The 142398-nt window shown below is 44.6% G+C and overlaps 1 protein-coding gene, 1 long non-coding RNA gene and 1 other non-coding gene across 3 annotated transcripts; 2 read left to right on the forward strand and 1 right to left on the reverse strand.

Moving 5' to 3' along the window:
• Positions 1–8985: 8985 nt before the first annotated feature.
• On the reverse strand, positions 8986–30402 carry LOC122240784. The gene is made up of 6 exons (XM_042993871.1): positions 30199–30402; positions 26534–26713; positions 25867–25932; positions 24045–24106; positions 22824–22971; positions 8986–9156 (listed from the first exon to the last, which is right to left on the reverse strand). The coding sequence occupies exons 1-6, from the start codon at positions 30322–30324 to the stop codon at positions 8986–8988; spliced, it is 753 nt and encodes a 250-aa protein (XP_042849805.1). The 5' UTR covers positions 30325–30402.
• Positions 30403–30411: 9 nt separating this feature from the next.
• Positions 30412–64568, forward strand: LOC122240747. The gene is made up of 3 exons (XR_006220483.1): positions 30412–30547; positions 59721–59849; positions 63749–64568. It is a non-coding gene; the product is annotated as an uncharacterized LOC122240747 (long non-coding RNA).
• Positions 64569–68233: 3665 nt separating this feature from the next.
• Positions 68234–68340, forward strand: LOC122241632. Its single transcript, XR_006221873.1, has one exon. It is a non-coding gene; the product is annotated as a U6 spliceosomal RNA (small nuclear RNA).
• Positions 68341–142398: the final 74058 nt, after the last annotated feature.

Genomic DNA, 142398 nt, shown 5'->3' on the forward strand with positions numbered 1-142398 from the left:
TTTTTTTTTGAGAGAGAGAGTGCACAAGTGGGGGAGAGGGGCAGAGGGAGAGAGAGAATCTTAAGCAGGCTCCACGCTGAGCGGAGCTCTGATCCCACGACCCTGGGATCATGACCTAAGCCAAAATCAAGAGTCAAATGCTCAACTGACTAGGCCACCCAGGCACCCCAAGAATGAAAACTTTAAAACAGCTACATTTTAAGAAGGGAGCAGAGGAGACGTAACACTCAAAGGAGACTAGTCGGACATGACCAGAGAGGCAAGAGAAAAATCAGAAGAGAGTGATGTCATAGAGGCTGGAGGAGGAAGAAAGTTTCTGAAAGGAAGGACTTAGTCAAAGTGCACATACCTCAGCAGGAGCAGGTAAGATAAAAGTTGACTGCATTTGGTGATGTGGTAACTCAGGACATCAGGGTAAGGGCTGTTTCAGAAGCGTGGGGGGGGCATGTGGAAGCTGGGCTGCAGTTTAGGGGTGACTGGGCAGTGGGGGAGTCACTGTAGATGCTCTTCAGGAAGCCCACCTACAAGAGTGGTAGAGGAAAAGTGGTGGCGTAGGGGGGACGAATTTTCTTTTCTCTTTCCTTTCTTCCTTCGTGGAAAGATTTGGACATGTTCGTAGTAGTGCTTTGTGTCCTTCCAGTGCCTGTGGAGAAAGAGAGGTCGAAAAAGTTGAAAAGCAAGAGTAGAGACTCGGAAGAAGTAGAAAGGTGCGGAGAGACAGAACATTGATGGAGGTTTACGTACGGAGACGGGAGAAAGCAGGCAAAGGACGGTGGCATCGAAAAAGCTTGCATTCTGTGTTGCCTAATCTCAGTCCTTGAACTCTCTGTGATCTGATTTTGCTACCTGTGGAACTCTCTGCCTATTTGTCTTAGTGTCTTGTTTCCTTGTGTGTTGTGTGATTTCTTTCTCTTTTCTTACCGTAAGCTGCTCATTTCCCGTGGAAAATTGTGGAAGTGCCTTGTGTCCTGAGTTGAGGTTTTGTTTCTCCAGCGAGGGTTTACTTTGATGTCCGCAAATCAATCATCTCAAGGCACCACCGCAGAGTATTAATTCAGACAGCAAACCCATTTCAAGGCTGGCTTTACAAGTTCCCAGGGGAGATTCCACCTGGAGCCCCCCCCCCCCCCACCAACCTCAAGATCAAAACATGTCCATTTCCCTGTTGCCCCCTTTCTTATGATGGGTTTATTTCCTCTCTAGTCCTACCTTGAGAGTGCAGCCCTTGGGAGGGGACACCAGGTTTGGGTAAGGGTTTCCTCATACACTCTTTACCTTAGTGGGATTTCACGCTTTAATTCATCAACTTTGAGACTTTGCAGCTGTTGAAACAGAAACTCGGGGCCAGAGATGGTCTTGGCATCTTTATTTCCCAGGGTTCTTGAATTCACTTCATTTTGGCCTTTGTCGACGCTTTTTCTTTTGTGCGAGCTAAGCAACCTGTTTTTAAAAAGATGCTTATATATTTTATCCTGTGCTTTAGTTTCAGTGGAGGAAGTACTTCGGGGCAGCAAGTCTGCCCTAGTGTTGGAAAAAGAACTGTGGTGTACCTGGTATCTCAACTTTGGTTTTGATAAGCAGGCCGTGAGCAGTGTTTGACTGCTGAGCTTGTGATGTATTAATTCTGTTGCTATGTGGTTGTTGCTGGAAAATAGTGTGTGGGCTCAGGGTTTCTAAACCAACCATTTCTTGGATGCCCAGAGAAAGATGGAAGGCGAGGCCTTGGTTTGCTGATTACAACTCATCTCCATGGTCACAGGTTGCTGGGCTCTCCGCTTTCAATGTTTTATCTGCAGCATTCAGGCAGTAGTAGCTTCCTTTCATCATTTTTTAGCTCCTGGTGTTTGCTGGTGAGAGGAAGCCATGCACACCTGCTTGTGTAGACATGTATGGTGCAAGAGAAGGGACCGTGACACAGGAGGCGGGGGCAAACACAAAGGATAATTGATTGTTTCCGTAGGGCCCTGTGGGAATAGCCTACTCATTTTTGTTTTCACTTTTCTAGGGGGTCGGGAAAGGAGAGAACATAACCCATTCAGGTCTAATTTATGAGTCCGAATATTTATCGTATCTCATAGATGATCCCCATTTTCATCACCTGAATTAGGGAAAATTTTTTAAAATTACAGAATAATAATCTGGCATAATGGTTTTTTTTTTTTTTTTTGAGAGAGAGAGAGAGAGAGAGAGAGAGAGAGAGAGAGAGATTGAGAATCTTAAGCAGGCTCACACCCAGCATGAAGCCCTGTGCAGGTCGATCTCACGACCATGGAATCGTGACCTGAGCTGAAATCAAGAGTCAGATGCTCCACAGACTGAGCCACCCAGGTGCCCCTAATCTGGCATAATTTTAATGTGACTTTTCTTATTGCTTCTAAGTTTTGACAGGGACCTCAAAGACAGGGAACAAAATCTTTAGAACCCTTACATTCTAAAGCAGAACAAAGGGATGTACATCTATATATATTATAAGGAATCGGCCTGCGTGATTGTGGAGGTCGACAAGTCTCAGGATCTGTAGTCTGCAGTCGCAAAGTCAATGATGTAGTTCCAGTCCGAAAGCTGGCAGGCTTAAGATGGAAACAGAGCTGATTTTTCAGGTGAAATCTGAAGGCGGGGAAAGACCGGTGTCTCAGCTCAAGGCAGGCAGGTGAGAGGAGGTCTCTCTTACTCCAGCCTTTTGTTCTAGTCAGATCTTCAACTGCTTGGATGAGGCCCACCCACATTAGGGGGGTAATCTGCTTTACTCAGTCTGCCAACTGAAATGTTAATTCCTTACAGAACACCCTCAAGACATACTCAGAATAATGTTTGGCCAAATGTGTGGGTATCCTGTTCCTGGTCTGGTTGACACATGAAATTAACCATCACACTGTCTTTGCAGGACGTGCATAGAACTAGAACCCAGTTCTGGTAGCCACGGGCTACCCTATCGCCTTGGCAGGTGGCCCCCTTGGTTAAGCATCCAACTTTGGCTCGGGTCATGATCTCGCAGTTTGTGAATTTGAGCTCCATGTCTGGCTCTGTGCTGACAGCTCAGAGCCTGGAGCCTGTTTCAGATTCTGTGTCTCTCTCTGCCCCTCCCTGCTCGTGCTCTTTTTCTCTCTCAAAGAATAAATAAACATTAAAACAAAATAATTAAAAAAAAAAAAAAAGAAGAAGAAGCCTAAAAATACACTGACAAACCTCTGGTCTATTGTAAATTCATCAGCTTATATGACCTCTGGTCTAAGGAAGCCTGCGGATGTTCTAAAAGAAAGGGTGTCTACCAAAACGTCGTATTTCGAAGAGGCCAACCTAGAGTCCGAAGTGAGAAGTCCTAGGTGCTCCAAGTGCAGCGAGAGAGCTCAGGGAGCCAAGATCCTTTCAGGCTGTGGGAGTCTGGGAAAATCTCAAGAGGGGGGTGGCTGTGGAGGGCTGGGGCTTGAATGATTAGTGTGATGAGAGAGGTAGAGTTGGATGGTGGGACAAACATCGGAGCGAGTGATGCGTGTGGGGGAAACGGCGAATTGCCCGCTTCGGCCTGAGTGCGGGGGGTATGAATGAAGGGTGCTTAGGAGCAGCCCAGGACAGTGCGGTGCCACTAGGGGATGCACGCGATGGTCTTTGGTGGCATGTGATGGCCATTTTAGAGTTTATCAGTTAGGCATTTATATTAACGCACCTTGGAAATATTTAAACGGTAGTGATAATATTCCTCACAATGAGGCAAAGTAAAGAAAATGAGGCAACTTAATATTCAGGAAGCAGTAATTTGGGGGCGGCCGGGTGACTCAGTTGGTGAAGCGTCTGACTCTTGATTTCAGTTCAGGTCACGATCTCGTGGTTGGTGAGATCGAGCCCTGTGTCGGGCTCCGCGCTGACAGTGCGGAGCCTGCTAGGGATTCTCTCTCGCTCCCTCTCTCTGCCCCTCTCCCTTCCCAAAATAAATTAAAAAAACATTAAAGAAAGAAGGAAGTAATAACTTGGATGGTGCACAGACATGACAAAAATCATCAAGGAAAAATTCAGGGAGATTGGGCTCAGTTTAGAATGATTTAGGAGGGTAGGCACGCTAAGTGTTTAGGGAGGGGCTTTGGTAGATCCATCTGAGAGCGGGTGTGAAATGGACTAAGGTGGAAAAAGTGATCTAGGTGGCAGAGACCAGTAAGGAAAGTATTGTAACGCGGTAGTAGTAAGAGTTTCCTCTTTAAGGAACATGCTGCTGCTTTTCCTTCACACGTTCCTATATTTGCTCAAGTTCTTATTGTAAATTCATCAGCTTGCTTCACGTGGAAGCAACACGTGCAGCTGGAAGTGGCCGCAATTTTCCCCACTGCCTCTCTGCAAACAGACATCCCTGGGTTCTGGCAGTGGCGTTTTGAAGCTTTGACACATTACACGTCACAGTTCCATGTCTGAGCTCCTTTCCTTAGAGTCAATGCCACTCTTCTTTGCACCAAAAATTTTCATCTCAGCGCAACGAAAGAAGTCTTCCGTGAAAAAGCTGGGGGTGGGGAGTGGGGAAGGGGGAAGGGGAATAAGACCTTCGGAAACTATCAGACTGACGCCTTGAAATTGCGCAGAGAATCTTGAGTTCTATTCCAGTGAAACAAAGTTGCAAGGAGGCAAGCAAAGGCTTTCCATCCGCATCCCCCACCCCCAAAGTCCCGCTCTGTGCACTTTTTTTTATCTTTAGTTCTTTCCTTTGCGATGTCTACATTCTACGAGGCACTGTGGATTTCTTAAGACACTGCAACCCACATTGAAATATTCTTCCTGTAAGAAATGAAGCATTGAATTAGCATATGGTGAAGGAAGTTGCCTGTCCAGGAAGGAACCTACAGTGCTATTCTAACGGATAGATCTTCAGGAGCCGGAGAAGTGACTCTGGCAGGGCTCTGGCTGCTTCCTGCCTGTAGTCTGTCAGCTTATTTTCCTGGCTTTCTCTTCTGACGCCCGGAATCTCATCGATGGGTTATCACTTACCCCTTCCTTCATCCTCCCAAAGCAGGGGGACGCTTCAGTCAGCCTTCTTCCTTAGATGAATGTATTTATACATAACTGTTGGTGGAATGAATACATTCCATTTCGGTTTCCTCTGCCACTTCTCACTAGCTTGGTGGCTTATTTATTTAGTGGTTGGTTACCTTATCTCTCTGAAGGCTATGGATGAGTCAGCGAATGAGGCCAGGGGAGGACTCTGTGGCGTGCAACCTGATACGAGGTGCCATCTGGTACCTTCTTTCTCAACCTCCCATCTCCCAAACCTCCTCTACCGGCCCACCCCTTGACAGGACGCTGCCTGACTTTGTTTCCTAGGCAAAACCCCGGGAAAATGCACTTTCTCCTTAATGATCCTCAGCTGTTTTTTCAGGATCTGTAGTAGACACCTCATTTTTTTTTTTTGTCCAGAACCCCCTTCTCAATTCTTTGGGAATGTCACCCCAGTTCCTCTGCTATTTTTCTTTGGAGGAACACCCCTCCCCTTGGAAGCTGTCTTGTTGAGAGTCTGTCAGGGTAGGTGTGTTGTGTTGTGGCCAAGAAGTGAGCCTGTGACCCAAGCTGAGCTCGTCAGTCTGTCTCTGGGGAATCGGAATGTGAGTGACACAGCCCAAGAGCTGGAAAGTGGTCGGGCAGCCACTTTGGGACAGTGGTGACTGTCTATAATCCCTGCTTCTGGGATCTGTGGCACTTCCTTTGTTCCCCATCCTTTTCAAGGCCCTGTGGTTCAGCCTTCCCTTTGATGCCGCAGCATCTGCTTCCAATAAATTAGCTTTTTCTGAAGCAAGCCAGACTCCGTTGCTGTTGTTTATGATCAAAGAACCCCGAAAAGGCCACCCTCTGCTCCCTTTTCTCTGTCTCTTGTAGCTCCCCCCACTGCTTACAGCTCTGGGGGCTTCACATTTCTATGAGAGCAAAACCCAGCTCCCAGAGTGGCCTGCAGGCCAAGCCCACACCGCTCTGGGGGCCTCTCTGCTTGCCTTCTTGGGGAGTACTCTCTCTTGGGCCCCCCTCACCTTCTCTACTTCTTTGAGTGTTCTGTGCACTCCTGCGTGGGGATCTCCCAAGCTGCCTTCTGCCTGCGGGGCTCTTGGAGTTGGCTTTTCAGTGCCCTTACCAACCCTTGCCTGGTAGGGGCTCTCAACATACCTGATACTTTCTCATCATAACATGCATTGTGTAGTCATATATTTTATCATTGTTTATCTCCTTCGCTAGACCATAAGCTCCATGAGGACAGGAACTATACATTTGTCCCTGACTGTATTTTAGTGTCTAACATGGCACTTGCTAGGCGATAAGAGTCCAAAACATTTTTGTGGAATGAATACATAAAAAACATGCAATCTGACCTTGCCAGACCACCCGAGGTATGAATTTGCTTCCAGTCTCCCACTTATCAGGATTTCTTGGCTCCATCTGTTCTCTTTAGGGCTCTGGTCTGCACTGGGCAATGATGGCCGGAGTGGTTTCATCACACACATAAACACAGTCTTTGCTAGCAAGCTTTCCCGCAGCTCTCCTTTCTTTGACCTTCTATCATACCCCTGCCTAATGTTCACCTTATACCACCTGATTATATTCTCCTAGAGAGGCCCATTTGATGGTAGGATTATTATATCTTTGAAGGCATCGATTAGGAATGTGAACACTAATTCTTTTATGGTTCTGTGCTTGAGTAGCTAATTCAATTAATCTCATCGAAGCGTAGTTTCCTCATCTTTAAGATGGGGATAATAATATCTGTCCTACTATACAATGCCTGGTGGTGGTGAGAACATGAAGAGATAATGTCAAAGCACTTAGAACAATTGCTAAATGGATACAAAATGTGAGAAATGTTTATCATTGCCTTATATCTTTCTGATATACGTGATAATATTTAGTCTTTTCTAGGCACTCTCCAGATACTAGAATGTCTTCATCTGCCTGCCCTTACTTCACCTAGTAAGTGAAATGAGATATACTACTGTTTCCCGCTGAATACCCACCGAGAGCAGCACACGCAGAGCTAAGGGCTTCATTTACTGTGTACAAGAATGTGAGGTGGACATTAGTTTCCCTCATTTGACTGAGGAGAAAACAAAAGCTAGGAGAGCTTTAGCCACTTACTCAAGGTCACACAGCTTATAAATTGGGGAGCTGAGCCCATGGACTCCAAAGCTAGTGCCCTTCCCCAGGACCTATAGGGCCTCTCCCCTGCAAATCTCTCAGATGGCTGACCCCGGGTCATACTCTGCCAAGTGCCCACCATGGCATACTTTCTGTTCATTTAAAGTTCACACCGTCATCATCATTTCACAATTGAGGGAGCGGTGGCTGAGAGAGAGAGAGAGAGAGAACTTGGACATCTGCTTCCGGGTAGGAGAGAGAGTTACAACAGGCCACCGCAACTATTGCAGTAACTGGAAGAAAACTGGATGCATTGTACAAAACATCTGCGAGAGACAGTGGAGAGCCTTGGAAGCCATGAGCGGGAACGATTAATCTAGAAAAGAACCTTTTGGCCCGCTGATCCTGCCTCATTTTCTTCCCTGGGGGCATCTGCCCGGTCTGAGCACAGGCATGTACTTGACCTGAGTGGGCTGAGACTCTACTGAAGGAAAGGGAAACCACAGAGGTTGTGGCCATCTCGATAGGCTGGCAGGACAGAGAAACCAGAGGGGCCCCAAAGGCAAGACTGGTTTTCTCTGTGGAGCATTTGCTGAGCTGTGGGGAAGCTGATGAGAAGTCTCAATAACCCTGGAATCTAGCACTCTCTAAATCTGGGCCTGCAGCACAGGCCAGTTGTTTCAAGTTTCTTTCCTGGAGCCCATGGGGATCAGGGGATCATTCTCCCTTCTCTTTGGTATCTGTATTCCTCTGCACCAACTGGGCCTACATTTTCTGTGGCAAGTAGCTTTTCACAGACATTGTCGCCCCCTGCTGTCAGCGATCAGTGTTGCAATGACTTGGAGCCTGCCCTTAGCATCTTCTGTCTGGACAGTGTTCTCTCAAGAATTGGGGGTTTTAGCCCTGATGATCAGTTCCCAAGTCTGAGGATTTTGTCTCACTGGTCTTCTCCACCCCTGAGTGTTAACTGTCTAGATTGGTCGACGGCCGTGGCTGTCAGGTCCTCATCTGTGAAATAGCATCAACAGTGCCCATTTTGCAGGTTGTGCATTCTTCGAGGAAGGAAATAAAGTTCTTAGTGTTGTCTAGTATGCAGTTAGTGATTGGTAAGTAGTAATAACAGTAGCAATCTTTCTCAAAGCTCCTCAAAGGAGGCAGCCCTAGGTGGCACTTCCAGTGGTGGGGAGAGATGGCCTGACTCCAGATGTTCTGGGGACATTCTAGACGTTCTCAGCCCTCCTCACCGGAGTGCACCAGGAGCCAGGAGCCTGGTGCCCAACACCAAGGAGGAGGAGAGGAGGAGAGGAGGAGGAAGGCTGGGCTGGTGAGTTCCAGGCAGCTCCCTGGACGTTAGCATCTGGTCTGTTAACTGTTTAGTATTGGCGATTCTCAGGCCTCAGCCCTGGGAGCTGAGGTTGCTCAAACTATCTCTGCCTTTCTGAAGGTTGCACCTGGATCCTCTCTGACAAGACGGGACCCCTGGCCTCCTTAGATGGAGGCATGCCGAGTTAACTGATTGATGGAGGACAGAGGTTAGATATTTCAAGCTAGTTCTTGCCTGGGTGAACTGCTTTTCTGCCTCACTGTGTGGGCCCCACGCGGTGGGTGCTGGGGAGCCGTGGGTGTGGGTGCAGACACCTGCCTGGGGGCTTCCTGGGGCCGGGATCCCAGGGCCTTGGTCACCTAGCATCTCAGGGAGCTCAGACCTTCGGGCTCTGTGGCGTCAGCTCTGGATGGTGCCCGTTTCCTGTTCTCCAGCTTCCCCCATTGTCAGGTTCCCGTGATACCAGCACCCCTTGCAGCAGCCGTCTCCTGGAGGCTTCTTTCCTGGCGATGTAGAAGACTTCCCATCATTCTTCATTTTGAAAGCACACACTGTCCCTTGGGCACTCAGCTGCATTCCCCCAGATCTTGGCGCTCTTTCCCCCGGGGCCCGCCCACGATCTCTCTCCCAGTGTGCTTGGCCTCGTCTCTGGCTTGAGCGGACACAGCTGCCCCTGCCTGGCCTTCTTTCTCTGGGTCCCGAGCCGCCGACCGCGCAGGGACGCAGCCGGCAGCCGCCTGTGGTGACGGGTCGGAGTCTAACGCCTTCCCGGGCAGCCCACAGACCCAGCAGTACCCTACTAACTCTGAGCCACCCTTTCTTTTCTGTCCTCACAGCATTACGACCCTGTGGCTGGTTAATTTCTACCTGCTGGCTTGTCGCCACATACGTAGATTTAGGTATGGGCCTTGTGACTTGCTTCTGTTCTAGAGCTGCCAGATAAAATACGCAGTGTCCGGTTAAATTTAAATTTTGAATAGGCAAGGAATCTTTTTTTTTTTTTTTTTTTTTTTTTTTAGTTTAAGTGTGGCCTATATATTGCATGGACATACTTATACTAAAAACAGATCCCCTGTTTATCTGAAATTGAAGTTTAACTGGATGCCTTGTATTTTTATTGGCCAAGTCTCACAACTCTGTTCTTGTCTGCCCCATCAGGGTCCTCTAGGGGCTTGGGAACTTTCTGGGGGAGGCTCCGCTCCTGACAGCAGGGGCTCCATCTCAACCTTTAGATTAAGAGACTTGTCACCCATGATGTCTTCCTTAGACGGGAGGATTCCCTGGAGAAAGGACTTGTGCCCCTGTCTCCCACTCCCACCCTTGAGAGGCTCCAGGTTAGCCCTGCTATGTGTGCAGGATCTCCAGCTAGGGTCTGAGGGCTTGGCTCATTGTGAGCAATTTGGGTGTGGGGCTCCCTTTCCTGCAGACTTACCCATCGGAGCTAAGCCCACACGCGTTCTGCCTGCTCGAGGGACCACTTTTCCTGAAACGGTCGTGGGCTGGTGAGCAGCAGGGAAACCTGGAGGGGAGAGGCCCCCCATCACAGGTCTGGTGCTGCCCGCCGGCTGGGAGATACAGCTCTGAGCTAAGCGAGCATCCTCTGGGTGCCTCATGTCATTTTGGCAAGGCTCACAGCTTCCCTTTACACTTGCGTGTGGCAGCTGGTGTAGGATAAATATCAGGCCCGGTCTTTGTTCTTTGCCTGGTGACCTTTCAATTTCTTGGCTTGTGCTTCATTTCAAAATCTCTTTATAGGGACTAGAGGAAGTAGCTCGACCAGGATCTCGCTCTGGTGGCTCTCGGTCCGGTGCACAGCACGAGGCTGTCTCACTGGGGTGCTGGGGACAGGGAGGCCGAGGAGGCCGACCTGAGCGGGGGAGGTTTACCCGAGGCCCAGGCTCTGGCAGTGCTGACTGGTGATTGCTTCTCTTCTCAGCAGAGATGACAGAAGGTGTCAAAGCCAAATATTCACTGGAGGCAAAGTCTGAACACTTCAAATAAGATTTAGTGACTCATCGGTCGCGGGCAACTCAGGACTCTGAGAATCCCTGCAGGTTATACACTGATCGCTCGGCTAATCTTAGGAAGATGGACAGGGGAATTTTCTGGTGCTTACGTTTTGAAATTTCTCCTTTTCTCCTCCCTGCAGGAAAAATGACTGTTATCCTTAGGTGGGAAGTCGAGGAAGCCTCTGGAAACCTGTGGTGGGTGAGTGACAACGTCCAGGTCTGAGCAGTACTGATAGATAGCCTTTGGACTCAGACAACCCCATTCCCTCTTTCCCCTCTGCCTGTGATGTCCGCTCATTTTCAGGAACCTGTGCCAATGTGCAGATCACCCCGATGCTGGTTCTCTTATAGGCACGGAGGTCACCCCAACTGTCCTCTGCCTCAGTGGGGCCCATCTGAAAGGGTACCTCTTTCTGTAGAAGCATAGCCTCTCCCGCTTTCTCCTGAGCTTTCCTTAGTGCGTTACCCCCCACCCTCCTTTATTATCATCTTTTTTTTTTTTTGCTATGTTTCAAATCCCCAAGTGCCCCCCTAGAATCCTGTGTTGGGACTTGCCCAGTTCCTCTGGCAGGGGGAGGGCTACTGTGCTGGTTGGTATTTCTCAACTGCAGCCCCTTCCCTTGGGCTCTTTCCCACTTTCCCCCACCTCTTGCCCACCTGGCAGCTCGTAGAGAGTGATTAATGGCGTTGTCTCTCGCTTCATTGCTAGAGGGGAGAAGAGGATGCTAAATGAGAGGGGGGGGGCCTGGGTTTGGGAGTGTGTGGGCTTGTCTCTTTGGAGGGGCCCGGCCGGGGTCCTTTGTAACATCTTGAGTTTCACGCATGGGACCCCTCTGTGGTCAATAAAGTAAGCTTTTAATTAAAAAGAAAATTTTAGAAATGACTGGCCCTCAGCCCTGATGCTCTAGTGTGAGAAGAATAGTTTATTTTTAAATAAGACGTAAAAAGAATTTACGACACCATTGATTAGATTAAAATAAAGAATTTCCGTTTATTAGACATCTTAACGACAAGTTGCATACTGGGAGAAGATACTTGGGGTGCATATACTTGCAAGAGGGCGGTATCAAGATTATATAGAATTCCTACAATTCAATACAAAGAGAACAAACAACTCAAGAGAAAAATAGAGAAGTCACATGAATAGGGGTTTCACAGAAAAGGAAATACATATGGCTAATGCACACATGAAGAGGTAGTCAACATCTTTAGTTATCAAGGAAAAATAAATTAAGACAGCGGTGGGTTAACACTTATCTGTTTAATTGACAACAATTACGAAGTCTGTTAATACAGGGAATTGGAAAAGATCCAGGTACTCATTTATTCAATAAAAACTCCTTCAACCCTACTTTGCACAAGGTCCTTTTTTTAGGCGTTTAGGCTATAACAGTGAACACAAAGATAAAAATGGCAGTTTTTGCGGTGGCTTACATTCTTCTGGGGGGAGAGGGACAATGAACGATAAAAGTAATAATTAGCTAGTTGTCTAGTATCAAGGGAGATATAGAGGAAGGTAAGGGCAATGGAGCAGGTTGGTGAGGTTGGTAGGGTAATTTTCAATTTAAATGGAGTAGGTAAGGGTACATCTCATTGAGGAAGTGACATTTGAGAAAGATTTGAAGGGACTTGGATAGTCTATAGATCCACATGGTCTCACAGACATCTGTAGAACACAACACCTAACAATAGCAGAATTCACATTCTTCTCAAGTGCACACAGTATATTCTCCAGGATAGATCATAAAATCATAAAGTAATATGGTTTTAATTTAAAAATAAGACCTGAAGTGCCTGGGTGGCTCAGTCGGTTAAGCGGCCGACTTCAGCTCAGGTCATGATCTCACGGTCCGTGAGTTTGAGCCCCGCATCGGGCTCTGTGCTGACAGCTCAGAGCCTGGAGCCTGTTTCAGATTCTGTGCCTCCTTCTCTCTGACTCTCCCCCGTTCATGCTCTGTCTCTCTCTGTCTCAAAAATAAATAAATGTAAAAAAAAATTTTTTTAAAAATAAAAATAAATAAAAATAAGACCAAAAAATCATAAAGTCAACAAATTTTTATTTTATTTTATTTTATTTTATTTTATTTTATTTTATTTCCAGTATAGTTAGCATACAGTATTATATTAACAGGTGTACAATATAGTGATTCAACACTCCCATACAACCAATGCTCATCACAACAAGTGCACTCCTTAATCCCTATCACCAATTTAGCCCATCTCCCACCTCACCCCCAGTAACCATCAGTTTTTTCTGTATAGTTAAGAGTCTGTTTCTTGGTTTGATTCTCTCTCTCTCTTTTTTCTTTGTTTATTTTTGTTTGTTTGTTTCTTAAATTCCATATGTGAGTGAAATCGTATGGTATTTGTCTTTCTCTGACTGACTTATTTTGTTTAGCATAATACTCTTAAGATCCATCCATGTCATTGCAAATTCATTCTTTTTATGGCTGAATAATATTCCATTGTATACGTATATGTATCTTCTCTATCCATTCATCTGTCAGTGGACACTTGGGCTGCTTCCATAATTTGGCTCTTGGAAATAATAAAAATTCAATAAACTTAATACAATTGAAATAATATAAAATCTGTTGTCTGACCATAATGGAATTAAATCAGAAGTCAATCACAGAGGCCAACTTGGGAAATTTATAAATAAATGGAAATAAAGTAACATACTATTAAGTAACCAGTGGGTCAAAGAAGAAATCACAAAACTGCTTTGAGATGAATGAAAATGAAGATACAATACACCCAAACTCATGGGTGATAGTGAGGGCAGTGTGAGGCCAAGCATATGACCATTGTCACTCTCACCAATATTGGATTTCTTCTCCTATTATAGCCTTTAGAGCGTTTTTTTGTTTTTGTTTTTGTTTTTTTTCTTACCCAACTTGAGTGTGAGTCTCCTGAGGGCAGTGTAAGTCTCCCGCTTATACTCTCTGTTGTATCTCCAGTGCCTAGTACAGTGTGTGGTACATGGGAGGGCCTGAAAAGTTGGTGGGATGAAAAAAAGTATCCTTATTGCTGCACTTGTGGGTATAAATGCATAGATTGTCCAATCAGGTATAGATTGTCCGATCACTACACTGGACACCTGAAGCTAATGTGACACTGTGTGTCAACCATACTTCAAAAAAATTAACCTTAGAAGCTCTTTCTTCTGTCTATGGTGGGTTTCTCAAACTCAGCAGCATTGATGTTTTGGGCCAAAGAATCCTTGGTTATTGTGGCTGGTCCTGTGCATCGGAGGGGGTGCAGTGATATCCTCGGCTGCTACCCAGTCAATGCGAGTGGCATCCCCCAGCTGTGACAACCAAAAATGTTTCTAAGCATTGTCATGTGTGCCTTGGGGGACAAAAAAGCCCCTGGTGGAGAGACACTGGTCTAGTGGCACCATCTTGCACCTTCCTGAAGTTTTGACAAAGGATCTTACAGCCTCCTCCTGGATTTGATGCATTTCTTTCTCCTCCTCCTCCTCCTCCTCCTCCTCCTTTTTTAATGTTTATTCATTTATTTTGAGAGAGAGAGAGAGAAAGCATGAATGCTTGTGGGGGAGGAACAGAGAAAGAGGGAGAGAGAGAGTCTCAAGCACGTTCAGAGCTGTTAGCACAGAGCCCAATGTGGGGCTGAAACCCATCAACGCTGAGATCATGACCTGAGCTGAAAGTAAGAGTTAGCTGCTTATCCGACTGAGCCACCCAGGCACCCCTGATGCATTTCTTATTATGAGAATTGTTGGCTGTGGAGAGGTTGGGAGTGAAGAAGTTTTATTTTCAAATGCTCCATTATATGTGCAGTTCATCCTTAACTTCCTTTCTCTCCATTCACATTTAATCACTGGGAACGAGCAGCAGCCAGATGGCACCACCAATATTCTGCCTGGAAATTGCAGATCATCAAGCTCGTTAGGTATGTGTCCTAGTTTCCATGCTACTGCAGGTGAACGTATTACCAAAATTTGTGCCACAGCAGAGAAACAGTGCCCTTTCTTCCAGCGCCCGTAGCGTTTTCCTTTAAGCCCTCACTGCCAGACTTCTAGAGGCAATCAGGCTTCGCAGAGAACAGTATCTTCAAGGTTCTTCCAACTCCCAACCACCTCCCAGTTAAAAAGCCACTGCTGAGCAAAATTAGCTTTGTGAGATCAGCACCCCACTTCCAGGTACCCAGCTCTGTTCTGGTTAACCACTGCTGCATAAAAAATTGCTCCCGAACATAGTGCCTTAAAATCACAATCATTTTCTGTCTCTTCTGGATGCAGAAAGGGTGCGGCTTGGCAGTTCTGTCTCAGGGTCTCTGGTGAGGTTGCCGTCCGGTGGCTGGCGCTGAGATGGTGGGGATGTGAGTGGCTGAGTGTCTCCCTTTCTCTGTGTGGCTTGAAGAACACTCTAGGCCATCACTCAGCATGGGCTTGTTTGGACTGCACTGAGCAGAGCAAGACGAAGCCCACAGCATTGTATGAAGTCACACAACACAGCTTGTGTCATACTCTGCTGATCGAGGCAGTCCCAAAGATCTGCCCAGGTTCAAGGAGAGGACATGGACCCCCCACTTGGATGGGAGAAGTATCGAACTCACTTTGTAAGAACAGCTTGTGAGTGGGAAATATTGTTGAGGTCATCTTTGGAAAATACAATCTGCCACGGCAAACATATTCAAGTGTATTACACAAGAAGGTTATGTTAGCTCTTTAGGAAAGAAGAGGCAGAAAGGTGGAATAGGAAGGAACATGTGTGTATTTGGCTTAATGCTCTAGCTGTTAGGTTGGGTGGTAGGCAGGGTCATCTACTAACCAGATTTTGAACAACTCCAAATCATAGTGTGAGTGGTATTTCCAGAGTTGTACAAGATGGCAACCCTGGGTGGGCTCACAAATCAAATGTTTATTATATGTTAATATAATTTATTAGAATAAAAATGACAAATAATATAAAATGAATACATAAAAAGAAAAAAGTAAATACACAAAAAAGGGAAAAAGAATAGTCTAAGTTTTAGTCAGTCAGATAGTCAACAGCATTGTGGGAGCAGCCCAGAGCCACTTCCTGGGAGCAGTCCTGATATACAAGGGCTCTCTGGAGGCATAAATGCCTCACTGTGGTAGATTCGTGGGAGTGCTGCTCGACTCAGAGCCATTCTTCCTTCTCTGGGGACAAGCAGAGGTGAGTCCGGGTGGCCCTGTCTCAGGCCCAGGGTCTGGCTGGCTGATCTAGAAGTCAACACCTGACCCCTCCGTGCTTGTCAGAGAATAAGACCCTGGCTCTGACCACAGGGATGATCATCTGACCAAGCCAGGCCTGGTAGTTATTCCTCAGAATGTTTCCAAGCTGGAATTAGTAGTAGGAGCCAAAGGTTTTGAAACTTTTGGGCCCTCAGCCGCTAGGCCACCCATGAGGGACATGCAGTCAGCGAGAGAAGGAAGCAGCAGGCAGAGAAAAGCAGGGCAGACAGTGGATGGCGACCCGGCCAGCCACCCCTGGGGCTGGCCCCTCCTGGGTGTGGTGTGCAGCCTTCCTTTGGTTACGTGACTCCAGCATCCTCCCAATAACTTTCCCTTTTGGCCTGGCCTCATTTCAGCTGGGCTTCTGTCACTTGTCCTCACAAGGTTAGGGAGAACACATCCACCTTGTGACTAAGGAATGTCATGTAGCCATGTTTCAGCATGCAGATTGAAAGTGAGCACCAAAGTACGAATGCATTTCTAAATAAAAAAGTAAACCTTTGAGGTCCATCAGAGAGGCCTGAAGGCAAGTATTCATTTATTCATTGTATTCATTCTTTCAGCCAACGTCTATTGAGTACCTGCTGTGTGCCTGGCTTTTATAAGCTCTGGCTATTCATAGATGGATAAACTCACCATGATACCAACCGTCATGAAGCTTCATAGTCTGGTGAGAGGCAAGCATTACATGAAATCAGCCAACATATAATTATGTAATAATAAATTCTGATCAATGTGCTGAGGAAAAAGGGTAAGATGTTATGAGAGAATAATAGGAGGGGCAGGTTTGGGAGCAGGTGAGCAGAAAGGTATCTCTGGGGGAGGGACACATAAACCAAGACCAAGAGGGGAAAGGAGTCAGCCAGGTGAAGAATGGAATGGAGAGCCTCTGGGCAGGGGAAGACCATGTGAGCTGCTGCAATGGAGACAATGATAATAATAAAAACACGTGGTGCTTACTATGTGCCAGGCGTTCTTAAAATTAGTCCTTGGGGCACCTGGGTGGCTCAGTCAGTTGAGTATTTGACTTCGGCTGAGGTCAGGATCTCGTGGTCTATGAGTTCGAGCCCCACATCGGGCTCTGTGCTGACAGCTCGGAGGCTGGAGCCCGCTTAGGATTCTGTGTCTCCCTCTCTCTCTGCCCCCTCCCACTCATGCTCTGTCTCTCTCTCTCAAAAATAAACATTAAAAAATGTAAAAAAAAGTTCTCACAACAATGCTGTGAGGTAGTTACTGGTATTATGGTTTTTTTGTTTTTGTTTTTGTTTTTTCCTTTTCAGAATTGGAAACCAAGGCTAGAGAGGGTTAAGGAAGCTGACCAAGGTCACACAGCCAGTGAATGGTAGAGCTGCGATTCTTACCCGGGAGGAGGCCCCTGAGGTTGGAACCAGAAAATGAGGACAGGATCCACAGGAGGTTGGGTTGGGGTTCGGAAGAGAGTCCGGGTCCTGTCCAGCCTTGTAGGCCATGGAAAAGGAGTTTAAATTTTATTCTGTCATGACAAACTATTGAAAAGATTTAAGCAGGAGAGTGCATGATGTAATGTACAACTAGAAAAGCTAGTAAAGTCAGAGGATACAAAATCAATATACAGGAATCTGTTACATTTCTATACACCAGTAATGAAATATCAGAAAGAGAAATTAAGGAATTGATCCCATTTACAATTACACCAAAAATAATAAAGTACCTAGGAATAAACCTGACCAAAAAGGTGAAAGACCTGTACTCCGAAAACTATGAAACACTGATGAAAGAAATTGATTGACACAAAGAAACGGAAAGATACCCCATGCTCACGGATTGGAACAACAAATATTGTTAAAATGTCTATACTACAGAAAGCAATCTACATATTTAATGCAATCCCTATCAAAATACCAACAGCATTTTTCACAGAGCTAGAACAAACAATCCTAAAATTTTGATGGAACCACAAAAGACCCCAAATAGCCAAAGCAACCTTGAAGAAGGAAAACAAAGCTGGGAGCATCACAATTCTGGACTTCAAGATGCATTACAAAACAGTAGTGATCAAAACAGTATGGTCCCGGCACAGAAATAGACACATAGGTCAATAGAACAGAATAGAAAACTCAGAGATGGACCCGCAACCATAGGGTCAACTAATCTTCGACAAAGCAGGAAAGAACATCCAATGGAAAAAAGACAGCATCTTTAGCAAATGATGTTGAAAAAACTGGACAGCAACATGCAAAAGAATGAAATTGGACCACTTTCTTACACCATACACAAAAATACATTTAAAATGGATGAAAAACCTAAATGTGAGACAGGAAACCATTAAAATCCTAGAGGAGAACACAGGTAGTAACCCCTTTGACATCAGCCATAGTGAAATTACTAGATATGTCTCCCCAGGCAAGGGAAACAAAAGCAAAAATAAACTGTTAGGAATTTATCAAAATAAAAAGGCTTCTGCACAGTGAAGGAAACAATCCACAAAACTAAAAGGTAACCTACAGAATGGGAGAAGATATTTGCAAATGATATATCTGATAAAGGGTTAGATCTTTAATAGATCTAATAGATCTATTAGATATCTAATAGATAATAGATATCTATATCTAATATATCTAATATCTAATATCTAATAGATAAAGATCTAATATCTAATATCTAATAGATAAATAACTTATAAATCTCGACACCCCAAAAATGAATACTCCAATTAAAAAAGTGGGTAGAAGGCACGAATAGACATTTTTCTGAAGAAGATGTCCAGATAGCCAACAGACACATGAAAAGATGTTCAATGCCACTCATCCCCAGGGAACTACAAATCAAAACCACAATCAGATACCACCTCACACCTGTCAGAGTGGCTAACGTCAACAACACTAGAAACAACAGGTGTTGGTGAGGATGCAGAGGAAGGGGAACCCTCTTACACTGTTGGTGGGAGTGCAAACTGGTGCAGCCACTCTGGAAAACAGTATGCAGGTTCCTCAAAAAGTTAAAAATAGAACTACCCTATGATCCCGCAATTGCACTACTAGGCATTTACCCAAAGAATACTAATGCAAAGGGATATGTGCACCCTGATGCTTATACTAGCATTGTTGACAATAGCCAAATTATGGAAACAGCCCAAGTGTCCACTGACATGAATGGATAAAGAAGATGTGGTGTGTATATATACGATGGAATATTACTGTGCTGTAAAAAGAACGAAATCTTGCCATTTGCAACGATACGGATGGATCCAAAGAGGATAATGCTAAGCAAAATAAGTCAGTCAAAGACAAATACCATATGATTTCACTCATATGTGGAATTTAAGAAGCAAAACGAATGGTCATAGGGAGAAAGAAAGAGAGAGAGAGACAAACTAAGATACAGACTCTTAATTACAGAGAACAAGCCGGTGGGTGGGGCGGGGTGTAATAGGTGAGGGGGATCAGGAGTGCTCTTGCTGTGACGAGCACAGGGTGATGTAGGGAAGCACCGAATCACTGTTTCATACACCTGCAACTGATATTACACCGTGGGTTAACTAACTGAAATTTAATTAAAAACTTAAAAAAAAAAAAACAACAGAAAAGCCAGTGATGAATTTTATTATTTTTGAAAAATAAATGAATTACATTTTATGGCTGTAAAACCCACACATTGTTCATTTGGAATGTACAGAAAAGCACAGAGTGGAAAATAAAAATCACCTTTAATCCCGCTGCCTGAAGACAAGAGGTAATTGCTGTTAACCTTGGCACATAGTTTTTTTTTTTATTATTATTATTTTTAACGTTTATTTATTTTTGAGACAGAGAGAGACAGAGCATGAACGGGGGAGGGGCAGAGAGAGAGGGAGAGACAGAATCCGAAGCAGGCTCCAGGCTCTGAGCCATCAGCCCAGAGCCCGACGCGGGGCTCGAACTCACGGACCGCGAGATCGTCACCTGAGCTGAAGTCGGACGCCCAACCGACTGAGCCACCCAGGCGCCCCTACCTTGGCACGTAGCTTTCCAATCATCGATGAATGTTTGTATTCTAACTGTAGCCCAGTTGTAACGATCACCCTATACACATTGTTTTGTCAACCAGCCCTTAAGAAACAGAGAGTGTCACCTGGTAGTTTTGGCCCAGCAGACGAGAACCTGAGGGGCTGGCTGGGGGCTGGAGAGAAGCCTGTGGTGTTCCCAGCAGGAAGACAGGGTCAGGGTCTGGGCCATGGGGTTAGGGCGCCACTTTAGAGACACCTGTGAGCTCCCTGAAGATTTGAGTCTCCCTGAGTTCTCCAGGGAACAGGTAGAGAGCCAACACCTTTTCTTTCGCTGCAGGCCTCCTCCACAAAGACCCAGCTGTCCCGTGCGACTCATAACGTGGGAGATTGTCCTGTGCTGCTCTGCGGGCCTCTCTTCCGCGCTCCCTAGGTCACGATTCCGGTGTGAGAGGATGCTACCCATCACATACCTCGGCCTACCCCACCTGCTCATAATTACAGGACGTCACGGTTTTGTACCAGGCATGGTGACAAGTACTTTTTATATGTGTCATGTTAATTACTCCAACCTACACTTCTCTGAGGTAAGTCGCATCAGTCCTTTGACTGTTGAGGAAACTGATGTTCAGAGATGTAACAACAGCCGGAAAGGTGGCGGAGCCAGTGAACCTAAGGATGTCAGACCCCACGCTCCATGTGTTTAACCTCTTCTGCATACGGACTGTGTCGCCCGAGAGCACTCTGTTATCATCCTGTTTTGTTGGTGGCAGAAGTGCCCGTTCTCCATCTGACTCGGGGATTGGGCCCGGCTGGGGTATGACCCCAGGTTACTGGTGAGGCCGAACCAGCCCTAACGCTGTGGGTATTTAAGACGTGCAAACAAGGGGTAGGTGTCTGGAAGGCAGATAGACGAATGCCAGAACCCCAGGCCCAGGGAGGACCGCGCAGGTCCAGCAGGGAGAGAAAGTTGGCTGGGGGAGGCAGGACCACCTCCTGCTTTGAGAGCAGGCCTGACAGTCTGAATCCTCGTGCCCATCGGGGCCTCGGCCACAGCTGGATCAGGTTAGAGTAACTTCCCCAAAACCAACTGGGAAAACCCTCAGGGTGCTAGGCCACTCAGGCAGCTGCCCGGGGGGACGACCGCCCCGGCTGCTGCCCCGTCTCCTCCATTCATGGAAAAGTACAGGCCTTCAGGCAAATGCCTGGCTGCCCTCTGCGCTCACAACTGCAAGCGCTGACTCGTTTGTCCTTGGTCCAGGGCTGGAGGAAAATAGTTTCCCAAAAAAGCAGCTTAAAAAAATGTGGAAAATATCCACACCCCAAGTGTCTGCAGAGCGGGGGCGGGAAGTCTCCTAGACGGGCTTGCAGCCGGAGATTCCGCGGTCCTCTTGCGAAGAGGCAGGGAAGGAATGTGAAACCCTATCACCCGAAGGGGGAAAAATGCACAGTGTGCCTTTCACTTTCTGCCTGCGCTTGGAGGCAAGGGGGGGCATGGGTCATGCTGGGAAGTTGTTGCCTCCTGAGGGGCTGCCTCGGACGGCAGGGGTTCAGTGGGTGGGTGAGTCAGGATACCTGCTCTGGTCCCCAGATGCTCAGTGGGGACCTGGAACATGCATCTATTTTCTCAAGGATGCTGGGACTGCTTGGCCTCCCAGTGCTAAACCTACTCTCTGTGACCAATCCTCACTTCCTACCTTATGCAGTGATTCACCGCTTTACACAGGATCTCATTTGACACTTGCTGTGAGTGAGGAGGTGAGGTATAGACCCAGGATACTACTGGGTCTGTTGTACAAAAGAGAGACTCAGGTTCAGGAGGGGAGGTGTCTGCTTAGGGCCACATAGACCTCAGTCTCCCGTGAGTCCAGTGTCCTTTCTCTTAGACCATGCGTGTGCTGCCCCTAAGTCTTACACCTTAGACACCCTATGGGTCCCTGCTGCATTATCTCAGAAGTGGGAGGTGCTGGGGGGTGAGGGCTTTGGGGTCAGGAGCCTGACCTTTGTGGCACTGTGCCTGGCCCATAGGTGGCCTCTTGATTGTGTGAAAGAATGAATGTGTGACCTTGGGCAAGTCATTTTAATCTCTCTGTGCCTCAGTTTCCTCATCTGCACAACGTAAGTGTGGAGTGGGATAGTCTCTGAAGTCTGAGCTCCTTCCCATTATCAAGCTTTGAGGCGCTAAATTTCCCGATCAAACCCACGCTTCAAACCCACACTGGCTAGCCCCTGCCGATGCAGCCATCACCTCCCCAGTCCATTCAGTCACTGGTCCCGCACAGACTCTGCCGTGACCCTTCCTGGTACCCACTTGGCCCTGGTGAAGTGGGCTGAGCACAGAGCTGGAGGTTCGAGGCCCGCTTTTGCCTCTGCCTGTCCACACAGAGCCCTGGCCCGGTTGCCCACACCACTCTGCAAGTGTTAGGTCTCTTGCCTGACCCGTGGGATGGCAGGGTGAGGCTGGGTTGGGGTGAAAGCTGTGTGGAAAGGAAAATCGGGGTCTCAGTGTGGGGGTGGTGTGAGGCACTCATCTGAGAATCATGGTGAGGGGAGAGGTTTTCGAGCAGAACATGGGGAGATGCTGTCACTTGGTCATCCTGGGCCAGGAGTCATCTGGATCTAGATTCAGTGATTCTGGGCCTGTATTTCCTTTTTATGGTCTCAGATGGCTGGCTTCTTGACAGGGCTAATGGTATGGGGCACAGGAAAGGTGGGCACAGGGCTCTGACAGGTGTCACAGAGCTAAGTCCTTGACGCACCCGGGTGTGCTCGAGGGAGTCCAGGGGCAGGAGTTTTACACCGTGAGTGGCTGAGCATTGTTTGGAAGTTCTACTGGGTGGTTCCTCCACGTGCCTGGCCCGAGCTGCTCTGGTGCTGCGGCCGGTGCGGGCAAGCATGGAGAAGCAGACTGGGGGACTGGTGGACAGAAGGGTGGGGCAGCATCCCTGTCAGGGCAGGAATGGCCTACTTCTGTGTGTGCAGGGATGGTGGAGGGGGTGGAGGGCGGTGTGTGGCTCCAGGCTTCCCCAGCCCCGCCACCATGTTGGAAATCCAGTTTATTGAATTTACAGTAAAGGTTTTATGGGGCTTTCCTGGAAGCTTCTCATTATGGAAACTCTTGTGCTGGCAGTTTGGTGGCTGGTGTCTGGTTTGTTTGGGAGAGGTTGAGTCAGGTCCTGTCTTGATGGAAAGTTCCTCTGCCTGGGTCACTTGAGGGGAGCAGGCCGGGGGCCCGAGTGGGCCTGCCAAATTCTGAGAGGGGACCGGCTGTCCTGCATCTTGGTCCTGAATGGGTCCCCACTTGTTTCCTATCTGACCATCATTCTCTGTGGGTTCCAGACATCTTTTTGAGGGGAAGCTGTGGGAAAAAAAAAGTCATCCCAGTAATTAAAGCCATTTTCATTATTTTCCACATATTTGAAAAGTATGAGGTGCTGGTTGATTGAGCAAAACCAAGCCAACTCCATGAAAATGGATTTGTTGATGATAAACATCAGGAACACACAACACACAGGGCCACGTCTGGATCGAGAGTCCTGGGGCCTCAGCGTGAAGTGCCTCCAGCTGCCCCTTAGAAGCTCCTTTGTCTGACCTTTCCAACTTCCTCTTGGACTCTGACTTTGCACCTTCCTCACCACTAGGCTCACATTCCCGCCCCAAGATGCCTGATTCTGAGGGGAGAAGAGCAGGGCTTTGGCTCTAGGATCTATGAAAACGGCCAGTTTATGAATGTGGGTGTTTCACCAAGGCCCTGACTTGGAGACTGATTCACAAGTCACCAACCAACTCCCCTTTGGCTGTTGGGGAGACTATTAGATCCTGTAACACTGGGTCATGAGTCCCTCCCTTCCTGGGTGTTTTTTTTTTTTTCTTTAAGTGTTTATATCACTGGTGTTCTCATTCTTTAAAACAAGGGTCATTCATAAAACAGAACATGCTGCTTGGGAGTCATGAAAATCAAATGGTTAAGGTTTCTCCGGGGACTGATGCGTGTCCCTTTGTACAGAGTGTGGAGGAAGACCACAGCATTGTCCCTTCCCTGCGGGTGAAGGTGGCCCCTGTGCCATGCTGGTGGACAGCCATGTTTCTAACGGTCCCTAGGTGTCCACGAGTGTGGTCTGTGCTGCCCCAGGACACAGAGAGCTGACTGTCATCAGAGGAACCTGCTGGGGTTTTACTGACTGCTCTGAAGGGTGGTTGGCCAGGAAAATCTCTGAGCTTCCTGACCTGAGATTCTACGGGGGAGTCATTGGAGTGGACAGGTGCCAGCTTTGCAGCCCAACAGACCTGGGTTCAAGCCTCGCTTCTCCCACACACTCGGTTTCCTTCTCTGCAAGAGAGAAGCTAATAATATCAAGGCTGCTCTGAGGAATAAATGGAGCCTTGCACACAGGGCACCTGAAACTCGGATGGTGGTTTGCTATTACTCACCCTCTTCTCTTCAAGTCAGTTGGGTGCTCGGAGTAGGTACGGGCTTCACACTGTAAGCGATCCTGCATTTAAAAAAAAACAGCCACGTAGCTTCATTTGATACACGATATATACACATGCACCCGAGTGTTTGCATCTTGTTTTGATTTCTCCCCACTGTCTGTGTTTCCCACATGTATGTCTGGATGAGTGTGTCGGTCCTAGATGGCAGAGCGGGAGGGACTCAGGGCCACACCAGGCTCAATTATCTGCCTCGCGATGACGACAGTGACACTAACAACAACCATCTGACATTTATGATTGCACCTGACTTCCCCAGTCACCCCCTCCACCACTCCTGGGAGGCAGGAAGGACTAATGAGGCGAACGGCACTGCTGATGAGAGGCTTCCCGAGGGTGCACAGCTGGGGTGGCAACAAGACCAGGCCCAGCTTGTGGGCTGAGCTGAAGACTCCCCAGGGTGGCCTTCTCGTTGCCCCCAACTCGTCCCCACACCCCGCCTGACGTTCTTTTCCTGTGCCCCTTTCTTTCTGGACTTGGCCTGAGTTCCAGTAATCAAATTAGATGGCTAATTTTCCACGTGGGCTTTAAGCATGATCTGAAAGGCAAGGGAGCCTTTTCCTTGGACCCTGTAGGCTTGGGTGTCTGGGGTAGGTGAGGGCTCAGTTGCCTGCAGCCTGAGGGTCCCAGGGAAGCAGAGCACGGGCCTAAGGCCAGAGCAGGCCAGTGGAAATGCCATTGTCCAGGGAGCTCCAGGCTAACTGGCTTTAGAAAGTTATCTGGCCAGTCTTTTTTCTCTCCCTAAATTAATGTGTTCATTCATTCATGCCTCTGGCCTGCATGGCATGTTATATTCAGTGCTTTGTCATATGCAGGAAAGGTGAGATCCTCCCTGGCCTTGAGGATTTTGCAGTTCGGTTGATGAGTCAACTAGACAATGAACATGGACAAGTGGAAGCACCAGAGAATAATATAAAGGCTGAGAGAGAAAAAAAATTCAAAGCCAGGGTTTGAATCCTGGCCCAGTGTGGGGGCTGAGAGGCTGCTGGGGAGTCCTGGGTGAGAAGGACAAAGGGTCTGGCTGTGGGTCACCTGAGTCTGAGTGCACTGGACATGGCCATCACTGTGTTGCTCTTCTGGCCTCCCACTTGCAACTCCCTGCTCTGGGAAATAGCTCAAGGCTTTCATTTTTGCACAAAGCTGGTCCCAATCACACAGGGAATCTGCCTTAAATGCAACTAACCCCTACCCCTGTCCATACCTTGGTTTGTTTGAAATGATGAGCCAGGCCAAGTAAGATTCCCCTCTAACTGCTCTGAGCCAGTAAATGCTGAAGAATGGGCTAGCCGTGAGAGCCAAAGCTGCAAGATCACGACGTGGGGCTGGAGAGTGGCCAGGATGGACACATGCAAGACATTCTGAGGGGCGCCTGGGTGGCTCAGTCAGTTAAGTGTCTGACTTCGGCTCAGGTCATGATCTCAAAGTTCATGGGTTCAAGCCCCGCGTCGGGCTCTGTGCTGACAGCTCGGAGCCTGGAGCCTGTTTCAGATTCTGTGTCTCCCTCTCTCTCTGCCCCTCCCCTGTTCATGCTCTGTCTCTGTCTCAAGAATAAATAGACATTAAAAAAAAAAAAAAAAGACGCTCTGAGAAGCAGAAGCTGTGAGGTGGGGAACAGCTGCAAAGAGCAGAGGTAACCAGGAGCCACTCGGTGGTGAGAAACGACAGGAAGGCACAGAAGGAAGCCAAATCATGTCAGTGGTGGCCCATTAGCTGGAAGAGATACAAACTCTGCCTTGAGGGCTGCTGCAGATCCAGGACTGACCCCAGGGTGCTGCTCCTCCCCTGATGCCAGGCTGCTTGGCTTTCCTGGGTTCTTGCATCCATGTAGCTGTCAAAAAAACCCCATGACGAGAGGAAGCACTGGTCAGTTTCAGTCTTCATGCAAACAACAGATACATTAGCCTCACTAGTTAGCTTCCTAGCAAGCTGGAGAATGAAGGTCAGTGGACGTCCACGCGTGCACACACGAACACGCGTACATGCATGCACACAAGTGCATGAATATACACACGTTTACAGACTTGGTCGCCATCTGGAAGTGCTGTAAGTGTGGGGCGGCAGAGCCGTGATGGGGCATGGACAGGATTAGCAAGGCAAGCAAGGCTCCCTGGCCGGATAGTCCAGTTGGAAGAACAAATGGGTCATGGCAGGAGAAACTGCTAATTTTAGTTTCCTTCAGGATGTAGATGTCATTTAAAGTCAAACTATTTCCTCATACTTGTGCCCAGCAAATGATTTACTGGGGAATGCTAACGCTGTTCTCTGTGTCCCAGCAGTGTGATGGTGTCCCAGAGCAGGGGACATGTGGCCAGAAGGGCGGCAGCTCAGTGGGCAGTGTTTCTCTCGGCTGTCCTGAGACCCTCCACCGTGGCGGACTGCTCTTCACTGTAGTTCTTCAAATACCTTGAATATGTGTCGTCTCTACATACCCTTTTGGCCCCCACCACCTGCGGTTCATTGCCCATGGAGGTTTGTGTTCGTGTTGGCAAGTTGAAAGCTTTCTTTGCTTCCCTGAACCTTGGGGCTGGGCTCAGGAGTCCCTGCTGGGGCACTCTGTGCTGTGGGACCTCTGGCAAACTGTGACCATGTCTGAGCCTCGATTTCTCCATCTGTAAAATGGGAACAAAGACATCCGAGGATTGGTATTATGTTCTCCTTGTAAGGATTTTGCTTTATAGTTTCTACTGGCTCTCTCACAGTCCCAACCCCAACACAATTAGCATACTGACGAGCAGATAGGAGCAGCTCAATCGACAGTTGTTGAACGTGGTCATTGTTGTTGTCATCTTCACAGATTCCTTGTTAGCGTCCATCTGGTGCTGCACAGAGAGCTCTCCCACCCTGCGATGCTGACATGTGAATATGGATGCACACATGACCATGGAAAGGCATCAGAAAGTTACGTAACTCGCAAGTAGAGAATACACATCAGTTACACCTAAAGGTTAAGTGCATTCTGGAGGTCAGAAAAAGCGATGAGTGAATAATTGAGGTAAGAAAGTAGCTTGCAGGAACCACTTTAAGACACAGATTGATTCAGGGTGGGGCAGGGGAAACTGCCTATGTGATTAATCTAACACCTTCCAGAGGAAGTGGGCCTTCAGGAGCAGATGGATTGGAGAAAGGGATAGGCTTGGTGAAGAGGTGGCCAGGGAACATTCCAGGCACATGAGTGTTGTTTCCGCAGGCTGAGGTGCTGAGATGCCCTTAGGGTGGTTCACTCCTTTGGACTCCTTGGAGTGGCTAGAGGTATGTGTTTCTGTGTGTGTGTGTGCGTGCTCACGTGTGTGCCTGTGTGTGTGTGTGTGTGTGTGTGTGTGTGTGTGTGCAGCAGACAAGGAGGAGAGCAGTGAGACTATGAGGTGGGAGAAGAAAGATTGATGAGTGAGGAAGAAAGTGTGAGACCGATCAACTCCAGGTGTGAGATATTTCAGAGGAACCTCATCAAGAGCTATCTTTATGTCTAATAAAGATGTCCCGGCTTCTGTGTTTGGATTCAGAACCTGGACTTGGGGTGAGATTAAAATCAGAAGCAAGGGTAAGGCAGAGTAAAGAACCTGGGTGCAAAGATCCATACGATGATTTACAGATCTTACTAGAATTTGGCTGAGACCCAGCCAGTTGGCCTAGCACCTTTCCTCTTGAAGGTTTATCATTGAAATTGAGATTTTATTTCCTTGCTGCTGTTGTGGAGCCTCATCGTCAACCCCCTTCTTTCCCATTCGTTCTAGGCCTCAGAAGGGAGCAGTGTGATCAGGCAGCCATGTGACATTGGTCTGCACTTCTGGATGTGCACATCCCCTGGAAGTTAGGAGGAGGACCGGCCTTCCCTCTGTCCAAGCCAAGAATCCAGACATGATCTCATCAGGGCCACTCCCTGGGGGGAAGCGGGAGGCATAGGACTGTTTCATCCCATTTCCAGATGGAGAAACCGAGGAATGGGAGGAGTTTAAGGACCAGGCAATGAGCTCACTACAGAGCTGAGAAGAAATTGGGCTCCTGCTCGGAGGGGCTGCCGTCCAGGACAGTGTGCACGTGCATGTGTACGTGTGTGTGTGTGTGTGTGTGTGTGCACGCGTGCTCCTCTCTGGTCCTCCTAAATCTTCAAAAAGGACATTGGAAGTGACATAGTTTAAAAACAGACCCCAGTCCATGAGAAAGAATGTGTGGCATTTGGAGAATTACATAATCTTTAAATTTAATGTCCTGATGTATAAAAAGGGAATAATTGTAACACTTACCTCATACCACCATTGAGGTCACTAATGGATCTAAATCTCAGGACCCAATTTCTGACCCTATCTGACCACAATGCCCACTTGGTGGATGTTCGTCTACCCGAGCTGAGCCCACTCTCGCTTACCCTGTTCAGGAGTGGGAGTCATGTCCTGGTTGACACCAGCTAATCCAATGTGGGTCTGTATTCTGTTAGATTTATTTTCCTAATTGTTTTATCCAAGTGCGTATGGGGGGGGGGGATGGAACTAGCTTTGAGTGACTACTAGGCGGGGCAATTTTCTAGGTGCTCGATATAAATGATTTCATTGAATCCTGGTGGTCCTGTGAGGGGTGTTATCAAGCCAAGGGTTTGCATCCTCTTGGAAATATTTTACCTGGGTATTCCTGGATGCTGAGTGGTAGAAGGAGGCAAGGCTGATGTTTTCAGAATGCAAATCGAAATGATCAGGAAGCCAAGTGTGAGACCACACTCCCTCTCTTAGCTTCAGGTACTCTTCAACAAGACCTGTGGTCCTGGTGGTCATTGGTGGAGACTGATTGCACGCCTCTTGAAGCTGTCTCTCCCATGGCTTCAGTCCTTTCTGGTTCTCCTTCAACTTCAGTCCTTCCTCTTGGTCTCCTGGTGGTGGGGCGGGGCAGCTTTTCCTCCGCGTGCTTCTTACAAGTTAGCTTCCCTAAGGATCTGCCCTCAGCTCTTTCCTCTCTTCGGGTTGACTGTGCACCTGCAGACATACTCCCTTCCAGTGCCAACCCCCAGATCAGTTCCCGGAGCTCCAGACTAAACCAGGCAATTGACAGCTACTTTCCAGAATTTCCAGACACATCCAATTCTAGGTGTTCAGAACTGAGCTCACCTTCTTTCTTCCCGATCGGCTCCTCTTCGTTTCGGGTCTGACAGATGACGTCACGGTCATGCTAACCTGCTTCCTTTACCCTCCGCACCCCGTCTAACCAAGTCCTTGTAGATTCCCTTCCTTCCCGTCTCCTCTTCCGTGCCATCTTCATCCCCAGTTATGCCCTGTTTTTTTTGTTTTCGTTTTTTGCTCGACGTTCAACGTCTGCCCCCTTTGCCAGAGCAATCCTTTCAAATCTGTAAAATTGACTGATGTCGCTATGGCTTCTATCACCTTTGGGATGAAGGCCAAGCCCTCCATTATCTGACCCAGTTTGCCCCCTCCAGCTTCTTCTCTGGCCGCGGCCCCCACCTTCTGTTTCTCCCGGGAGTGTGTGTGTGTGTGTTGGGGGGGGGGGGACTGGAACACCTCCAGTCCGTGCTATCCTGTCTGGAAGTCCCACTCACTTATCTGGCAAACGTCTCAGCCCGAGGGTCGCCTCTCTGGCGAAGCCCTGCCTGTGCCCCCACTTCCGCCTCTGCGTGGCCATGGCCTTGACACACACTCAACTACCACGACTTGTCCAGCTTCCCCAACCAGCCCGAAGCCCTCTCGAGGGAGCGATTACGTCCCGCTCGCCTGTCTACCGTGGTGTTCAGCGCATAGCGGAGGTGCAAGCAGTGTTTGCGGAATGAATGATGAGAGGAGGTGATGGAGGTCAGATCCACGCCGCGGCGCGCAGACCTGAGGGGTGGCGAGCGCTACTTCCCCCCGCTAGAGGGCACTCTCGCCGTGCGCTTCGCTGGGAGCCGGGCGGGTGTGGCTCCGCCTCCGACGGCCTCGCCGGCCCCGCTTGGCTCTGCAGTGTGGCCTCAGCGCGTCTTGGTGAGTGCCGTCGGCCCGGGGGCTCTGGGCTCGGGCCAGCCCCTTACCAGCCTCCAGTCACTCTTGTCACATGTATCCTTTATTTTGCGTACTACCCTTCCTTACCTCCTGCTCCCCTGGATGTAGACGACCCTCACCTGTGGCAGATTGCGGACCTGTCCTTCCTTCCTTTGGCGGTAGCCAGTAGCATCTTCTGTAACCCCAGCTAAGACCCTAATTGTAACAAGTTGGAGGGGGGCATCCTCCTGGTGACGTGGCTGCATCCTAACAATTGCTTTCAAGGCCTTTGAGTAACGTGGTGGGTGCCCTGGTGGTGGCCATATTTTGGTGGTGGTGGGGGGACGGGGACGCTCTCAGAGCCCCTCCAGTCACCCACAGGGCGGCCTTTCGCAGTGCTCCATCCGCACTGATGTGCTAGGGCGCACGTCCCTCCGCGGACCAGTCGCAGCACGCCTGCCGTCTGGAGAGTTGTGCCCACCTCTGACAGTTAGTATCCAGTTTTGAACTAGGCGGTACTTTCGATTCGTAGAAGACGTTGAGAAAGCAATGCATTCTTTAGCTTCACCGAGGGAGTTTCTTCTTCATGAAAAGTTCCACCGCGCTCTGCGTTGTGAAAGCCCACTTGAATTACTGCGTTCTGTTCCGAGCCCCTCTTTTTAAAGGCGATGGGGATTATTTAAGGATAGTATCAAAAGGAGGGTGATCAGAATGGTGGAGGCTCTGGGGGTTGTGCCATTTGGGGGTCCAATGGGGACATGGGGGCTGTGTAGACAGGAGAAGAAAAGAAGTAGGGAACATGTGATAGCTTCCCGGCGTGGGGGTACTTCTGTTTCCACCAACATGTTACAGAGGAATAGAAAACAAGTGTTTTCAAAATCAAGGAAGCTTCTGGGCCTTCTTTTGTAGTGCAGAATCTGGGTGGTGGGTAGGAGAGAAAACAACAGAAAGTAAGAGAGCTAGGGAAGCTAACATTATCCATGAGAGTTGTACCATCAGAAGGCAGTTGGGGGAGGGGCGCTGAGGTCCACGGGCAGGCTTGCTGAGAATGGTTCAAAGGGAGGGTTTTGGGGGTTTCTGCACTGAGTAGGAGATCGAAAGAGAATTATGTAGAAAGAGGACTGTGAGACATGGTCGTTGATTACTTGATGGCCTTTTAATAAAATCTTTGAGAAATTCCAGGCCAGTTTAGAATTGTATCTTCACCTATTGTTGGTTGTTGGACTGTCTCACTCGAATACGATGTTATTGCGACTGGAGCGCAGGAAAGTCTGTGATTATTATATGGGTGACACGAGCAAGCATTTTCTAATAATCGGTCAAGGATAGGATAGGCTCCCTCATGATGTGGTGGGACCTGCTGAATTGGGATGAGCAGCACTTCAGGGTGCTGCAGAGAGGTGTTCTGCTGGGGTGAGGGTGGGGAACGTTGCAGTAGCTTCTAGGAAATGACAGTGACATGAAAATGACAAATCGCTGGGCAAGTGTGGGGGGGCCTACCTTCTCACCTGTCCTCCCCCAGTCTGATGTGGAGTTTATACTTGACATATATATGTGGAAATATATACGGAGATGATGGGCCTCCAAGCTATGCTGGGCGGTTTTTTTCTGGTTTCTAATTTAGCTCTAAGAGACCCCGGTTCCCAAAAGACCATTGAAGGATCATCCTGTGTTATTGTGCATGCAGTCAGAACAGTTAAATAAAAGGCAAGTGATCAGCTCTACAGAGGTCTGCTGCGTGCATTCTCGCTCCTAGGACAGCCCTAGGAGCTAGGGGTGTGTCACTGAGATACAGTCCTTATTCCCTTCTTTAAAATATTTTAGTTATTAAAAAAAGTTATTATTGAAGTATAGTTGCTATGCAATGGTATATTACTTTCAGGGGCACAACATAGTGATTCGACATTTCTGTATATTACTCAGTGCTCCCCACGATAAGTGTAATCACCGTCTGTCACCATACAACGTTATTACAATATTGTTGGCTATAGTCCCTATGCTGTGCCTTTCATCTCCTTGACTTACTTATTTTACGACTAGAAGTTTGAACTTCTTCACCTATTTCATCCCTGTCTCCCCGCCCCCCCCTCTGGCAACCACTAATTTGTTCTGTGTATTGATAAGTCTGTTTCTGTTTTTTGTTTGTTTTATATCCCACATACAAGTGAAATCGCATGGTGTTTGTCTTTTTCTGACTTATTTCACTTAGTAGAATATATTCTAGGTCCATCCTTGTTGTTGAAAATGGTAAGATCTCATTCTTTTTTATGGCTGAGTAGTAGTCCATTGTGTGTGTATGTATGTATGTATATGTATATGTATATGTATATGTATATGTAATATCTTCTTTCTCCATTCATCTGTTGATGGGCACTTGGGTTGCTTCTGTTTCTCAACTATTGTAAATAATACTGCTATGAACATAGGGGCACACATATCTGAATTAATGTTTTTGCTTTCTTTGGGTAAACAGTCATAGAATTACTGGATCATATGTAATTCTATATTTATTTTAAAGAATGTTTACTTATTTATTTTTAAGAGAGAGAGAGCGAGTGAGCATCCCAAGCAGGCTTTGCGCTGTCAGTGCAGAGCCTGATGCAGGGCTTGAACTCATGAACCATGAGGTCCTGACTTGAGCCGAAATCAAGAGTCAGATGCTTAACTGACTGAGCCATCCAGGCACCCCAGTGGTTCTATATTTAAATTTTTGAGGAACCTCCATACTGTCTTCCATGGTGGCTGCACCAATTTATATTCCCACCAACATGCACGAAGTTTCTCTCCATATCCTCACCGACACTAATTATTCCCTACCTTTTTGATAGCAGCCATTCTGACCGGCGTGAGGTGGTATCTCACTGTGGTTTTGATTTGCATTTCCTCACAACCCTTGTTCTAGAGGAGTTCATCTTCCATGGGGGAGAGTCACGTAAGCCAGTGGCTGCATTCAGTGTCCTGGGCATGGATAGAAGTATGCACAAGGTGGGGTGATGAGCAGGACAAAAAGCTTTGCTGGGGAGATCATTCTTGAACCAGTTTTAAAGAGTGAGCAAGGGTTTACCAAGTGAGCAAAGGTAGGGAAAGGGCATTCCAGACAGATGAAGTCCCATGGGCCAAGGAGCAGATATGTGAGGCCACATGATGGCCTGGGGGCCTTAGGGCCAGGGAAACAGAGGCCCCGTCCAGGCTGGAACTTCTAGTTACAAAGTTCATGGTGTCAGACTGTGGGGTTATAAAGGTCTTTCTCTTCCTTGCTAAGGGACTTTGGCTTTATCGTACTGGGGCTTTGGATCCCAGAAGCATCTTAATCCTGTCAGTGTTTGGTGAGCAAATGGAGGGCGCTTTGGAGAGGTGCGATTGAGTGCGAATGCACATATCTGGATGTACATGGTCGGGATGACATTAATCAAAAGGCCTACGGATGTGGGGGCCTTCCCAGTGGTCAGACTGACAATGTACTGTCCGTCCTTAATTCGTTTCCATCCTTAATTTGTTTCCCTTGCCTCTCATGAAATTAAAAAAAAATTTTTTTTATTTCCCTCAATTCTCTCAACTGACAGAGAAGGCAACTGGGGATCAGAGTGGGACAGTCCCTTACCCAAGGTCACACAGCTGGGAAATGCCTTTGGTTTCTTGGCTCTTAATCCAGTGTTCTCTTCATGATGTCATTCTACCTTCTGAGAAGCTCCAATATGCACAGGGGAAAGTTGGAGCTCTGGAGAGTGGTAGATAAAGCTTTGGCAGTCTGGACCAGCCGTCTTTCCTCCCCGGGGAGGACCCCAGCACACAGCATGCCTAGGGACACCTCTGCTGTGTCATTTAAAAAGCTCCTGATACTCTTCTTCCTAAAGAACCCCTACTCTTTCTTTCAGGTCCAGGGTAGAGGTCACCTCTTATCTGAAGCAGTATGTTACCTCAGTGACCCCTCTGGGCAGAATCAATTGTATTACTTCTGTTAGCACAGCACTCAGTATGGCAGGTTTATAAGTCTTCTGCCCCATGAGTCTTGAAGCTTCTTGAAGGAAGGCATCATTTCCATGTGGTGCCTGGTTATAGCTCCCAATGCCTAGCATGGTACCCAGCACAGAGTAGATGTCCAGAAAATGTCTGTGGGATGACGAAATTGATGCATGTATGAATCAAGAGTCTGACCCTGAATCCTTTTGTGGGGCTCTATTATGAAGTTTTCAGGGCTCTACCAGCACATGGTTTTCTTATTTTATAGTGGCCGAAGCTGGTGTTCCAAGTAGAAATATGTTAGAGCTAGGAAGCTTTCTATGTGTTTCTTTGCCTTTTTTTTTTCTAAAGCAAAGTGAATGTGGTGGCTCGGGGTTCATCGTTCCTTTGTAATTCTTCTGTAATACGCTGACCCCAGGAAATTAATTTCCCTTGGACACTGACACTTTCAGCCTAGAAGTTTTGTTTTTGTTTTTGTTTTTGTTTTTGTTTTTGTTTGGTTTGTTTTTTTTTAGCTGCTAAGAGCTAAAGCTGTTTTTACAGTTTAGATTTGTTTTGGGTCTTTTGGTAAGAAAAATTCTCTCGCTTTTTTTTTTTTTTTTTTTAAATTTCTTCCTTCTCCCTCCCAAATTCCATGCTTGTTTAATCTTGTTGAAACAATTAGATTCATCTTAAGGAAGCCAAATATGGAACCACTTTGGGGAGGGGGCTGGGAGCCGGCACTCCTGCCCAGCCAGCTTTTTTTCTCTTCGAGAAGAGCCATTTCCATCTGTGCTCTTCTGCCAACTGATTAACACCTTGTGATGAAGCACCAGGCTGTGCATTTCCAAGGGGTTAGCTCTTTCTGCATGGTAGCACTTGTTCTTTGTTTAAGGGAGAACTATTTACTTTTTTTTTTTTTTTGCATTTGATTAAAACTCCAGGAGTGGCAGACTCCTGGGTCTGGTCCAGGCAAAGCTGTGAGAGGGTGATCCTGGGGCCTGGGTGGACCACATGTGAGAAAGCTCTGGGCTCTCTTTTGAGGAAAACAGCAGGAGCCCTTTGGTTGTAGGTGTGCAGACACTTTCTGTCCCTCTGGCTTCACGGTGTGCTGGAACCTCAGCTCCCTGGGGCTCTTGGCTGGGGGGCGGGGGTGCTGTTTGTGGCTATTGTGAGTTGGTGGTTCTGGGCAGGAGCTCACATACCAGCCTGGAACCAAGTGTTGTAAAGCATTTCCCAGAGCTTGGGGAGGTCTGAGGGCAGAGCAGCTGTGGGGTGACAGGCCTATGGCTGTGGGGAAGGGAAAGGAGTGGCATTTGAGGATCACTTTGCAAGTGTGAGGAATTGGGCTAGGCATGTTTAATTTTTTTGTTAAAAAAATTTTTTTTAATGCTTATTTATTTTTTGAGACAGAGAGTGAGACAGAGTGTGAGTGGGGGAGGGCCAGAGAGAGGGAGACACAGAATCCGAAGCAGGCTCCAGGCTCTGAGCTGTCAGCACGGAGCCCGACGCGGGGCTCAAACCCACAAACCATGAGATCATGACCTGAGCTGAAGTTGGATGCCCAATCGACTGAGCCACCCAGGCGCCCTGGGCTATGCATATTTACAATGCACATTCATTTATCCTGATAATAACAATCACTAACATTTATTGAGTGCCTGCCTCACACAAGGCACATTAATACACGGTTACATTTAGTCCTCAGAAGGTTCTGTTTCCATTTTACTGATGTGGAAACCATAGCTGGAAGAGATCTGGTCAATTGAAGAGCTTGCCCTGGGTGGGAACCAGACCAGGCTCAAAATCCCCTTCCACCCATGTCTTGTTATAGAGTCTATCCGTTTTTTTTTTTTTTTTTTTTCTGAATGCCATAAAATATGATCTCTCGAATTCCTTCAAATGATTAAGGGGCGATTTCCCCCAGCAAACATGATCGTATTAAACCACAAACACCAGCAGCCAGGGCCACAAAAAGCAAGCTGTTGAAGGATGCAAGGGTATTTGTTTTGGAGTTTCTCATTAATAGTTTCTGCTCATTCATTTATTTTCTTATGCTAGCTCTGGCTAATAGGCAAGTGGTAACAGGCAGCAAGGCAGAACAAAAATTTATGGGAGAAATGCCTACAATTGAGAAAAGTCTGTCAATGTTCACATTTTTTTAGTGCATTGGGAAAGCTGCTAATGTTTGATTGGAGCAGCGCAGGCATGCTTCTGCCCTTTCTTTGGAAGGTAATGGTGGGCGGATGGGTGGGGTGGGGAAATGGTACTAAGGCTACAACAAGGCCAATACATTTCTCCAGCTCACCTCTGTTGCCAGTCTCCGCAGTGAACAGGGGCTGGGCTCCAGATGATAAGACACTAATGAAATGATTGGGCTGCACTTTGCACTTGTAAAAAAGAACAAATGTTAAATAACAACAACAATGGTAATAATCTGATTTTGGTTTGGGGCCGAGGCCTCGGCATTTCAGAGACGGAGCGCATATGGAATACATTCGTAGGTCTGTATAATGCCCTATAAACTGATTGGGTTCAGATGAGAAGCATTTGTCCGCAAAGTTCCCATTACTGGGTGTGGTGGGGTCTGGCCTGGGCTCTTACTGGAGGGGCTGCCTTCGGAGACAAGATGCTATTGTTAGCTGCGGTGGTGGGAAATGTCCTGTGGGGGAACTCTCCCTGTCTTCATATAAGCTCCAAACCAAGGAATGGTTGAGATGGTGAAATTGCTCGTTACACTCTGGTCTACCGAAGACGTGTTGTATCAACAAGGAAATGCTAAGTGCATGGGAAGACACCTCCTCAAGTCACGGGCTTTGAGAATTTCAGATTTCAAGCTCTTCCTCATCAGACCCAGTCATGGGATGTTGTTGGTGAAGTTTTTGTAGGTTTGAGTGATCTTGAAGACCACGTATGATGAATTCCAACATACTGCTGGTTGTTTGTGGTAGATCGTGGTACAAAGCCCCTGCCCTTCCAGTATTCGGGCCGGGCACCCCTTTCATGATAAGATAAACCACCATATGAGTACATTTTTGTTCTGGAGAAGAGGAAGCTGAAGGTTTTCCCGGAGGGCTGTGTCCCTGAAGTTTCCTGCTCCTCTGTGGTTTGGCTTCCCCACTTGGGTGGCCTTAGTGGTCTGCTGTTTTTATCCAATTTCCTTGCTTCTATTTTGATCATCATTGCCACCAGTCATTGTTGCATGTTCTAGTGGAAATTTTACAAATATTTAAAATGAGATTGAGTTCGAGGTTTATCAAATGGAGATCTTTGCCACATTCAGGGAGTATAGGTTCTCACATATGCAGAATATTTGCAAAGCCAAAGTCTATTTTAAGCAGGTTTCTCCTGTGTGACATAAATCAGTTTTTTAAATTTTGTTTTATGAAACTCGTTCTTCGCTGGAACTTATCAGGGATACGGGTCAGTTTGAGAGCTTCAAGGAGCCTGGAGGGGAAAGGCGTTGGGAGCAGGGGCAACAGTGGGAGGACGGACAATTAAAGGAGGGGAACTGTGCACGTGGCTGCTGTAGCAAGCATCAGTATCACCAGATCACATCATTTAGCATGAAGTGCCCATGTATACCACTAATAGTAACATGGGGATGACTGATATGCCCAAATCTAAGAAAAGTGGCAGATAAGCTAGTGGTTCTCATCTTATCAAAACAAGAGGGCTTCCTGGAGGAGATGAGGCATTTGGAATGATGGGTAGAAAGAATATTGGCTGGGCCAAAGGGCAAAGGTTGGCCTTGCGTCTGGGGCAGCCTGCATGGGCTGCTGGTCTTTTCCTATTCATTTTCTCTCTTTCTGCTATCTTTGCCATTTCTTGATCTATTCACGTATTTCAAAGCAGCAGGAGAATTTTAGCAGAGAGATGTGCTAACTTCCAGAAAGGCAAGCTTTGCTTCTACTGCTTAAGTCATTTCCCCCTGTTTGTGGGACTTCTCCAAATGCGTGCCTAGTTGGTACCTCACATCTGAAATGTGTAAAATATAATTTTCTTATCATTCCTCTCCTGACATCCAATTTTACTCTGAAATGAATTCCACCTTTTTTTTCTACGATTTTTATTCCTATCATGACCACCACGATTTTCTTTTAGGACCAAATTATGTTGTGATGCGTGCACTAGCACGGTTATCTTTCCTATTACTCTCCCCCACATTTTCTCTTCTTCCGTGTGTTCATCCTAGAATGGCTTCCCATATATAGTCCAGTTAAATAAGTATTGACTGAGCGCTTAATATGTGCCCTCATAGACCCCCAAGTAATCACAAAGCCAGGTACAAAGCCATAAAACAAATCACTGAACAAAGGAGGGGGAAATATTTGTATAAAAGAAAAGGATTAAGAACTTTCTAGGCACTGTAAGATCGTAGTCCATGCACTTGCAACCAAGTGCAATACTATACTTACCAGGTGCAGTACTGTACTTAGTTACCAAGCACAGTACTGTACTTACTGGTTATAGGACCTTGAGCAAGTCATTCGCTATCTCTGAGCCTGTGTTTCCTCATTTTCAGGGTGAGAATTAAAACCTAGATCATCACCACGATCCCTTCTAGAGGAGAATTCTCTTATTGGGTTATTGACTTGTGCTCATTTTCTAGCTCTGCTAAGCCCAAAGGCTTAGGAATGGGGTGATGATTGGTGATTCAGTTCTGAAATAAGTAACTCAGTAGCTTATTTGTAAATATAAGTCCTAGAGATAATAAGCACAACAGGCCTGCCAGTTTATGTTGAGCTAACAGACGGAGGCACACAAGTGACATCCTCCTGGAGGACTTTCATCTGCATTTCTTCCTGGTTTGGAATAATGCCGATGTTTGTAGCTGTCCACCAAGACAGGTATGTCTGCAAGTTCCTCAACCTAGAGTAGGGCTTAGCCACCAGCCCCTATCCCTGCCCCCTGCTCCTCTAAGAGTTTGCCTTATTCTTTCTTTACTCTCAAAGCACAAAGTTCCACTACAGTTCTTGCTTATAATGGTCTGGGCAACGCTTCAAAAGGCCCAGACATGGGGCACCTGGGGCTTAGTTGGTTAAACCACTGACTCTTGATCTCAGCTCAGGTATTGGTCTCAGGGTTGTGAGTTCAAGCTCTGTTTGGCGCTTCAGGGTGGATGGGAAGCCTTCATAAAAACAAAACAAAACAAAACAAAACAAAACAAAACAAAACAAAACGCCCAGGCACTACGCCATGCTGGATGTTCAGATAAAGCCTGGGACTTTGGCTAGTTAAGTTTGCCAAACTGTGGAATACAGAAAGGCTGCTCTCAGCCTCAACACAGGCTTCTGAAAATCTCATTCCAGAGTATATATTAACTCAAATGTCAGGAGAGAAATAATGAGATGAATACAACTCCAAGTTGAAATATTGCCAGCATTTATTATTTTTTTAATTGGCTAATGTCAACTACATGGCCTAACATCTAATTTCTCTGGCTTATTAAATGTCAAAATATTAGTTCTGAAGAGCAGCACTATGGGCCTGGGAATGAGCTCAGGAAAAATGTATCATACGTCTTTTAATTCTTCCCAAAGCCCAAAGTGGGGAAGGTTTATAAAGGTTAATAAATTTGGTCAGCCTGACAAGTGTAGGAAAAAAATTAATTTGGGTCCAAGGATAAGATTAATAAAATCATCCGCCATATGCATTCTTTGCTCTTCCAGCCAAGCTAATTGGCTCTTAGCTGCCTCTTTCCCCAGACAACGTTGTATTCCTTCACCTCTGGCAGGGTTTGACTCTTCCCTGTAATGACCTTCACCCCCTCTCCGTAGAATTGTGTCATTGGAATCTTCCCAAACGCATTCCTTCTGGAAGTTTTCCATTATCAAGACAACCAACTGGAGGATCACATAGTTGTATGGTAGTGAGCAAGACTCTTAACTCTGGTGCCTCATTATTTTCTTTAATCTTTGAAATGAGAGGGTAGAATATTAAGGGCCTATCTGGTCTCAGGGCTGTGGCTCAAGATGTGGAAGCCTGTATGCATTTACTTCTTTGTAAGAACTTGACTGCAGATGCAGATATAAGGAGAACACAAAGAGGTTCTGTTTGAATAAAAATAAAACACAGAGAGCACACTTTATCTCTCTTTGCAAAGATGATTTTCATCCTCTTCAGATTAATGTTATCTGCACCCTTCCTGACACCTACCCTTGTAGGGACAGGGTCATTTTTCATTCTTCCTGCTCCTGTAGGCCCCCAACAAGGGGGTGCCATATTCATCACAGTCTGACCATCATTGAGGTCATCATCGCTTGAATCCTATTATAAGGTTGAACCATATGAAATTGCCTTTTTGATTTGGTATGTCAAAAAATGGTCTAATATTGGCAATTCCATGTGGTCAACCTAATATATAAGGCCTTTCCCGAAGCCGTTCCCTCACTCTTACTGCTCTTGTCATCTTCCCCGACCCCTGTCATAATTCTTTGACCAACTGACAAATTTCTGGCCCTTTTTCAAGCCTTTGCTCAGGTATGAGCCTTATGTCTGCAGCTTTCTGTGAGGCTTGGCCTCTCATGGTCCTTCATGCTTCACGTGTTTCACTTGTGCTCTGTGAGGTCAGGGTGCCCGTAGGGAAGAGAAGGCACATCCAACTGGGAAATGAAGGAGAGCTTAAGGAGGGGACTATTTACAAAGAAGTGGTCAGAATGAAGGGAAATCGAAGGGACGGTGAAGCCACCGGGGCTGGTGATGGCAGGGAGCCATTGCCTCCCTCACCAGGTCAGAAGAAGAGAGGGGAAAGTGGGGGGTGGGTGCAACCTAGTGAGAGCCATGGCAGAGGCCAGGAGAGGCCCACGTTTAGGAAATGTGGCCTTCAGTGGAGACAGACAGCAGCTTCCAACTGGTAGGCCTACAGAAGTAAGCCGGGGAATGAGTACCCATTCCTTTTTTTCTTTCTGTCTAGCCATCTCAGTTTCTGCCTCCTGTTTACCAAGCGCCATCGGAAGCCAGAAGGCAGGGACCGGTTGTCTTTCAGGTCAGCTTCCCAGAGTGTAGAGCAGGGTGGAGGGGGGTCTGCCTAGGTCAGAGACGCTTCTGTGTCAGGAACAGCCTGGAGGAGAGTCGACGACCCTACTGCCAACTTTCGTTCATCATAAATTTCCATTTGCTTCTTGAAGAAGCAGAAAAATCTGGCAGAATCAGACAATTTATCCTTTGTGAAGGAGGAAGGAGCCTGGAGAATGTTTTCAGAGTGGTGAGTTACATCCATCATTTTTCTTAAGTTAGACAATATTTCAAACATGATACTGCACAATGATGTAATAGACACTCAATACGCCCACCATCAGATTTAAGAGATTGTGAATATTTTCCCGTATTTGTTTCAGATACTTATTGAAAGAAATAAAACGTTAGAGATTCAGCTCTAGCCATCTTCCCCAAGTCCCAGGACCTTTCATAAGTGACCACTTTCTTTCCCTCTCTCTGTAATTTTGCTACATCTTCATAAGCAACATGCCTCCTCTTGAAATGCTTCAACGTGTATAAATGGCATCCTACTACAGCTTGCCTTTTTTACTCCACTATATATTTTTGAGATTTATTCCCGTTAATAAATTAGATCCAGTTCACTCATTGAAACAACTGCTCACTCAGCGACTGCTCTGTGATTTATAGATCTGTGCCTAGATTGGTGGATATGTAGGTGGTTCCAGGTTTTGTGTTTTTATATTTTCTCTCTCTCTCTCTTTTTTTTTTTCTTGTGACGACAAATAATGCCACGTGACATACCTTTGTACCTGGGTACTGTGCAAGAGATCCTCCCAGATACATATTTAGAAGTGGAATTGTGGGGTCACTGGAGATGGGCATCTTCGACTTTACCAGCAGGGCTAAGTCATCCTCCAGGTTGGTTGCCCCAGTTTACAGAGTTGTGGAACAGAAGGCAGACGCCTGTGAGGACGCTTGTGAGCCCCCCTCTGGCCCCCCCCGCCTTAGTTTGGGCCTGCTGGGACAATGAAGGAATCTGCCTCTGGGCCCCTTCCATCATCTAGAACCCGGTCCCAAGCGGAGAGGGAGAGGAAGGTCAGTATTTGCTTGCGACAGCTTTTTGTTTTGGGAGAACAAAGTCTGTGTATTAGCTCAGGGGTGACAGGGGTCCTGGGAGGATAGTAGTAGAAACTATTTTCTGTGTGCTTACTGTGTGCTTACAGGTACTTTAATTAATTTCATTTTAACTTCTTTATTAAGAAATATAACACAAATATGTATATACACAATATATATACTACATATATATTTTAAAAAGAAATAAGTGTGCACCATAAATTATAACAAAGCAAATACCTGTGTAACCCCCACCAGGTCAAGAAAAAGAACACTGTTACCACCAAACAAACTGTTCTGTTTGCACACTGGAAACTTCCTCGAAATTAACCATTGACGTCTAATGCTTTAAGTTTACTTTTGCCTGTTTCAAAGATTAACTGACTAGAACTACACCCTAATTTTTCTTTTGTGCCTGCCTTCTGTGGCTCATTTATGTTGTTAAAGGTACCTGGAGTTTATAAGTTTCATGGCTGTATGATGCTACATTGTATACATACACTGTAATTTACTTATACGTATTGACTGTTGATGGACATTTGGGTTATTTTCAGTTTTCGCTATGACAAAGAAAGTTACCATGAACATTCTTGCCCATGTCTCTTGGTGCCCAGATGCATGCATTTCTGTTGGATATATGCCTGGGTTATAGGATAGCAGTGTCTTTACCTTTATTGCTTAATGTCAAACTGTTTTCCCGAGTGGCTATGCCAATTTATGCAAATGAGAAATTATGTTGTTCTAAATTTGTACCAACACTAATTATTTTTAATTTCTTAAACGTTAGCTATGCTGGTGGCAATGTAGAGTGCTAGTGTTTTATTTCGCATTTTCTTTTTATTTAACTTAAAATTTTTACATTTACATTTTCATTTATTTTGGATTTTCTTGATGACTGATGAAGTTGAACAACTTTTTCTATTTACTGGCCATTTGGGTATTATATTTTGTAGAGTGCTTGTTCAGATCTCTTTCACATTTTTCTATTGGGCTGTATATCTTTTTCTTATTAACATATAGGAATTCTTTATATTTTTTCTGAATGCAAACCTTTTCGGTTACCTAAGTTGCTGATACCTTGTTTTACTTTTTGACTTGCCTTTCTAGTCTCTAAATTGTGTCTTTTGGTGAACAGATGTTCTTAATTTTAATGTACCCCATTTTATCAATCTTTTTCTTTATGATTGATGCATTTTAACCTCCTGTTTAAGAAATATATCCCTCACAGTCACGAAAATATTCTGTATATTAATGTCTAGAAACTTGATGTTGCCTTTTACATTTAAAGCTACATTCTTCTTGGAATTGATTTTTGTGTATGGTGTGATGTGGAGTTCAGTTTTCTTTTTCATATGAATATCCAATCAATTCAGCACCATTTATGAAAATATCATACTTTCCCCACTTATCTGAAGTATCACTTTGGTCACAAATCAAGTGGTTTTTTTTGTGTGAATTTCTGAAATTGCTATGTTATTCCATTGGTCTGTTTGTTTATTCCTACTCAAAAATCATTTTCTTAATTTTGTGGTTTTAGAATAAGTTTGATATCTGGAAAAAATGTCCTCCCTCTTTGTCTCTGTCAAGGGTGTCTTGGCTATTTTTGGCCTTTGAGTTTCCGTACTTATTTTAGAATTAGCTTATTAAGTTCCACAAAAAAAAAAAAAAAAAAAAAAGAAGAAAGAAAAAAAAAAGAAAGCCTACTTGTTGATGCAAAATGGACAGAACTTTTAGAATTTCTAAAAAAAGGAAGAGAGCTTTATTCAAGACTGAGTTAAGACAGCTACCCAGGATATACAATCTTCACAAAGAAGAAAGTACTCTGGCAAGGAAACATTTGGGGTAGGGTTATATACATTTTTTTTTCATAAAAAGTTGCAGATTATTAGACAAAGAATGTGTCAGAAAGTTGTAAACCCTATCTTTAGTTTCTAGTATATGCAGGGCTCTATGCCTTTAATCTGATAGGAACCAGGGAAGTTTCTTACTTTTTCTTATCTTTTGTGTTCAGAGTGATTCTTTTTTATTATTTTCTTTAATGAAGCAGATGTATAATGTGTTCTTGGGGCATAAATAGAGCCCATGCTTTGAGGTTTTGCTGAATCATTTTGACCTTGGTAAATGTGAAGGCATAGTTTCCCTGGGAGTCTAAGAACAGGCCCCACAAATGTTAAAAGTTGAAAATTTCCTTTATCATACTGGAATTTTTATTGGAACTGTGTTGAATTTAAAGATCAGTTATGGAGAATTGATAACTTTACGTGGTTCTTCCAAGCTGTGAACATGGAATATCTTTTCATTTATTTAGGTCTTCTTCAGTTTATCTCAGTGATAATTTACATTTTCTTCTCTGTGAAAGGTTCACACAGTTGTCATTAGAATAATTTCCAGGTATCTGATATGTTTAATGGCTTAATAAATCACATTCCCTTTTTAAAATTGAGGTTTAATTTATAAACAGTAAAATGCATAGGTTTTCAGCGTATGGTTAGATGGATTCTGACAATTGTATGTACCAGTATAACCCAAGAAATGGAACACTTCTTTCACCCCTGAGAGATCCCCTTTCTCCCTTTGAGTCAATCCTTGCCTCCTCCCCCACCAGAGGTAACTACTATTCTATTGTTCATGTTTCTTTCACGGTAGATTACTTTTGCCTGTTCAAAAGGTATATAAGTGGGAGAAAACAGTATGTACTCTGTTGTATCCGGATTCTTTAACTCAGTATATATTTTGAGGTTCACCTACATTGGTGTGTGTTCCAGTAGTTCTTTCTCTTTTATATTGCTAAGTAGTATTCCACTGAATGGACATACCACAATTTGATTTTCCTTTTTCCTGTTGATGAAAATTTAGGCTATTTTTAGTTTTGGGGTATTATGAATAAAGCTGATCTGAACATTCTTGTTTAAGTCTTTGTGTGAATATATGTTTTCATTTCTGTTGGGGAAATACTAGAAGAGGATTACCTGGGTCTTAGGGTAGGTTTATGTTTAACTTTATGAGAAACTGCTAGACTTAGTTCCAAAGTGCATGTGCCATTTGGCAGTCCCATCAGCAATGTTTGAAGTTCCACTTAGTACACATCTTCACCAATATTTGGTATTGCCATTCAATTTTAATTATAGTCATTCCAATTGATATATTTGTAACTTATTATGGTTTTAATTTTATTTCTCTGATGACTCATGATCTTGAACATCTTTTCATGAACTTGCTGGCCATTTATGTATCGTCATTTGTCAAGTCTCCTGCCCATTTAAAGAAAAATGGATTGTCTTTTTATTATAGAGCTGTGTGTTGAAAATATACTCCTATATATTCTTTTTTTTTAAATGTTTTTTTATTTTTGAGAGAGAGAGAGAGAGAGAGAGAGAGAAAAGCATGAGCAGGGGGAGGAACAGAGAGACAGGGAGACACAGAACCCAAAGCAGGCTCCAGGCTCTGAGCTGTCAGCACAGAGCCTGACGTGAGGCTTGAACTCATGAACCATGAGATCATGACCTGAGCCAAAGTCGGACACTTAACTGACCTAGCCACCCAGGCGCGCGCTACTCCTATATTTTCTTTAAACATGTTTATTTATTTGTTTTGAGGGAGATAGAGAGTGGGTGGGGGAGTGACAGAGAGAGAGGGAGACCGAGAATCCCAAGCAGGCTCCATGCTTGTCAGCACAGAGCCCAATACAGGGCTCAAACTCATGAACTGTGAAATCATAACCTGAGCTAAAATTAAAAGAGTTGGACACTTGACCGACTGAGCCACCCAGGCACCCCATGTGTTCCTATATATTATTGTTATAAGTCTTTTGTCAGATATACATATTAGAAATTTTTCTTCTAGTCTGTGTCTTGCTTTTCATTTTCTTCACAGTGTCTTTTGATGAACAAAGGTTTTAAATTTTGCTAAAATTTCGCTTCCAGTTTTTGTCTTTTATGGTTACTGTTTTCTGGGTCCTGTCTAAGAAACCTAAATATTGTAAATATTTCTTTCTATCTTGTCCTCCAAAAGCTTTGCAGCTTTTGCTTTACACTTAGGTATATCCATATATAATTAATTTTTGCATATAGGTTCTTTTTTCGGATGTGGAAAGGCAATTTTTCCAGCATCATTAAAAAAAAAAAAAACACCTTTCCATTCACCATTCATTTGCTTTGACACCTTGGTAAAATACTGACTATAAAGTATGGGTCTATTTTTTGACTCTGTTTATTCCATTGATCTATTTGTTTATCTTCATGCCATTTCCACATTGTCTTGATTATAATAAGTCTTGAAATCAGGTAGAATAAGTTCTCCATGTCTGTTCTTTTTCAAGAATGTTTTGGCTATCTAATGTCTCCATATAAATTTTATAACCAGCTTGTAAGTTTCTACAAAGAAATTTTTAAGGACTTTGGATATATAGATCAATTGAGAAAAACTGACATCTTAAAAATATTGACTCTTCCCAGATATGAACATGGTATATATCTCCATTTACTTAGATCTTCATTACTTTCTTTCAGCAGTGTATATTCTACATAGGTTTTCAGATTTATCCCTGAGTATATATTATGTTTTTGATGCCACTGTGAATCAAATTTCAAAAATTTCATTTTCCATTTGCTTTCCAGCCACACAGAAGAAATACAACAGATTTTTATATATTGGCCTTATTAGTTATCAATTGTTGTATAACAGATTGCCCCCAAATTTAGCATATTGAAAAAACAAGCACTGTTTCTGAGGGTCAGAAATCCAGGAGTGACCTAGTTGAGTAATTATGGCTCAGAATCTATCATGAGTTACGGTCAACTCTTGGCTAAGGCTACAGTCATCCAAAGGTTCAACTGGGGCTGGATGATTTTCTAAGGTCACTCAAGTGGCTCTTGGCAGGAAGTGTCAGTTCCTTACCACATAGGCCTCTGTATAAAATTGTGTATGACATGGCAGTTGAATTTCCCCTGAGTGAATGATCTGAGAGAGCAAGAGAATATCCTATCACTTCTGCCACGTGTCATTGGTCACACAGACAAACCTTTGTGCAACATGCAAGGGGAACTACATGGGATGTGAATACCAGGAAGTGCAGCTCATCATGCAGGACCCATCTTGGACTCTGCCTACCACAGTCTGTCCTCTAGTCCCTGATAACCCATCTGTCTTACACATACAAAATACACTCATCCCTTCCCCAGGCGCACAAAAGTTTCATCCCATTATAGCATTAGCTCCAAGTTCAGAATCTGATCTTCTGAAGCAGATCCAGGTTCTTGGATGTAATTCCCTTAAATACAGCTTCATGAGCATAATTCCTCTCAATCTGTAGACCTGTGAATGATGGAACCAAGTTGGCTGTCTCTTGTCCTTACAACATACAATGTTGGCACAGCAGAGGATAGCCTGTATAGACACTCCTGTTCAAAAAGGGGGAAAGTGAGGCACAAAGGAGACACTGGTTCATAGTCATCCTGAAATCTAGCCAGACAAATGTTGTAAGTTTCTTGATTAGGACTCAGCACTATGCCTGCCTGGAAATGACTTTCCATAGTTTTTGGTTCTGTTCTCTGGGCTCTTAGTCCTCCTTTGGAATCATCCTTCTCTTTTTGTGGAACTTACCATGTGTTTGCAGCTGAGTGGTTTTCTCAGCCTGTTTCTTGTTTGTAGAAGTTTGGGGGTTCAAAGGCTTCTTTTTTATTTTATACTATTTTTGTCACTTTCAGTTCAACCTGGCAGTATTTCTGGTCATAAAATTCTCTCAAACTTTGTGGTCCTCCTGTGAATCTCATTGAGGTTTGCTCCATTCAACAAATCCACACCTACAAATCTCTTTGAGATAAATCCTCTCTACTTTGGACTTCTGCTAAGATGGATGAGGGACAAAGCCCGTAAGCTTCTGAGGATCCATATTATTTTATTTATAGGTGCTGTGAGGCAAATCTTTAAACTCTTTAGAGGGCCTTTTGTCTGTCTGAATGTAACCCTGAAGATCCACCTTTTAACTTTCTGAGGTCTTAACAAAGGATTTTACAGACATATTCTTGGCTTTACCTTTGGAACATTGTTTCCTGAGCGTGTCCTGGATTTGATCTTTGCGTGGGAGCAATTTCTTAAGTTTACTATTGTTTCCCATTTGGGGAGCCTCAGAATCTTCAGAATCAGCAATTCCCATCTTCTTTTGGTTTAACAGTCCTTCCTTTAGCTCATCTGTCACCTCTCACATTTTAACATGAGCAGTAACAAGAAGCCAATGGCACCTTCAACACTGTGGCTGGAAAGCTTCTTAGCTAAATTCCCCTTCATATGACTGCAGGAGAGAGTGCTGCTAAACTTTCTGCCACGAATAACAAGGATCCCCCCTGTCTCAAGCTTCCAACAAGATTTTCCTCATTTTCCTTTAACACCTTACCAGCTACCTCCTCAAAGTGTGTTCAAGGTAACTTAGGCTTTCAGTACTGCTCTCCTTACGTCCTTACAACCATTCCAGCTCTGCCCATTGAGTGGTTTCCACACCGCTCCTACATCTTATGTTTTTATTATGGTAGCACTTCATTTCCAGGTACCAATATTTGCACCAGTTCAACCACTAGAAGGTGCGTATTTTTAGGGCTTCTTGGGGGGCAGTGGAATACACCAAAGGATGGTAATTGAGAAGTGCCTTGGCATACACTGATTCTTTCAGTGGAATGGTCATCTGGGTTCATCTTGAGACCCTGAATAGTTGGAGTTGGATGTGTAAAACTCTAGGGACGTAGGGCTGAGTTAATGATGAACACATATGGAAGGATCTAGATCGGTAGTAAATGTTTAAGAAAATACACACACACACACACACACACACACACACACACAGAAAATCAAGACTGGACTCATTTTACAGGTGAGGAAGCTGTGATTCAGAAGGATAAAGAGACTTGCCTAAGGTCACGTGGCCAATTAGTGGTGGAGAAGGGAGTAAATCCATTTCTTCCAACTCTTTATTCAATGCACATTCCAGGTACCATATAGCTTTAGGTTTCTATTGTGTTCATGCCTTGAAGAAAGCATTTCCTATCTGAGAATTCTCAGTGGCAGTGGGTGAGAAGAAAACAAAGGGAAGAATCTTAGGGTTTTCTGCTGAAACATTCGTTGTTTTTTATGCTCTGCAGTAATCCAGCTAACTAATGTTTGGATGACTACTGCTGTTCATGGGAACCTTTCCCTTGGGATTCTGAAGATATGAGGACTTTATTATGACCAATTCAGAGATGAAAGGGTGGAAGATTACCTCTGGCTTCTCTCGTCTTTGCTTTTGTTTCATGAGTAATGAAGCAGGGATCTTTGAAGACGCTTTTCATTTTCTTAGTTACTTTTTTCTTTGGAAACAAAGTTTTCAGCACACCTTTAAAAAAACCTAGATTTTGAAGAGTTTGGTTTACCTGCTTCTATGAGTGGTCATGAGTGTAAATCAGCCAATGAACTCTTCTCATGTCCTGATGCATATTTACAAATGTCTACTGAACTTTAGGACCCTGGCCCACAGATACCTCCAACTCAACATGTTTTTCTTTTTTAATGTTTTTTTTTTTTTTTACATTTATTTATTTTTGAGAGACAGAGAGAGACAGAGGATGAGCAGGGGAGGGGCAGAGAGAGAGGGAGACACAGAATCCGAAGCAGGCTCCAGGCTCTGAGGTGTCAGCACAGAGCCCAACGCGGGGCTTAAACCCACGAACCACGGAATCATGACCTGACCCGAAGTTGGACGCCCAACCGACTGAGCCACCCAGGTGCCCCTAACTCAACATGTTCTTAACTCATTGCCTTTCTCTCTCAATCTACTCAGCCTCCTATATTTTAAAAAATCTTAAAGACCTTATTAGTCAGACAACATGGAAACTTTGGATTTTTCCATTTTCCTCAAACCAAATTCTTTAGAATCTTCCCCAGAAAATATTTCTTGAATATGTCCTTTTCTTTACATCCACACTGTTGCTGCCTACTTTAAGTCCCCATTCATCCATTCATCTATGGATGGCATTTATTGCCTGCCTACACTATGTATGCCAGGCATTGTGTTCTGTGCTGGGATACAACGCGAATAGGACGTGGTATCCACAGGGATTTATCTGTATGTGGGGTTGGGGAAGGAGACAAAAACGAGTGATAGTAAAATGTGGTATGTTGTACATTTATCATTTCTCTGCTAGCTATTACAGTAGATCTTGATCTTTCTCTTTATTCTCTCCCTCCCAATCCATTGTCTTCCTTGCTATCAGAATGACCTTTCTAATATACAATTCGATCATGATCAGTATTATCTTTGTCTCTTTGTTACCTAAAAAAGTGAAGACCATAGCCCTTAGTCTGTTGTTGTTCCTTCACAGGCTGGCCTAAACCTGCTTATCTTCCTCTGTATCCCTTTGTGTTCTTGCTTTGAACCCTACACTTTAGCCACATTAGACTAGTAGGAGGTCTCCAAACACTGCTCAGGTAGGCTCACACTTCTGTGTCTTTTTTTTTTCTTCCCCCTATTTCTCTTGCCTTGAATGCCCTTCAGTCTCATTCATCACCTGGCTAGTTCTGACTCATCTTCAAATTCTTACTCACTGTTTAAGACTCACCTTCCTCAGCTTCCCTGCCCTGAGGCAGAATTAGTTACAAACCCCTTTTCAGATGCCACTATTGTAGAATTTATTTCACTGCGTTGTAGTTAATTCATAGTTTCGATACTGAGTTCCCTCCCAGCACCTAGCACAGTGCTAAATATGTATTTGTTGAATGATTGAAAAAAAAGGATAAAATATTAAAAAAAAATGCAGTATACCATTGTAAAGGGTGTTTTGATTTTTATGGGTAATATATTGTGAAAAAGTAAACAGACTCCCAAGGGCCTGGCCAGGGTAATCAAAATTCCTGCATTTGGAAATCAAAAGAAGTTTCCACGTCTGTTTTTCATCCCTTCTTTCATGTAAAGTTTGGGGATATGAGTTGGGACATCTATTGGGTTATCCTGAGTTTCCAAGATGTAAGATGGAACTAAATGACCTCAGGGTTTCCATCAGAGAAGTAAGTGGTGGCGCGAGAGAGAGCATTCCTCAGGGGTGCTGGAGGTCAGGAGAAAGTCCCACTTTCACTTCTGCCATGTGATGGAAGCTCTTTCACAATCCGCCTTATGGTTCTGGTGGTGTGAGGTGTGTGTGGATGTGTGTGTGGCAATACTTGGAGATGCTTTAAAACCTTAGACATGAGATGACCCAGACGTGATTCACCAATCATTGTCAGTGCATCTTCCCCTACAGCTTTATGAGTAAGTGGCAAGATATCTGGGCCTCAGTGCTTTTTTCCTACCAAACCCTGCCTTGACAATGCAAACAGGATGCTTCAGAGGAGAATCTGCCCCATATTCAATTGGATAAAGATTTCTCATACATTTGGGAAAGCTCACTCAGAAAATCTTCAGCCCCTATTGCAGATGAATCCCCAGAATTTCATTTCATGGAATGTCCACTATTTCAAAACATCTCCCACAGGGAATCCTACCAATGGATAGAAAGTCTCCAGGAGGTTACAGATAAGGGATAAAACTTTTTCCTTTTTTTTTTTTTAAGCTAAATTTCCAAAAACGAAACCACATGATTCCTAGACCTGGTTTAGGTTTGCGTGTTTTCGGGCTCCTAGAATGTTGGAGCTGGAAGGGAGTTGAGGGAACATCTGGTTCAGCCCCCCTCCACTCTACAAATGGTGTCAGAGGTGAATAGCTTTTTAAGGTCACATAGCTTGTCGGGCTGGAGCTGGGACAAGGACTCAGGTCTCTAAACCCTCAGCCAGGGATCTTTCCTCCCTATCAGTTTAACTACAGGCAGGTACCTGTATGAGATGTGTGGGGATGTTGTAAATAATAGATATAGGACTTGAAACATTTTGAGTCTGGACAGTTTCAATGCTTTCCTGAGACCTGAACTAGATCTCAGAGGCAGGCCTCCCTGCGAGGGGCATGCACTGTCAGCCCTCTTCTTGGACCTGCTCTTAGAGGAGACAAGGACGTTGATGATGGATCAATATTTAACTCAGATTATGGGGACAAGTTAATTCAGTGAATGTATCTGGTATCTGCTCTGTCCTCCCATTATGATCGGGAATCTGTAGCCCATCTTCAGCCTTCACCTCCTCAGCCTCCTGTCCTGCTCTTTTTCTATCCAGGTCAGTCCCAGGCCTACCCAGGGCCCCTTTGCTTTGCTTCTATGGGACTCTTCTACCGAGTCCAGGAGAACCCTTGTATTGTTGAGAACAAGCTCCTCCCTCACCTTTTCTTAAAGCCTTCTTTCTGCCTCCTTATCACAGCAGAAAGTGGCCTTTTCCCCGGATAATGTTCCCACAACTTTCTCCAACAGAGACCTTCCTCTTCCCACTAGGAATGGCTCATAGAGTGAAGAGAGTGAAGTGAGTGTGCTCTTTCATTTTCCTCCAAATTATGCGCATTAGTCATCCTCTGGTCCTTGCTATCTATTATTTAAAAAATCATTACTGAATCACCAAAGCTTCCTCAAGGAATCTAGTTCTTCCCAATCCTTTCTTCTTTCTTTAAACCTTCTGCAATATTTCTGCTTCTTCAGTCTTTGTAGATGGCTCCGTGTCCTTCCTTCAGAGATGACTGAGTCTTTTCTTCCTTCCCATCTCAAAATTTCTGTGTGTCTTTCCCCATAGTTTTGTTCTTCCTTGCTTTTTCGGAGGAAGAAGTCAAGACTTGAAGGCTAGCTTTCTCATGGATTCTTGCTGTGTCTGCTCTAGGACCTCAAGACCCCCATCTCTGAATTGCATCTCCTGGTGTTTTGTTTTTGTTTTTTTCCCACTGGATTTAACCTTTCCTTCCCCATTTGTATCAGAATGATTCCCAGTATTTCACAGGTGTGATTTCTTGGGTCCTTTTCCAAAGAGTGCTGTCCAGTTAGTGCTGTATCCCCAGTGCCTAAATAAAAATTTTTGGGTCTGGTGCCCAGAATCTGCATTTTGACAGATGCCAAGGTAGTTCTTAAGGACAACAAATTTTGAAACTAGAATCATGTGCAAGCATCCCTTATCAAAGATACCCATCCTGAGGTACCTGGGTGGCTCAGTTAGTTTAAGTGTCATACTCTTGATTTCAGCTCAGGTCATGATCTCATGGTTTGTGGGATTGAGCCCTGTCTCGGGCTCTGTGCTAACAGCGTGGAGTCTGCTTGGTATTCTTTCTCTCCTCTCTCTCTGTCTCTTCCCCACTCACATGCATGTGCGAATGCTCCCTTTCTCTCTCTCTCTCTCTCTCCCTCTCAAAATAAATAAATAAACATTAAAAAAAAAAACACCATACCCATTCTGTGTTAGATCCGTATTGCTGTGTAGGAAAATTATCCTAAATTTAGTGGCTTACAGCAGCATTGCTTATCTCACAGTTTTCTGTAGGTTAGGACTCAGGATGTGGCTTAGCTGAGCCTTGTGCTTTGAAGTCTCTCAGAGGCTGCAGAGTGTTGGCTGGGGCTGCTGTCCACATCAAGACTCAGTCATGGAAGTATCTGCTTCAAGAGCATTTGTGTCATTGTTAACAGCACTCAGTTCCTCAAGGACTGTTGGCCTCAGGGCCTTAGTTCCTTGCTGGCTGTTGGCTGAAGGTCATTCTCAGATTCTTGCCATGTGGGTCTCTCCACGGGTGGCTTGTAACATGGCAGCTTGCTTTGTCAGAGTAAGCAAACTGAGAAAAGCCAGGGGAAGACAGAGTGCAAGTAAAACAAAATCATAGGCTTCTGTATCTTAATCTCAGACAAGACATCCCCTCGCTTTTCCTGCATTCTGGTTGTTAGAAGTGAATCACCGGTCCAGCCCATATACACAGGGATGGGATTAAACAGGGGTGAGTATCAGTAGGAGGGATTTGGGGGAGCCTTTTAGAAGCTGACTACCATATACCCCAACCCTAAATCCTTTTCCTTAAATCTGCTGCTACCCATTTAGGATGGCAATCTATTTTTCTCCTTATATTTACCACTCAGCTTCTCAAGGGAGGGCTCTAAATTGGTGAACCCATTTTCCGGCCACATACTCACTCCTTAACATATTCCATGGTGGCTTCCATTCTTGCCACTCTACACAGCTGTTCTCTTGAAGGTTCTAAGAGAACTCCTGAGAGCCGAGTCCTTTTCTTCTCCTCCTCTGTCAGAGCCTCTCTTCAGCATCTGATTGCTCCTTTTTCTCTTAAGATTCCCTCTTTTTTGGCTTCCACGATACTCTACTTTCCTGGGTTCTCAAGCTTTTCTGCGTGTTTCTTCTCTGTTTATTCCTCTACTGCCCCCACCCCTAATTCTGATCAATTACTACAGTGTGCTAGATGTGGTATCTTATATTTGATAGGACCTATTATTTGAGAGAGACTGAAGAAGTTTTGGGGCCAGCTCACGATTCATGTGGGCACAGAGAAATGACCGATTCATTAAGCCTGTTTGGAGAGACAGCATAAGAAAAACTGCAGTTGTTTTAAAAATGCATGCTCTCACCTGTCACAGTCATGAGGACCCTAAGGAGACATAGTGACTGAATGCAATGTGGTCCCAGCTAGGACCCTGGAATAGAAAAAAGACATTTGGTTAAAAATGAAGGAAACCCGATAAAGTATGCACTTTTGTTAACAATAATTGATCAGTATTGCTTCATTAATTGTGATACATGTGCCACACTACTGTAAGATGTTAAAGCGAGGTACTTGGGGCGCCTGGGTGGCTCAGTCGGTTGGGCGTCCGACTTCAACTCAGGTCACGATCTTGCGGTCCGTGAGTTCGAGCCCTGCGTCGGGCTCTGGGCTGATGGCTCCGAGCCTGGAGCCTGCTTCTGATTCTGTGTCTCCCTCTCTCTCTGCCCCTCCCCCATTCATGCTCTGTCTCTCTCTGTCTCAAAAATAAATAAATGTTAAAAAAAATTAAAAAAAAAAATAAAGTGAGGTACTTGGGTGTCAGATATATGCGAACTCTGTGCTCTCTTCACCATTTTTCTGTAAATCTTAAAAGTATTGTAAAATACAGCATTTATTTAAAATTTTTTTTAAACGTTTATGCATTTTTGAGAGACAGAGACAGAGCATGAGCAGGGAAGGGGCAGAGAGAGGAGGAGACACAGAATCCAAAGCAGGCTCCAGGCTCCCAGCTGTCAGCACAGAGCCCGACACGGGGCTCGAGCTCACAAACCACGAGATCCTGACCAGAGCCGAAGCTGGACGCTCAACCGACTGAGCCACCCAGGCACCCCTACAACATTTATTTTTTATTTATTTATTTATTTTTTTATCAGCAAAGAAAAGTTTATTAATAGAAAAAAAATATTGACAGTTGGAAAGAAAAATAAGAGGAGGACTTGTGTGAGATTCATTTGTTGATAAGGAGACAACATTTATTTTTAAAAATGCACCCCCTCAAGCTCCATTCTTCCCACAGGAAGGTCACACTAGTGTTATGTACATTTACCTTCGTGTCTCGTGTCTCCACAAGATTCGGCCCTCAGCTTTGTGCTCACCTTTCCACCTCTTTAGAAGTGAGCCCAGGGCCCTGCACATTCTACATTGTTGTTGAATGAACGAGCAAGCAAATGTGTGATTGGGAAAGACCCAAGTGAGCTCTTGGACGGGCTGTTCTGTCAGGACGTAATTAACCCAGATGAAGCCCCAGGGAATGGGAACATTTCACTGGCCTTTGTCTTCAGTTCATTCGGTTCGACCAAACCTCCGAAGTGGCATGTCCCCACTTTCTTCTTCAAATTACAGGTTCTGCTCTGTTTTTATCTCCGTCACATCCTCTTCTCTCCCTTCTTTTTTCTATTGTTGTTTCTCCTACCACAGTTCCCTTTCCACTCATTTTGACCCAAGCAATGGTTGTTCTTCCTAGTGAGTTGTGGTCTAGTGGGAAGTTTCTTGAGCGTCAGTGACGAGCTTGGGCTGAAGGAGCACAGAGACGTTTGGTTCTGGATGTGTGCCACCCAGGTAACCACAGATCCTAGACGGGAAAGCTTCGTGCCACTTCCCGTGGAATTTGTCAGAACGGATTTGTTTTGACTGGCACTGAACCATTCGACTTAATTTTCAAATTTCAAAAAAACAATGAATGTAAATTGGAACAATTATTTTGGTTTCTGAACTACCTTCAGGTTTAGTGTTTGCTCATGGACAGGCTGATCAAACAGAGAAAAAAGTCTCCCTTAATGGTCACTCACAGAGCTCCCGGCTCTAATTCATAATAATCATAACAAACCTTTGCATACTTAAAAATATTTGCCTCCTCCCCCTTGCCCTCCCCTTCCCCTCGCCCTCCCCTTCCCTCTCTTCCTTCCCTCCTCCTTTACCTCTAGATATATAGCTTGCTTATTCTTACACTTGGATTTCCCTGGGCCTTGCACAATGTCCTTTTTTTGTTCTTTTTTCATGTTTCAAAAATAACATGCCATCCTCTGTAAAGGAAGCCAGGGCTATTGGCTGGTCCTCAAAAAAGATGGATGGGAGTCAGCTGATTTCTATTGGTTTTAATCAGCTGTTCGGAGTTTAAGTCTGGGATGTGACATGAGAATAAATGCAGTTAATGAGACCACAAAGTTTTGGCCTCAGCAGCACAATTTTCTGATCCTCTGACCTGACTGGTTATAGATTACAATTAAAAATGCCTTGTAATTTTACAGTGTTTCGTGCTCTTCACAGAAGTTTATTTTATCTGGTTCTCATACCCTTAAGCCGCCATGGTTCTTTGTAGAGTTATAATTCTCAGGTTTGCAGACCAGCATGGCACTGGGTGGGGAGCATGTCTGCAGGGTACTGGAAGTTGGGAGAGACTAAGCTTGGGGTGAATTCCCTTGGACTGTGTTTTGGAGTGGTGAAGGCTTAGTAAGCCCAGAAGGGAATTTCTGGTCCTTTGTGGAGGCAGGGACTGTGTTTGTCCTGTTAATACTGTATCCCCAGTGCCTAGAATAGCACATGGCATAAGGTAGGCATCCAGGGAAAGTTGGCTCAGTATCTCCTTCCCTTGGTGGAGATGAGAGAAGGAAGCTAAAATGGACAGAATGGTGATTCACTCCCATCACCTGTGTCCCAAAATAGAGATTTCAATCAACAGTCTCGGGGAGGTTGTGGTTCCCAAATTGTTCCTATTTGTACGGGAGGATGAGCCTAGCTCTTTTTCCACTTCCCTTCTTGTGTCTGACAGGGAGGATGAGTTGTTAATTAGGTTAGTCACAGTTCAGAACACTGAGCAATATTTACTCATGGGTAGGACTTTGAGGACAATGGGCTGGTGTGTTTACCAACCCGCACAGGTTTGTGGGAGCTCATCTCTTTGGCCTTCTACAGCTGGCCAGAAGGTGGTAAGACCCTTCAGCCATGAAATTGGGGCAGTGTGTCAACTTATTAGGGGTTGTCCAATGGAGTTTCAGGCCCAAACCCAGTTAGATGTTTAGATAGAGGTATGTTGACCACGTATGTGCTATTTTCCCTCGTGCTCCTGTCTCTCTTAGGAACACACAGGAAGGAGGGCTGGCTGAGCCAAAGCAGGTCTTGAGAACCGCTGGACCCGTTGTCAGGACCGTAATAAGAGCCCCTACGTCACCCAGATCCACGTGTAGACGATCTTACTGTCCATTCTCCCTATTCCTTTTTTTTTTTTTTTTTTTTACCTCCATCTCCAGGCTTGTCTGCAGTAGCTCTTGGAAAAAGGAGCATCGCATTAGTTTCCTGTGATTGCTGTTAACAAATTATCACAAAGTTGGTGGATTAACAACAGAAATGTATTCTCTCACAGTTCTGGAAGCCAAAAGTCTAACACCAAGTCAGCAGGGCGTACTTCTCCTGAGGCTCTCTCCTTGCCTGTTCCAGCTTCTGGTGGCTGCTTCATTTCTTGGCTTGTCTCTGCCTTACTCCAACCTCTTCCTCCGTCTTCTCCTAGCTTTTTCTGCTTCTGTGTGTGTCAGGTCTCCCTCCGCCTCCCTTTTATAAGGACACATATGATGGCCCTTGGCACTCACCCAGGTAATCCAGGATGGCATCTCCATCTCAAGGTCCTTAACTTAACTTACATCTGCAAAGACACCTTTTCCAATCAAGGTAACATTCTAGGTTATGGAGATGCAGACCTGGTATTTCTGGGGCCACCACTCATCCCACTATTAAGCAGTCTCCAAAATCTTGCCTTTACCTCTTTTTCCTCCTCCTTTCTCCCTTTAAAAAAGAGCCTGGTGTGTCCACAACTGAATTTCTTTGGGCAGGTTAGGCCCCCAGGTCTTGTTCTTGGGTACGGTGCTGAAAAGGACAAACAGCACCTTATTTCTTCTAGTGATTGTGACATACTCTGAATTGGAATAAAAAACACAGGACTTCCAGGCTGGTTTTACGTGACACCAACATCTGGATGAAAAGCTAAAACAAATGAAACAAACAAACAAAAAACCCAGCCAGTTAACCAGTTGCTTGTTTCCAAGCATCTAGATGTTGGGTCCTTGTATTGGGGGTAGAGGCAGTCTTGAGAAGAGGAGGAAGGTCACAGGTGGCCTGATGGCAGGATGTCAAGGGTCTGGAGTGGAGGGCACACTCTTAGGAGTGGGGGGAGATGAGAGGGAAGGCGGAGGGACTGACTACCGAGTGCAGACCCGCAGAAGTGTGTCCAAAAACTTGGGGTGGAGGCGCAATCAGAAGACAGGAGTAGCTACAAATGCCCGGATCCTGGTCCCTCCAAGCAGCCATATTAAAGATCAAAGGGAAAAAGTCCGTACATTCCAGAAGGAATCAGGCAGCCAAGCACCAGTATGAAAGCATTCTTGACTGTCATAGCCTCGAGTGCAGCGAGCGGGCTCTGTGCTCTGCCCGCAGAGTAGAGAATGCTCCTTTCGTCTTCACGGGGTCTGAGCTGTGACGGGGATATTTTCAGTACAATCAAAACAAGATGCTTGGGTGCAATGGCTCCTTTTTTTGCTTCCCTGGGGACGTTTAGGGGCCTCTGGGAATAGGAGTATGAGGGGACCATGTGTCTCTTTGGTTTCTGGCTTCTCAAGAGCAATTTAACCCATTTACATTTAGGCCTAGGCTTTTGAGACAATGACCTGGTTGACAGCTCCTTTTCTATTTGGGACTTTCCTGAGAGCTCAGGACTCCAGGATCCTGATTTGAGGGTGCTGCTGTGCTCAGTGCCTGAGCGCAGTGGGCCTGACAAAACGATGGCAGGAAAGTTGCTTGGGTCTGAGCTCCTAGGCCTTTAGCCTGGGGTGGTGATGTGCTTTCTTTTCGTCTCAAACCACAGCGGCGACTCCTCCTCCTCCGCTGCCTGGCCTGGATTTTGGATTGGCTAATGGACGCGGGCCGTGTGATTTGGCCATAGCTCAGCTGAGGCCAGACATCCATTTGGGTCCTAGGAGTCAGTGCAGTTGGCGATTAAGGGCCCAGGCTGTGAATTTAGTGATCCTGCCACTTACTAGCTGAGTGGACTCAGACCTCTGCTTCTTTCTCTGTGGGAGTGTGAGGATGCCCACCTTTCAGGCTGTTTGTGAGGATTGCATAAGAGAAATTTGGAAAGCACTAGCTCAGTGAGTGACCTACAGTAAGTGCTCAATAGATGCTGGCTATTTTTGTGGCTGTTATAAAAGCACTTCTCAGAGAACATCCATTTGCTCTCTTTCCCTCCTCTGGTCTCCCCCCACTTTCCTTTCCTAATAGGAGTCTACATCTGGGAACCAAAAACATGAGAGAGAGAGATAGAAAGAGACAGAGACACAGACAGAGATAGACAGATGATGGATGCTTCCAGAGATCCTCTCAACTTGGCTGGGAGCTTCTTTGTCCGTGGTAAGCCAGTTTTGTTATGGTCTAAGGCAATTAACAACTTAAAAAAATATGTAAATTTTAATTAATGCAAAAATTATGAACCACTATTAAGATTCCCAGGGAGGGGCACCTGGCTGACTCAGTCGGTTCAGCATCCGACTTCAGCTTAGGTCATGATCTCGCAGTTCATGAGTTTGAGCCCCATGTTGGGCTCTGTGCGGACAGCTCGGAGCCTGGAGCCTGCTTCAGATTCTGTGTCTCCCTCTCTCTCTGCCCCTCCCTCACTCATGCTCTGTCTCTGTCTCCCCAAAATAAATAAATGTTGAAAAAAATTTTAAAAAAAGATTCCCAGGTAGAGTTAAATCCAGTTGGTAGGATACTATGCCTGCGAAATCCTGCCTTTCATACAAGAAGTCATGGCAAGAAGTGCAAGTGATGGGTATAATTGTAAACAAGGCCTTTGAAGATCATTTTCAGATCAAGAATCATCACCTATAAGAAGAGTGATAAACAATGGGGCGCCTGGGTGGCTCAGTCGGTTAAGCATCCGACTCTTGGTTTCGGCTCAGGTTATGATCTCACAGTTCGTGAGTTCGAGCTGACAATACGGAGCCTGCTTGGGATTCTCTCTCTCCCTCTCTCTGCTCCTCCCCTGCTCGCTCTCTCTCTCTCTCTCTCTCTCAAAATAAATAAGTAAACTTAAAAAAATTAAAGAGAAGAATAAATAACATTTCAGACACTATAAATTTCTTTTCTTTTTTCCTCCCTGCCCCCCCCCCCTCTCTCTCTCTCCTCCCCTCTCCCTCTTGCTTGCTTGCTTGCTTGCTTGTTCTTCATGTGTGGCTCATGCCTACCTGATTTTGGAAATTCTAGTGAAAAATTCTAATGAAAAATTCTAATGCTTGGCCCATAGTAGGTGCTCAATAAAATTAGTTTGAATGAATTTCTTCCTTCCTTGGAAACATTTTTCTAAAATATTATTTTATATACCATGTAATTTTTAATATTTTTCTAATTAAATATTCTACTATAAGTGAACTTTTATCTATTTCCTTCACCACCCTCCATGTTTATACATTGAAATGGAGAAAGTGCTTTTGGGTAGCACTGGACTTGGGAGCTAGGAACTGGAAGGGACAGGGCAATATATTTTCCTCTCCCCTCGGCTTCACCACACATGTTAGCTTTATCCTGCTGTCACTGTGGAGATGCTTTCTAAGCTTTACTGGTCACATCATGGGAAAATTGGTCCCCCCCACCACTCCTGAGTCTTTACATCTTCCTTGCTCAAGCCTTTGGTCCAGACTGAGATTGGCATTTCTGAGTCCCTATTCAGAATTTCACAGAAGAGATTCAGACTGGCCCAGGTTAGGTCAGGGGCTCATCCCTGAACACTTGGCTGTGGCCAGGGCCACATGGCATAGACATAGCTGCCAGAAGTTCGTTCTTCCCACCCTGCATGTGGCTGGCAACAAACTACACACAGTGTTAGGAAGACACATTTTGACTGAATTTGGTATGAGATGAAAGTTTTTGAGCAGTAAGCTACATGTGAGGAAGGTTAATCCAGTAGTAATGTCAGGAATGATCTCAGTGGTGAGAAGAATGATTTACTAGGCATTCTTCTAGCAGGATGGGGGAAGGGAATTGGAAGGCATTGGGGCCTTCAAGAGTTCTCTGGTAATAGATTGCAATGGCCATGGAAGAGCTGCTTTTTCTACAACTGTAGCCTAGGAGATGACACAGAAGCAGGTTGCGGTAAGGGGAAGAGAGGGGCAGACTAGGGAGGACTTTTTGAGGAAGGGGAGAGAGTTCCTGGTAGGGCTTAGGGTAAGCAATGTGCTCAGCCTTGGGCCTGGACCTCCTTTTCATTGGGGCGCCCACAGAGGGCCTGGAGGAAGCATGTGCTCCTGGAGACTGACAGAACCTGGCTCGTAAGCAGATCTCATGGCCCCTGACATACTGTGAGGCCTGCCAAGCTTCACCTCTGTTGGAAGGCATTTCTCCTGGGGGAGGGCAGGTAAGCAGTGAGTCACTGACAGGGCAGCCCAGTAACACAGCTTGAATAAAACGTGAGAGAAGCTCTTGACTCATCCTGGCTGCTGTTGTCTGCTGAGTGTGTTGGTATAGACATAAACACACGGATGTACACAAGCCCCCATACCCTCTCACACGGGAGGGCAGGTCCACAGGGGGTCAAGAGGTGACTCAGAAGGTAGCAACACAGATAACCTGCTGACTCACAGTTTTACACTCCTCAGCTCCCTCCTCCAACAGGGCCTGGGTTTGAAGGACAGGTGACTCACAGACTGACCCTTTCCTCTCTGGTCTGGTTTTTCTCAGTGCTACCCTTAGTTCTCCTGATCACCCCAACCTCTAGGGCATCCCTGGTGTGGAGGCCAATCCAGCCACGTCAGGTCCTCAGCCCCCTCATTCACTTGCTCACTGGGATTTCTGTTCCCTCAGCCTTTCCATTTCTCATCATTCAGTCAGTCAGCAAGTATTTAATCAGAGTCCACGATGTGCCAGCTCCATGCTGGGTGCTGGGGATCCAGCCGTGCACAAGAAATGACCCCTGCCTCAGGGAGCTATGACCTCCTTAGGGGGGTTGTCCTGACTCACTTTCTGTGGAAGTTGGTCCAGTCAGGAAAGAGATACCTCTTCAAACGCCCCTGTCTCCATAGCTCCATGGAGCTCTTGCTTCTGGGTGGTGACTGGTGGGATCTCTAGTCTGGCCCAAGTGGCTGAATCCTTTCCCATGTACCTACTTCATATTTCTTGCCATCTGAAGAGAGTGATTCCTCTTCCTTCCATCAAATGTGTAGCAATTTGGGACTCTTTTGTAGGCAAAAGGCCTACAATGTGTACAGAACCACCCCACACACACTAGCCCCTAGCCCTGCTCCTAGACCCTTGGCCACTGCCCATGGTCTTGCCCTGGGAGCAGCACTTGCTTCATTGACTGAGCCTTAAGGTTTTGCATGTATTTGATAATCACAATGACTCTATGAGAAAGACTATTTGTCATCAGTTCATAGTATCATCATCATTGTCTTTCATCCCAAGAAACTTAGGCTAAGAGAGGTGAAATCCCATTGATCACACAGCTTATGAAGAGACACTCCTGGTCTGCCCAGAACCCATTGCTGTCAATGCTCACACGTATCGGACAAAGAAAATGAAGGACTGAGGAGATTCCATAACTCCTGGAATGGTAGTAGGCCTGGGACTTGAACCCAGGCCTCCTTTCTGTCTGGTGCTCTTTCTCTGACATCACCTTTCAGCACTCTGACCAAGATTTACAGGAAGCTCTAAAGTCTGTGCAGTAGGGCATGAACTACAATGTAACTTTCATCCGTGCAAGTCTACACAGATGGCCTCCTCCTTCCTCAGACCTCCCCTCCCCCAGTGACGTCTTGCTTTCCACCCAGGTCCCCTTGGGGCCCATCCTTCCCCACACTTTATTTATGTTGTCTTTTATTGTAAAGATCCTCGGTGTAAGTTACTTTCCAACAATGGCATTCGAGAGTGGAAAGTTGAACCATAAGTTTGGCTGGAAGAGCAAGCATTCTGTTCATCTGCAGACGTCCTCTTTCTCTCTCTTTTGGCACTCATGACTGTTTTTTTTTTTTTCTTTTGTGGAAGAACCTGTGTTTGGCAGCATAGGCCTGTCAGCATCCTTGTAAACTACAGCTTCTCTTAGTGAAAGGCCTTGCATAGTGGGTGCTTAGCTTTCTTTCACGGGCTCTGAGGACTCTCCTTCTGGGAAGATCCGCAGTTCCCTTCCATTCTGCCTTGAGGTGGCAGGTGCTGCAGGCAGGCTTCGTTCCTGAACCTACTCTGAATCCCGACCTGAGCACTTGAACGGCAGTGAGACTTTGGAAAAGATACTCAACAGCTTTGAATCTTGATTTCCTCAGCTGTAAGACGGGCATATTGAGGAACATGCAAGGAAAGGAGAATGAAGGCATCTCACAGGCAAGATGGTCCAGATGCCCCCTGGAAGAGGCATCTTCATCTTCAACAGATTGAGGACAGTTGGCTGCCATTCACTGCTTGCGAAGGTAAAAAGGCTTAAACTTCAGGTAAACCCCACAGTGATCTCTTTGGTACCCACATATTTATGACATAATCGTTCTCTTGCTGGTCTCTGTGTGTTTTTCTCCAGTGACGTGGTGGGAGACAGTTTGGGGGTGCTGTTACCTGTCTGTGGGGAGAAGTAGGCCAGAATGGGGGGAAGTGTGGCTGGAGGGCCCTGGTCCTTCCCCAGATGCCATTTGCCGGTGGTCCTGAGACTTTGGGCAGGACATTATCTTCAGTTTTTTCCTCTATAAAGTGACAGGAAGCCTGAACCCTTTGTCGGAGTGATGAGCAATGAAACGAGATAGCCTTTGGAGCATTTTGTGCAGTGCCTAGTATGGAGTGAATGCTGCGGATCAAATTGGCATAATTTTGGAGGGTCCTTGTTTCAAGGGTATTTTTATTTTGTTTATGAGGCAACATCTTCTTGTAGGAACCTCCCCAAAGAAGTGATTCCCCCTCAAGTTATTCCTTGAAGGTCCCCCTGAAATGTTTCCAGTTGGCTGGGCCATGTTTCTGATTTCGGAAATAGAGGCTCTTCTCAGCAAGAGGGTCCCTGTGCGTGAGGACCCTGGCCTATGTAAGCAAGCATTGCTTGTTGTCAGTCCCCTCCACTTTTTCTGGAGCTTGAGGATTCATAATCTTGACCTTGATATGACCTTGCAGCACAGAATTTGGTCCATGGTGTGTTGCTCATTCTGGACCCCACCTGGGATTGGGGGAGAGAATAGGGTTTATTTTCAAAGTGCCCCATACCCTTGTACATGCTGTTTCCTCTGCCTGGAACAGTTTTTGTCTTCTCATCTCTTCTGGTAAATGCCTAGCCATCATTTAGGAGGGGTGTGTGTGTGTGTGTGTGTGTGTGTGTGTGTGTGTTTGTACAAACTTCTCTGGGCCATCCTCAGTGAATTCCATGGCTCTCTTCTCTGCGTACCCATAATGCTCCTCTCACACCGCTATGACGCACCTGTTGTGCGCTGTGCACAGAGGCCCTGCCTGCTATCCGCTTTCTGTCTCACCTGTACCCGCATTTTATACTCGAGTCTTACTGTGTTCCCTATAGTTTTACAAAGTGCGGGGCCTCCTCTCAGTTCTGTGACAGCATTGTGTGCCCCTCCCCTGTGTCCCACCCCCGTGTGGTGAGCCCCTGCTCATCGTTGGGAGTCTGTTGAACACCCCCTGCTCCAAAAAGATGTCCCTGAGCACCCACATCTGGGTGGCCCTCCTGTGGGCTTCAAGGACACCTTGTCATGGTCCCTGTCACACACACTGCTGGACGGTGTCACACGTCCCTGCTGGACGGTGCGCATCTCAGGGGAAGGGGCCATATATCTTGTTCCTTATTGTATCTCTGAACCAGCCCAGGCATGTAGTAGTTGCTCATCGGATTAAACCATCACATCCATTTTCATTGCGAGGAGGGAGCTTGTCTTCATTATCTTCATGTCTGCAGTGGTTAGCACAGGCCTGGCTCACGAGAGTGCCTCATCAAGGCTGGCTTACGGCATCGACTCTGAGGCCCTGTTGCAGTGAGCTCCAAAGCTCCTTCTTCCTGGATAATCAGATTTCTCTTTTAGCATCAGAGCACTAAGAAGCCGGAAGGGGTCCCTGAGGCCCATCTCCTCACAGAAAGTTCCAGCTCCGTCCCCTCTCCCTGGCAGGTGGTCCTGTAATACCTTCCCTCCCTCCTCAGCACTTCCACTCGCCCCCCGCCCAACACCTAGCTGAGTGGTTATTGGCAATTCATGTAATGTTTCTGGGCCTTTCTTCAGGCTTAGACTCACTCTGGTTGTACTTAAGAACATGAATTGGCGTTGTCCAATGTTAGCAAATGTTCGCCCAGAGCTGGATGTTGCAGACCTGTCTCTGTCCCCTTCATCTGATCAATATGTTGAGCACCCAGGTCAATGGGAGTCACCCCGTGAGTTCCTGGCCCATTTATTAAAAATGTGGAACAGTTTAAGTTCTTGCTGCCTTGACTGGAAGTCGTTGAGCACATGTTGTTTCCAGCAGGCTCTGGGGCTAGGAGGTCAAGTTTCAGATGCGATTAATTCAGTGTAAAGGTGAGCCTGCCAGGCCTGGAATAAAGAAGAACTGACAGCTGATTTACGATGTGGCTTTTAAACAAATCACCCCTAAAACCCAACTCGTTTCATTATGGAAGGGGCTCAATTTGTATTAAAGTGTCATCCTTGGCCCCTGTAGTCAGCAGCTGGTGGAAAGAAATGGGATTTCAGCGATTCCAGAAAGTGTCTCCACAATGTTTGGCAAAAGCAATGCTGGTGCTCAGGTCCCTCTTACATTTACTTAATGACAAAACATACTGTTGGCACCTGGGAGCGTGTGGTGACTGAACAAAAATAGCTCTGGGAGGCCCCGTCCTTGTCCTCGGGGCTGAGGGTGATCCAGGATGTGCGAAGGCCCCCACGCAAGCTGCCTTTTTGCACTGGTTGACCTGCTGTGGTTTCTGTCCCCAGAATGGGGAACAGGGATAGCGACAGGTCCAGAGAGGAAGCTGCTCTCTGCTTTTGGGAAGCATTGCCTGTCTGGGAGCGTCCATAGGACACTTTCACTAATTAACGCATTTCAGCTCACTGCGTCCCATGCAGGAAATAGAAAGCCTGCATTAGTGTCCAGGAAATAGAGAATGTGACTAAACCTTCTCCTAATTCTGGCGCTGACTTCCAGGTATTTCAGTGTTTAATGACACACCATCTTGTTTCTCTTTGCCCTTCCTGTTCCAAAGATGACACGGAACATTTTGGCGCCGTTCAGGAGCGCTGGGCTCAGGTGGAGCCCCGAGGGTGGCGGTGTAAAGAGAGGCTCTCGCAATAGCGACTTGCATTTTCATGGCTTTTGGTCTTCCTGTCCCCGTCCCAATAACAATGACTAAGCGGCAGAGAAGGTGGAGTCATTTCTGAATCCCAGACAGGCCGCCCCGGGGGGCTCCTCGTTAGTGGTCAGTCCAGCAGTGGCTGGCGGGCACGGAGAGCGAGCCATCTGTGTGTACGTAAGAGGGCAAAACTTGGAGCAAGAGGCCCTGAAAAGGGATTGTGACCGTGGAAGGAAACCCCACCGTGACGTGGGTGCCAATTTAGCTGGACAGGGCTGGGTACCAAGCACGTTCACGTCCTGGGTTTCCAGGCTGAGCTCGGCAATCTGTTGGGCCCGAGGCGGATGTGAAATAGAAGATTGCTCCTGGGATGGGAAGCCCTCTCTCTGGGTGCTTGCACACAAAACGTCTGGGAGCATCTGGAACCATGAGCCAGAGATGCCAGCTTCTCTTGGCTGGGCAAGTGGCTTCCCGGACTTTGGAACTGCAGTCCATAAAAGGAGAATTTATGAACAAACAAGGAAACCGATCTCTCTTCTGCAACATTAAAAAATATTCTCAATGTGAAGTCTTTATTGCTGCCTTTTTTTTTTTCTCGTAACCCAGTCCAATTCAGTGAATACACTATAGTTCCAAATTTCTGTCACCTACCACCTCACCTGCTGAGCCCCTCCAGCAAGGTCTTTGTGTTTCTTGTTTTACATGCATCACATAAGGCCCAGTGTTTGGGGGTATTTATACTTAGATCTATGTCCTTGGTATGGCTTCATGGAAAGAATTTGAACTTTGGGGCCAGACAGATCCAAATTTAAATCCAAATCCGACTTTTCAATGGTTGTGTGAGCTTGAAAAATCAACTTAACTTTTCCTAGCCTGGTTTTCCTTGTATGTAAAATAGAGACAGTTCCTATTTCAGGGTGCAGTGGGGATTACGTGGGGCAATGCATTATAATTCCAATGTAGGAGGAGGCCTGGGGGAGGGCAGGCTTTATACTCTATGTTGGTAACCATCTCTCCACCAAGCCTGTTTGCAGTTTGCTTAAAGGAACACTGTATTATGTTTATTTCTGTATCTCTCTCAACACTCAACCCATGCTTTGTATATACTGTTACTCCAATAAATAGTGAATGAACTAATTTTATTTTGAAGTCAAAGTGGTGCGAGGAAGGGATTCAAGGGCAGTGAAAGGGACATCTGACTGGGCCAGAGCCTCCCTACTCAAGGTGTAGTGCATGGGTCACCAGACAACTAATAAAAATGCAGAATCTTGGGGTGCCTGGGTGGCTCAGTTGGTTAAACAGCAGGACTCTTGATTTTGGCTCAGGTCGTGATCTCACAGTGGATGAGATCAAGCCCAGAGTCGGGCTTTGTGTTGACGGTGCAGAGCCTGCTTGGGATTGTCTCTCTCCTTCTCTCCCTCTGCCCCTTCCCTGCTCACTCTCTCTCTCTCTCAAAATAAATAAGTAAACATTAAAAAATACAGAATCTCTTGTGCTCGTTTCAGCAGCACATATACTAAAACTGGAACGATACAGAGAAGATTAGCGTGGCCCTTGCACAAAGATGACACACAAATTCGTGAAGCTTCCATATTTTTTCAATAATAACCAAGTTATGGAAAGAGCCTAAATGTCCATCAACTGATGAATGGATAAAGAAGATGTGGTTTATATATACAATGGAATACTACTTGGCAATGAGAAAGGATGAAATCTTGCCATTTGCAGCAATGTGGATGGAACTGGAGGCTATTATGCCAAGTGAAAGAAGTCAGTCAGAGAAAGACAGATATATGTTTTCACTCATACGTGGAACTTGAGAAACTTAACAGAAGACCATGGGGGAAGGGAAGGGGGAAAAATAGTTACAGAGAGGCAGGGAGGCAAACTATAAGAGACTCTTAAATACAGGGAACAATCTGAGGGTTGGTGGGGGGGCGTGGGGAAGAGGAGAAAATGGGTGATGGGCATTGAGAAGGGCACTTGTTGGGAGGAGCACAGGGTGTTGTATGTAAGCGATGAATCACGGGAATCCACCCCAAAACCAAGAGCACACTGTATACACTGTATGTTAGCCAATTTGACAATAAATTATATTTAAAAAAATACAGAATCTCAGGCCACACCCCAGACCTACTGAACCAGAGTCTGAAGGTTAACCAGTTGCCCAGGTGATTCATGTGCACGTTAAAGTGTGAGAAGCTCTGTTGTCAATTTATAAATGAAGGAGTAAGAATTAGGAAGCTAGCAAAATAATTTGCTAGGACCTACTGGTTTTATTTAAAGGGAACATTTGGGGCGCCTGGGTGGCTCAGTCAGTTGAGCGCCTGACTCTTGATTTCGGCTCAGGTCATGATGGCAGGGTTGTGGGATCGAGTCCCATGTTGGGCTCTGTGCTGAGCATGGAGCCTACTTGAGGTTCTCTCTCTCTCTCTCTCTCTCTCTCTCTCCCTCACTCTCTCTCTCCCTCACTCTCTCTCTCCCTGCTTGCCCCTCTCCCCCATTCACTCTCTTTCTCTCTCTAAAAAATAAGAATAAAAAAAAAATTTTAAGGAAAATTCTATTCACAATGAAATATACCACTAAGAATTTTAAGTCTGATGGCAGCTTTCCTCCACTTTCAGAAGACCCTGTCCCTGGTGGTTAGTCCATGGCCACAGACGGAGCTGCCCCTGGACTTCCCTTTCCCCTCGGAGCCCCAAGCACCCATCCCTTGTGCCGTGCTCTCAGGAGGCCGTGTCGTCCCTGATGGCCACCTCCTCTCCGAGGCTCTGTGAGTCGGCTTGCTGCCCAGGGTCTCCTGGCTTGGCGCCATGGCCCGGGACACACTCAGTCACCACAGCTGTCTGTCTGCCTGAGCGCCAACCATGAGGACCTTGCTCAGCTCTGCACAGAACACCCATTGTTTCTGTTTGGATCGTTGCCCTAAATTCGGTTCGTTGGAAAGTGCTTGAGAGGATCTGTCGTCTCGCGTCCACTTTTCAGAGTTGTGGTGTGTACCTGGAGAGTGGCATAGACCCACTTCTTCCAAAACAGGGTGAACCTTTGTTTGTCCTTCCTACCCGCACAAACCGTGCAAGCGTGTGGTCTTTCTCGCCTTCCTCTTTGGACTTAGGCTTGGTAAATAAGGCATCCACGCGGGGTCTAAATCATGCTGGTGTCTATGCAACCTGCCTTCCATGGGGGTGGGAGCAAAGCGCCTGTGGGTTCTACTTCTAAAATATGCTTCCAGTCACGTTCCTTCTCTCCACCCCCCCTCAGGCGCCACCTGGCGGGCCACCACCCTTCCCGGTACCCTCCTAACTGGGTCCCTGCAGGCTAACTCTCCACACAGGCAGCCGGAGAATTTTTTCTTAAAACATAAATTGGATAATGTCTGTTTCCTGCTTAGAGGCTTCAATGTCTCCCCACAGCGCCACTCTCCAGTCTCCTCTTGGGGACCTCGGGGTGCTGTCTGTCTCCCGCCCTCCCTTCCGTCACCTCTGCCCATCCAGTGCTCCCTAATCACGCTGGTCTTTCACTTCCTGCACCCACCAGGCCCTGTCAGGTTATAGCTGGGCCGACTCATCCTCAGACAGGCCTTCCCGTCCACCCCAGCTAAAAGAGTCACCTGACTCTTATTCTCCATCACTTTTCATTTGTTGGCTTTCTTTTTTGGCCGTCTCCTCTGCTAGACCGTAAGCCCCACGAAGGCAGGGAGGGTGCCTCACCATTGTGTCTCCTGTGTCTGCACCGGGGCCTGGCATATGCCAGGAACTCACTAAACGGCTGCCAAATCGAATGAATGAACCCACTGTGTGCTCAGCATTTTCACCCCAAATCCCCTATCTGCCATCCAGAGGCACCTCCTTCACTCCTCTGGGCTTTCTCCGGCAGGTGGATAGACTTGTTTCACGAAGCCTTCCTAATGCACCCTAGCCCAGAGTCATCTTCTGTCTTAGAATCTACTGTGGTACCACTCACCACCCAATCTCTCCTCTCTCATACGTCCCCCGTACACGCACACTGACACGCTCACTTACAGTTATACCTGTTCTCTCTGTGTTGGCTAGACTTTGTTCCTCTGAGAGAGGAGGTGGGGACGGTGGGGAAGTTTGGGCTCTGGAGCCACACCGCTTGAGTTTGAATCTTGCCTCTGTCAATTACTTGTTGGGCACCTGACAAATTCTCTGTGCTTCAGTTTTCTTATCTGGAAAGCAGGGACAATAGCAGAACCTTCCTTACATGGTTGTTGTGAGAATTAAAAGGCCTAAAACATGTAAAAATACAAAGAACAATGCGAGGCATGTAGTAAGTGCTATATAAGGGTTAGGTATTATTATTATTATTATTTAATTGAGGAAGAAACCAAGGACCAAAACATGATTTTGCCCTGTGACGTTCTCCTGGAACTGGGCTTCGAATCCACAGAGTTTCCCTAGACCAAGAACCTTTCCACCTTCACCATGGCTGCTAGAGGCTTCCTTTGGGACCATATCCCTGGGGTCTCCTAGGGCTCGGTCATGGATACATGTCAGTGAAAAAGAAAAAGCAGTTCAGGTATTGAGCAAAATCATATGTTCATTCAGCAATTTACATCATTCTTCCCTGCTGGCTCCTCAGCTGGAAACGAGAGGACAAGCACTGGCCATGGTCCCCAGGACGGGCTTCCAGTACAGGTCCATTGAGTGACGCACCTGAAGGGAGGGCCCTACCCAGCTGTGGTGTCAGGGCCAGGTGCGAGGAGTCCTTTCCTTGAGCCCAGCCTCCCCTCCCTCCATCTGCCCTTCTGTCTGCCAACTTCTTGCCATCCCTGCCCTCACGGTGGAATTAAGTCTTCTTTTCGTATTTGTCTTAAGTTGTACGTCTCACCTTGTCTCCATCTCTTTCACCACATTTTCTGCCCTTCCCCCAGCCCTTCCCGCGGCGAAGCCTGTGGAGCTGACTCATGCTTCCCAGGGCTCAGAGCCTTCCCTATGTTAGGGATCATCTGGGGCACAGGTTTATCAGGCCTTTCTCCTGCCTTCTGGATGCAAGTGCTTTTATAAGCACTCCTAGTGACTTGTCTTTAGGGAAGCTGGGGAGTCCCCGCCCAGGGCTTACTCATGTTCCTTCTCCACAAAATCTCCGCGTTCTCCCCCAGCCCGGGCTGCATCGAACGCCTTGACCTGGTGACGACTCTGGTTGTGGTTCTCTGTGTTGCTATCTAACTCTCCACAATCCATAGCTCTTCTGCTCATGTGATAGAAATTTCTTGACAGTAAGCATCACGTTTTCTCTCACACAGTGGACCCTCAATACATAGTTGGTTGAAGTTCTACTTTTTCCCTCTCGTTGTATTCATTTTGGATGAACACTGGAATGGTTTTACCTACACACCATCAAAAGGCAATGAGGGAAGAGACTTCGAAATACATTAAGCAAAAGAGGGGCAGTGTTCATTGTGATTAAACATGTCTCACATGCTGCGGTCTGGATTACTTGCTGATGCCTACAGGAGAAGATCCATGGATGGAGCTGGGTTGGGTTTCTTGTCTGAAGAGCTATTTCCATTCCCAGCTCCAATGTGAGCTACGTGTGTGACCCTAGGGAGATGTGTCAGCAATCCCAGCCTCAGTTTCCTCACTGTAAAAAGAAGGTTAAGACCCTATATCGTTGGGATGGTTGTGAGGGTAAACGAGATACCAAGTACGAAATCACTCTGTAAACTGTAAAGTGCTGTGGCAATGGTAGTAATTACCCTTAGTCGTCCCTAGAGTTGGTTTTCCAGCTCACCTGTTTTCTTCATAGCCTGGCAGCTTTCCTACCTGGGGCATGTGACTAGAATTTAAATGCCATGCTAGGGAGCCCAGAAAATCTACTTCCCAGCAAGAGCTGTAAAACATCCCATCCTAATCAAGAGAGACAAAGAGGAACAATGACTCAGAGGCAGCTCCAGGGGAGCGGCCAGCTCAGACAAGAGACTCCTCAGACCTCAAAACGTCTTCTTACATGGGTGTGCCAGAGAATGTGAGCAGACCCATTGTAAGCTTTGGTCGTTCAAGGAGAAACTTGGAAACCAGACTATGATTGGATGGGTGTTTAACATCACTGAGAATGAACAAGATTGTCAGATGGTAACACTTAAAATCTGAACAATAACAATAAAAAGACAATAAAGGCATTACAGCGAAAGGGGACTGTTGTCCTGTAAATGAACTCTTAGAAAATCAGATTTTTCTGAATTTGATAAGAATGTATTAGAGGAGGCAGTTTGCAGAGTTCCATGGGCTCTGGCGGGGCTGGGCTGAACGTGTGAGAAGAAAGCAACAGATTTAAAAAATCTGTACAAACACCAATAGAAATAAACTTGTAACTTGTTGCGACGCACCCACATCGTTAGAGACTCTGCCCTTAACATCTCTCTTTTAAATCTGACTCCAGGAAATAGATTTGGAACCGGATCAATCCCATCCTCGACTCTGCCATCCTTCTGTCAGAATTATAAACAGAAGATGATTACAGCACATCCTGCATGTGCCTTCCATGTGGCTCCAGTCTCGGCCTCACAAACGCAGCGAGTAAACACTCTCCAAGTGCAGTTCTGAGGCGTCGCCCATGTGTTTCGCTCTTGAAGGGGGAGAGGCCGGGAGGCCGGGCCCCGGGGGGCGTCTGCCCTGGGAGCTACCAGCCTTTTCCCTTCTCCTGGTGGCGGACAGGAGGTGGCAGACCCTTCCTTCAGTGCTTTGCGTGGTGGGGTGGAGTGGGGGAGGCTACAAAGGACGGTTGGAAGCGTTTTCTTTTCTTTCTTTCTCTTTTAAAAATCCGTTTCATTCCATCCCATTCCTGGAAAACCACAATCCCCCCAGCAGTCTCCGAGTCCTTAGGTTTTGAAAAGCACACATTTTGTCTGCTACCCTTTGCTTCTGTGGATCTGTTTCGAGCAGCAATTACTTTCCGTGTAAATGAGTATGGAGCTGAGGCTTTCATTAATGTGTCAGGACGCCAGGCTCCTGTGGTTTGACACCATTTAAATATACAAATTGTTAACTTTATGATTTTTTGACAAATTTCTCCCCTCTCCCGAATCTCATATGAATCTCATTTTCCAAGGAACTGACCAAGGAACTCTGACCTCTTGCCTCAGTCGTTTGAGGGCCTCTGGTATTTTTTTCTTGGCCCGCTACTCTTGAGATCCGAAGGTGAATTGAACTTCAAAGGGCAGCAAGCCAGATGTCTTCTGTCCCCACGAAGGGCTGGTTTCCTCTCATTTGTGTGCGTTCTGTGTGCGTGAATTCAGGTCGGTGTCTTTCCCCTGGGCCTCCCCTGCTCCCAGCTCTGCCCCCAGGTCAAGTTCCTTGTTATTTGTGCTGCTCTGGCATGAGTGTGTGCATGCATGTGTGTGTTCCCCATCAGCACCAGAGGACGCCGGGCTCGCACTGTCCAATTCAGCAGGCCGTAATTCACATGGTTCATGTTGATTCGTACTGAGCGCTTGAAATGTGGCTTCTGAACGGAGAGGTGCTCTCAGTAAAAGACGCACTCGATGTCAAAGATTTAGTATGAAAAATGAAGCGTAACATGTCTCAATATGCTTTTATATGGATTACACACCGCATTGATAATATCGTGGATAGATTGGGTTAAACTAAATATGTTATCCATATTAATTTCACCTCTTTTTAAAGTGTGGCCACGAGATCATGTAAAATGACATATGTGGCTCACGTAACATTTCTGTGGGACGGTGGTCATCTGGACCGATGATGGAGACTTTGAGATGCATTAGCCGAGTCACAGGCTTTGTCTGCACTTGCGCTGGTAGCCTGCAAATGTTAAGGCTCTGCCGTGATGAGTAGGTAGGCTTTCAACAATCACGTTCCATAACTTGGAACTGCGGAGACACTCTGTCTTCATGTGTACCTTCAGGATGCCACATCGAGTCAAGTTTCTCAGGTGGTCCCTCTTCCCTGGCCAGGCTGATGTCCTGTGCATGTCCTCGTGTGTGGCATAGAGAGCCTCATGCTCACTGGCCTGGGGCTGGACGGAGGCTGCTGGTGACTCAGACCTGGCTGCAGGCCCCCCGTATACCATGAGTATGTTTGTCCTAGGCAGTATCCAATCACTTGCCACCAAGTCTGGGCTGGATCACTTCTCTTTGACCTTGACATGTTTAGGATGCAGCTCAGCAGGAAAGGACTTTAAAGATTAGGTAGTCTAATCTTTCCATTTTACAAAAGAGGGCACCAAGACTCAGCCGTATGGGGCGAGAGGGCGGTTTTTATGAGCTTTAGACTTTGGCAGCAGAAGTTGCAAGTTCAAATCCTAGCTCTGCCACTTCTTAGCCAGGAGAACTTGGGTAGGTTAGTTGAACATTTCTGAGTTCAGTTTAGATGCCTGTCTAATTAAATGAGGATCATCATATCTCTCTCAAAGAATTGTTGTAAGAATAAAATAAAAGATGCTTGTAAATGCCATGGACTAAATATTTGGGCCTCCTCTCCCCCCATATTCATATATTATTAAACCTACCCCTCAAAGTGTTGGTGTCAGTGGGTGGGGCCTTTAGGCCCATTAGGGCTCTGCCCTCTTGTACCTGATTAATGCTCTTATAAAGGGAACCCAGGGAGCTCCCTCATCCCTTCTGCTTTGTGAGGACACAGCACAAAGACGGCCATTTACAGACCAGACACCGAATCTGCTGGCGCCTTGACCTTGGGCTTCCCAGCCTCTGGAACTGTGAGAAATAAATTTCTGTTGTTTATAAGCCAGCCAGTCTATGGTACTCTGTTAGAGCAGCCCAAATGGACTGAGACAGTAAATTACTCCTACTGTGATCTGGCAGAAAGTGAGTACTTGATAAATAGTGATTACTCTCGAAAGGTCCTACAGCCGATTCACAGCCGAGGTTGGGCTTAGAGCCCAGATCTCAACTTTCTATTCCAGTGTCCTTGTTTTATGGGATACACCAGGCTGGGCATAACCTGTCGCCTCTAAAGTCAAATCACCAGGTCTCAGAGATCAGTTGCCCACAGCTCTGGTAAGTATTCCTGCAGCCGCCTGGTCTGCCACCCGAATTGCACTCCTGTTTTGTACCGCGTTGAGCCATTGGCTTGTCTATGTCCCCCGGGCTCTGCAAGCTCATTGAAGGTAGGGTCTGTACCTCCTTCACTATCACTGCCCTTTCATTCTTTCAACAGTATGCTGAGGACCTATCCTGTACCAGGCCTTTTCCTAGACTTCTGGGGTGCATCAGGGAACACAAGGAGACAGAGATCTTGCCTTTGTGGAACTCAATTTCTAGTTGGGGGAGATGGATGCCATATTGGAAGGTTATGCAGGATTCAGCTTATGCACAGTCAGGATCCATGGACTGGCCTGGCAATGGCTTGGTCTGTGCCTGCCAGCCTGGGGCCACTGGTGCCTGCATTTTGAGGCAGTCCCGGGGCCACCCACTGCTGCCACTCCTACAGCTCCGGGGCCAGTTGCAAGGAGTGTCCCTCAGGTTGCTTCCAGGCACGCCCCATAGGCACTCGCCCGGTGCCTGTCCTGCATCTTTCAACTCCCACCTTCCACTCTGCGGCTTCCTGTTCCCATGAAGGTGAGGAGCCCCCTCTGGGCTCGTCTGCTTTCACATCGCTTGGATGTATGAGGGTGTTCAGACCCACAGGGTGGACTTTGACCAATGAGAGACAGAGACTGAAGGCTACGTTCTCTCTTGGGCAGATTGTTTGGAGATGCATTGCTTCATCCAGACTCTCTGAAGCTGTCCTGTGCGACCCAGCCCTCACTTTTTACAACACTGTGGGCATTTGGAAACATTTTCCCTCAGGTTTATTCTCCCTGCTTTTGTGCTCTACCCCCTTTTCCCTCATGTCCACTTCCCTGGATCGTATTCCTTTAAATTACGTTTTCTAGGGAACCGGGCTAAGGAAGTAGGGTGATAAGTGCTGCAGAGAAAGAACATTTAGAGCGGGTAAAAAGGGGGGTCAGGTGTGCTGGTGAAGGGTGGCAGCTTCCAACAGGATTGTCAGTATCAGCCTTGTGGAAAGGTGATATTTGAACAAAGGCTCGAAGGTGAGGAAGTTAGCCACTCTGGGGAAAGGACATTCCGGGGTGGGGAAAGGAGGGAACAGCAAGGCATCAAGCCAGAAGGGGGCAGGCGTGGTCACGGCACAGCAGCGAGGCCAGGGTGGCTTTTGGGGTTCAGAGGGAGAGGTGCAGGAGGTGAGGTCAGAGGGCTGTGGGGAGGGGGGAAGGAGGGTATCTTACAGCTTACGGGTCACTGTAATGATGTGAGCTTTTGCTCAAGTGCACAGGAGGCTGTGCTGAATTTTGCCCAGCGGCGTGACATGGCACCTTGGTGCGCCTGATAGATAGCGCCATGCCTGGCACACAGGGGGTGCTCACTCGGTGTTTGTGGACTGGAAGCAGGATGAGCAGGTGATCTTCCACGGACCCTGCTGGGGAGCAGTGCCCTGCAGAGGACCCCCCCCCCCCAGCCATGTAGAGGCTAGAGGCTGACTTGGACGTTTCTAAGCAAGAGTTGAAAACAGATGGAAACAAAATGCCAGTGTTAATCCAAAAAGCATGTGGAAGAAAGATCAAATGGGAGAAGAGAATGAATGTGTTTTCAGAGGAGCTGTCTGCCTCCTTCAGAACCAGATTTGTGGGAAGCCAGCCGAACCAACCTTGTGACTTGTGGCAGAAAGTGGGTTTTTGACTGTATCTGGGGAGTTGGGAAAAGTGTATCCACCTTCCCCACACCCTAGCAGCGAGGGGAGGGCTCTCCATTACCAACCAAGCAAGTCCTGTGAGCTTGGATTTGCTAGAAATGTACACAACCGAGTTTTCCATCGTTGGTTCTATGAAATCTCTTTGTGGGGGTTCTTTCGGGTTCAAGTTCTGTGGATCACGTACTTTTGGGTCCTGGGTGGATTTAGTGGGTGGATCCATTACCACCCCCCCCCCCCCGCCCCCATCATGGCTTGGTTGAGGGCAGCAGGAGTGTCAGGAACAAGAATCCTCAACATGCATCCTCGTTTTCTCCAGGGCTTGTCTTCTTCCCTGACTCCTTCTCTTTGTCTTCACCTCTCAATGATTACGAGTGTCAGAGGAGAAAGAGTCTGGGGTGGTGCCTGGGGAGTTCGAGTTCTTGGAACATAGACAAGGCAATAGGTCAGCGGGAGCATCTCAAACATCTTCTCTAGTAAGGAGCAATGCCTGCTTCCAGAGAGCAGAAAAGAAAGAAAATGTAACAACATGAATCCTTTTATTCTGGGTGCAATGGGTCAGGGGGAGGGGAGATTGAGTGGGTTTTAGAGTCTGAATTGGACATGATATCGATGATTAATTTTAAGGAAATCTGGAGACTTGTGCCCAGGCCAAGGAAAATGGCTGGGCTCTTTGTCAAGAATCTTGTACGTCAGTCTTCCTAATCACGTTATGTTGATGTGCAGCTACCCCTCAGCTATGCTCCTGGGAGAGAAGGCAAAGCTCGAGGATTCTTAAGTATTTTCCAAGAAAGACCGCATAAATGTTTGGAATCTAAAAAGATCATTTAGTATCTAATAGGTGAAGAGATTGAGCCTTGGGAGAGTAAATAACACACTGTGTGTCCGCAGAACATCTGAGAGCCTTACAAGTGGAAGCAGCCCATTGGGCAAGAACAGGTCTCAGACTTGTGTAGGACGTGCTGCCATTACCCAGATGGGCAGTTGGGGCCACAGTGAGGCCCAGTTGTTCACAGGCACACCCCTAGGCGTTACCTGGCTTTCTTGGTAGCCAGAGGAGCATATCATAGTCAAAATGCACATGGCTGTTGTTTCGTTATGGGTTTTCTTGAATACCATAATATGGTTTATAGAAATATAGGAAGCAGGATTTCAAAATTTAATTAATATAAAAGCAACGTAAAACCCCATCGCTATATCCTTGATTATGGGAAAAGGAGCGGTATGGCCCATTCCTAAACCCTTATCATTAGCCAGGGAAGCCCCCCATGAAAGTGTAGAAACAGTTCTGTTTTTCACTTTCTTCCCTATATCCCATCCCATCTGGAACCCACAGGAATATAGGTTTGGGAATGGCTTCTCTGTGCTCCTTGACCTGTCCCAGCTCTTCATCTATACAGGACCTTTATTCTAAACCAGGGATGGCAAACCACACTCCACAAACCAAACCCAGCCCATTGGTTTTGTTGGTATGTGAGTTAAGAATGGTTTTTACATTTTTAACTGATTGAAGCAATCAAAGGCGAATGTTTTGTGACATGTGAATATTTTACGAAATCTAAATCTCAGCCTCCATAAACAAAGTTTTACTGAAAAAATAGCTACTCTTCTTTATTAACCTATTGTGCTAAATGGCACAACGTGCTAAGTGCCAAGGGGCAGAAGTGAGTGGTTAAGACGGAGACTGAATGTCCCACAAAGTCTAATATTTCCTGTCTGACCCTGTCCACTCCTATGATATTCAGATTGGTAAGGGGACCTCTTGCCCCGGACACTGCCTTTCTCTCCTTTGCCCTTGACCCCTCAGTCATTTTAACACTTTCTTCCCTACCCCTTCCCATCTTACTCTTCTTTGTTCATTGGCACAGCTCATCAGTCAGTCCCTGGATGGCAGGGAGTGGGACTGGAGGTGGGGAATGAGAAAGCCAGAGCAGGGAAAGGAGGTTCTCCCCTTGTCTGGCCTGGAGTCACCAAAAGTCACCAAAAGTCACCAAAAGACCACCAGAGCTTTCATGCCATCAGGAGGGACTCTGTCTTTTCCTTTCTGGATTATAGTCTAGAAGAATTCCTGAATTTTTCTCTATGTTTAGCTCATGGTAGCCTCTTTATGCCTTAGGAAAGCAGGGGTTTGGGGAGGAAACAATCTGTCCTGCACAAATGCATTCCCTGTATGGGGATGAGAATTTACAATGTAGAGGGCCTGTCAAAGGTTACACATTCTTACTGTCAACTGACTGACTTCTTCTGTGAACACAATCTACATATTATGGTTTCTTTGCCTTCGTTAATTCCTTTTCTTCCCCTGGGATCTGCCCCCTTTCTCCACCTGTGTCTTCTCCTTCTTTCAAGAGCTGCTCATGTCCTCTCTGCTCTACTAAGCTTTTCCAGACTGTCTGTTACAAAATTTTTTCTCAAGTCTTAGGAAAGTACTTCCTTTCTACTTTTCACTGGGCTCTTGAGATTGTTCGGGACTGTCTTGCTGTCTGGTTTCCATCACCCTGATCTCTGTGTCCATGATCTCTGTTCCAGTGCAGACTCATCTTTCTCCTGAACCCCTAGAGGTGGCCCTAAACTGCAACCCACTGTCCCATTTACACCCTTCCTCTATAGGCTCTGGAGCATCTGTCTGAGCTGTAAAGCTGACCACCTTGACACCTGCTTCAAACCCTTCACTGCCCTCTGGAGAAGGTGTATGAAGCCTCATTTGAGCTGGTTCCCATCTTCCTCTCCAATCTCATCTCCTGCTTCAAATTCCATGCTCTGGAAAAACCAAATTAATTATTATCTAATACACCATTCCTTACATCTTCCTCTCTGCCTAGGATGTTTTTCTGCCATTCCACCCAGTACCCTCCTTTTTAAAATTTATATTCAAGTTAGTTAACATACAGTATAGTCTTGGCTTCAGGAGTAGAACCCAGTGATTCATCTCTTACATATGACACCCAATGCTCATCCTGAGAAGTGCCCTCCTTGATGCCCGTCACTCATTTAGGCCATCCCCCCCTACCTCCAGCAGCCCTCAGTTTGTTCTCTGTATTTAAGAGTCTCTTATGGTTTGCCTTCCTCCCTGTTTTTATCTTATTTTTCCTTCCCTTCCCCTATGTTCATTTGTTGAGTTTCTCAAATTCCACATATGAGTGAAATCATATGTTTTCTTTCTCTGATGGATTTATTTTGCTTAGCATAATACATTCTAGTTTCATCCATGTTGTTGCAAATGGAGAGACTTCATTCTTTTTCATTGCCAAGTAGTATTCCATTGCATATATATATCACATCCTCTTAATCCATTCATCAGTCTATGGACATTTGCGCTCTCTCCATAATTTGGCTATTGTTGATAGTGCTTCCATAAACATTGGGGTGCATACACCCCTTTGAATCAGCATTTTTGTATCCTTTGGATAGATTCTTGGTAGTGAAGTTGCTGGCTCATAGAGTAGTTCTATTTTTAATTTTCTGAGGAACCTCCATACTGTTTTCCAGAGTGGCTGCACCAGTTTGCATTCCCACCAGCAGTGCAAAAGAGATCATCTTTCTCCACATCCTCACCAACATCTGTTGTTTCCTGAGTTAATTTTAACCATTCTGACTGATATGAGGTGGTATCTCATTGTGGTTTTGATTTGTATTTCCCTGATGATGAGTGATATTGAGAATTTTTTCATGTATCTGTTTGCCATCTGGATATTTTCTCTGGAAAAGGGTCTGTTCATGTCTTCTGCCCATTTCTTCACTGGATTATTTGTTTTGGGGTGTTGAGTTTGGTAAGTTCTTTATAGATTTTGGATACTAACCCTTTATCTGATATATCATTTGCAAATATCTTCTTCCATTCTGTCAGTTGCCTTTTAGTTTTGTTGATTGTTTCCTTTGCTATGCAGAAGGTTTTTATCTTGATGATGTTAAAGTATGTCCCTTCTATCCTAATTTTCTTGAGGGTTTTTATCAAGAAAGGATGCTGTATTTTATCAAATGCCTTTTTTTCGTCTATTGACAGGATCATATGCTTCTTAGCTTTTCTTCTATTAATGTGGTGTATCACGTTGATTGATTTGCAAATATTGAACTGCCCTGCAGCCCAGGAATGAATCCCACTTGATCATGGTGAATAATTCTTTAAATGTACTGTTGAATTCGATTTGCTAGTATCTTGATGAGAACTTTTGCATCCGGATTCAACAGGGATATTGACCTATAATTCTTCTTTTTAGTGGAGTCTTTGTCTGGTTTTGGAATCAAGGTAATGCTGCCTTCATAGAATGACTTTGGAAGCTTTCCTTCCATTTCTAGTTTCTGGAACAGTTTGAGAAGAATAGGCATTAACTCTGCTTTAAATTTGCAGTAGAATTTGGGAGATTTTTGATAATTGATTCAATTTCTTTGCTGGTTATGGGTCTGTTCAAATTTTCTATTTCTTCCTGTTCGAGTTTTGGTAGTGTGTAAGCGTCTAGGAATTTGTCCATTTCTTCTAGATTGTCCAGTTTGTTGGCATATAATTTTTCATAATGTTCTCTTCTAATTGTTTATATTTCTGTGGTGTTGGTTGTGATCTCTCCTCTTTCATTCATGACTTTATCTATTTGGGTCCTCTGTCTTTTCTTTTTGAGAAGTCTGGCTAGGAGTTTATCAACTGTCTTTATTCTTTCAAAAAACAGCTCTTAGTTTCAATGATTGTTTCTGCTGTCTTTTTTTTTTTTTTTTTTGTGATTCTGTATCATTCATTTCTGCTCTAATCTTTCTTATTTCCCTTCTGTTGCTGGCCTTGGGCTTTATATGCTGCTCCTTTTATAACTCTGTTAGGTGTAAAGCTAGGTTGAATTCAGCAAAGTTGCAGGATATGAAGTTAGTATACAGAAATTGGTTGCATTTCTATACACCAATAATGAAGCAACAGAAAGAGGTATCAAAGAACCAATCCCATTTATAATTGCACCAAAACCCATAAAACACCTAGGAATTAACCTAACCAAAGAGGTACAAGATTTGTACACTGAAAACTATAGAAAGCTTATGAAATAAATTGAAGAATACAGAAAGAAATGGAAAAACATTCCACGCTCATGGATCGGAAGAACAAATATTGTTAAAATGTCAATACTACCCAAAGCAATCTACACATTCAGTGCAATCTCTATCAAAATAACACCAGCATTCTTCACAGAACTAGAGCAAACAATCCTAAAATTTGTATGGAATCACAAAAGACCCTAAGTAGCCAAAGTCATGTTGAAAAAACAGTTCCCTTTTTTCTAACTAACTCTTGTTAATACTTAAAGGCTCAGTTCTGGGGCCAGTGCTTCCAGAAATCCTTCTTAGACTTCCCTCATTTTCCCTCACCAGGTTGGATTAAGTGTTTATTGATCTATGTTTCCAAATGCCTAACTTTGTGATTATGTTCTCTACATTATATTGTATTTGTTTCCGGGATTATTTCTCTCCCAGTAAATTATCCTAAGGACTAAGTCCTATGTATCTTTATATTACTAGTTGTTCCTTTGGCCTCCAAATTATAACAGGTATGTAATAAATGTTTATGAGTAGGCAAAAAGATAGATGGTAAATCCCTTCAGGACAGATGGTGTTTTACACATTTGTATTCCGAGGACCTGGCTCAACACGTGTTTTCACTGCTGGTAAGGACGATTCCACATTGTTGTTCTCTGGGTTAAAGATGTCATTGCAGACTTTTGGCCAAACCTGTGCCTTAGAGCAGGCCCTGCAAGTCCTGTCTGTTCTCCAACACACTTCTTGGCTTATATTATGTAATAATAATGATAAAAATAATCACAGTTTGAGTGGTTGGTCTTTGTGTATTAGGTGTTCTAATACATAATCACTAATCCTCAACATAACCCTGCAAAATTAGTATTATTCTTTGCCAAAAAACCCTGATGTACAGAGAAGTTAAATGAATTTCCCTACATTGTATAGCTAGTCACTGGCAAAACTGTGATTTGAATCCAAGTATGTCCAGCTGCAAAACCTTTCATCTTTCCATGTTATCTATCTCTTTAAAAAACATTTTTTTTTTAATGTTTATTTATTTTTGAGACAGAGGGAGATAGAGTGCGAGTGGGGAGGGGCATAGAGAGAGGGAGACACAGAATCTGAAACAGGCTCCGGGCTCTGAGCTGTCAGCACAGAGCCCGATGCGGGGCTCGACCCCACGAACCGTGAGATCGTGACCTGAGCCGAAGCCGGACGCTTAACCGACTGAGCCACCCAGGCGCCCCATCTCTCTCTGTTTTCGTACCTACAACTTATATTTTAACATCAACAAAACTAATAGTAATTAGTAATTACTAGTTAGTAATTAGTAATTACTAGTTAGTAATTAGTAATTACTAGTTAGTAATTAGTAATTACTAGTTAGTAATTAGTAATTCCAACAAAAGTAATAGGAGAAAGAAAGAAAAAAAGGAAGGAAGAAAGAAAGAAAGAAAGAAAGAAAGAAAGAAAGAAAGAAAGAAAAGGAAATTTTAGCCACTAACTATCCTGCTACATGAAGAAAATCCAGCTGTTTAAATTTGCCCATGTTCTTGTCCTGTAACTGTACATATGTGTACCAAGTGAACATGGGCAGACATGCTATTTGTGCTCTGTTTTTTTTTTTTTTAACCCAACATTACATCAAAAGCATTTTCTAATGTCTGGTCATAATCTTCAAAATTGTAACTTTAATGGCATATACTTAATTTCTCATCTTGGTGTTAATAACAAGGCTCTTCCAACTCCAGCAGCACCTCCACCCCTTCCCCTTTCACTCCCTGCTCTACTGGTGCATCTGGGCTTTATTGGAGGCAGCTGTGAAGAGAGTACCGAACTTGGAGCCAGAAAAATTGGATGGTGTCCCAGATCTGACAGTAAATAGCTGTGTGACCTTGGGCAAGTCAAACTCCTTCAGTTCTGAGCTCCTCCTTTGGTCTGTGGGCACCTTTAGGGCAGAAACTGTTTTATATCTCTATTGTAGGCTTTGTGTCTGTCACAGAGTATGAGATCAAAACATGCTTAAGAAAGGCTCTCAACTTCCTCATCTGTAAAATTGGATAATTAAGCCTATTCCCTAAGGATATGGTCATCAGATGAAATTAAACACACACACACACACACACACACACACTTATACATATATGTACCCTGCAGTTGTAAATCATGGAAATATAAGCATAACTGCTATAATTGCTAGATTTATACAATTCACAATAAAAGTCTATTCAATTATCTGGAAGAACAGTGAAATTCTTAATGGAATGTTGCATCTTCTATCCAGATGTTTGGCATCCTGTAGGCACAGTAGACCACAGACTTAAAGGAATTGTTATTCACTGTTTATGTCAAATTGTCTGTATTCCCTCTTCATGATGTTCTCTACTTTGACAATAGAGGCTGCATGTGCTTAAATTGCTGGGTATGGCAGCTTGCTCAGCCATTCCCTTAAAGTGCACTTTGGTACTAATATAAAAGATGAGGAATGTTAAATACTCAAGTCTAAGGGATGCGGTAGTTTGCAAGAACTCATTCTAGTTAGTGCAGTCCTTTGCCTGGGGATAGAAAGTGCTGGGATGGTTTGGTTTTATCCTTAAGGAAACAGACCAAGAGCGTGGGGACAGTTTTCTATACTTCTTCAAGTACAGTGGTCTTACAGAATATCAGGAAGTAGTGCAGAAACCTGCTTTGTTTTGATTACCAGTTGCATGGAATATGTTTTTCCCTTTCAGTCTATGTGTGTCCTTAAAGCTGAAATCTCTTGTAGTCCGCATATAGTTAGATCTTGTTTTTTTTTAATTTTTTAAATATTTATTTATTTATTTATTTATTTATAATAAACATCCAACCACGCCTTTTGATTTTAGAATTTAGTCCTTTTACATTTAAAGTTAATTATTGATAGGTATATTATTGCCATTTAAAAAATTGTTTTCTGGCTATTTTGTAGTCCTTTTGTTCCTTTCTTCCTCTGTTGCTATCTTCCTTTGGGTTTTGATGATTTTCTGTGGTGGGATGCTTGGCTTTCCTTCTTTTTCTCTTTTGTGTATTTACCATAGGTTTTTGCTTTGTGGTTAACATGAAGCTTACTTAAAACTTCCTATACTTATAACTGTCTATTTTAAGCTGGTAAGAACTGCAAATGCATATAAAAACTCTACATTTTTATACTCTCCCCCACATTTTGTGTTTTTTAAAAAATATTTATTTATTTTTTGGGGGGGGGCGCAAGTGGGGGAGGGGCAGACAGAGGGAGACAGAGGATCCGAAGCAGGCTTTGCACTGACAGGCTGATAGCAGAGAGCCAGATGTGAGGCTCGAACTCATGAAATGTGAGATCATGACCTGAACTGAAAATGGATGCTCAACCAACTGAGCCACCCAGGTGCCCCTCCTCCCACATTTTATGTTTTTAATGTTACACTTTACATCTATTTATATCGTATATACCTTAACAAATTATTGCAATTTAGTTATTTTAATACTTCTGTGTTTTAACTTTTATATGACAGTTATAAATGATTTGCCTTCAACCATCACAATATTAGAGTATTCTAAATTTAACTTTACCAGTGAGTTTTATACTTTCATATGTTTCATGTTACTAATTAGCATCCTTTCATTTCAGCTTGAAGAACTCCTTTTAACTTTTTTTTTTTTTTTTTTGGTAAGGCCAGTCTAGTATTCCTTCAGCTTTTGTTTGTGTGGGAAACCCTTTATTTCTCCTTCACTTCTAAAGTACTGCTTTGCTGGGTAGAGTATTCTTGGTTGGTAGTTCTTTGCTTTCAGTACTTTGAATATATCATCCACTCCCTTCTATCCTGCGAGGTTTCTGCTGAAAAATATGCTTAGTCTTAGGGGTGTTTCCTTGTATATAACAAATTGCTTTTCTCTTGCTGCTTTTAAGATTCTCTCTTTGTCTTTAACTTGACAACTTAATTGTAATGTGTTTTGGTGTGAGTCTCATTAGTTCTCCTTATTTGGTACTCTTTGGGCTTCCTAGATCTGGGTATCTGTTTCTTTCCCCTGAAAGATTAGGGAAGCTTTCAGCCATTATTTCTTTGAATAAGCTTCTGCCCATTTCCTTCTCTCTCTTCTCCTTCTGAGGTCTCCATAATGCATATATTGGCCCTTTTGATAGTGTCCTATAAGTCCTTTAAACTATCTTTACTCTTTCATTCCTTTTTCTTTCGCTTCTCTGATTGGATGGCTTCCATTGCTCTGTCTTTGAGTTTGCTGATTCTTTCTTCTGTTTGACCTAATCTTTTGTCAAACCACTTTACTGAATTTTCATTTCAATTATTGTATTCTTCAGCTTTATGATTTCTGTTTGTTACTTTTCAGTATTTTATGTCTTTCTTGAAATTTTTACTTTATTCATGCATTGCTCTCCTGGCCTTAGTGAGCATCTTTATGAACATTATATTGAACTCTATTGGGTAAATCACTTATTTCCATTTCATTGAGATTGATTTCTGGAGACTTATCTTTTGTTTGGAATGCAGTCCCCTAGTTCTTCGCTTTCCCTGGCTCTCTGTGTTGGTTTCTGTGCGTTAGATACCACAGCTACCTCTTCCAGTCTTGACAGACTGGTCTCATGTACGAGTTGAACCTTGTCAATAAGCCTGTCCAGAGCTCCTGGTTGACTCACAAACTTCTGTGATTGTCCAAGCTGCTGTCTTTGTTCTTGGTGGCTCCCAGCAGTTAAGGGTGTGCCAAGACCTGTCAATGTCTCAAAGGGGAGGATCTCAGTCAGCACCTAGATGCAGGTTGGTTGGAAAAAAGTTGGAGCAGTAGATACTGAGTCCAAACCCATCACTCCTCAAGGAGAAGCAGGGATTTGTAAGTTCCCTCTTGAATGTGTGTTGCCATGCCAGGGGTGGGGTTTATGGAGAAATTCTGTCTCAGCTTCTCTTGTCCTTTTTTTTTCTCATTTGCCCCATGTGTGGGATTTACTCAGCTAGTTTCTGGATTTCTTTCAGGGCCAGTTGCTCCATATGTAGATGAGATTTGGTGTGTCTGTGGGAGGAGGTGAGTTTGGGAGCCTCCTATGTTGCCATCTTGAACCATAACTTCTTACTATTTCTTTTTGACATTTTACTGGAGGCCACAAATGATAATCTTGCACATGAAAAATCCTAAAGAATTCACAAAAAAATGATAACAGTAAAAAGTGAGTTTAGCCAGGACACAAGATAAAAAGAATATATAAAAATTAGTTTTAATTCTATACCTTAGTAATAAAAATTGGAAAGTTAAGTTTAAAAACAATACGATTTATAAGAATATAAAAAACTAGAAATACTTAGGGATAAACTTGACAATTTTGTGCCAGACTTGTACAAGGAAAACTACAAAACACAGTTGAGTGAAATTAAAGAAGACCTAAATAAAATTGAGAGATAAACCATGTTCCCATATCAGAAGACTCAATATTGCTAAAATTCTCCCTAAATGGAACCATCGACGCAACAGAAACCTAACAAGAATTCCAGCATGTTTTATCATTAAACATTATACAGGCTAATTCTAATATTTTATGTAATTGCAAAAGACTTAGACCAAAATACTTTTTTAAAGAGGAAGAAATTGAGAGGACTAAACTGCTTGATTTTAAGACTTACTATAAAGCTACAATAAATAAGACAGTGTAATACTTATGTAAGGGTAGACATGTGGTTCAATGGGACAAAACAGAGAGTTCAGAAAAGACCCACATATATATGGACAATCGATTTCCACCAAGGTTCAAGGTAATGCAATGGGAATAGTACATTTTTTTCAGAACAGTTGGCAATCCATTTGGAAAAAAATGAACCTCAGCACTTAACTCCCTCCTTATACAAGTATTATCTTGAAATTAATCATCGATCTAAAAGTATAAGCTAAAACTAAAAAACTTCTTGAAGAGAGCAAAGCAGAAAATCTTCGCAAAATTGGAGTAAGCAAAACTTTTATAGATGTAGCAAAGAAAAAAAAACCGGAACTGTGAAAATTGTTAAAAATTGTTTAATTTTCATAAATAGTAAAAAGTTTTGCTCTTTGTCACCATTAAGCATATGAAAAAGGAAGGCCATGACCTGGGAGAAAATGGCTGTCTTACATGTATCTGACAGGACTTCTCTTTGGAATATATAAAGACTTCTTATAGAATAATAAAAAGATAACCTAGTAAAGATTTTAATAGGCACTTCACAAAGGAAGATATACAAAACCCTTTGAAGCAAGTTAAATGGATAGAAAAAAAGAGCCATTTCACAATGATAAATGTGAAACATTTCATTATGATTTAATCAGGAAAACATCATCATAAATGAGTACTCACTTAACAGCAGGGCTTTTATATCTATGAAGCAAAAACTGACAGAACTAAAGGAAGACCCAAATATACATCACAGATGGAGTTTTTAAAGTCTTCATTCAGAATTCCGCACCTTACATTTCTACACTGTGTGTTGCCCTGGGCAATCCGCCCTGACCACAGGGAATGTTTTATCAGGCACCAGGAGGTCTGCATTTCATTCAATTAATCAACAGAGATAGACTAAGCTTCTTGCATGTGCCAGAAATTTCCTGGAGGCAGCAATCCAGAGGCAGTCTGCCTTCTGGGTTCGTGGGTTAATGAAGCACACAGGTAAGTACACCTCCCTGAGCCTCAGTTTTCCTGTTGATTAAGTGTGGGTAACAGCAACATGAAAATACTGTAAATGACCAGCAGCATGTGAGTGCATCACTAGATTGTAATATAAACTTGACAGTTCTATACATCAATGAAAACAGATAAGCTAGAACTACATTTGTCAATGGGGATAAGTAACTTAAGTGAAAAAAGCACACTGGAGAAGGATACATTTGAATGATCATTCATATAAAGGTTTAAAACATGCAAAACAATAATAGATTGTAGATACATCTTTTTATAATAAAGGCAAGAAATCATGCATGGGAATGGTATGTCAAATTTGGAAGAGAGTCTCTGGAGTTCTGTGTTCAGAGAATATAAAAGAGCTCTTGAAAGTTGAGAACTAGTAGCAGAAGTTAAAAATTCAATAGAAGTCTCAGAATAAAGTTGAAGAAGACTCGCGGAAAATATAGCAAAAATCCAGAGATGAAAAATAGAAATGGAAATATACGAAGTTGGCAACTCATCTAGAAGGTCCAGTAACTGAGTAATAGGAGTTCAAGAAAAAAAGCCAGAGAAAACTAAGGAAAGGAAATTATTATTATTATTATTTTTTTAAAAATTTTTTTTTTCAGCGTTTTTTTTTTTTTTTATTTATTTTTGGGACAGAGAGAGACAGAGCATGAACGGGGGAGGGGCAGAGAGAGAGGGAGACACAGAATCGGAAACAGGCTTCAGGCTCCGAGCCATCAGCCCAGAGCCTGACGCGGGGCTCGAACTCACAGACCGCGAGATCGTGACCTGGCTGAAGTCGGACGCTTAACCGACTGCGCCACCCAGGCGCCCCGGAAAGGAAATTATTAATAAAATAAAATTTCCTAGAACTGAAGGCTGTGCATCTTTAGGAGCCACTATCTAGTACAATGATTAAAAATAGACCCACATTATGACACATCCCTGGGAAATTTCAGAATATTGGTATATCTTCAGGGTGATTAGTGCTGGCTCCTACAACAGGCAGCCCTTAAAAATCTTAGTGGTTTAATAAAACCAAAGTTTGTCATTTATGCAAAGTATTTCAGGTAGTCCAACTCTGCCTTATAAATATGTCACCTGGATCATGGGTCTCCTCGGGTAAGTAGTTGTGGGAGGGGAAAATAGGCTTTTACAAACCAGGCACACTGGTTGGTAACTTTCTTAGCTTGGAAGTGACATGTGTCACTTCTACTCTAGCCACTTGGCCCTAATCCAATTGTAGACAAAGCTAGAAAACCTAGGGAAGCACATGCAATACTTAATGTTTTGCATACCAATAATTGGAAACAAAAAGATGGCCCTTTGCAACTGGTCATATACACAAGATCAGGAAGTAAAATGGCTTTGCATTTCTCAATAATAATATTGGAAATCCGAAGACAGTGGAGTAATGCTTTCAAACATTTCAAAGTGATTTGTAACTTAGAATTTGATACCTAACCAAACTATCAGTCAAGGGTCAGTGTAGAATAAAGCCATTTCAGACAAGCTCTCAACCAATTTGCTTTCCATAGATCCCTTCTCTGGAAGCAGCCAGAGAATGTACTTCATTAAGTTGAGAGAGAAAACTAAGCGGGAGGAAGACAAAGAATATAGGACACGGGAGAAAGGCGAAAAGAATTCTCAGGACTATTGTGGGGGAGATCCTAACAAGAATTCCAGCATGTTTTATCATTAAAAATTATACAGGCTAATTCTAATATTTTATGTAATTGCAAAAGACTTAGACCAAAATACTTTTTTAAAGAGGAAGAAATTGAGAGGACTAAACTGCTTGATTTTAAGACTTACTATGAAGCTACAATAAATAAGACAGTGTAATACTTATGTAAGGGTAGACATGTAGATCAATGGGACAAAACAGAGTTGAGAGAGAAACTGGCTACAAGGAAAACAGGCACAGGTGGGAAGACTCCCAGAGAGGCTTCTTCAAGACAATGTAATTGACAGACTACCTAAGTATCTGAATATACTGAGAGAAAAATTAAACAGTTGCCAATGAACTTGTTACATTAATCATAGTTATTTAGAAAATAAGGAAAATGGAAAAGGTGAATTATTAAATACAGAAAAAACAAAAAGTTGTTTTTGCAGGGAAGGAATTTAATTATAGCTTAGCACACAACTCAGCTGTGAATTGCAGAGGGGTTATCATTGTGTATCCTGAATATTGATCTATTCAAAATTGTGCTCTAAGTATATTGGGAGAACGAAGGGGTGGGAAGGATGCTTGTGGGATGGTGCAGTGGGAGGGAGGAAAGAGAGCCAAACTTCATCTTTTACTGTGGGAAAGTAATTGATAATTTCTAAAACTTAAAAAAAAAAAAAATAGTAGCAAGAGGTATGAAGTCAGTACCGAAAGAACCAGACAGAGGAAATCAGCAAGTGGTTGCCCATGGGAAGGAAGAAATGGGAGTGGGAAGTCTGGGGACCACTCTTTGACTTAATAAACCTTATTGTCCTAGTTGGCTTTTTAAATTATGTGCTTGTATAGCTTGGTTAATAGTAAAAAGTTAAAAAAAAAAAGAGCAAGTTCTAGACTGATAGATATAGCCTGATACAATTTTTATAAATGCCACCACACCATATTTTATAGGCACACTCAGGTGTGTGCGAATGACCGGAGAAAGTCTAGGATATCCACCAAACTGGAAACCATTATCCCTGGGGAGGTCAGCCTGGCATTTGAAGCTATGTATATAATTTTTGATAAAGAATTTGGCTTTATTGTTCTGAAAAATGTAGTCGTATGTTATCCGTGAAATTAAGTGTAAACAAAACCCAAATTTTGTTACTTATAGAAGGCAAAACAGTGTTTTGGGATGTAAGTCTGGGATGTAATAGCCTAATTAAAAAGCCATTTTTGAACCTGCCTCACTTTTGCAGAGCTGTTTATGGAAATGTCAACAGGGAGAGTCAGCCTGAGCAAAGGGATGGCCGTGAGAGAGAGTAACGGAAGGGGTACCAAAGTGGACCGCACAGGAGACTTGCACTGAACCTCACCACTGTAGGTACCTGTATGACCCTTGCTCAGTCCGAGGCCCACAGAGAGGTCTGAACATTTTCTTTCTTCCCCCACATCCGTTATTCACTATCATATTGATTCAAAATCCATTTGCATCCATCATCTTTTCACCATCCACTTGCCATCCACCCATTGTCCTCCGTGTATACATTGAACCATCCGACCCATCCGTTAACCATACACCACTCACTACCTACCACCCAGCTTTCATCTCTCCTCCATCTACCGTGTACCATTCACCTTTTACGTGACTATCTTCTATGATGTAGCCATCCATCATCTCACCATCAGCCATTCATCACCCAGCCATCGTGTACCCACCACCTGCCTTCCATCTACGATTCTACAGTACACAACCCATTACCCACCCACCTAGCAACCACCCATTTACTTGCCATTTATGTCCCATGCATGCATCATCCAGCCACGATCTACTTGTTCGCCACTTTCAGTTGGAAGGTCCATTCAGGAGGAAGCTGATTGTTACTATTCTCATATTCCAGGCAGTGAGGGAAAGCTGGGATAGAGAGGGTGGGTGAGGGACCTGGCTGATGTCAATCAATGAATTGGGAAATGTGTCAAGTTGCCGAGGAGTTACTTCCCAGTTACAACCTCTCAACTGCTGCATACTCAGGCAAAGGGACCTGGGCTTGAATTCTTAATCCCCTACGTATGGTCTCGTGAGGTCGGCAAGTTCCTTAACTTCAATGAGCTTCAGCGACCTCTCTCTTAAAATGCTAATAATGCATGTAAAATCCTTAGTGATGCTGTATTGTGTGCCTGGCACATAGTAAGCACTCAATAAATGTTGATAATAATAATTATCAATACAAATCAGCAAGTGAAGGCTTTTATCTTCCTTTCCTCAGAAATCAAATGGGGTGTTCCATACCCAGATAGATATGCTTAGGGTTATCTGTTGTTTGGGTTCTCCATACTACCATAGAATTGACTGATTATAGGGATTTAAAATTTAGTTATTTTTATGAGTTCAATGTAGTATTAAATTCATTTATTTCTGTATGTTTCAGGCAGACCAAAAACGTAAGTAATATAACAAAACACACAGGTACCTACCAGCTCATTGAAAGGATAAAACATTTCAGGTTCAATGGAAACTCCTGAGCGTACCTTCTGGCAAAGTCCTGAGTGTACCTTCCAGTGCATCTCCCTCCCCAGGGGTAATAGTTTTTCTAAATTTGACATAGCATTCCCATGCATAATTTCTTGCTTTTATTACAAAGCATTACAAAGGAATGTATTTATAATCTATTATTGTTTTGCATGTTTTAAACCTTTATATGAATGATGGTGCAAATATATCCTTCTCCAATGTGCTTTTTTCACTTCACTTACTCATCCCTATTGACAAATGTAGTTCTAGCTCATCTGTTTTCACTGCTTACACCATAATCTAGTGTTGCACTCATCTGCTGCTGGTTGTTTACAGTGTTTTCATGTTGTTGTTGTCATCCACACTTCATCAGTAGGAAAACTGAGGCTCGGGGAGGTGCTATTTATTTGTGTGTTTCATTAACCCATGAACCCGGGAGGCAGATTGCCTTTGGATTACTGCCTCCAGGAAATCTCTGGCACTTGCAAGAAGCTTAGTCTATATCTGTTGAATAACTGAATGAAGTTTGCTCAGAGACACCCAGAGTCGGATCCAGTCCCAGAACGGAAACCTCCCCCATTCCCTGCGGTCAGGGAGGCTTGCCCAGGGCAACATAGAGTGTAGAAATCTAAGGTGAGGAGTTCCTTCCCTTCCTGTGTGTGAATGGGTCAGGACCTATATCATTCATGGGATTACCAGGGCAGTAGTTCTGCGTTCTTGACGAAATGTTGGTGAAATCAGGGGAACTTGAGAGGGGCGTGCTTTACCAGGAAGAAGAGCCCAGGACTCTTGGCTTTGGTTAGGCTCCTGAAATCCCGCCTATTCCTTATTACCCCACTTGCGGCCAACAAGAGATGCCCCTCACCTGCCCCATTCCTAAAGAGTTTGGGGGAAAATGCTCTCCATTCAGGCAGAAGCTCCGGGGAGGTTATAATGTTCCCAGCAAATTCAGAGTGGGGGCTGGTACCAGGGCTTCTAGGAGAAGCCATATCTGTGACATGTGAAGGCTTAATTTATTCACCCAGAAGTAGGCACCCATTGAGCTGGCCAGGGAACAGTCTCTGTTTACAGGCTGTCCAGGCCCTGCCGTGGCTCCGGCAGCAGCCCTGCCTCCACCTCCTGTGTGGAGAGCCTGGGCAGTTCACAGCAGGACCGTGCCCTGTGCCCTCTTGGTGACACACCATGCTGGGATGGTGTCCTCTGTGGAAACCTCTTGAGCGCAAATGGCCCCTTTATGACAGAAACACCACAAGAACATTCCCCAAGGGTGCTGTTTGCTCTGGTAGTTTATCTACAGATTTTCCCACCAGGATCCTGGAGCAGGTCCAGTGCACAATTGCCACTGTCATGAGATGGGAGCCGATGACCAGGGACTTAAGTAGTAGCCCTTCCCCCTTCCTTCCCCAACCCCTTGATTTCAGAGGAGTTGTTAGTGGTCAGGAGTCCCGCACCTCCTTTTTGAACTAGGAAGACGTGGGAATGAGAGGTCTTTGGGGCACTTAAAAGCAGCAACAAATAGCCCACAAAACCACTATCTGCAGCTTGAGCAACCCTTGCTATGAACCTCCCTGGAGCACAGCCAGGAAAACAACTCAAGTCAGCCCCCAAAATAGGCTTTGCGCAGGCACTTTCTTAAAGAAAAAAAGAGAGAGAGAGAGAAAACTAAAACAAAACTCCACTCAGAAGCAATAATAATATTTGTAGAATGCGTTTTTAACTGTTGCTTCCTTGGCTCAAGTCTAATAATCTGGGAAAAAATATGTTATCAGCTGACAAATAGCATGGCTGTCAAGAGATTCATCACCATTTTTTTTTCCCCCAGAAGCAGCTGATTTCGGATTCAAGCGAGAGCTCTGCATAGTGTTGATTTTGCCTTCACCAAAGCTGTCAACAAAAGGGCCTGTGAGGCAAGGGCAGACTCCTTCTGAAGGTGGTGCCTGTATTTTCCCTTGCATTTTTCTAGAAGGCTTTTCAGGTTGAGTAGAGCAGACAGCCCTTGGCTGAAAGAGGCCTATGTTGTACTGGATACTCTGCTAGGCACTTTTGCAAATGTTTGTTCCTTTGGTCCTAAAACAACCCTTCCTGGTAGACACCACCAGTGACTACACTTCACAGACAGTGAAGCGACTTGCTCAGTAAGTGACAGATGATTCTGGTTCTGTGCGGCTGAGTGAGTGTTCTTTACTCTCCTTACGACTACTCATTCGTTTTATCACTTGATAAATTCATGAGAGGAGTTTAATGAAAGATTACCCTGAACCACATCCATGTCCTGCCAGTTTACACTTGTGACTTGCCAGCCCAATCTCTACCTGAAATTCTGGGCTCATTTCCAACTGCCGACTCAACATTGCCATTGGACATCTAGTAGGCCTCTCCAACCTGACCAGGACAAAAGAGATCTTTTAAGTTTTGCCTCAAAATCTGCTATGCCTGTAGCTGTGTTCATTTCTGTAAATGGTCTCAGCATTCATCCACTAATCCAAGCCAACGTCTTATCCGTCAGAAGCTTGCTGAAAAATATAGCAAAATCAGTCCCCACTTCTTTCTTTTCCACTGCCACTGGCCAAATTCTTCTTCTGTCTCTCACCTAGATTATAGCAGTAGTCTGTTTGCTGGAAGTCTCTTGCTTCCAACCTCCTTCTCCATTCCTCGTACGCAAATCAGACATGCAGTGTCTTACCTAAAGCTCTTCAATGGCTTTTAGATTAATACCCAAACTCCTACAGGGCTTCCTTATCTGACCCTCATCTCACACCGTTTTCCCATCACCTACTATGCTCCAGTTACTCTGGCATCCTCTCTGTTTCTTGAACATGAGTCAGGGCACTTGAGCCTCCCCATGGCCCCTCATTTCCACATGTCTGGCTCCTGCTTGTCATTCAGATCTCAACTTAAATGTCACTTCCTCAGAGAGCTCTTTCCTGAACACCCAACTTGAAGAAACCATCATCTAGTATATCACCCTTTCTTTTTTTTTTTTTTTAATGTTTATTTATTTATTTTGAGAGAGAGAAAGCATGAGAGCGAGCGTGTGCAGGGGAAGAGAGAGGGGGGTGAGAAAATCCCAAGCAGGCTCTATGATGTCAGCACAGCTCAGTCCCACAAACTGTGAGGTCATGACCTGAGCCAAAATCGAGTCGGCTGCTCAACCAACTTCAGGCACCCCACATAACCCTTTTGAAATTTCTCTTTGTAGTACCTATTACTACCTGGTTGTATTCATATACTTGTGTGTTTACCTTCCCCCAAAAATGTAGATCTGAACTGGTCTTTCTTGTTTATCTCTGAAACCCAGAACAGTTGTTCTCAACACCTAGAATAATGCCTGGGATATGACATGTACATCATAAACATTTGTTCGTTGAATGAATGAATGCTTTTGTAAGTAGTGGCAAAGGAAAGTTTCTGGATGCCCTCTATGACTCAGTCCTCAATGGCAGAGATGTATACTGCTTTGTATTATCTACGTCCAGATAAAAAGATGGCAATTCTAGAAACCAATACTGTATCTGAGGACATGAATGTAGTCACCGATGGTAGAATAACAACTGGGCCAAAGTTCTTTTTTCATAAAACTACTTTCACTTTTCTAATCCCACTCTGCCTCCTCAGTGCCACAGGCTTGCTGGGTGAATAGTGAAGTTCTCTTCACCATCCTCAAATAAAGCTGTTTCTTTATTCTTAACTCAAAAAATCCACTCAATTATTTAATTTGCCATGCCTTCATCAAATATATATACTCAACGTTCAGTATTTGTAAGCCTTTGCTATGATAGTGGTAGAGGGTATGTATTTGCGATCTGAGCTTTCTGAGAAAAAAGGCACTGATTACAGCCTCTGGGAGGTTTCTGGCCAATCAGAAGAAACACTTGACCAAAGAGGTGAGGCAGGAGCTCAAGACCCCACTGCCTCCATAATATCTCCCTCACTGTGTTTGTTTCCAGGAGTTATGTGGGTACTACTGTGTATGTATCCCCACAGGACTAGACGCATAGGACTTCTCCCCCATGGACCCCTAGCTTGACTACCTGGGGTCTAGTTGTAATCCTACAATTGCTCACAGGTGAAGGCAAATAGAATAGTCTGGGCCAGTCTTATGATGAAGATGAATTAGACTCTGACCTTCGTGGTCACCAGTTTAATACTTCCCCCAGTGTCCTCCCCTCCCCTCATCTTATATACCCTGAAGAAAGAAACTAAAGAATATATTTGGAGCAAAATTACATGAGTGAGGTCTTTGTTGACTTCCTTATTTACATTTATAGCCTTGTCCCCACTCTGGCACTTCCTGCCCCTATCTCCAATCTACTTTTCTCCATAGCATTTAGTACTTTCTAACATACTAGGTAATATACTTCTTTCCTTATTAAAGGGTCACTCCAGTGGAAGGTAGCCTCCTCTATGACAGTAGGGGTTTTGTCTGGTTTTCATACTTCCCTATCCCCAGTGCCTTTAAGAGTGTCTGGACATTATACATGCTTAATAATTATTTGTTGAATCTATTAGTCAATCAGATACTTTGAAATGTGCAATATTTTTTTTGGCCTAGAAATTCTATTTCTAGGAATCCATTCTTCACAAATTGGCTTGAATGAATGAAAAGTGTGTGAACCATCTCATTATTTATGAGTGTGAAAAATAGGAAAAAACATAATCCTTTAGCATTAAGTGATTATATAGATTGTGGTATATTCATACAACAGAATGTTATGAAATCATTAAAATTCACTTCTTAGAAGAATCTTTAATAATGTGGGAAAATGTTAAGAATGATAGTCATTAGTATTTCCTGATTTGATTGCCAATTTATAAAATGACTCTGTATATGTGCTTTGAAAAAGTAATGGAATAATGGAATAACAGTATCTGTGGGAGATAGGATTATCTCTGGTTGTTTGTGGGAGATAGGATTATCTCTGGTTGTTTGTGGGAAATAGGATTATCTCTGGTTGTTTGTGGGAGATGGGATTATCTCTGGTTGTTTGTGGGAAATAGGATTATCTCTGGTTGTTTGTGGGAGATGGGATTATCTCTGGTTGTTTGTAAGAAGCAGGATTACAGATTATTTTAATTTTTTTTTTTGTGCCTTCCCTGTGTTGAATTTTCTAAGAAGCAGGGAGGGAGAAGCTGGCAGCAGTGGTGGGATATTTCCCTTGAGCCTGGGGATTTGGGAGAAATGGCCTCCTCTTTAGTTACCTCCTGGTGACCACACCCTCAGATAAATCCCTCCCACACTGACGCTGGGGTTAGCTCATGTGTCTCAATCTGGCCAATGGGACTTTAGCTAACATGAAACAGATGCGGGTTTGAAAGTCACTTGTGCATTGGCGTTCTATTGCCAATAGGAACTCTCCCTCTGTCATGCAGACAAATCTGGAGGATGAGATACTATGTGAAGAGAACCCTCAGCCATTCCAGCCATCCCATCTGACACCATAGACATATGAGTGAGATTCTAGACAGTGGCTGTTGAGCCACTAGTGAAATGTGGCTAGTATGAATTGAAATGTATTGTTGTTTTTTTAAGTTTTTATTTATTTATTTTGAGAGAGAGAGAGTATAAGACGGAGAGGAGCAGAGAGAGGGGGAGAGAGACTCCCAAGCAGACCCCACACTGTCAGCGCAGAGCCTGATGCAGGGCTCGAACCCACGAACTACAAGATCATGACCTGGACTGAAACCAAGAGTTGGATGCTTAACTGACTGGGCCACCCAGGTGTCCCTGAATTGAAATGTATTGTAAGTGTAAAAATACATACTGGACTTTAAACACTTGTATGATGAAAGAATGTAAAATATTTCACTAAGAATTTTTATGTTAATTAGACATTGAAATAATAGTATTTTGGACATATTGTGTTAACTTAAAATTAACTTCACTTGTTTCTTTTAGGTTTTTTAAATGTGGCTACTAGAAATTTCAAACTTCAGATGTGGTTTGTATTACACTTCTATTGGATAGCTCTATTCTAGACTGTTTAGACACAGACAAGCCATCCCAGACCAGAAGGACCAACAGGATTGGAGCAAATAAAATTGTTGTTGTTTTAAATCACTAAATTTTATCATGTTCTGTTATGTAGCAAAAATGACCTGTTACCAGAAGTATACTGTACTTTATAGATCCTCCTAATTCAGCATCTTGGCCTTTATGGGAACGAGCCAGACCCCCAAGGAAGCTTGGAAAGAAAGCGGTCATTGTGAAGAACAATGACCAGTGATCTGGTGCTGGAACTGGGAACATCAGTGAAAAGGTTGCAGAGTTTGGAGGGGCTGGAGACTGTTGAGAGATCTTCACCTTCTCAGATTCCCAGCCTAGAAGACACGCCTCCTCAGCCTGCAGCTCTGGAGAGCAAGGGCTTTTGGGAATCCTGGAGAGGCCCTTCCTCCCCTTTCCCACTCCTGTTCTCCTTTCCTATCTTCTCTGTGTGTGCTCTGCTGTCCTATCCCACAGAGCTCTGTGGGAAAAAAACACTACATCAACAACAACAAGATAATAAAGGGCATGTCAATGAGAGAACAGGAGGAGGGAGGGGAAAGGGTGATTTTGGCAGCAATAACCCATCATCTAGAGCCTCTGTGCTTCCCTCAACTCCCTCCTCCCTGAACCAGATGGGACTAGATGTCAGAGCTAGAGGAAGCCATAGAGATCGTCCAATCTAGCCCTCTTCCTCTTACAAATGAGTTAAGCCAAGGCTCAAAGATGTTAAATGACTTGCCTAGGGTCAACAGGAAATTAGTGGTGGCAGGTCTAGGGCCCAATTTCTCAACTTCTGGGCATAGCCCCTCTTTGGAAGGCCAGCCCTCTCATACCACTCTATTTACTGGCTTTTGCTTTCATCATTTGATGTCTTGTGGATACTCTGGTTCTTGATGACTTGAGCACAGTATTAGAAAGTATTCATCCCAGGGACTTTGGCATCCATATGGGGGCATCTCTGCCCTCCCAGGTCAGTTCTTTGAGGAAGTCAGTTCCAATGACCTTTATCTCTGTTCCCTTTAGTTGCTCATCAGCCATATATTAGGTATAGTTGCTACACCATAGCTCAACTCAGAATTGCTTTTCTTCAAGAGTCCAGCCTCCTGTATGTTGAGTCTTCTCACTTGCCTGCTTCTGTGAAATGTTCTCTTAGGTTTCCTCTGTGCTGAGGTGATTTCCCCCCAGGGTGGAGGTGCTCAGCACTTCCTTCCAGGAGCTTGCCACCCTTCCTTGGAACAGAAGAATGCTCAACTGGAAGGTTGCTTACTGTTGACAAAGCAGCCTGCAAGAAGACATTGAAACCAATAACCGAAAAAGGATCTGGATAAAGGATGAAATCTGTCTGGTATCTGGAACCTTGTCACCATCATGCTAAGCATCCTGATTTTCTGAAAAGATTTTTGACTTTTCATCCAGGTGTTTAAAGTCCGGAAGACACATCCAATGCTGTATAACTACAAAGCTGATCGCCATCTCAGTATCAGAAGGCACAAATAACAATGTGGTTCAATCCAGGGAAATCAGCCATAATGACTTTCATGGGCCCAAGGAGCTGGCCTTTGGATTCTTTCTGGTCCACCTGACAAACACTCAAGGTGGTTGTCTCTGTCCATTCTGGTAGCTATAATACAAATACCACAGGCTCGGAAGCTTAGAAACCACAGGAATCCACTTCTCACAGTTCTGCAGGGTGCAAGTCCAAGATCAGGGTGCCAGCACGGTCAGGTTCTGGGGAATGTCTCTTACGGACTGCAGGTTGCCCAGTTCTTGCTGTGCCCTCACATGGTGGAAGGTGCAAGGGCTCTCTCTGGAGTCTCCTTTACAAGGGCATGGATCCCATTCATGACCTCACAGCTCCCATGACCTAGTCATGTCTCAGAGGTCACAGCTCCTAGCACCATCGCCTTGGGTGTTTCAACATAGGATATCAACATATGAATTTCGGGGGGACATAAACACTCACACCATGGCAGTGAGACAGAAGAGAAAAGCTCCACGAAGTGATGTGAGAGTGGAAAGGAGAAAAGCATGTGATGCTATCCAGGAACCATCTAAGGAAAAAACTCTTCTGAGGCAGATTGAGAATTTTAAAACAACACTCTCCCACCCAACTGCCCCATGACATCTGTTAACACAAGAGGCAGAGCTATTTCCTGGAAAGGCTCCTTGTGTTTACAAGGGTGAGACCCTCTTGATGTTTTCGTAACTTTAATTAAAGAGCTGAGGGATGGATTTATATCCTCAGCAGTTCCCATGGGGGAACACACAGGCTGGTTGTACACAATGCAGCACATTCAAATAAAAAAGAGAAAAAGTCAATCAATTATCCAGATGTTTTTGCATTTTACATGAATGTAGCCACAGTGGGGCTTTGGTCCTTGATAACAATGGATTATTCTTGCAAAATGGTGGAGAAAAATGTTCTTGAAAGGAAGGAGAAGGGTGTTTTCCCAGTACTCTTTTGCATTTTCTTTTCCTTTGTGAGTTTAACAATATCAAGCAGAACAGGGAGACAGAGGAGACATGACAGAAAGAAGCCTAAGACATGCCCCTCCCTTCAGACTGCAGTGGGTGCTTCTGGTTGGAATAGAGCAGCCTTGAAGTGGCGGGTAGGGGGGTGGAACATCTCTTAAGCAGAGTCTGCCATTCTGTAGTGTGCGGACTACCACACAGTAGGTGTGTGCTCACAAAGTGTTAATGGTGGGGCGCCTTGGTGACTGTCGGTTAAGTGTCTGACTCTTGATTTTGGTGGTTGTCACGGCTCGTGGGTTCGAGCTGGCGCTGGGCTCTGCGCTGACAGCAGGAAGTCTGCTTGGGATTCTCTCTCTCTCTCTCTCTCTCTCTCTCTCTGCGCCTCCCCCACTCACTCTCTCTCGAAATGGATAAACTTTCTTTCTAAAAAAAGGAAATGTTAATGGCATTCAACATGAGTTTCTGTTTCTCATATAGTTCTTTGATCTTTCTCTGAAATCTGAATTAGAAATCTAGTTCTTTTGGGGCGCCTGGGTGGCTCCATCGGTTAAGCTTCTGACTTCAGCTCAGGTCATGATCTCGCGGTTCGTGAGCTCGAGCCCCGTGTCGGGCTCTGTGCTGACAGCTCGGAGCCTGGAGCCTGCTTCGGATTCTGTGTCTCTCTCTCTCTCTCTGCCCCTCCCCTGCTCCCACTCTGTCTCTCTCTCAAAAATAAATAATAAACATTAAAAAAATCAATCTAGTTCTTTGGCTCAAGGAAAAGGTTCTGAGACATTAGTGTGCCTAAGAATTGTCCTAGAAATTAAGATGTTAAATTACAGGTTTCTGGGCCAGTCTCAAATATTCAGATTCAGTAAGTCTAGGGTGGGGCTTTTTAAGAATGTGCTCCATGAAGAAGTACCCCGATGGTTCTAGCATGTCTTTGCCTTGAGAAGTAATTAGGGCATTGCCTATTCCAGCTGTTCTCTTCAAAAAGGGCACACACAGGCTGACAGAGCAATTGTCCGGCCAGTGTGGGAACTAGGTTCCGGAACACTCTGATCAAGTACCAACACCCATCTTTCTAGCTCTGTAACTTTGGGCTGGACAATTCAACTCGAAGAACCTCATCGAGTTTCCTCATCCCCAAAACGGAGAAGAAAATCTCAGCCCTACCTAACTGAGGAGCCAATATCAAAAACATCACCAGGTGAAATAACAAACGTAAACGTTTTGAAAAGTGTCCATCACTTGGAAAAGTTATTTCATTGTGTACGTATGTAAAGCCTTGTCATTGTTATTTTCCGTTAACAGCCATTAACGCATCCATCTGAAATTGTTCGAGAAATTGTGTGACGGGGCAAGGGGCCAACTGGGGCACCGGGGCTGCTCAGGAAGGGGGCACGTGGGTTGTGCTGCTCCCAGGCTGCTAGGAAAGCTCAGGGAGTACCAAGGTGGGGAGAGAGGCAGGCAAAGTGTGTGTGTGTTGTTGTGTGGGTGGAGGGGATGTTGAGTGTTGGAGACAAACTTAACTAACGCAAAGCTACAGTTTTGTATCGGGTTTCAGGTTACTGGACACGCATAACATGCTTGGCGGGGTCCGGGGAGGGGGGAGGGGGTAGTTCTCTGGTTTTTTTCCCCAAGATTTTTGAATAAGCCTTGAGAGTCACACATAGTAGAGTATAGGAGGATAGCTTTTCATGGAAAAATAAATAACGAAACGGAACATTATGGCAATAGTATGGGAAAAGAATCAACTTTAACATAAAACTTAAAGAATGTGTTCCAACTAGCCACAGAGGGCCTCTCACCTTCTGGATATTCTCACTCTCTTTTTGGACAATGGGAATGGCCAGCTATCTTCCTATCCCCGAGGCTGGTTTCAAAATAGCCGCTTCTCTTGGGAATTCAAACCAAAAAAGAAGCCTGCCTGCCTTCCAGGAACCGGGAATGGAACTACGTGCGTGCGCTTCATCTCGCACAATGTGGATGGCTGTGTCTCTACCTTCCCCGCAAGTCTGTGATCAGCAAACGTGCGATTAGGGAAATTATGCCTGTCCCCTCCTTGGCACAGACCATCAGAGACTCCAAGCTGTGCGTCTTCAGGGAAGGGGAGACGGTACAGGGTGGAGAGGGGACCAGAGCCACTGGCAAGAGGAGCCCCCAGCCCGAGGTCAGAATGGGTCAGCCTCTGGGTCCAGTAGATTCCATCTCGACAGGTTAGACTCACTTGACTCTGAATGGAGACAGCACCTGCGGTCCCCGCCCGCACCATCTCTTGGCACACAGACTGGAGTTTGCACGGCAGCTTGGTATGGCACCAGGGATCACCAAGGGCATCCACCCCCACTGGGTGGGAGGTGGCAAAGGGTTTAAAAGTCAACAGAGAGGGAGACGGGAAGTGAAGAGGAACCTATCTCCCATTTAAAGTTTTTTGCAGAAGGCAAACAAATGGAGATTGGATTATCAGCTCGGAATTCGGCCTGGAACAGTGGAACGTTGAAGGGACGAGGTCCAACCTTGCCTGCAGAGGCCCGGGGAGGCCTTTTGCGGTCAGGCCTGGGCTGCTGGGCGGGAGAGGATGCTACTTTGCTAGTGAGGCCCCCGTGAAGTCTCTGGTGCATCCTGAGCTTGGAGAACGGACGGCGCCATGCAAATGCGGGGCTGTTTTCACATCCTTAACACGTCCCAGATTTGTGCTGCCGAAGGCCAGGTCCAGTTGTGTGAAATTCCTGCTGGTTTTCCTTTTTGAACAGAGCCCCGAGTGAGATGTCAGACCTGCTTCTTTAAGCAGGATAATAGAATATGCCACAGTGCAGTTGACTTCTAGAGGAACAGTGAAGCAGATAATCCCTAGCTCTGGAAAAATCCCCAAATCACATATAATTAGCTTTTGGAGAGAGAAAGAGAGAGGGAGAGAGAGAGAGCGTGTGTGTATGGGGGGGGGGGGGCAAGAAGAACATATTTAACTGTATCGTGCTTGCTTTCGTTGATATTACAATGCATAAGCACGCACTAGTCCTCGCTGACTAATGACAGGTGTCAGAACGCTCTGCAGCGTTTGTGGGCACAGGGGGCCGTCACCCTGCAATGGCAAATGGGGTGGAGCATTTGTGAGATAATGAAGTCACATGTGTGTAATGAGGTGTTTACTGCCCTTGAGTATTCTCTTTAAATTGCACAGGATGTAAACTCTCGGTTAAGCTTCTGTTCCTCGTAACTCTCTGGGCGATCTAGGAGTGGAGCGGGCTTTCTTGTATGTGCGAAGTCGGTTCTCGAGCCCCTGAGGATGAGCCTTGTCCCGGAGGTGACTGGCGATCAGAATGATTCATTTGTGGATGTGCTCCTGGGAGGGGAACCTTCCAGGGGGAAAAGCACAGGCAGACTTGGGAGACTTTTGGCAGAAGTCCCCCCGCCTCCCTCACAGCAGCACATGTTTCATGAGCCTTGACTTGAGAGCCGTGCTTTGACACCCCTTGAGACGGCATGCTCCAATTTTCCAGACACCTGAAGGCGAGAAGTCCTTTCGTTCTGACTTTGTTTCTGATGTTACCTTTACCCCTTCCGGTTGGGTAGAACATTGAATTCCCTGGCCTATTAGAATGTCTACACCTTGCTTACTTGGGCTCTTTTCAAGTATAGCTTCACGTCCCATGCCCTACTTGACACAGCCTTTTGAAAATTTCTGGAGATGTAAACTGGGGTCTCCCCTAAATTTTCCCATAGACCCATCAGCCCATTCACCACCTCAGCTGGTTATATTTCTGGAGTACCTGCTTTACTTTCTCTGTGGGCCAAGGAGGACACAAAGTATAACCTCCCGGCTGTGTCCCCCCAAAGGTTGTGATCTCATGAGCAGGGTGACACCTTTAGCAGATATACAAATAATGGCTTTTGAAAAATGCCATAATGTGCTGTGGTCAGAGGGGGAAGGTTAGCCAGGGCTGGATTTCTCCAAGGCAAGAGTGAGCTTCCCCGCTCAGGTAGAAAGCCTTCAGGGAAGACTTAGGAAACGATCACACCTTCTGTCTATTCCACTGTCACCAGCAAACAGAATTGGGTGAGTTTTAAAGATTTATCCTTGGTAACAGCACCCCCAGTGTAAGTCTCCAAGATCTTAGTGACCCTGGGAAGGTCGTTAGACTTTCCAAAGGGTCACCAATGGGATTCTTTGTCGCCTCATGGTGGAGGGGAAAGTGGCATGGAACAGATCTGAATCCTTACTCTGTTTATATTTATATTTGTCTTCTATAAAATGAGGGTGATATCACCTACGTGCAGAGTTGCTGTGAAGGTTAACCCGTGTAACTAACTGCCCAAATACAATGGCTCATTGTAGAATCTCAGTTGGTAGCAGCTATTATAACTTTGGTTCAATCCTAAACTCTCGAGACAGATAACGTCTTTGAGACCAGTCACAGAATTCAGCTGGAAACTATTGAGGAATTTCGGCAGTAGAAACAAATGAATTGTACCATTTTATCACTTAATAGCTCTGGGACTGAGAACACACATACTAAGTCCCAACCTCCTCGCCCATAAGACATGCTTTATAGGTTTGTTGGAAGAATTGAAACAGTAATCATGAAAACGTTTTCCCCTTGAAATGTAAAGCCTCCAGATACGATTCGACTCAAATTTGTGCGGATAAATATGTGCGTTTAGCAAAGCTGGAGAAAAGTCAGGTGTCTCTTTGTGGGTCTGTAAGCAATTCCTGGGTTCAGGAGGAAATGATTTCTTATTGAAGTCTTTCTTACTTAAACAGGAAAATTGAGACTGAGAGAAGTTATGACATGTGTGACATGCCCCAAATTGTGACAAAGCCAAAGAGGAACTTTGTCTTCCCATCTGGTATTTTCTGTCAGACCAACTTTAAGAGCAGGTGATGGACGAGCATAACTGAAGGAGGGTTTCCCACCCTGTCTGCTCCCGGCTCTCCTGAGCGAGGTTTCCTCTCATGCCCACAGAGTGTTCAACCCCATTCTGGCAAGATTGGGCAAATGGCTCCACTGTCTCCAAAGGCCGATGGTAAATGGAGTTTCAGGTAGTGGCGGGGATTGATTTTAGTCTCAGGTACTGTAAAAGAAATACTTTTAAGGCTCTTCTAAAAATAAAATTCCTCTGACGAGATGTTTGGCCTGTGGCTGATGTGTTTGGAAACCTGTTTTCTGTAAAACTCAACCTCATTAATCTACTTGCAAATCCAGAAAGACAGCTTTCAGTGCACACATCAGGGCTTGCCCCAAACCTTCCATGCAGAGAAATGAACCTCAGGCTCAAGGTGCCTCTATCTTCTTTTCCCCCCAAACAGTTCAGGAACTGAGGATTTGGGTGTCACGGTCAGCCACACCTCAGCTGTGGAAGCCAGCACTCAGGGCCCAGGCACTTCTAGGGAGGCCATTTTCTCTCCCTGAGTCTTAGCACTTCCCATCCCCGATGCCATAGGGGACCTTGGAAGGGGCTGAAAGCTGTCACCCTCTTACAAATCAGGGAGAGTCTCTCCTCTCCAAGAAAGGCTTTTGTATCTTTCTGGCTCCTAGCTATTTCCACAGTTCCTGAAGAATCAGCCTCTGACATTCCAATTATTCATTCATCAGAACTGTCAAATCTTATGAATCTCTTCCTCCCTTCTTCTGGTTGGCTTACTGTAGACACTCATCTTCAACAAGTTTTGAAATCATCAAAGACAGTGAAAAATACAAAGAACTCAATTCCAACCAACGTTGTAATTTACTGCTATGTAATTGGGGGAGTTGCCATTTCGTAAATGGAGGTGACTGTCTCCAAAGGAATTAAATAGTCAGGTGAACTCAAGGACCAGGACTTGGGTGCTCATGACCTCCAACTTTTCTTCTCTATTTTACAAGGTTGTTGATCCAGGTGGGGGGAGGGTTGCAGTTTATGTGATGTTCACACATGCATGTTGTGAGTCTCCAGCAAAGTCCTGGTGTGTCCTCAGTGTACCCAGGGTGAGTCCCACACGGAACAGACTTTGCCACCTTTCGTCAACTTTGCTCAAGACACGCTCCTTCAATACTGTGCCTTGACCTGATGTGATTTCCTGTAATAAAAGGATTAAAATCCATCCTTGTTGACCTACATATTCCACGTGCATATTAAGAGGGTCGTCCCAGTAGCAGCAACTTGATGTTGGGAAATCTGAGCCTGGATCGTGTGCTGGGGGAGCTTTATGAGGCATTCCACGATGTCTAGGCTTTAATTTTGCTTTTATTTCAGTGTGACAAGATGTGTTCGACTGAGATGCCTTTGGGCTCTAGCCCTGGAATTTATGAAGAGAGAACACTGCAGGGTTATGGCATGGGCGAGACTGGAAGATGTCACCCACACACAGGGTTCAGCACAATAACACATGTTAGAAGAATAAACTAACACTGGAATAGTAAACACACACACACACACACACACACACACACACACACACAGCAAACCCAGTGTCAAATCCTGGACACCCTCCATTTGGTCCTCTTAGTCTTGTGGGGGTTGGGAAACAGTTTCATTAATACTGTCCTTTCTTTCTCCCTCTCTCACACATAGGACAATAAGGGAGGACAGGAGCCAGGAGCTACGTGTCTGGGCCCCTCTCAACCCTGCCTTCATTTCCACTTATTATTGGAAGTAATTTATCACTATTCTCTCCTCTCTCAGTCTCTCTCTTGAGCCTTCCCCTGAGCTGCCTCAAAGGTGGCAGATGACAGGCTGGTCTGGCCAGGAACAAAGACAGTTATCCTTGACTGCCACCTGTCTCTCTATGGGTGCCTGCCCTGTCTTGTTGCACTCCCTCTGTGTGTCTAATTTACACAGCAAGCCCTCTGGGCAGGGGCTTTTTTTTTTTTTTTTTTTTTTTTCCTCTGCTCTCCTTTATGGTTATGGCTTATGTCTGATGTTGAATTGTTCTACCTCCACTCCCCTTCACTCTTAAAAAAAAAAAAAAAAAACACCAACAGAAAAATCTTTAACATGTTTGACTGCTGTTAGACATACATAAAAAAATTTTTTTAAGGGTAAAATGAGACTTGGGAGGTGCTATGGTTGGAATGTCTATGTCCCCCTGAAATTTGTATGCAGAAATCCTGCCCCCAACGTGATGGTATGGGGCCTTTGGGAGGTGATTATGAGGTCATGAGGGTGGAGTCCTCATGAATAAGATTTGTGTCCTTATGAAAGAGGTCCAAGAGGGCTCCTTCACCCCTTCCACTATGTGAGGACACAGCAAGAATGTAACCATCTATGAATCAGAAAGGAGGCTGTGATCAGACATTGAATCTGCTGAAGCCTTGATCTTGGGCTTCCAGCCTCCAGAACTATGAGAAATAGATTTCTGTTGTTTATAAGCCACCCAGTGTATGGTACTTTGTTATAACAGCTTGAACTAACTAAGACAGGAGGCTTTTTGTGGCCATTATCGGGTGTTTGGTGCAGCTGGTGATTGCCAGGGAGCAGACCTAAATTAGTCCTCAGCCTTACTGAGAATGATGACCTGAACACAGACCAGGACCAGGACCACTGATTGCTCTGCTCAGAACAGAGAAGACTTAAAAAAAAGAAAGAGAAGACTTTGTGATTTGGACCTTGAGGTCGGGAAGTTTTCTGGGGTAGAAAAACTGGCCTCATTGTCAGAGAAAAATACCTCTTGAGTACTTTTCAGAGTACTATGCTGAAGATTCCATACCAAATATAGGTCATTTAGGGTTAGACAAGGTCCAGGGCCTGGTGGAAGCTATTATGTATTTTTTTAATCCATCCATCTATCCATCCATCCACTCATACAGATTTTAACTACAGAGATAATTTTAGAAGAAAAACATGGTAACATGCTCCCAAACTGTCATCCACTTGCACATAAGTCATTGTAATGTGACTAGAAGACCAGAGGGCTACAAATGAAAGGGGAAGGACAATGATCTGGCTAGGAGAGGTCCACACAGCAGGTTTTCTGGAGGAGTGCTCGGGGTAGAAGAGAAGGGCTGCAGAGGAGGCAAAGCATGCCATTTGGGAGGAAGGGCTCTAGAATGCTCGAAGGTGGAGTGAAGGGGCCGGTGGTCATGGCCTAGGGCCTGGAATGGGTGCTCAGTAATGAGGGCAGTAATGACAGCGGGGGGCAAGCTAGAAAAATAGAAAAGAATCATGGTAACCGTCAGGGTGTAGTTGGGAATCCGACAAAGAAGCCATGCATCATAGGCCTAGAGGCTTATTTAAGGAAGTGGAACAAGCAAGGAAATGGTCCTCAGTACAAGCAAGGATGAGCATTCCATATCTGACGTCTGCCCTATGGTTGAGAGCCCATGCTCACAGCTCTGAGTCTGTGGTGGAGGAAACGGTCTGGTTGAGACACTGACAATGTGCAATGTGTTCATGCCCAAAGGGCCAGGGGCTGCTCCTATGGCACAATGAACGCATTGAGAGTCAACAGCTCTAGAGACTGGGAGCTCTAACAAGATGCCAAGGCCTAGAGAAGTAAGACTTGAGCACATGCCATGAAGGTGCAGAGAGCTGTGGTCTCAGACTTTGGAAACATCATCAAAAGAAGCCGTTCAGAGCAAAATGCATTCCATGTGTTGGCTCTGCCCATGTGTTTCTTGTCAACGAGGCTGATCTTCCTGGGTTCGGAGGGTTTCTGTTTGAAATTTTATGAGCCTTGGCTGGGAAGCAGCATTTACCCCTGAGCTGTGGGAGTTAATGGCTTCTTCTGGCAGCATGACTCTGGGGGCCTGGGGGAGTTCCCAAATGCCAGGCAGGGATAAACTTATAGCCCATATTTCAACTTAATATTGCACTTTATTTATAGGCAGCCAGGGACCAAAGGCTCCCCAGAGCTCTTCTTCAGCATCACCTCAGAATCTGATGTGGTGTATCTGGGTTCACAGGACCTTCCTTGGGTCAGCGCTTAGAGCGAAGGGCAGCACTTTTATGGGGAAGATGCCCAAGGTCAGTGCCAGTGCCAAATAGGGACATCAACCTACATCCAGAGCAGAGGCTGTATTTGCTCCTTAGTCTTCCATTGACACTAATGGAACACTAATAACACTAGTTATTGCCACACCACTGTCTACTTAATTTAACTCAACCAACGTTTATGGGGCAAAGACTGGGAGTGGATCTTGTATCAGGTGCCATGATGAATACAAAGGGACAACAATGGGCTGGGAAATCCAGAGGATGATGGTTCATGCTCTGCCCTTCTGTAATTTATCAAGTTTTGTCCCTGTGACAAATCATTGCCCTTCTCTGGGCCGCTGTTTCTGCACTTTACAAATGAGAAGTTTGGATCAATTAGCACGAATCCAGAAGAAATTCAAAGTAATGGAAAGATTCTTAAAGTATTGATCTTTGGATGATCGTTGAAGGAGACTTGTGGAATTTCTGCAAATATTGGTGTTTTGTATGAGTGTCACTTAACTGCTTATGATCTATGGTAGAGTATCTACCTGGAATAGCCTAAGAAAAACTCCTCACTCCTGCCCAACTTGGCTGCCTGGGACCCCTTGCCATCCTGTGTCTTCATGCCAGCCTGACATCTTATATGCTTATTTCCTACAGATAAGCTGCTGTTCACAGCAACGATCCCAGACCAGGTTATTTACCTGCACCATCCCAATATTCTTTCTGCCTGGGCCCGACTCTTGGCTCTACCTCCTCTTCACTGTCTTCTGTCCTCTGGACTTAGGGTTGTTCTTTGTTCTTCTTGGCTTGACTCTTAGCTTGCCATCAAGGTCTTGGCTGGGACCCATGCGTGGACTCATCTCTTTTTCACTGCCTCAGTTAGGATTTGAGTGCCCCATTTGATCCCCCATAACTCAACTCCTGTTGCTAGGCAAAAAAAAGAAAAAAAAAAAAAAAAGAATGAAAATCCAGGGAATTGGAAACTCTTGAATGTAATACTCCTAGCTGGGAAGTAAGCACCTTACCAGAATTTTAGCCAAAAGTAATGTGTATAAAGGAAACTGTGGAAGATAAGCTAAAATATGACTCATTTCAGATTCCAACCATTGGTCCCAGTTTTATCTTTTGAGGTCACACATGAACAAGTTTAATTCCTTCCTCCTATGCCAGCTCTTCACATATTTCATTACAATTATCAAGCCCTTAACCTTCTGTGATCACCTCACACCCCTGCCAAGTCAGCTCTTCTCCAGGCAAAGCATGTCAGTTTTTCCAACATTCCTTGGATATTATGGTTTTGAGTATTTTTGCCAACCTAATTGCTCTGCCTAATCTTGTCCAACTGATCTCTATTTCTCTTCCTTTGAGGTGCCTGGAGCTACATGCTATACTCTAGATGGGCTCTGCAGTCCTTTGCTTCTCGAAGTGAATTCCACTCATCCCAGCTTCTGTGACATGACCTGGGGCCAGGGCTCGGTGGGGGGGGGGGGGTCAGTTTGTTGCAGTCAGATATGTTTGGGAAATCCTGTGGAGTACCATAAAGTCTTGGAGATTTCAGAATGTGCTTAAGAGTACTGAAGGACCTGAGTAGTCCTCTTGATCCTTCCCTAACCTACTGTTTCGTAAACTAATTTGACCACAGAGCTGTTATCTACACGTAGACACCCTACTGGTCCAAAGCCTTGGAGAGCACTGCTCAATTTTCACCCCTGCCACCTAAAATAATTTATTTTTCCTCTGTCTTCCTCTCTTCCTCTTTCCCTCTTCTTTCCCTCCCTTCTCCCCTCCTTCTTTTCTTCCTTCTTCTATCATTCTGATTTATTGAGTTTCATACCAGTCAAAACACTTAGATATTTTTCAAATCCGTTGCTGATAAATCATGACCAACTCCTCCTACCCTCTTTCCTGTATCTGGGCAATTGGTATGAAGCATAACTTGTGTATCTTAATTTAAGTCATTAATAAAAATATGGAACTTAACTAATATTTTTGGGAAAATTTAAGTGTAGGGCTGAGGACCACGTCCTTCCAATATGGTAATTCAATTAGTTATTAACTGTCTTGATTGTATTATCCAGCTAGTATATCTTGGCATCCAGCCCTTGTTTTCATGCTTGGAGTCTATCTTGAAATGCTTGTCAAATGATTTACTGCAGTCGTATTCACTACCCAATCAGATTCCCTAATATACCCGTATTCTAGATATGCAGTCTAGAATCAAACTGTCCTAGAAGGAGAGGAAATTGAGATGGAAGTACTTTGTCCTTTGGGATTCCATGCACAAGTTTAGAAACAGGTGAGCCTTGAATAGTGGGCAGATTTTAAACAAGCATAGGACATCAGGAAGGGGATGGTGAGAGGACTGGGGTAAACATAAATAATGGACTGTGGGTATGTGTAGACAGGCTTGCCGCAGTGAAGATAAATTCAACACACATTCATCCAGAGTTTTCTGTTGTGAGGCTTTATGCAGGGAACTGGCAGGAAGGGAGCTGAATGAGATGACTAAAGAAGTATCCAATGATTAGCTTTGTAATTACCACTTAAAGGATAAAATATGACAAGTGTTATGTAAAAGGAATGAACAAAGTAACATAGAACTTTTGCCCTTGGGGGAGTCAGGAAAGGCCCCCAAGCTAAGCATAAAGACTGGGCAGTCTCTGCCAGAGGGCTTCAGAATTCAAACAGATCCCACTGCTCACGAGTTGAGTGTGACTAAGGGGAGACAAAACTTGGTGGGGATGGGAGTCACTGACATGTCATGGGGGCATGGAATGAGAAAAGACCCCTTCTGCAGACAGTATTGGAGGGAAGACATGGGTGGCAAGAGGGTCATAAAACAGGTGCAAAGGGGATGAGGGCCTGGGCGGGGGTTGTAGTCTCATAGGTAGAAAACCAAGAGCAAATGAGAATACTTTTCAGAAGAAAAATTAGCAGGATCTAATGATGTTGGAATCGGAATAAGGAAAAGAGTCAACAATGCTCGTAAAGCTTTCAGTCTGTGAGGCTGGAGGGAGGGCCATGTGGGGAGGGGAGGTAAGGAAGATGATGAGTTCAAGCACAGGGAGGGGGTTTTGCTGGTAAATGCCCGTGTTACCCATGAGTGGATGAAAACCCTGAGATTAAACATTCTGAGTGTTTGGAGTTGGTCTAGGGCCAATTAAGGTTTTTATTTTGTTCCAAACATTTCTGGATGTGGTGAGATTAGTTCATGTCATTTATACGAGCCAGTCTCACAGAACAAACACATTTTTGTGTTTGTTGGACACAGGGCCGTGCAGGAAGTAATTCTGGTATATGTTGCCCTGGAGCCAGATGGCTCCACAGGGTCTTTTCTTTGGGGGTTTTCCACTATGGGACTTTTCAAATGTTCAGACACTATGGCTTCTGTTCTGGGGCTGGTGTGTGTCTAAGACAAATCCATATGGATCCCTAGAACCTTCAAACTGGCTCCCTTCTGCTTTTCTCCACTGCTGCCTCTACCAGCCGGAATAATCCCAATCCATTCATTCATTGGTGGATTGCCTCTTTCTTTTGAATATGTTCTATCTGCTAGTTTCTTATTGGTTCTTTTGGGAAGGAATAAAGTTTTACTTGATCCTGATCATTCCTTGCTCCCATCTTCCCCAGAGTCTCACAGCATATTTCTTTGGTCTGTTTTCCTGCCAGTTTATATTTTCTGGATGAGGTAGGCACTAAGAGGAAACCTTCCTGGCGAGCTTATAGGGCAGTGATGACCATCCACTGTCACCCATCTTTCCACACTGCCATGTGTTCATCACCTCTCCACCCCTAAATATGCTTCAAGGTCTTAGAGGACCACAGAGGTGGTGGGATAGCACAGCTCCGGTATGATGAGGAATTTGTGTGGGTCCCTTTGTCCCTTATCTCTTGTGAGAAGTGACTGGCTAGCTCTGTCCAGGCCAGTGCTCCTCCATAATGAGTAGAGCAGCATAAAGGGACCAGGTGACAAAGGGACACTGTGTGTGAGAATGGCAGAGAGTGGTCACAGTGAATGTTTTTTAGCCAGAAGGGTACCTTAGAGCAGATGCTTTCCGTTAAGGATCTCCGGTCCTTGTGTGCCCGCCCCCTCTCATAACTTCAGCCCTTCTCCCCAGAGGGTCTCTGCCCCCCAGCTCCTTCTCCTGAGACGAGCCCTTTCGAACTCTTAGGGAGAACCAGTTGGACTCTATTTCACCCATTTCTTTTATATAGAGATACAAGTTCTCTCTAATATGCCTTTAAAAGAGCAAACTTTCTTCTGCTGGGAGACTTGGAGTCTCAAGATTTATTTAAGAAAAGTTTATATACAATAGGCTGAATTTGTCAAACAAAAGAGCTTGGCTTTGCAGCAGACCTCACCACGAGTCGCCCAAATGATAATAGTTATAATCTAATAGTGCTAAGAGATCTTCGCACTATTTCATTTCTTACAAAGACCTCATGTGATAAGTGATTAGCCCCATTTTACACATCAGAAAAGATCAAAGAGATACGAAGGGATTGAATCACTTTCCAGAGGTCCCGCAGCTGGCAAGCGAAGGAGCCAGGATGCAAATCAGAACTGTGCCCCTTCAGGAAGGTGCCTGTAGCCTCTGCACTATGGGGCAGCACCCTGTACACCTAAAACGTTCACACTGTCTTCCTAGGAATGCATTCTTGGGGTGAATTTCCCCCTTTTCTTCCCTTTCCCCTAAGCTTCTTAGCATTGGACCAGCTAATACCTCCTAGCTGTATTTCCCAGGCCCAGGTCTGGGACTCTGGTGGAAAGTTCACAGATGATAAACTGTTGACAGTTATCCTGAGTTTCCCCAGACTTCTGGTCCTTTGCTCCTTCCAGTAAAGCTGGGACCTCAGGTTTGAATTAGTTCAGAGCTTCACAGAGAAAACGAAAGGCTGTACTTGCCCATCTAAGAGGTCATCAGGGTGAGTGTGGTTTTGAAGGAATTGCTTCTCCTAAGTGTAGCCTGGAGTCGCTTAGTTTCTTATGTGGCTGAGCAGACGGGGTTGGGCATGGGGAGAGGGCAAGGGGCGGGGCCACAGCTCTAGGCCAAACACCAGATTAGGCCTTTCTTAGCCCCAGAACACTGAAGGATTTGGGGATTCCTTGTGATTAATTAATATTAATAATTTAATTAATAATAATTAAATCTCAAAGAAAGTAAGTAGGAACTAACCTGACTTAATGTTAGCTAGGGACACTATTCAATTTGGCGTTGTCCATTTAAATATTGTTGAATGTATGGCTTAGAGAAGAGGGACCTGTGGGCCTTTGTCCCAGCGGTGGGGACGACATGTGTAGGGATGCGAGAGGAAGGGGAAGTTGAAGTGTAGGGTCTGGGAAACAGGTTGAGCAGATGGATCTGGGAAGTCCTGATGGGATGGAGCCTGCAGTACCCTGTGGATTCCACCTGTGCCGACTCGTGCTCCATGGGTGAGGACACTTCTCTCCCAGTGTACTAGGCCTGGAATGACCACCCTGGCTCACGCTCCTAGAACGCAGGCAGGCATGTTCTGTCCTTACGAGTCAACAAAGCCACCATTTCATTTTACACTTGAGGAATCCCTGGCTCCCAGAAGCAAGACCTTGTCCAAGGTCATCCAGCTAGTTAGGGGCAAAACAACAGCTAGAATCGACTTTCCAGATTTCCAAATTCATGAGCTCTTTCTTGGAATTTGGGTGAGGTCCTGTGGAATCTTAGAGCTCAGTTTTAGCATCCTGCACACTACTGGCACTGTGACTTTGGTCTTTGTCTGAACCCCTCTTTTATCATCTGTACAATGAAAATGTTAGTACTATCGCGGTGGTGAGGGTTGCATAAACAGATAAGAAAATCTACCTACCAGAGGTGCTTAATGAACCATCTTCTTCCCCACACAGATTGGCCTCCCTGTCCTGTGTGGGCTCAGTGTGGAAGAGGTGGCCGCTGAAGGACGGTTTCCTTTGGCATTGGCCCGGGGCCGAGCAATCGAGGTTCAGAAATCCTTGTCTAGCTTCACCCTGATGAGGCTGTGGCACTCTGGTGGTGTCAGCCTAGGCCCCAGGCACATGGGGCACCTCCTTCCTATGGACTACAAGGTCAATGCCATTGCCTTCTACTGTGACATCTTCTCCAAGGGGCTGGTCCTGGCTTGACCTTCTCTAAGCCCAGTGGACTGTGGGTCCTGGAAGGAAGGAGGACTTTTCTTTCTTTGTTTAAAATACATATAGAAGAAAATAAACTCACTTTATCCACCCACCACATCCCCCAAAACCCATCTTTCCCAACTATTCCAAAGAAGGAAGGACAACCAGTGCTCTGATCTGTTGACCCAAAGATCGTAAACCCAGACTCTCTTAAGTCTTTCACTCCGTTCAACTCTGACCAGCTGTTTGGCATATTGAACCCTTAATAATAATTGGTGATAGTTATTACAACAATAATAGAAATGGTTAGCAGTTATTGTTTTATGGGAGGCTCTATGCCAAATACCCACATTATCTCATTAAGTCTTTACAGAAGTGGTATGAGGTGGGGTTATTATCCTCACGTGACAGAGGAAGAAACCGAGGCTTAGAAAAGTTATATAATTTTTTCACAGTTGTACAGCTAGCCAGTGGCTGAACATGGATTTGAATTTAGACTTGGCTGACCCTGGAGTTCTCTTACTCACTGTGGTTTATATGACATACTTAATATGTAAGGCTCTCCAGAAAGCTGATTGTGAGCCTGCCACCCTAGACTGGGTCCACCTGCCTTGGAATCACACCCTCCCCTTTGACCCCAGATCTGGAGCAGGTTGGCGGGCCCAGCAATGTCCACTGCCAGGAGGGACTTGTCTTCATCACTTCCACAGAGACTGCAGAAGCAAATAAAACATGAAGAAAAGGCTTCCCAGAGCACCCAGCCTCCCCTGGTGGGGCTGGCTGTTTTAAATCCTTCAGCACAACATGAAGGTCATAAAATAGGACGCTTGCAATTTCCTCCCTTCTGCGCTGGCTCTGGTGGCAAACGGAATTGATGGAGGAAGGGGACACCCTGGTAGGGTCTCCACTCCTTGCTCAGCAGGTCTGGGATGTTTCATTGGCTGTGCTGTAGTTGGGACTGAAATGGCATTTCCATCTCCGTTCAGAAACTTGAGGAGTGATGCCCAGCAGAGAATATCAACCACCACTAACATTTTCTTGAGTTTTTTAATTTACAGAACATTGTACTTTATACCTTGTACCTGTATCTCCTGATTATTTTCCAAATTTCCTGAGCCAAGTTTGTGAGTCCTTTTGACCTTGAGTATCGAAGTTGCAATAAAAGGCTAGGGATTTAATCAAGAAAGTTGTCAAATTAGTTTGGCCCTTTTGCCCTTGAAAGAGCCCTGCATTAAGAGTCAGAAGAAATCCATTCTGAACCTTAGTTTTCTCATGTGTAAAAAGAGAACACTGATCTTACCTGCTGTACATGGATATTGTGAATATCTAATGAAATGTAAGTAAGTAGGTGTTAGAAGCCCTAAAGTCCCCAAACCAGGTAAATTAGAGGGAATTTATTATCACTACTACAAGCATTATAATCGAATTATAAATGCATACATTTAGCTCCTTTTGTTAAATTTTTTTTTTAACATTTATTTTGGGGAGACAGAGCATGAGCAGGGGAGGGGCAGAGAGAGAGCGAGACACAGAATCCAAAGCAGGCTCCAGGCTCCGAACTGTCAGCACAGAGACCGATGAGGGGCTCGAACTCACGAATCGTGAGATCATGACCTGAGCCAAAGTCGGACGCTCAACCGACTGAGCCACCCAGGCGCCCCTAGCTTCTTATTTACACACTGCAGATATTTCATTGTTTATCCCTGAAATTTATTGATCTTTTTAAAAGAATTGCAATCAATGAACTTCTGTTAATTTTTCAATGCATGAGCTTTTAAAAAAAAACACAAAACTTCATTGTTTTAGAGCAGTTTCGGGTTTACAACAAAATTGGGAGGGAGGTACAGAGATTTCCCACACATCCTCCACCCCCACACATGCATAACCTCCCCTATGATCAACATCACTTCTCAGGATGCTACATTTTTTACCAAGGATGAACATACATTGACACATCATAATCACCCAGTTTACCTTAGGCTTCACTATTGGCGTTCTACTTTTTATGGGTTTGGACTAGTGCATAAGAACATAGACCCATCATTATCATACTGTACAGAGTATTTTCACTGCCCTAAAAATCCTCTGTGCTCTGCCTATTCATCCCTCCTTCACCTCCTGCACCCCTGGAAACCACTGATCTTTTTATTGTGTCCATAGTTGTGGTTTTCCAGAATGTCAAAAATATCTTCTAGGTGGCTGTGTCCTTTCGCATCCTCGCCAGGAATTTCTGTGGCTCCACATCCCCACCAGCATTTGGTGCTGTCAGTGTTCTGGATTTTGGCCCTTCTAACGGGCGTGCAGTGGCATCTTGCTGTTTTAATTTGTATTTTCCTGGTGACATATGATGTGGAGCATCTCTTCATATGCTTTATTTGCCACGTGTACATCTGTGGTGAGGTGTCTGTTTGTTAAAGTCTTTGGCCCATTTTTTTTTTTTAAGTGAGTTGTTCTTTTTTTTTTTACTGTTGAGTTTGAAGAGTTTTTTGCATATTTTGGATAAGAGTTCTCTATCAGATGTGTGTTTTGCAAATATGTTCTCCCAGTCTGTGGCTTGTCTTCTCATTCTCCTGATATTGTCTTTGCCAGGGAAGAAGTTTTTCATTTTACAAAGTCTCACTTATCAATTATCTCTTTCATGGATTGTGCCTTTGGTGTTGTATCTAAAAAGTCATCACCATACCCAAGGTTTTCTCCTATGTTATCTTCTAGAAGTTTTATAGTTTTGCATTATAGACACAGGTCTCTGATCCATTTTGAATTAATTTTTGTGAAGGGTGTAAGGTCTATGTTTAGATTCATCTTTTTGATCCAGTTGTTCCAGCACCATCTGTTGAAGAGACCATCTTTGCTCCATTTTATTGTCTTGCTCCTTTGTCAAACATCGGTTGACTGTATTTATGAGAGTGTATTCCTGGGCTCTCTATTCGGTTCCATTGATCTAGTTGTCCATTCTTTTGTCAACACCACACTGTCTTGATTACTGTAGCTTTACCATAAGTACTGAAGTCAGGTAGTATTAGTCCACAATTTTATTCTTCTTTAATATTGCATTGGTTCTTCTGGTCTTTTGCCTCTCCATATAAACTTAAGAATAAATTTGTCAATATCCATAAAATAACTTGTTAGGATTTTAAATGGGATTGCACTGAATCTATAGATCAAGTTGGGAGGAACTGACACCTTGACAATATTGTCTTTCTATCCAGGAACATAGGATATCCCTCCATTTATTTAATTCTTCTTTGATTTCTTTATCCCTTTTCTGATATAACAACTAGGATCAGTAATATTCATTTAGCAATAAATCATGAATTGTTTCATGAGAACTCCACTATTATTTTGAGCTCTTATTATCATGTGGCATTTTATGTGATAATAATTCCTTGTCTTCTAATTATACTGTAAATGCCATCGTAGTGGGAAACAAATTTTAGAAAGTTTTGGTATACTGCCCAGGGCCACATGTGGCTCACCTAAGTTAGAATTCTCTACGAGTGGCAGCTTGACCAAGCTTCCCTTTCCCAACAATAAGGCTTTCACTGCAAATGTCAGTGGGATCTGTTTCAAATAGTTCTTAACATCCCCCTCCCCCAAATTCTTTAATGTTGACTTTCAGTAAGGGCAATAATAAGATGGTTGATAGAAACTGAAACTATACTATAGAGTGAACTAGATAGAATTTATTAAACAGTTCACTTAAGAGCATGGTGAGTACATGCGTGTGTACCCCAAAACACATACATGCTAAATTAAAAAAAAACAACAACAACACGTAGTATAGTTCTGGTTCTGCTGCTTATTTAAAAAAAAAAAAAAATCCTTGCTCTGTAGAACACCAGTGAACTACTGAGCCAGAAATGACTAGGGAGCATTTTTTTTGTGGATTCTCGTTTTGGGCCGCTACCTCTGTTGTTCTTTTCTGCGTGTCAAACTGATTCAGGATAGCACATAGATATTGGTCACTGCCTTTGACTAATCTGGGGGTTTATGCTAACTGTGGACAATGTGCTCCTATGATTCTCTGCCTATGATTGGTTTAGGAAACAGGATTGCCTTCTCCTTTATTATTGCAGTCTTCACTCTGGTCATGCTGTTTGTCATGCATTTGTGTAATGCTGAACCTAAAGAAAGAGGGACTTTGCTGGGCTATCTTTTCTGTGAAATTTCCTGCTTTGATGGCATGCTATATACAATACCTGCTTTCCATGGCCTGTACAGTTAAAGAGGATTTATAAGGTTCTACAAGACACAATGACCTCAGGGCTGAATGATGCTACCTTTGTCTTCCCCCATCACTTAGGGTTACTTTCTGCCATATATCAAACCCTCCTCTCCTCACCTGCTGAGACAGGCTGAGCATTTGTTGTCGGACAACAACACATTTGCTCTATATCTTGCACATAAAACTTCCTTTATAAATTTTGTTAATGTGGCTCTTATCTTGGTTTTTACTGACCAAGGTGGAAGGAATACAGCAAGACAGAGGTCAGAAGAGGGTGTATTCTGAGAAGGAAGACAGGGATAATGTGTGCCAAGGACAGCGTGAATGAGGGAAAGATGGCAACAGGGGGAGAAAGAGCAGGATAGAATCAGTGCCTTTGGAACTATGTGTAGACAGCAGGCGTGAGGGTCCACCCTAAAAGGTGAACTGAAATACCTGATAAATTCTGGTATTACTTCACACATTTCTCTCTTGGAAAACAGAAGAAGCAGTCCAGTGAACGGTCATTCTGGCCTTAATTCTTTTTAATGTATTATTTTATTTTGAAGACAAATATGGGAAAGTACCAAAAATAATCTAACAGAAATGAATGTACCCACTCCCCTCCAGAATTAACAAACGTCAGTCCTTCAATATACCTGCTCTAGACTTTCATAGAAATAAACTCTTGGCCCCTGCCCCCCACCTCAGTTCTATGTCCTTCCCTTTCTCCAGAGACTGCCACTATTTTGAATTTGGGAAGGTCCTCACAGTCTGTGAACTCAAAGGTGATCAAAAAGAAACGACTGATTTTGAAGATAAGGAAATGACAGAGAAATTGGGGGAAATAGTCCTAGATAGAAGTAGCCAAGGACAGCAACCCTGGTCCCTTCCCTAGATTTAGGGAAACGAATGCCATATAAAATCAGATGTAAACTCAGGTCTCTGTAAAGCGGAAGCAGACTGAAAAGTCCGGGGAAAGTCTCGGAAATAGATTTGGGACTATTCAATTGCAAAGGAGTCCGCTGAAGAAGAAAAAGGGAAACCAGCCCTTAGCAATAATGTAGTTGCCTTCAGAGCTCTCCTTGAATTCAGCTTTCCAAAAGCACATCCTGGAGACCGGAAGGCAGTGACTAATCCAAAGTTAGCAGTGAGGGAACAAATAAAAGAAACCTCTTTTCAAAAGGATTCAGGGAGCCCTGAAGGGGGAGCTGTCAGGCAGGTACCACTCATGGCAATCTGCTGAACTGCAGCAAGGAGGAAGATCAGGATTATCTTGACAAGGGAGGACATTCTTCACATAGGAATTTCACCTCCTGCTTTTAAGAGATCCCTCCCTGCCAGCAACAACTCAGTAAGCACGCTTGCAGCCCATGAGAAGCCACCTCAACCTTGAACTCTTGTTCTTCCCCAGTGAACGTTTGTTTAATACGAACCTCCATAATTTCCTCCTAAAACCTAATAAAAGCTGACCTTCTTTTCTGTCTCTTCAGACTTGCTAAGGTTCGCCATAGTTTGCTTGTCCGAATTGCAACTCCCCTGCTTTTCCTGAATAAACTCATTTTGCTGATAAACTAACTGGCTATTTTATCTTTAAGAAGAGCGTCAGAGTTCTGAAATTGTTAAAGGAGATGAAGCTCTCAGCCGGTGCTGAGAACAAGAACAAAAGAGCTGCTTTTAAGACTGTGATCAGAACGAAAGAAAGATCAAAGGGGTTGCCGGCCCCGCCCTTCTTGGGATCGCTGGTGAGATGTTAATGGATGGTAGAAAGAATCCAGAACAACTCCTTTTCCGTTCTAGTTCATTTTGTTCTTTTGTTCATTTCATCCATTTTTCCACGTAGGAAAAATGTGGAACAATCAGTTACGGCAGAGCCCGAGGTCTAAGAGAGGTGAAGAGCTGTAAGTGAACACGCAATATGGCCAGATGAGCCACAATCCCAGAGGCAGCTGAATTATGTCCCAAGGGATGACTACAATTGCAGATAGATTATAGAATCTTAAGTGCTTCCAAACTTGGGATGGGAGGATGTCCTGATTTTCAAAATGGCGGGAAAAAATTTGTTCAGGACTTAGAGACCAGAAAACATGCTCTCTTTCTTAAGATGTACAAGGTAAGATATGGAGAGAAGCCTATAGGGGCAGATCTTTGCTAAGAGGTTTCCTCTACCCGAGACCCTTCAGTTCCTGGGGCAAACGAACCAGGAGACAGAATCTCGAGGGGACACCCTACCTCCAAAGGGTGTAGTTCAGAATGGAACTACCAGAAGGCAGTGTGTTCATCTTTGTGACCTTTAGGGACCCCTCCCATCTGTGAACCTTTTTTGGGAAGAGTGTCCAAAAATCTTTTACCGGCCTTAATTTGACAGACATGGAAGCTTGGGTGCCTGGACTGGTGAGGTCCAGAGAGAGGAAGCAACCTGTCCAAGTTTACATAGCTGTTAATGGCTGAGCTGGGATCAAAGCCAAGCGGGTTGACTCACCACCTGGGGTTCTCCCCCTGCGTGCCACACTCGCCCTGCCTAGCATGGACTTTTCACTGGTGCCTATATAGCTTTTATCTTCCTAAGAAGATTGCATTCATTGCACATTGGTTGAGCATTGACTGTGTGGCAGGCACTATGCTAACTGCTTTGTGGATATAAAGATGATGAAAATCTTGTTGTTGGATTTGGCGAGCTTCTAGTATAGCAGGGACATGAGCAGTGATCCACTCACAGTGTGAGTCTCAGAAGACGAACAGGCACAGTGCTAGGGGATCACGGGAGAAGGTGCCATTGCGATCTGGAGGATCCAAGGAGGCTCTACCAGGAGACATGAGCTTCCTTTGGGCAGGGACAATACTTTACATAGCTTTGTATTCATCCCAGAGCATTTGGAAATTGAGCAAACTGCATTGCCACAGTCATCCAAGACCTCACTGAACTTCTTGTTTGAGAATTCAGAGCACTAGCCCAACCTGCTCTCGCCCTCTGCTCTGAAGGATACCTGAGACCAAGATCTATCTCTTTCTCCTTCCCCTCTCTCTTTTTTCTTTCTCAACCCATTCAGTTCTCCTGGGCTCCCCTTCAAAGATTTGATAAAGATTAAAATTCATTTTTGAGCCAAGATATGTCACTGGCTGGGAAATGAGAGACCAATGAATCATAGGAGGAGGCCGCCAGTATCTAGTGCTTGCACTGGCTCTGAGGCTGGACTGCACCCAGGCCTGCCTGCGGGAATGAGAAGGAGTTATGGGGTAGAAAAATTTGCATCGTGGGGCCTCCCCTCTGAGGCAGCTTAGAAGCATCCACAGCCCAATGAGGAAATTCAGAGAAAGAAATGGAATCAAGGACATGGAAGTTAGGAATACATTCTTTCCCATTGAGCCTTGCTCCCTGGGGTGCAGGCTGTGGGGTGGTTTGGAACAGAGACAGATCCCTGGGTGCCTGGACTGCACTAGCAAGGACTGGATTTGACCTGGGGCTCCTTCAGGCTCAAGGCCAATGGTGAGAACCAAGATACTGTGCAGGCAGCCTGCTGGTGTCTCCCCCCATCCCCAGGTACACATTAACCTGCACTGGGTGTCTACAGCAGGAGTCTTGTCTAAACTAGGCAGAGGGGGTTGCAGGGGGTACTGTGCTGTTAGAATCATCAGGTTTTAAAAGTCAGCCTCATTCTCATATTAGGTTGGCCTTCAGTTCAAGCGCACATACCTAATTCTCCAAGGCTAAGAAGGATTTCATGTAGCTGATGGGTGTTTGGAACGGAGAACCCCTGAAGCTCTTTCTATCTCAGGGATCTGGGGTTCCATAAGAAAGAGTTTGAGAAAGCCCACTTGTCCCCTTTTCCATCTTTGTTGCTATGTTGCCATCCTCACTTACCAGCCGTGTGACCTTGGGCTCTCACCTTCCCTAAGTGTGAGTCTCCTCATTTGTTAAATGGGCATAAAACTTCCTGCTGCCCCAGGTTATTGCAAAGACTAAATGAAATGACAAATGTGAAAGTGTGTGTGTGTGTGTGTGTGTGTGTGTGTGTGTGTGATCAAGCTTCATAGGATACAGTTTTCTCCCTTTCTCCCTTTCTGGCTCTCCAGTATCTTACAAAGATGCTGAGACGGTCAAGCGTAAAAACTGGAAGCAGGTCTTATACAACACTGAAGTTGCTCACGGTGAATAGCATTAAGAAGACCCTCCTTGCCCTACCCTAGACAAAAATGTTATCTTCCAAACCCTGTGATGACTGTGACTGTGATAATGCCCGGTGAGGTGCCATTAGTCATTGCTTTTATCATATGATATCGTACTATACGTATTAGTCATTAAAATCTCAGTGGGAAATAATTTTAAAACCATAGCTTCTCAAGGTTGGAGGTCACTTTGTCCAACTTCCACCCCCCGCCCCCAAATTGTGTTGATAACGCCCCGGTGGATAGCCATCCAGACTCTTCTTGATTCCAATGGCAAAGTGCTCAGTACTTTATGAGATAGGTAGTCCATTCTACTGTGGTGGAGCTGAAGTTGACAAGACATTCATTTATAAGTTGAAGGAAGTCTTTCTCCTTTCTCCTTTCTCAGGTCTTTGTTTCATTGGCCTGAGTTCTGTGAAATAGAGCAAGCATTCTGCTCCCTCTGTCATTTGACAGCTGTATTTGAAAACAGCAATTTTCTTTCCAGACTCTATAAGTTGGTTTGTCTGATTGCTTCTGCTGTAACAATTTCTAGGTCCTTTACAACCCAGGCTGTTCTTCTTCTCCGAGGTTGCCCACATTTTCCAGTGTTCTCTAAAAGTCTCCCCTGAGCTACACCAGGAGGGTTCTAACACCGTGGAGGCCAGAAGTTTAAATCTCCCTCGGGCTGAATTTGGGCTGATAGCATTACAGTATTTGTTTTTTTAAAATCAAATTGCATGATTGTTTAATATTTCATGTCTAATGCATTAAAACTTCAAGACATGTCCATAGAGATTGCTATCAAGTTAGGCGTTACCTGGATTAGACTAGTATATTAAGCAATTAATATTTTAATCTAAATGCAGATAACTTAATCATTAGGTAAAAATTTCTCTCTCTCTAACTCTTCTGTTTCAGGCCATTGTTCTTGTCTGTTCACTCAATCTTAATTTGTTACCCCACCTACTAGTGGCTACTCCTGGCTTTGTATCATCTGTAAGTCTGAATAAGCAGATCCAGTGAGAGCCCTTCAGCCCAACACTGAAGTCTTTCCTAAAACTGGCACATAGCCACCATCCCCGAATAAGGTTGCTGAACTGCAAAATTATTTAATAGTGCTGTCATTGGTACAGTCTTGAGAACTCCCAAGCCCGGACACTTCCATAGTCATTCAGTTAGCGAGTGAAAGTTCATTCGTTAATAATCTGAGTAGGATTCTTAACATGCACATGCTTGGCAGACAGTATTAATCAGTATGAGGTTTCTGGATGCCTGCAATGCCACCTGCACGCTGGAGTGGCTCTAGCCCAGAAGCAATAAACTCATTTGCTGTATTGAGGAATATTGAGAAATGCACATGAGAAATTCTGGATGTGCCTTGATGTCTCAGAAGGTTGAGGAAGAGCTGGCTGGATTTAATTCTGACAGCAAAAGGAATCCTGATTGACCCAGGGGTTAGGATGCCCAATCTTCAAGGGCTTCTCTGTTTTCACCTTGCCCCATAAACCAGCTCTCTGCAGTTGCTAAGAAATTCAAGGACTTGGGGGCGCCTGGGTGGCTCAGTTGGTTAAGTGACAGACTCTTGGTTTTGTCTCAGGTCATGATGTCACAGTTCATGGATTGAGCCCTATGTCAGACTCTACGCTGACAGCACAGAGCCTGCTTGGGATTCTCTGTCTCCTGTTCTCTGCTCCTTCCCCTGCTTGTGCTCTTTCTCTCTCTTTCTCAAAATAAATAAATACACTTTAAAAAAAGAAAAGAAAAAAAGAAACTCAAGGACTTGGGCAATAGGGGAAGGAGGAAGGACTGTCATTGAGAGGAAACCCAAGCCTTAGACAAAGGAAGCTTTGAACACTGGGCTCCATGTTGGGAGAAGTAAGGCTGGGGACTGAAATCAGTGGGAGGAGGAGATTGTGCTATATAACTATTTTCCTGAGACCACAGGCTTAGCTTGAACAGTTGAGTTGGTTTTTTCCTCCATGAACTGGTATGCATTGTAAGAGACCAGTATCACCATTCTCAAGTCTGGTCCCAAATATGTAGAATCCCTCAGCACAGTGGGGAAGCCAGTCATCAGTGTCATAGTCTCCTCTGGAAACATTTACCAATTTATCAGGGATGTAGAAGACCAGAACTTTGGGTGAAAGTAACATGGTAATATATAACTGGTCAAGGCCAAGGGAGGCAACATCTTGTTGAAAATGGCATATGGCTTCAGGTTACCAATACAGCTTCTCAAAATATTCCAATGACATAAATACCCCTGAAGGATCAGCAAAAAAGACAAAAATGAATGAAACTAAACTAAACTAAAAATGATGGATAACCTAATACTAGAATCTAAGAAGAATCTCTTATGTATAAGAGAGAAAGAACTAAATTAGAGGAATAAATCCTGTATAGGTTTGTCTTCCTGGCACTTTCAGGTTTTGCTTAACTTCATAAGAGAGAACACCTGGGGGAAAGAAAAGTCACTTCATAATCCTTGACATCTGCTTCATTGATCTGAGGCTGAGGGTTTTCACAAACCAGAAAATAAAGAATAAAATATTCTTTTAGGGCTCAGGGTAGAGCACCTTGAGTTTTCCTGAAAACTTCTCATACCACTTAGCCATCTTTATAGAAAGACAGATATAGTCTCATCAGTTATGAAGATGATATCAGTGAGTTTACTGGGAAAAACTACTGAACTGCTAGAAGATAGTCCAATGGCAAAAATGGACAGGCAGGAATTAGCTAAGAGGATGGGAGGGAGCTGGAGAAACCAGGGGAACACTGCATTTGAACAGGTATATTCTTGAGTAATGTAGGTTAGAAAGACAGTGAAATAACAATGTCAGAGTGAAAAGTAATGTGATAACAACATAAGCAGAAAACTAGATTTTCTTTAGCCACATGTGTTCAAAGTATTAGAGCCTGGAACAATAAGTTTGGGGAAAATGCCACTGAAGCTGACCAGCTGAAGTAGATATTGTAGCTGCTTGACTGTGAATGTCAACTTGCCCTTTAGCTGCGGAACTGAGGAGAGTCATCCATTAGCCTAGGAGTGTAGCCAAGGACAATTCATACATGCTGTTGTTTGTAGAGATTCTGAATATACAGATCCTGCCTTATGTGAGAATGAGTGACGAAGAACATTGTCCCTGGAGACGATCTAAAAAGAAATACTGTAGAACAAGGAAAATTTAACAAGATTGTGAAAACTCAGGAAGAGGACTTCAGTTTCTCATGACATGGAAGAGACTGGAGAAACTCTCCAAGTGCAGAACACCTAAAGATGCCGGGTAGTTTATTTAAATGCTTTGCTTAGTTGATGGGAAAGTAAAAGAAATCTTCAAAATCTGTAAATGACAAGAAAGTTCTGGCCAACACTTGTCCCAGGGTTTATGTGAATCTCTAGAGCTTAGTATTTAACGGGGCAGAAGACAAAGCCTACGTAAGGCAGAAGATTAGTCAGATCTAAGACTTCTGCTTAAAGCTAACATCACTGAAAGACAACATCCTCAGTAGTAAATTCGGGAAAAAAACCCACACCACAGAGGTAAATAGTGGGAATCCTTGTGTGTCTTGGCTTTGAGTTTGGGTGGAGGAAAATAACGTGAAAGTCTTCTACAAGAATTCCTAATCCCAAGCTTACTTTGGGGTATCCAGGACCAAAATTTACAATTGCTTTAAGATTTGAAAGCCAACCTCCAAGGTGAATGCTTATTTTAAAGAGATCTCAGGATTGGTTGTCCACCGGGTCCTTAAGAATTAAATGAAAACTTATCTGTGGGAACATTTGTTAAATTTCAGGACTTGAAAATTCCTATAGGTAAATTTCCAAGGACTATGAGCTCTCTCTCTCTCTTCTCTCTCTCTCTCTCTCTCTCTCTCTCTCTCTCACACACACACACACACACAGAGAGAGAGAGAGAGAGAGAGAGAGAGAGAGAAAGAGAGAGAGAAATTACCATGCACTAGAATCAGAAGACACAATAAACTTCAGAACAGAAACAGAAAGTCAAAGCTTGAAGTTATTGCAATTGTCAAAAATAGAATGTAAACTATGTTCAGTAGTTTAATTGAACAAAGATGGCATTTAAAATGCTACAAAAGGGAAGAGGATTATAAAGAGTGACTGAAAAGAATTGAAAAGGAACCAAATGGAACTTCAAACTGAAATTAGAAATTCAATGTGTGGATTATTGGGTGCCTAACCTTGGCCAGGCACTGGGGAGAAACGTGACAAAATAGATTGGATATTTGTCCTTATGAATCAATAAGGGAGATAAAACTAAATAATTACACAAATACAAGTATAATTACAAAATGTGGTAAGTGCTGTGAAAGCAAAGCAAAGGCAGTGAGAGAGTATAACGGGAGTCCTTCCTTGAGGAAGAGGCATTTAAGCCACTTCAGTGGAATGCGTGCCAAATAGAAGGCACCCAGTGTCTATAGTTTTTGAATGATTGCTACTTCTATTTTCTTCATTCATTCAACACATATGTATGAGGAACCTCCTCGGTGCTAGGTATTATTATAGGTGCTGGAGGTACAACAGTATCTCCTTGTAGAGACACAGCCAATGAACAAAGAAAGTAAATTGTCTGCAGTGTTTGAAGGCATTGAGGTCTATTGAGAAACTTAATGAAGGAAAGTAGGCAGAGAGTACTGGGAGGGTGCTGGGATTTAAAATAAGGTGGTCAAAAAGCTGTATTTCCTCGAGAATGTGAAATTTGACCAAGGCTTGAAGGTGGTATAAAAGCAGGAAAAAAAATGATCAATATACAAGGGGAAGCATAGAGATGGTTAAGGGGAAATTGAGGCCCAATTTAGGTAAGAAGTAGTTACTTCTAGTTCCAATTTCCAAGCCCAGAGACCATTCATTATCCTAAGGCACTTACGAGAAGGCATACAGAATCTATCCACTCAAATGGAGACACTGAAATATTCTGGTTTTTTTTTTATTAAAAATTTTTTTTCTTAACATTTATTTATTTTTGAGAGAGAGACAGAGAATGAGTGGGGGAGGAGCAGAGAGAGAAGGAGACACAGAATCTGAAGTCAGCACAGAGTCTGATGTGGGGCTTGAACTCACAAACCATGAGATCATGACCTGAGCCGATGTTGGACGCTTAACTGACTGAGCCACCCCAGCGCTCCTTGAATATTCTGTTTTTTAAAAAATAAGAAAAGGTAGACTCTGGCACTGACCAGCTTGTTAAATTTCTCTGCATCCTTCACAGAATTCTAGAATGCATAACAAATATGTGATTTGTGAGTATTTGTTTCATTATTTTTTTTAAGTAAGCTCTACACCCAGTGTGGAGCTTGAATTCATGACTGAGTCAGCCAGGCACCCTGATTTGTAAGCATTTAGAGAAGGAAATAGTGGGTGCCCCAATATATCCTATTATATAATATACTTCAATATCCTTACACTAGTTTTGTGCATGTGCGTGCGTGCGTGCGTGCGTGTGTGTGTGCAAGCACAGCACAGATTCCAGGGTCAACTAATGTGAAATTCTGCATAGAATACCACTCTAACTAAAGCTTCGAGGTGCACTTAGCATATTAAGAGCTCCACAGTAGATGAACTAATTTAGACTCTTTTTTTTAACCCAAGAACCCCTCCTTTAAAAAAATCTGGCAGAAGGCATGTTCCATGAAACACAGTTGTAGACACACTGTGTGAGAAGAAAGGATCAAAGATGGGGCTAAAATGTCAAGGAATTCGACTAGGCAGGAAAGGGTTTGGGAGCAAGACTGGGCTGGATTAGACAAAAATAAGCAAGACTAGCCCGGCGGAATGACTCTGAGTAGCTGGGTAAGTGGTGTAGGGAAACCAGGCTGCCCTGGAGGGCCAGAGAAGGGCGGGATAGCACTGAAGCCAACATAGATCCTCAAAGAGCAAGGCATCCTAAATAATTCTTTTCCTTGATGGGTGGACTGACCTTGCAGATCAAGGCAACACCATGTAGACAGTATGTTTTGATTTCAGAAAAGCATTGGGCAGAGTTCCTTCTAAGATTCCTATGGAAAGGATGGATGGAAACAGGTTAAATGATAGTACAAATGTTGGGGTTCTAGTTGGTTCACCCAACTGTTCCTAAAGGGCATTGGCTGTTGGTTTAATGATGTCAAAGTGGAGGGAAATCTCCTGATGGCCTCCAGCAGGGGCAGTGCAGAACAGTGGGTAAGACCACAGGCTCTGGAACCAGGCTGCCTGGCCTCAACTCCTGCCTCTGCCACTTACTAGCTTAGGGTCCTTGGCAAGTTACTTAACCTCTCTGTGCCTCAGTTTCCTCATCAGGAAAGTGGGAACACTAATTACACCTATATGTCAGGATCAATGTGAAGATTAAATGTGTTAATTCATGAGAAGTGTTTAAAACAGAGAGGGTGGCAAACCATAAGAGACTCTTAAATACAGAGAACAAACTGAGGGTTGCTGGAGGAGTGTTGGGTGGGGGGGATGGGCTAAATGGGTGATGGGCATTAAGGAGGGCACTTGTTGGGATGATCCCTGGATGTTATATGTAAGTGATGAATCACTAAATTCTACCCCTGAAACCGTTATTATACTATATGTTAACTAACTTGGATTTAAATAAAATTTAAAAAATAATAATAATAAAAAGAAGTGTTTAGAACAGAGCCTGGCACATGGTAAACACTCAGTAAATGTTGTTAACTGCTGTATATTCTGTCCTGGGTCCTATTGTATACATACTTTTTTTTTTTTTTTAATCTTGGGCTTGGATTAAGATAGAGAAGTCACTTTCCTCCTAAAACTAGGAGGGAGGGGCACCTGGGTGTCTCAGTTGGCTGAGCATCTGACTCTTGATTTGGGCTCAGGTTATGATCCCAGGGTCATGGGATCTTGGAGCCTAATTAAGATTCTCTCTCCCCACCCCTCTCCCTCACTCAGTCACACTCGCTCTCTCTCTCTCAAAGAAAAAAGGAAAGAAAAAAAGAAACTAGGAGGGATACAGGATGTGTTAGATAACAAAGTCACTTGGCTAAAACAATTTCAATAGGCTAAACGTAGCCTTTAAACTGTGAAGATAACGGTTTCAGAAGTAAAGGTCAAGGTCAGCTGTATGCTTCAAACAATCAACAAAGTCCAAGATGAGCGAAAGGTGACTTAAAAGCCAGTTGCTGCAGGACAAAAACACAGATAAACTACAGAATGCTATGATGGTGTTGTTTTTTAAAGAACAAAGGCTAAGAGAGATAATGATTCCAGTGTCCTCTGTGCTCAGCAGACCCTGTCCAAAATTTTATTCCTATCTGGGAGTGCCCAGCCTGCCGGCAAGACATCTCCAAGCAGGAGCGTGTCTGGGGGCTGTCTAGATGGGGAAGACCTTGACAATCCCATCGCTTGTGGGCCAGTTTCAGGAAACCAGGACTATTGAGCCAAAAGAATGAAAGACTCGGAGGAGGCCAGACAACCATTTCAACATATTTGACTGTCTGCCGCGGAAAAGAGGGATTTGATGTATCCTTTGAGGCTTCTCAGGGTACAACAGGTCTGATGGTTCCAGTTACAAGAAGCAACTTAGGGTGGAATATGGAGATGAGCTAATAAATAAGAGGCCTGGACTGCTCTTGAGGTGGCGATCACCTGTCATCGGGAGACCCCTGCAGACGGAAACGACCCCCCTCAGGGCCTTGTGCCGGAGGAAATTCCCATGTGGGGAGGAGTGTCCCGCTGCATGGCCATTAAGGCTCCTGCCCACTCTGAGATTTGCCACTCCGTGAACAGGCTCCGGTAGGTTTGGGAGAAATTCCTTTAAAGAACAAATTGCTGGAGTCTGTCTGGAGGGAAAGGCAAGGGGGCATCTGGGAACTGGTCTATTGGTTCTGGAAAGGTGGCAATGGAAGAAGCCACTGCCCACCTTCTGGGCTCAGTCCACTGGCCTGGAACCTCTTTCACATCATGGAGCCTGTCTTGGAGACAAAGCCATTTTTGGAAAAAACCACAGGGAAATAAAGCAAGAGTGTGCACTGTAGAAGGGAGCGCTTGTTTGGAGACATTGTTTTATTCTCCTCCTTGGGTTATTTTCTGAGCAGCTTGGCAGCAGGAACTGTTAGAGATGGCTTCTGTGCTCCAGAGTGTGAGTTTCCAAGCATTGTAGGCACAGATGTTTTGGAAATCTAAACAGGCTTTCTGAAGCTGCTTTTTAAAGTGAAGGACTCTTTGTAAGTAATGTGGCAGTCCATTTGGACTGAATATTTAAAAAAATATTCTGTGTTTGGATAAAGAACAATTTTCACTCCATGGCCTGACCATAACTTCTTCAGGAAGATGATAAGAAGAAGTTCTGTGATATTGAAATCTGGGGTCACAGAGAATGAATCCTACAGCAAAAGAAGAAGCCCCCCACGCCCAGCGACCCGTTGTTTCCATCCCTGGAGGACCTTTCTCCTGACTTCTCTCATTTCAGGGTGGATTTAATAAGGCTCCTGTGTCCTTGGTTCTGAGTGATAATACAGTTAGAAAAACAGGGCCCAGGTCTTCAGGAAGCTTAGAAACCAAATTGGGAAATGGTTTTACCTGCACCAAGTGGCTTGAGGTTAATTGTAAGGCAATTAACCGATAAGCAGTTCTGGCCATGGCAAAGCCATATTCATGACCTCACACGCCAATGCAGTTTTTTTTTTTTTTCTTTTGTAGAACTACTCATATTATGGCAGCTTCTTAGGAAACACAATTACAGAGAAGGGTAGTTCCAACGCCTGTTACATAAATCTCAAAATGCCACGGCCGATGCAACTGCTCTACTTGGCCTCCGTTCCTCAGGAGGCAAATTAGAAAGTATCAAGGAGGAACTTGGTATGAACTTGCTGGCAGAAAAACATGCATATCTTTCACTTGGCTTTGAGCAAGAATGGAAAGCAGTAATAGATCAGACAACTTCACTGAGTAACCCTGGTTAATTCACGCTCGTCAGACGAGGTGATGTAGACAGTCAATCAGCATTCATGTTTTGAGTCTCTTTTATGGGCTGACACCTGGTACATGTGCACTACCGGATTACAAGGGAGACCTTACTCCTGTGGGGGAGACAGGATTGGGAACACAAATCCCAGTATGCTAGATGTAAAGAATTAACCAAAGGCGTCCTGTTTTCCAGCCACCGGACAAAAGCGATTCTCCAAGGACTGCTTTGCTTGTCAAGTCTTCCAAATGGAACCTTAAAAGAGTCTTTATTTTTTTAACTTCTGGTACATGGTGATTAAAAAAAAAAGCATTGATAGGAAGTGGTGAACTGTATTTCATTTGGGTTTGGGAGAATGAAGAATGTGTATCTTCTCTTTCTCATAATAATCACCCATCTGAAGGCATTATGTCATTACGTGACTGATCCTCATGAACCTTATTAGTGACAATGCTTTCTACGTAGTGACAATTACGTAAAGAGAGGGAAATTGGACATAAGACTCATTCTCTTACCATGGATGGCTTCCCACTGCGTCCCTTGCTTGAAGGACAGGAGCGGTAGAAAGGAAGTTGGGTTTGGTTAACCAACCACATGTAATCATTACATCTCTTTCAATATTGCAACATGACATCCCCACTCTCCCTTTCCTGTCAGGATTTTTCCCTCATGAGTTTCATTTCTTTAGAGGAGATGGGGACCATAGTCCCTGGTTTTAGGCTGGACACACATCCTTCTCTTAGAGCCTGCAGGTTCTAGAGAACCTGTATTCTAGAGAAGACCATCCACCGGCATGCTGAGCATGCATTAGCATCTCAGAGTCTTCACCAGGGAGCCCAATTTATTTGGTTCCTTCGCTCAGAACTTTTTCGCTAAGTAAATGAATAATATCTGTTACTTCAATTTCCTTGCTCCCACCTGTCTGTCTGCATAACGAGAATTGATTATCAAACTGAACAGAGGGCTTTGGGGTGGACCATCCTTATCGGAGACTTCCCTGAGTCTTACTCATCTCATTTGTCAAACATATTGAGGGACTTTAATGGGCGCAGAAGTTCTTTAGAAATGATAAAGGGCTATGGAAATGCAAGGCATTATTGTGAAACATGCCCCTAGAACCCTAGAGTATTGCAATGGCAAGAAGTTTCTTATCAAATTCCCCTTACCTGGAAAACTTGGAGCCACTTTTAGCCCCTTCTTCTTTAGCAACTATATCCAACTTTCTAGACAACCCTCCTGATTCGCCTCTGTGGCACCTGGTATTTTCTTCCCATTGTCGCCACCCCAGCCCAGGCTGCCACCCCATCCCTCTATCTCCATCTGTGTTGCCCTCTTGGGTGCCCAGATCACTGCTGTGCTGCTCACTGCTGATGCCAGCCATCCCACCTCCTCTTTCTGGCTTCCGAAGCCTACCATCAACACTTCCTAGACCCCCCTTCTCGCTGCCTCATTTCTTCTGATTCATTCACATGCATTCCCCACTCTTAAAAAGGAAACAGATTTGCCACCACAGGAATGTGACTTCAACTGTCTGATTTTTTTTTTTTATTCCTTTAACCATTTCAATAAGTGATTTTTTTTTCCTTGCCAGGCATGGTGCGCTGTCGATGAGTCAGAGTTCTACAAGACATAGTCCTTGGTCTCAAGGCAGTACTGTGGAGTAGGAGAGATCTGAGTTCGAATCATAGCTTTGACATTTGGTGATCCTGGGTGAGATGCATAATCTTTGCACCTCGGGTTTTTCATCTGGTGCTGTAAGATGTCAATGAGATAATGTGCCTGACTGACCTATTGCGTTGGTCTTCTGTGAACATGGGGTTTGTAGTTGTTATTATTGTTAATATATTATTCTTAAAGGGTCAGGTCAGCCACCCCCTGGAATTCAGTCACTGTAAAGAGCTAATGCAGGAAAGAAGGAGATGGAAACCCCTGCCTGCGGGAGACAGGAAGACTGTGTTTGAGGTAATGAGCGAGCTACTCCCTGGTGATGTCATGAGATGATTGAGAAGAATTTGGTGGGAAATACCAGTTTGTTCTCGTGTTGGGTCCTCCTGTGGCTCTTGTGGCTTGGGGAGGCACAGTCACACTCAAGGGAGGGGACGTTCCCCTAAGCACCTGCCTGGGAACATCAGGAATACCTACATTTACAGGGTGTTGCCCAGCTTTATACTTTGTGCCTCTGTTTCTGCTATGTAGCCCCTACTACAGAGTAACTCTTCTTTTTCCTCAGGTTTCTTAAGGTCCTGGAAGGCCAGGAGTCTTTGGCTAATATTTGTGCCTCCCATAATGTTATAGTAGTAGGGTGCTTCAAAAGTATGTTATATCTACTTAACCTGAACTTCAGTGATTTCTCATTGATTGTCTTAGTTCCAAACTCAGCCCACGGCCGAAATTCTCCACTAACTTTATCTTCTGCTGTTCTCCAGGGCTGCCTTGGGCAACCCTGTCTCCTCGTGGTCCTGGGAAAAAATAGTGCTTATTGCCTTTTTGTCACGGAGTAGAAAATTTCACAGGCTTTGGAACCAAGGATGCTTGCATTCGAAGGTCGGTTCTGTAATTATTGGAGGTATGTTTTGGGGAGAACAAACTTCATGGTCAATCTGAGACCCAGTCTTATCTATAAAATGGGAATCATAAAATGTAAACCTCCCTACAAAGTACTTAGAACAAAATAGGTGATATATAAATTTTAGTTCTCTTCCCACTTTTCTTCGTGGTTCTCCTCTCTTGTGGAGATGCTATTTTCCTCTCTGTGACCCAGACCTAATTCATCTTCCCACTTTTGTTTATTTATTTTTTACTTTTTTAATTTTATTTTTTAAAATTTACATCCAAATTAGTTAGCATATAGAGCAACAATGTTTCAGGAGTAGATTCCTGAGTGCCTCTTACCCATTTAGGGTAAGACCTTGATGGTAAGACCATCCCCCCTCCCATAACCCCCCCAGGAACCCTCAGTTTGTTCTCCATATTTATGAGTCTCTTCTGTTTTGTCCCCCTCCCTGTATTTATATTATTTTTGTTTCCCTTCCCTTATGTTCCTCTGTTTTGTCTCTTAAAGTCCTCATATGAGTGAAGTCATGATTTTTGTCTTTCTCTGACTGACTAATTTCACTTAGCATAATACCCTCCAGTACCATCCACGTAATTGCAAATGGCAAGATGTCATTCTTTTTGATTGCTCAGTAATACTCCATTGTATATATATATACCATATATATACCACATCTTCTTTATCCATTCATCCATCGATGGACATTTGGGCTCTTTCCATACTTTGGCTGTTGTTGATAGTGCTGCTATAAACATGGGGGTGCATGTGTCCCTTCAAAACAGCACACCTGTATCCCATGGATAAATGCCTAGTAGTGCAATTGCTGGGTCATAGGGTAGTTCTATTCTTAGCTTTTTGAGGAACCTCCATACTGTTTTCCAGAGTGGCTGCACCAGCTTGCATTCTCATCATCTTCCCACTTTTAATGGTGTGATCATGTCCTACCTCTGCTGCAAAATCTTCCCTTATATTCAACTCACACGGACTTCTCGTTCATTCATTAATTCTTCATTCACTTAGCATTTTCTTCATTTAGACCTTGACTAACATCGTCTTAGGTTGTTGTCCAGTTGTTGCGTGTATTTGTGGGACATTTGTATTTGTATTTGATGCATCTGTGTTGGTGATGGACATCCGTATTTCTGGTCCTCTTCCTTGTGGACCCGGTAGGATCACACTTGCTGCCTCTTAAAGTTGGTCATGCCATGTGACTTGCTTTAGCCGATCATGTCAAGCAGAATTGACAAGCGTCATGTTCAGACGGAAGAGGAAGAGTCAGTACAGGACTCTCCCTCTTCTCCTCCTGCCACTGCAGTGACCTGTGACTCTCCACAAATTTGAGCCTCTGTCAACCTGGATGCCTGAGGATGACAAGGGGTAGAGACCTGCCCCTTCCACGACTTATGAAAACATGCAGCACATATGAGCGCTTAAGCACTGGTCATTTTAAGCTTCTGAAATGAGCCTAACGGGGTGTCTTGTTTCCGAGTAAGGCTAAGCAGAAGGCTGGAGTCTTCACTTGTTTCTGTGTGTCTCGTGGTATCACAAGAATATCGCACACACACCAGGCTCTTAGTGTTGGTTAAAGGAACATACTTTCATTCAATCATCCCACCTTAGGACTGAAGGGATAACTAAGGTCATCTAACGTCAACACTTATTTGTTTGAATCTCTTCTATAACTTTTATGCCTGGTGCTCAGTCTATTTAAATAATTCTAGTGACTGGAGACTCCATTCATTAAAAAAAAAAAAAAAAAAAATTACGCTAGAAAAGCTCAGCTTTATGTTGATCCAAAATTGATTTCAGTATAGCCTCCTTGGTTTGAGCTACCTCTCGAGCTGTAAGGAAAATGTTGGCCTTTGAGCCCAGCTTCTCACTCTGTTGGTGCAGAGGGGAGGGGCGGCTCCTCCTCACTTGAGAGAATTCATATCAGTGAATTTCACGACCCAGGTTGAATTTTCCTCCCTGTTCAAGAAAAGCCTCGGGACACTTGGGTGGCTCGGTCTGCTAAGCCTCTGACTCTTCATTTCAGCTCAGGTCATGATCTCATGGTTCATGAGTTCAAGCCCTGCATTGGGCTCTGTGCTGATGGCTCTGAGCCTGCTTGAGATTCTCTGTCTCCCTTCTCTCTCTTCTCTCTCTCTCTGCCCCTCCCCCATGTGTTCTTGCTGTCTCTCTCTCTCTCTCTTTCTTAAGAAGATATATATATATATATATATATATATATATATATATATATATATATAAAGAAAGGCTTCAAAAGGCCCCAGATCGCTTGTGGAACAGCTTTCAAATGTATTGCTGTGGCATATCTCCCATCATGTGAAGGGAGATCTTTTCTGTGGCCTCTCCCAAACTGCACAACACATTGGCAGGGGTTTGAGGAAAAGTGGGGCGCTCTGTGATTATGAATTGTTAGCACAAATAGTCACTATGAGGGACTGCACTCATTCATCCCACAGATGTGATAAAGCACCCCCAACTGATGGCCACAAAACCACAAGGAGCGACTCACCTCATCGGCCCCGATCTCAGCTGTGCTGTGTCTGGCCACAGCCCCTGTGCTTTCTCCAGGGAAAGTTCCATGATTAAAAAGACACGGGAGGGTCCGCTTGCAAGGCCGCTGCTGACACGGACCTGAATAGAAGCCCGGGGGATGGTGATTTATTTCCCTGAGCTGCATCTCTGGGCTCTGCAGCCAGTGGCGGACTCTGCAGCCGCACGGGGCCTTTCACCCTCCAGAGCACTCACGGCCTCAGAGCTTTTCCAGCCTCAGAGGAGTTTAGAAAGTTGAAAGCTCAGCAGAGGAAACAATATCACAAATTAAATGGTTTTGAACCATAACAAAATGAGTTTTCCTTGGAAACTGTTTTGTTTCTTTAAATCAAAAACAAAACCTCTCAGACGGTGGAAAAACACGACCCAGAGACTTAGGCAATACGGGGAGGCTGGGTACTTCTTTCTGCCCTTGCCTCGGCCCTTGCCTCCACTTGGTTAGTCCAGGAGGCATGAGGCAGGGTCAGAATGAAGGCTGGTGATGTGCAACTTCTTTGACAGCTGGACGGTCCCCAGAAAAGCATGTGATTTTCTGAGGCCAAGAGATTGAGTTTTCTGGAGGAGACTAGAAAGGAGAGAATAGAAAATGTGAGGAATTTATTCAGTTCCTCCCCCAAACAATCTCTTAACCTGTCTACTTTCCAAGGGCTGGAGATGTGAGAAGGAATAAGACAGCCCCTGTCTTCAAGGGGGAAGAAAGAGCCATTCAGTAAATAATGATGTCTCGATATGTAGATGTTATTCATTCTATATGAATATACTGTATATTTGTTATTAAATATTAGATATCTTTGTTATATTTTAGTTATTAAATGTTAAATACATTTGTTATAGATTTATAGCTGTAAAGCATCCTTCTTAGGAATAATTCACATTGACTGAGAGCCACTATGTGTCAAGAGTTCAATATTTCTCACTAAAACCCAAGGGATATAGTGATACTACTACCACTCTCTCTTTCTAGATGGAGAAACTGAGGCCTAAAGTGTCTAAGTAGTATGCTCCAGGTCACACAGCAGGTAAGAGGTGACCTGATGGCTTGTACCAGATCTGTTTTTATCCCCAGTGGACTTAACTACGGAGTCATATACACGCACTTTGTTTAACCCTCCAGACAGACCTAGGAGCTGGGAAATCATATCATCATTTTACCAAATGAGGAAATGGAGACGGACAGATCAAATAATAACTTGCACATCATCTTGCATCTAGTGAGTGGCAGAGGCAGGGTTTGACCCCAGGTTTGTTTTCAGCAGTCCGCTCCGGGGGACAGTTCTAGGCAGCTGGTTAGGACAAACTTATACTCTCAGATACAGAAGGGGCTTTTCGTATCGGCCAGCACTCACATGGTGCCTGGCACCAGCCGCAATCTCCATAGGTGTTTGTTGCATAAAATTTAACTTATACTTTAATTCCCTTATAAATGAAGAGACTGAGAATTGGAGAGGTTAAGTGACACGTTTGAGTTTGCATAGCTAGAAAATGCAGTGAACTAAAACTGCATGGAACAAGAGGGTTTTTTGCACAAAGAAGACAAGGGCCTGGTTGTAGTGACTGGAGTGAGACAGTATATCTGTATTCATCAGGATAGGCTGTGTGTGTGTGTGTGTGTGTGTGTGTATGTGTGTGTGCACGCACATTTCTGTGGCATCTCCAAATCTCAGTGGTTGAAAAGTCCATAAAACAAAAGTCTATTTCTTACTCATGCTTCAACCCTGTAGGTTGATGGGGAACTCAGCTCAGCTTGGTCGCTCAAGACCCAGGCTGACAAAGGCCCTACCCTCTTATGATTCCACCATGTCTCCAGAAAGCTCTGGAGTTCCTTAGGGAAGAAGATTATCGAGAGCTACACCCTGGTGTTTGCGGAACATGACCCACATCACTTCTGCTCATGTCTCATTGACTGAAGCAAGTCAGGTGGCTGCTCCTAACTTTACGGAGGCTGGGCGGTGTAATCCAGGGAGTAGGGAACTGGAAACACTGGTGAACACCAGCTGTGTCTTCTTCAGTGGCAAGTGGTTATGTGCGTAGGCTCTGGAGTTGGACAGTTATATCTTCGAATTCCATCCGAGACACGTGATCGTGACTGAGTTAATCTCTCTCAACTGTGGTTTCCTCTTCTGTAAAATGGCAACAGTAGTAGTAACACGTAAAGCATTTAGTCCAGCGTCTGGCACAGTGTAAGCCCTCGATAAATGTTGTCACCATCTATGAGGTCACAAGCACTTGGAAACTACGACGGTAATATTTGTGGCTTAGATAGTGTGAGCTGGGAGGGGGAGGGGACAGGTATGAAGGCGACAAGACTGGATGTGGACACATCAGGGAGGAAGCTATTACCATATTCCAGGCAAGAGATAATGAGGCTTACCACAGGGCAGTAACTGCTGGGAGAGAGGGAACAGGTTTGAGAAAACCAGAAGCTAAAATGATGGCAGGATGATTGTTGATTCTGAGCTGTATTTTAAGGTGGTTTAAATTCTCTTCACTACCTCAGCGATCCATAGTTGGCGGCCCCAAGGGGGAGCGAGGCACTATGGCAAAGCAGTGGTGTAATGGCTTGGAAGCAGTGGGACCCCAATATCACTCCTCTGCTCCCACCTTAGCCTGAGAAACCCTGGAGAGGGTGGTGGAGGGGGTGGTATCCTCAGGAGATGTCAGACTTTGGCTAAAAGGCCAGAGGGAACGAGTACATGGGATGAAGTTTCTGAGGGTGCAAAAGGATGAGAAGAGGGTCCCAGGGGAGGCTCATGGGAACCAGGGATGAATAGCACAGTGCCACGAATACTTACCAGTGGATTTGATTTGAAGCCACCCCCCATACCCCCTGGGCTCTAGATCCCCACAGGAGCAGCCAAAACCTGCACACAGAAGGTCTGACGGTTGCCAGTGCTTTGACCACAATCAGACCACGAGTGTCTGGTTTCTCTATGTGGTCTTGGGATCGTGCACGTGGCATGGGGTCCCTGTCTGATCAATGTTTGTTGAGTTGGAAGGAAGATTTAAGAGAAAAGGGAAGATTTTAGAGATTTTAGAGAAAAGAATGAGCCTAAAGAGCCCTCTTCCCAGCCAGACCTGAACACTAATGTTGGACGAGGACACTAGGCAGTGTCTCCACCGTCTGAAGCTGGAGAATTTGCAAGTCTGCCCTTGTAAATTCTTCCTTAGACATTACATGCTGTGATTTTTGTCCTTGTTTGTCTTCGAGCAGGGCCAGGAGTGTCCCTGAGCAGAGGGTTCCCTGGACAGCCTCCCTGACAGGGAACTAATAGAATTTCAGAGGAGAGTTGGTGGGAATGAGCGTGTGGAAGTATCTCTATGT

The sequence above is a fragment of the Panthera tigris genome, chromosome C1, assembly GCF_018350195.1.
Source record: "Panthera tigris isolate Pti1 chromosome C1, P.tigris_Pti1_mat1.1, whole genome shotgun sequence".
Classification (NCBI taxonomy): domain Eukaryota; kingdom Metazoa; phylum Chordata; class Mammalia; order Carnivora; family Felidae; genus Panthera; species Panthera tigris.

What these genes read in the sequence shown, in the direction of transcription:
- LOC122240784 (XM_042993871.1), bottom strand. Translation starts at nt 30,324, where the DNA reads ATGCAGCCACGTCACCAGGAGGATGCCCCCCTCCAACTTGTTACAATT. An exon ending in AGGTCCGCAATCTGCCACAG is followed by an intron (nt 26,714 to 30,198) that starts GTGAGGGTCGTC and finishes CCCATTTTACAG; the next exon opens with ATGGAGAAATCGAGGCTCAG. An exon ending in AGGTGGTGGGGGCCAAAAGG is followed by an intron (nt 25,933 to 26,533) that starts GTATGTAGAGAC and finishes TTTTTTTGACAG; the next exon opens with CTACATGGATGCAAGAACCC.